This window comes from Pseudochaenichthys georgianus, chromosome 7, assembly GCF_902827115.2.
Source record: "Pseudochaenichthys georgianus chromosome 7, fPseGeo1.2, whole genome shotgun sequence".
NCBI lineage: Eukaryota > Metazoa > Chordata > Actinopteri > Perciformes > Channichthyidae > Pseudochaenichthys > Pseudochaenichthys georgianus.
This window is the reverse complement of record NC_047509.1, coordinates 7,122,017-7,231,940: the sequence shown is the minus strand read 5'-3', so window position 1 is coordinate 7,231,940 and position 109,924 is coordinate 7,122,017. Positions and strand designations below refer to the sequence as shown.

Genomic DNA, 109,924 nt, shown 5'->3' with positions numbered 1-109,924 from the left:
TTATAATAAAATAATATAGTATTTATGTTATTGAATGGATTATGATTATTATTAGTAGTAGAAGTTTTATATTTGCATTCATTATATTTTAATCTTTTTGAGGCTAGTATGCAGACGTATTCACATGTAAACGCATACTGAACGACATACACACACAACCATTTACCTCACTGCATAAAAAAGTGTTGATAATAATAATAATAAACAGGAATTATATTTGCAAAGTAGCCTACTTTGTTTCCAAAACATTTTTTTTTCACTCCTGTCGGTTGGGTGGCCTCATCTCACAATGTCGCTTGGGGCCCCAAGTTGGCCAGGGGCGGCCCTGGAGATAAATATACAGGCCTACGTAAAAAAAATAAACAATAAGAAATAGAAACAATTACAAATTAAATTAAACATGATATGACATGATAGGCGAAATAAGGACAAAGGTCTTTCCACTTTCAAGTTTGAATATGATATTTACCCCAAATAATCAAAAAATGTACAGTATCTGAAATTTAATTCTATGTTAACTGTTACCACTATTACCATTACCATATGCCTATAATACAATATTGCCACTATTTTTACCACATGATTTGGTAAAATCACCATGATTCACCATGCCAAGAAAGCAAATTTGAATTGAGAGAGAGAGAGAGAGAGAGAGAGAGAGAGAGAGAGAGAGAGAGAGAGAGAGAGAGAGAGAGAGAGAGAGAGAGAGAGGGATTTTACCTCGGAGCGCGCAGCACGCCCCCGCTGCCCCAGTGTCGTCCATCCTTCCCCGTGGAGAGAGAACCATGACAGCCCGGTCAGTGCAGTCCCTCTCCGGAGCCCTGAAGCTCCTCTTCAACAACCGGTTAACCATGGTAGGATCAGTCTCTGACAACATAGTCATCTGTTTAAATACAATTTTAAAAAATTGACGTGGTTTGACAATATTTCTTTTGGTAAAACGGCGATGTGTGAAGCTAAGCTGATTAACAGTTGGTTAGCCTAGCTAACTAGGCTAACCAACTGTTAATGTCGCTGCCCTTCAGCACCCCTGCTGATCCCTTCAAAGAAAATGTAATTCTACTTATGCAGCATTCCTCCTGTTCTCACTTAGCGAGATGAGGCTGTAAATGCATACTCTATCTGCTCCCTGCACTCATCAATTATTCAGGCAGTAATACAACAGATAGCTGACTGGGAGCAATGGGGGAGACAGTATTCAGAGCTTTTAGTTAATTAAAAGTAGCTAAACCACAGTGTAGAAATACTCTGCTACACATAAAAGGCATGCATTCAAAAGCTAAAAGTATTATCAGCAACAAACCAAAAGTAAAAGTACTCATTATGCAATATTTGTTATACTATATCACTGGATTATTGATGCATTAATGTGTTAGTTTCTTATGCTGTAGGCTAAGCTTGCAGGCTTGCAACTCAATTAATTATAATAAATATCAGTTTTTTTGGTTTATTTGCTATTAAAGGTCCCATGTCCTGGCCATTTCTACTGATCATAATTCCATTGTTGAGGTCTACTAAAATACATTTATATTGTGCAATTTTCCAAACTCACATTGGTTTCTCACACAGCATCTCTGTAAAGTCTGTGTATTCACTCTCTGTCCTAAACGGCTTGTTGGAGCTCCTGCCCCCCCCTCCCTGTGAGCCCAGTGGCCGTCTGCGAGACAGCGAGACACAGCGAAACCCAGCCCGGAACACACACACACCCGCAGCCTGGCCTCGGAGTTTGTGTGTGTGCCCAGGCTGAGTTCCGCGGTGTCTCGCTATCTCGCCGACCCCACACCAGTGAGCCAGCTCACAGTGTCCCGCTCCTCGCAGCAGCGAGCCTCGTAACGTCCCGCCGAGTGTGTGTGTGTGTGTGAGGAAGTCCGCGGATTGGTAAAAACGTAACGGCTCCGCGGACGCTACGTTACGTCACTATACCCGAAATACGTCACTATACCCAAGAAGTAAACAATGGAAAAAGAGAAATCTCCAACGAGGCGTTCTGGGGCAGCATAGACGGGTATTTTCTGTGTTTTACTCGCTACAGGGTGTACTTTGAGGGTTTGTGACTCTGCAGACCGTTTACATAACGGCATAAAAACCTTCATAACACACAAGGGGACGGGGAATAACCGGAAAAGCATGACATGGGCCCTTTAATAATCGGTATATGCAACGCAACCAAATGTAGTGGAGTAAACATGCAAACTAGCATAAAAATAACACAAAAAAAGTATTGAAATGAAATATATGAAAAACATGGAAATATCAAAAATACTTCAGCTTCAAATGTTTTCTCCTGCCATTATATGAGGAAATAAACACACACACACACACACACACACACACACACACACACACACACACACACACACACACACACACACACACACACACACACACACACACACACACACACACACACACACACACACACACACACACACACACACACACACACACACACACACACACACACACACACACACACACACACACACACACACACACACACACACACACACACACACACACACACACACAAATTGAGGACAGTGTTAAATACATTTTAACTAATACATATGTTCTGCCTCTCACTAACTTCTGTCTGTATCCACAGGTTTCTGGTGCGGCAACAAGTACTCAGAGACACAAGTCCTCTTACACTGTGAGTTGTTAAGGATACAAGAAAACATAAACAAATCTGTCACGCATACCTTGTTTACCTTGTGACCTTCCCAACTGGATAACCCCACATCAAAATACATTTCCCTCTTAACTGTAATGCTATTTATCAATCTTGATAGTTTTCATGTGAGTTGCCGAACACACACAGCTACTCATGGACCAGATGTGACTCGGTTGATGGGTGTAGTTTAGTCGAAAGAAAATAGACCCTTTATGAAACTCCTCAAAGCAACTTATGTGGATTATATTGAATAACCAGATCATGACTTTTGAAAGACACACTGCTGTTAACCCTCGTATGGTGTTCATATTGTTGTTACTCAGCCAGTGTTCGTGGGTCTGGTGGACCCGCTGCCTTTTTGGGCTTCAATTCAACACAATCAAGCTATTTGATGTTAAAATACAGATGTTTACTTCATCTCAATTACAAGCAATATAAACAGCATGGTTCATATTTGCCCTTTTGTCAGATCACATTAATGAATTCAAGTGTTGTTTCGCCCGCTGACCGGCTGGTCCTGTGGCTCGTCTTGTTTTTGTAACTAGCTGATGCTCAATCTCATCCTCTTCTTCAACGTCACTGTCAGACTCAGACTTCTCAGAAATGTGATCCTCACATTCTGAAACCTCTTCCTCTTCATCATCACCAAATGGTTCTCTGTCTTCCAGAATCATATGCAAGGCCCTCTGAGCGGAGAATCTTTTGGCCATCTTGATCAGATGTGATAAGGACCCAAACTGGCGAAGCTTTATTGATTGTGTCTCGTCCCAAATTTGCAGCTTGGATAGAGTGTGAACAAAATAAAGATTGGTTCCCGCTAAACATAATGCGGGAATGTGAGAGCAGACAGGTGTCGGTGCTTTACTTTATCACCAATGTTGCAACCTTGTGCGGGAATGGCAGGGGCAGAAACACAAAAGTCTCACACACACACACACACACACACACACACACACACACACACACACACACACACACACACACACACACACACACACACACACACACACACACACACACACACACACACACACACACACACACACACACACACACACACACACACACACACACACACAGGGGACATTACATTGACTTGGAGACTTATCCTAACCTTAACCATAACCAACACATGCCTTACCCTAACCCTAACCAAGTCTTCACCCTAAAATTAATGATCCCCCTCATGGGGACCTCCAATATGTCCCCATAAAGGAAGCCAGTCCCCACATGTGACTATGTAAACAGATTTAGGTCCCCACAAGTATGGTAATGCTAGACCACACACACACACACACACACACACACACACACACACACACACACACACACACACACACACACACACACACACACACACACACACACACACACACACACACACACACACACACACAGACAGGTGCACAGGACCTACAATTTCCCCGAACATTCTGTATGTAATGTAAATGTGTGGGGGGGTACAGTGGGTGGTCATTGGAAATGTGTTCTGATATGTTCTTCACAGAAAATGAGCCAAGGCCATTGAGTGTGAGTTTGGTCCCACAGACCCGAACACCATACAAGGGTTCAGTTAGTAGAAGATGCCATCTAGTTCCTTAATATTCTAAAGAAAGCAGACATCTCTCCGCCCGCATCTCCAACTCTCGACAACTCACTCCCAAACAATCTGCATTGATAAAAGCACCAACTGTAGGAGGGAAGATGCACGTGCTCAGGAGTACCAACGCTGTTTTGTCTCATCAATGTGCTTGTGATGTCACCAGGAAGCTGCTGATCCGCGTGCTTCAGCCCCTCCCCCCTCCACTTTGTCCCACTAACCTTCCTGTTTTCTCTGCTCCGCCCTCCATCCACCCTCACCAGGCCATAGTGAGTATGGCGGCTTACTTCACACAGACACACGTGTTGTGTTAATAGAATGTTTTAAAATAGCAAAAAGATTACCGTCTGTTAAAATAGTGTAGAGTCTGATCGGTAGTTGTATAGGAGTCGCATCTACTGGGCTGTATTGGGGGGAGTTTGACTTCCTGTTTGTGTGTAACAGCCTCCACCGGCGCGGTATGGAGGCCGGCACACCGTGACTCTGATTCCAGGAGACGGCATCGGACCAGAGCTCAGCAAACACGTGTGTGAACTGTTCCGGTGAGAGAGATTAGGAGTCTCTGTTTCAGGGGGGACTTGACCTCGACACAGAATGAATACAAACAAAAACACAAAGGGAGACAAACAAATCGAGCACATGGAGCTTACCTTTCAATAGAAATGATTATATCGTGTAACAAGATTAATGGAAAAATCATCGTTATTCTTCCACTTTGGATTCTACATGAGATGTATTTGTACTTTACTTTATGTTCAGGTTCTGCTGTGTGCCCGTGGACTTTGAGGTTGTCAATGTGGACTCAACGAAGGACTCAGAAGATGACATCAACAATGCCATCATGGCTATCAGACGCAACGGAGTGGCTCTGAAAGGTGCGTGTTTCGCAGGTCCATGAAACATGTTGAAACAAAAAAAGACACGATTCTAGACATTCTGCAATATCAAGTTGTGTTATGTCTCTTCTTTAGTTGTCATTCTTCAGGTGTTACTTTGTCTGTTCATCCAGGAAACATTGAGACCAACCACAACCTGCCGCCATCCTACAAGTCCAGAAACAACCTGCTGCGGTAAGTCCTCCATATTTCATCGTTCCCCCTTTTCCTTTGCTAGTCCAATCAGATTTACAGCTGCAAACTCATCTTTCTCTTTCAAAATAGTTTGCACTAATGCATGTATTGCTTCAATCAAATACATTGACCATCAACACTGATTAAACACCCTCGTAACATTTGGCACATTTCAATTTAAAGGTCCCCTATTATACTGTTTTTCATCAATATATTACAGGTCTCAGATTTATATATATATATATATATACACAAAACGTGGCGAGCCGTGACTTTTATAGCTAGGCCCTCTGACCCCCCCTGAGCCATCATGAACGAACTTATGCTAATCATAAATCTATCGATTAGATTTATGATTCCAAAATAATAAAAGTAGGGTAGACATGTGGATATTATCCGTCTGAACACAACGTACATTTATCTAACAGGTTCGTTTTCCACAGACCTTATTTCAAGCTATTTTCCAAAATCCTGTGGAGAAATCCCGTTGCTTTCTGTCGAGGGAATTCGAGCGCAGCTTACTTCCGGGTTTTAGGACGCGTCACTGCACCCCTTGCATTGATCTCACAGCGGGCGGAACTTGTCATAAAGTCCGCGAAAATAAAGCCCGCCCATTTAGAGGGAAGATATGATTGGTCAATTGTACTGTCATTTGACATTACTCTCTCGTTGAGTTACTATAGCGGGCCCTCTGTGAATGTAGAGAGGGACCAACAAGCTCTCCTGTCTTCACAGTAACTCACAGAAACTGAACAGGCAGATTCGAAGGATTTATTTATTTGGAAAAGTTATTTTGGTAAAACAAAAAATGCAAATATATAAAAAATAATATTTAAAAAAAAATGTTTTTGTTTTAATGTTTTCAAATATTGTTTCGACGGCCTCCAAACCCCAAACAGGTCATTGCAGCATTACCCATAATCCCCTCTGTTTCAGCCCTGTTTCAAAAGTGCTGATTCTCTGTCTGTTACTTTAGATGAAAATAAGGAGCCACTCCCCATGCCCCTCTGAGAGACATTTGGTTAAAAAGAACACAATGGTGCTCTAGGTTGCTGATTGGCTGATGGTTACTCAAGCCAAAACATCGTTATGACATCATAAAGTGGCCAAAATCTGATCAGCTCGTTTTCAGACAGGTTTTTATAGAAATGGATCAGGACAAAAAGAGAGAGAATCTTTGTTCCTGAAACTTTCAGAATCTCTTTCCACAGAGGGGACACATGTTGATGTAGAAGAGACATGGAGAAGAGGGGACACATGTTGATGTAGAAGAGACATGAAGAAGAGGGGACACGTGTTGATGTAGAAGAGACATGAAGAAGAGGGGACACATGTTGATGTAGAAGAGACATGGAGAAGAGGGGACACATGTTGATGTAGAAGAGACATGGAGAAGAGGGGACACATGTTGATGTAGAAGAGACATGAAGAAGAGGGGACACATGTTGATGTAGAAGAGACATGAAGAAGAGGGGACACATGTTGATGTAGAAGAGACATGAAGAAGAGGGGACACATGTTGATGTAGAAGAGACATGAAGAAGAGGGGACACATGTTGATGTAGAAGAGACATGAAGAAGAGGGGACACATGTTGATGTAGAAGAGACATGAAGAAGAGGGGACACATGTTGATGTAGAAGAGACATGGAGAAGAGGGGACACATGTTGATGTAGAAGAGACATGGAGAAGAGGGGACACGTGTTGATGTAGAAGAGACATGAAGAAGAGGGGACACGTGTTGATGTAGAAGAGACATGAAGAAGAGGGGACACGTGTTGATGTAGAAGAGACATGAAGAAGAGGGGACACATGTTGATGTAGAAGAGACATGAAGAAGAGGGGACACGTGTTGATGTAGAAGAGACATGGAGAAGAGGGGACACGTGTTGATGTAGAAGAGACATGAAGAAGAGGGGACACGTGTTGATGTAGAAGAGACATGAAGAAGAGGGGACACGTGTTGATGTAGAAGAGACATGAAGAAGAGGGGACACATGTTGATGTAGAAGAGACATGGAGAAGAGGGGACACGTGTTGATGTAGAAGAGACATGAAGAAGAGGGGACACATGTTGATGTAGAAGAGACATGGAGAAGAGGGGACACGTGTTGATGTAGAAGAGACATGAAGAAGAGGGGACACATGTTGATGTAGAAGAGACATGAAGAAGAGGGGACACGTGTTGATGTAGAAGAGACATGGAGAAGAGGGGACACGTGTTGATGTAGAAGAGACATGGAGAAGAGGGGACACGTGTTGATGTAGAAGAGACATGAAGAAGAGGGGACACGTGTTGATGTAGAAGAGACATGGAGAAGAGGGGACACATGTTGATGTAGAAGAGACATGAAGAAGAGGGGACACATGTTGATGTAGAAGAGACATGAAGAAGAGGGGACACGTGTTGATGTAGAAGAGACATGAAGAAGAGGGGACACGTGTTGATGTAGAAGAGACATGGAGAAGAGGGGACACATGTTGATGTAGAAGAGACATGAAGAAGAGGGGACACATGTTGATGTAGAAGAGACATGAAGAAGATGACTTAAATCTTTGGCTCTTGTGTCTATTCCTTCGATCTGCCTCTTCATCCATTCTCTACCATCTTGTCTCTGCAGCACCACTCTGGATCTATATGCCAATGTGATGCACTGCCAGTCTCTACCAGGAGTGAGGTCACGCCAGACCAACATCGACATCATCATCATCAGGGAGAACACAGAGGGAGAGTACAGCAGCCTGGAGCACGAGGTGTGTGTGTTCATAATCGCTCTGATGCTGCAACGCACAACATCCCAACTAAATATGTGACCTGCTCCATCGAAATCAGTCGCATTGACCCGAAGACACAATTTGAGTTGTATACACTGCTGGAAAGAGGAGATTCCTAGCTTTCTAATGATATCAGGAATGTTGTTGTACTCCAAATATTAAGCGAAATATGTCACATTATATAATGACTGTCACGAGTCCTCATTTTGAGAAAAAGGCCTTCAAAGTTTCCTCTTCTCTGGAATCCATCGATCTGATTGGTTATTAGCAAATGATCAAAATACTACGGAGGGAAGATATTTTCGTTTGGAGGGGAAGTTCGCGAGTGTGTGTGTGTTTGTGTATTTTTGCGTTTGTGTGTATGTTTGTTTCCCGGGGAAAACCCTCACGAGAAACACCGGCTGTTGTTGTGCCTGCTGTGACGTCAAGTTACTCCGTTCTCCGCTTGTAATTATGCCGAAGCTTCAAAGTTATATTTATCATCTGAATTTGCCGAAACAAGTTTAATATTCTGAAAGCCAAGACTTTGCTTATTTGAAACCAGATGAAAACAAACTGTAACGGACCCTGCCGTGTTATCTATGATTACTATACTCTTACATTCATAATGTCAGCGGAGGGAGAGGGGCGGCGCTGCGGAACAGCAGAGTGGTGAGTGAGAGCTGTCTTCTTCCCTTTACAAGCTTCAAAAATGTATTTATCGTGTGATTTTGGAAATAAAAGTTTCATATTCTGAAAGCCAAGACTTTGTTTGTTTAAAATCAAACAAAACACCCGAACCCCGAAAAAATAGTTTTTCACGTAAATCCACGTTTATTCTGAAATGAGCCGTTGAGACACCAGACTGCTTTCGATAGAGCGGGTCACAAATGTTCTACAAGCATCTCAAATGTTTCTCTCTTTGCTTTTGCAGAACGTACCGGGAGTTGTTGAGTGTCTGAAGATCATCACCAGGACCAAGTCTCTACGCATCGCTGACTACGCCTTTAAAACTGCCCGCGCTCAAGGACGCAGACGAGTGACTGCTGTGCACAAAGCTAACATCATGTCAGTTGAGTCTCAAACACCTGTTTCCATAAAAACACATGATACATCTTAATGTGTGTGTGTGTGTGTGTGTGTGTGTGTGTGTGTGTGTGTGTGTGTGTGTGTGTGTGTGTGTGTGTGTGTGTGTGTGTGTGTGTGTGTGTGTGTGTGTGTGTGTGTGTGTGTGTGTGTGTGTGTGTGTGTGTGTGTGTGTGTGTGTGTGTGTGTGTGTGTGTGTGTGTGTGTGTGTGTGTGTGTGTGTGTGTGTGTGGGGAGAGCAGGAAGCTAGCTGACGGCCTCTTCCTGGAGTGCTGCAAAGAGGTCGCTAGTGGTTACCCTGAAATCACCTTCGACAGCATGATTGTGGACAACACCACCATGCAGGTAAGCTCTTCACACTGCCACAGTTGAAGATACAATAAGCGTCATTTACCGCTTTATGTTGGTTTTTAAAAGTGACATTCGTGGTATGTTCTTAAACTGCAAACTTCCTTGCACATGTGTTATTATAATGATGAATCCCACTGTCCTTCTGAATTGAAAGCACATGCAAATAAATCCTAATTAGTACATTATATAAATAGGTAAACCACACAGATGGCCAAGAGACTGCAGGGCTGTGTGCAAACGCAACTAGAGATGTCCCGATCCGATCACGTGATCGGGGATCGGAGCCGATCACGTGATTTTCAAAAGATCGGAATCGGGAGAAAAAAATCGGGGATCGGGAATTTTTTATTTTATAAAATATTTTTTTATTATTTAATGTTACAAAACAAAAATGACCATGTTCACGTCTTAAAGTCATCCTGAGGACTTAGTTTTGGTTTAAAATTACACAACATCATGTATGTGTTGCTTTCTTTGGGCTTGTTTTCAGACCTGGTTGCTTATTTCTCTGAAATCTGGCAACAGAGTGGGCGCAGTGTCTAATAGTAGCAGTAAGCTAACGAGAGGCTACGGTCAGCTGGTGACTCGTGAGTCGGGACAGAGAAAATGTCAGGAGTTTGGAAGTATTATAAAATTGAAAGCGAAGGCAGTGTAACAGCCAGATGCAATGTTTGCAAGGCGGAGGTTCCGCGTGGTGGAAAGAACAGAGCTACGTTCAACACGACCAATCTAACACGCTACCTGAGAAACAAACAACAACAACACGGCGAGTACACAGCGGCCACTCGGGTAACGGCACTGAAACAACCGACACTTTCAGAGACTTCTAAAAGGAAAGAGAAACTGCCCCAGAACAGTGACAAGGCCAAACAATAACAGCCAAGATAGCTGAATGCATCGCGTTGGATGACCAGCCGTTATCTGTTACCTTTTTTCTCTTAATGCATTGCATAAAGATCGGATCGGGAAAAATTGGTATCGGCAGATTGTCAAAATCAAATGATCGGAATCGGATCGGGAGCAAAAAAAGGTGATCGTGACATCCCTAAACGCAATAATTGCAAAGTGTTAGAAAAATGTCACTCGACACCGGTTTGAGAATCAATAATCAGGAACTCATTTATTGTTGCAAGAAGGAGCTTAATCACATTCAGGAATATGGTTCAACTCACACACACGAGGTATGCTGCTCAAAGGAACAGGAATCACATCGAGCTTACATCGGTTCTAAGTGCAGTCGCACGTCGGTTTGGTTCCCGTACATACAGGTGTTCCCATTTACGATGATGTTGCTCTCCCCCCCCAAAGGGTGGGAGACAGAGTAGGTGCTCTTTGCCCCCCCCCCCCCCCAAAGGGTGGGAGACAGAGTAGGTGCTCTTTGACCCCCCCCCCAAAGGGTGGGAGACAGAGTAGGTGCTCTTCCCCCCCCCCAAAGGGTGAGAGACAGAGTAGGTGCTCTTTGCCCCCCCCCCCCCCCCCAAAGGGTGGGAGACAGAGTAGGTGCTCTTTGACCCCCCCCCCAAAGGGTGGGAGACAGAGTAGGTGCTCTTTCCCCTCCCCCCAAAGGGTGGGAGACAGAGTAGGTGCTCTTCCCCCCCCCCCCCCCCCCCAAAGGGTGGGAGACAGAGTAGGTGCTCTTTCCCCTCCCCCCAAAGGGTGGGAGACAGAGTAGGTGCTCTTTCCCCCCCCCCAAAGGGTGGGAGACAGAGTAGGTGCTCTTCCCCCCCCCCCAAAGGGTGGGAGACAGAGTAGGTGCTCTTCCCCCCCCCCCCAAACGGTGGGAGACAGAGTAGGTGCTCTTTCCCCTCCCCCCCAAAGGGTGGGAGACAGAGTAGGTGCTCACGGTTTATTGGAGCTTCGGCCGGAGAGTTCACAAAACATGTCACGGGCCAGGGTCTGACCAAGTCTGAAGACCCCTCCTGTAGCTCCAGGTTTGAACTAGAGTGTAAACATCAACATTCTTCAATAGACTAAACAGCTGAGGACACTGAATCACATGTGTTGTCGCTTATGGCTCGGGGTCATCTACACCCCGCGAAGGATGTGTTCCAGGTGTCCCACAACAATAACTATCTCTGACCGACAGTTGCCCCAAACTGGTAACAACAACAACTTGCTAGGGCAGCCCCTCCTTAAGGGAGATAGCCTGCTGTCATGGTTGGTCATCTGCGTCAGAGGGCGAAGGAGGACATGCAGGCAAATTATTCCCTGACAGATATCGAAAAAGTCCTAGAAAGACACGGTCAACTTAACCATGTGCATTAAAAATGAAAAAGAGGAATAGTTTTGAAAACTAAAAGGTACCATGGGGTCAGATTATAATTTTCCAAAGGGGCGTTCGTTTAGCATGAAACACTTGAGATAACTAAAGGACAAGTTAACAAAGAAAGGGAGGTGATAGAAAACTATTTCTGCTAAAAAGTTAGCAAGGATTGAGTCAGAGCTAAACATCTCAGATGTGTCACTTTGATTCATGTACCTTTGCTTTTAAATGAGTGTTTTTAGATGTTATTTCAAAATATGTTTCTTAATGTCTTTCATTTTTGTAAAGCACTTTGAATTGCCTTGTGTTGAAATGTGCTATATAAATAAACGTGCGTGGCCTTGGGAGCACGGCTTACAAACTGCCACCCTGCTCCAACCTCCATGCGGCTGACGTGGAGCCTTTCTGACGGCCATCAAAGGAGTGCTGCACGTTGATTCTGGACGTTCTCTTATCGAGCCTGATTGGAACAATGCTTCAACGATGGGCTCTATTCCGGTTATAGCGTCAGGTTTCGGTGGATCCTGTCTGGAAGGACTGAAACTCCCTTGGTGTTATCTTTACGGGCTCGACTCCCTTTATTCTGCCTGCATTGCAGGACCTCGACACCACAGCTCCTCAGACAGCTGTCCTAACCGAGTGTGTGGAAATCAAGTGCTCATCATTGTTTGTCCTGTGAGGACAAATGCCTTTTGTCCAACCGTGTGCCAATCAAGCGTCATCTTGTAAGCATTTAAATCAGCTGAACGGTAAACTCCGGGTTGAGAGATCTCAACCAAACGCGCTCAGACGAAGGTCTGAAGAGAACGGAGAACCGGCTGATCACAATCTGTGTCTTTTTGACACTGGGTGGTGAACGTCCTGACACTATGTTGTGTTTGTGTGTGTCAGCTGGTCTCCAGGCCCCAGCAGTTCGATGTGATGGTGATGCCCAACCTGTACGGGAACGTGGTGAGCAACGTGTGTGCCGGGCTGGTGGGGGGGCCGGGCCTGGTGCCCGGAGCAAACTACGGGACGGACTACGCCGTGTTCGAGGCGGTGAGAGGATTCACATCCTAGTTTGACAGTTTGATCACATTGTAAGAGCAATAGTTGACGCTGCAAATAGAAGCTCCTCAGCTGCGATTGGTTATTTACTAACACGCGTCGTAGGCCCTGCCACCAGGAGCAGTACAGGGTTAAGTATCTTGCCCAAGGACACTGCCACATGTTGACTGTGGGGGCTGGGGATCGAACCATTGCCCTTCTGATTGGTGGATGACCTCTGTACGGCCTTTAGCTTAGCGTTGGTGACGTGGAGCCATGGGACTAGTGCTGCGTACCGGTACGCCGAACCGGTACTGGACTTATAAAAAGTTTCGGTTCAAGTCCGGTTAAAACCGGAACGTCGGGAACCGGTATTTGGACTCGCAAAAAAACTAGCACTTACGTATATTCTGGTGTCTGTGGTTATTTAAACATTCCCTGATAAACGTTATTCAGCGTCAATAAATGAGTGCTAATCCCAGCGTGCTCAGTGTACAACATCACATGTCATTTCACCTTCGATTCACGGTTTGAAAACGTAGCATCTCGCCACATGCTAATGCTAACCGGAAGTGAAGAATTTTCACAATAAAAGTATTAGTTAAGTTAATAGTGTGAACTTCCGGTTTTTTCAGAATAAAACTGATTTAAATTAAATAGTGTATTTAATTCAAAATTACGCCATATCAACATTGATTTTAATTTCTAACAGTATGTATGTACATCACTATGTATGTAGTATGTACTGTATACTGTACACATGTAGAGTTGTAGAAAAGACATGGTGTACAGACAGTACAGTACACTCTGACTGTACAGTCACTACAGTGTAGCCTATACTGTATAGTTGTGTAACAGTGTAATGCGTATAGTCTACTCTACACTCTACCTTTCAGCAACGTTTTAGGGATTTAGGCTCAGTCAGCTCAGGGACCGTTTGGTTACTTTAGTTTGGTAAATGAAATAAATGTTTGAACTTTGTAGTAGTTCACTGTAGTTGCTGTCATAAGTCATTTGTAGACTAAGTGGCATTTGTACTTTGTAGAGAAATGTAGACACAAGTTAGATGGGAGCACAATAAACCTGATGAGTTTGAATTTGAGTTGATTATTGTTAATTTTCAATTTATAATTAGCTCACAATAAGTTCACTTTAGTTACTCACACAACTTGACACAAGCCATGGGTTCAGGTCCGGACTTATAAGTCCGGACCTGAACCTGAACCTCTGGACTTGAGTCCGGACCTGAACCTGAATGTGAGTCCAGGTACGCAGCACTACATGGGACTGTGATAAATTGGCGCAGTGGTCTGTGCGTTTGATCATCAGATCAAGGGGGCCTTGGGGAACTCCAGTTCGAAACCCGCTCCCGCCCCGCTGCGTCAGGCCGTTGTGTCCTTGGGGAAGACACTTCCCCCGAATTTGCTCCTGTGGGTATTTTCCACAGTAGATCACCATTACATGCATGATCTGTATGTGTAATGTGTATTTGTAAAGCGCTTTGAGAGTCTTTGATAAAGCGCTATAATAAATATAAGGATTATTATAATTAAGATAAGATGTACTTTATTCATCCCAATGTGTTGCAGCAGCATAAAACAAAACAAGGCATTGCACATAATTAGAAATAGAAATAAACCATCATTAGAGAGTAAGACAAATATATAGATGACCAAGAAGATGAAAAAAAAAAATCTATAAACTGTCTGACAAATAAAAACAATGTTGAAGTCCAGTGGAAGAATGTCCTTGCTTTTGGTCGAGGGATCCCCTGCAAAGCTAACCTCTGTACCCAACATGCACCTCTCTACCCAACATGCACCTCTCTACCCAACATGCACCTCTCTACCCAACATGCACCTCTCTACCCAACATGCACCTCTCTACCCAACATGCTCCTCTCTACCCAACATGCACCTCTCTACCCAACATGCACCTCTCTACTCAACACGCTCCTCTCTACCCAACATGCACCTCTCTACCCATCACGCTCCTCTCTGTTCAGGGCACCAGGAACACGGGGAAGAGCATCGCTAACACAAACACGGCGAACCCCACGGCCATGCTGCTGGCCTCCTGCCTGCTGCTGGACCACCTGAAGCTGCACGCCTACGCCAGCATGCTGCGCAGGGCCATCCTCTGCACCGTCACCGAGACCCGGGTACGATCACAGCAACACAACAAACAAACAACAAACAAACAACACGCTCCACCCTCTCACTGAGGGCAGTTACCAAAGAACATTCATACTCATTGTTTTTAAATTGTTGCTTGGACTGGCACCGCACTAGCTGTCTGAGTGGTTGCACCGGCTGGCTGCTCCAGCCAGTGCTTCTCAAACTTTTTCATTCCAAGGACCACTTAACAATAAAAAAACACTCGCGGAGACGCGGACCACCCAACTCCACAAATAACCCAAAACACATCGTTTTTCTAGAACAGATTACAAATCGCTTGAAAATGGTACAAACAGGTGGCAACATGTGTGACGAAGGTGTTGCCCAGGGCTACATCATGAAATAGAAAGAAACTTAAGCTCGCTCCATTGCAGAGATATTCTTGCGAGAGTGCGGAAAACTTAAATTTATTTATTTAAAATGTGAAATGTTACCAATATACTCACGGACCACTAGGGGGCACTCACGGACCACCAGTGGTCCGCGGACCACACTTTGAGAAGCACTGGAAGCAATGCACTCAGCTCAGCAGAACCTGTTGGTGGTTCCTCTGTGCACGAAAGAAACCAGAGGTGACGGGGCTTTGCTGTTGCAGCTCCCAGATGTGGAACAGCCTCCCAGTGGGCCTACACATTGCATTACATTTAGCTGACGCTTTTATCCAAAGCGACTTACAATAAGTGCGTTCGACCAAAAAGATACAACCTTGAAGAAAACGGAATCATATAAGTACATCAGGTTTCATAGAGCAAAAACATTTCAAGTGCTACTCAACTGGCTTTAGGTAAGCCAGTCCATAAGTGCTTTGTTAATAATTCTATCGCTCGAAGTGGAGACGAAAGAGATGAGTTTTCAGTCTGCGCCGGAAGGTGTGTAAGCTCTCTGCCGTCCTGATGTCAATGGGGAGCTCATTCCACCATTTTGGAGCCAGGATAGCAAACCCACGTGTTTTTGCTGATGGGAACTTGGGTCCCCCTCGCAGCGAGGGTGCAGCGAGTCGTTTGGCTGATGCAGAGCGGAGTGCACGTGCTGGGGTGTACGGTTTAACCATGTCCTGGATGTAGGAAGGGCCAGATCCATTCGCAGCATGGTACGCAAGTACCAGTGTCTTGAAGTGGATTCTAGCAGTTACCGGAAGCCAGTGGAGGGAGCGGAGGAGCGGCGTGGTGTGGGAACATTTAGGAAAGTTGAAAACCAGACGAGCCGCTGCATTCTGGATGAGCTGCAGGTCGGATGGCACATGCAGGCAGACCAGCCAGGAGGGAGTTGCAGTAGTCTAGGCGTGAGGTGACGAGAGCCTGGACCAGAACCTGCGTCGCTTTCTGGGTCAGCTGGGGACGCATCCTCCTGATGTTGTAGAGCGTGTATCTGCAGCAGCGGGTTGGAGCAGCGATGTTTGCAGTGAAGGACAGGTTGTTATCTAGGGTCACACCCAGAGTCCTTGCAGTCTGAGTCAACAGAAACAACAGAGGGGCCGATGTTGATTGTCAGGTCAAGACAATCTTTTCCCGGAAAGCAGTTCAGTCTCAAGGTTGAGCTTGAGGTGGTGAGCGGACATCCACTGAGAGATGTCCGCTAGACAAGCCGATCCACTCTCAGTCGATTGAACGTTTTAAGTCTCAGCTGAACACTCACCTCTTTGCACTGGCCTTTAATACGAGTTGAACAGAACATTTGTTTCTAGTTATTGTGCTTTTTATCATGTTTTTAATTATTGTTTTACTATTTTCCCCCATTGTGTTATTTTTATATTGTATTTATTCCCTGTTCAGAACTTTGGTCAACCGAGGTTGTTTTAAATGTGCTATATAAATAAGTGAAGATTGAGATTGAACAATGCATAGAGATTATTGTGCTCACGCTTGTGTTGTCCTGCAGCTGCACACGGCGGACCTGGGGGGCCACGGCTCCACCTCCGAGGTGGTGCGCGCCATCATGAGCGCCGTTCAGAGCACCGGGCCCCGGACCCTCAGCATCTAGAACACACCGGCAGAGAAGTGGATGTCAGACTCTCCTCAGAAGGTCCTCTATGCAATTTCATAATATTATAGTTGTTTTTGATAATTATACTGAAATGAAGCCGTCTCACAGATCTATGCAATAGTTTATCTTTCTGTAGAAATGTTTCCTGTGTACCTGAAACAACCACCATACCATAATACGGTATGGAACACGACACACCTCCTTTTACAATCTTGCCCATATTTAGTAGTTTGGTTACTTTATTTATTATTAAAAACAGGGTAATCTTCATAACTTATTTTAACCCAAACTCAGCTTCTGCTTGTCTGCTGAAACTCAGCTGTCCGACTACTGAATGTGTTGGGTTTTAATAAATGGGAAATAAATATTAAGCGTGTTTCTTTGTAGTTCATTATTTAGTTTTTAGAATGATCTGTGCTGAATCCAACACGTGAGTGCATGCAGCAGTGCTGGTGCAGACCACAAGGGGGCGCCCTCGTCTCTCGTATCTCCACATTCACTTTGTTGTCAATCTCAAAATATGTTTGTACACACAGAAAGATCGAAATACTGTTTCCCACAGTCCCAAGGTATAAAAACACACATTAAAATACAAGAACACTCAATAATAAAAAAATAAAAACACAAAATAACCGTTTTACTTCAAGTAGGCTTAGCAGGATATATATATATACATGCAAATATATATACGTGCAAATGGGAGTCCAAAAATGTGTGTGTGGGGGGGTGTTAAAGTCCCGGTCCAGTGGGGGCAGGGTGGAGAGGTGAGATAGAGGGGAGAGGGGAGAGGGGTGGGAGGGGGGAGAGAGTTCAGTTTGTTATGACTGAGTTCCAGGAGTATTCAGACTGAGGGTTTTTAGCAGTAATAATAATGGCTTTATTTGTGTTGTACCTTTCATATAAAGTTGCCGCTCAAAGAGCTTTAGGATTGAGAATCAAAATAAACAATAAGCAATAACTCAATTATAATGGACTTAAAGATGGGGTAGGTAATTCACTTCAGAAACACTTTTTGTTATATTCCATGGAATGCTCTTCACATCCCGATAGCAATGAATACATGAAATGCTTTGACAATAAATACATAAATAAAATTCATCTGTGGAAGCCGTGGTGCTGTAAAAAGCACGACCAATCATCTGAGCTGGCCCGGCTATAGTAACTGGATGGCCTACCTGCCTGTCAGCCTTCCATCTGGGCACACACTGATCTCGTGCCCTCATTGGTCATGTGCGCGTTCGTGTGTGTTGGAGGAGGGGCTCTGTCAGGAAGTCTGAAGGAAGGGGCAGATTTGTTCCGATTGTGTATTTTCAAATTCTAGCGCACTCCAGCTGGTTTCTCCATTCTTACCTAGCCTACCTTTAAGTCTTTATGACTTTATTATTCTTTATTTAATTAGGATGTGTTTTATTTGAGTATTTCCATTTATGCTGCTTTAATCTTGTACTCCACTGCATTAGCATTATACTTGTTTATGTTAATATAAAAGTATAATAATTTAAGGGCTGAAAAAGTAAGATTGCGCTTCATTTAAAGCTAAATATAAAAAAGATCAATCTTAAAATAATAAAAAATGCTCCAAGGGAAGGAATGCCTGAGCTTTTTTGCAGTAATGACTTATATTCCACAAACAAAAATGTAACCATTAATTGCACCATTGAATCCTTTTCATTATACTATCTCACAGAAAATAAATCTGCTGGAGTTTGAATCAGCTTCAACTAATGAACTCATTGGGACATGTCATCCACTTGGATGTCTCTTGTAATAATATTGATCAAAGATACAAATATCGCAACTGGTGTGTGTCAACGTCCAGTACACTTAATCACAGACGGTGAACAGATCTCCAATGTTATGACTTTGTTCTCATTAATTTCACTTTCTCTAATGATGTTACAAAGACAAATGTGCAGGAAATGTTTTGAACACGAGCAGAAGAATTGTCAAAAACACTTTCAGTCGGCTATGCGAGTCAAAGAAGGCATGTTTTATTCCATGTTGTCACGTCGCAACACAGTCCCCAACAGCTGTACTTTATTTATTAGATTATTCATTTGATTAAGGAGTCTTAATTTGTCCGCACAACAAAAGTTGAGACGTAACAACGCAATTGGAAATCAGTTTCATAATAGTGTCAAAACATGACCAGCTTGTGTGTTCATGAGTGTGTGTGTGTGTGTTTAGTGTTGCGTGTTGCTCAGCGGGCCCCTCGATAATTGGAGGCTTGTCCCGGAGAGGGAGCAACAGAGGGGAGGCAAACAGACCACAGCAGAAAGAGGGGAGGAATGCGAGAGACAGGGAGGAGGTGAGAAACTGCTCTCGCTTCTGGCCTCTCACTTCTCTCCACAACATCCAATCTGTCACAACATCCCTCTCCTCCCTCTGTGGCCATATCACACGTACACATATCAGTTTAATGTGTGTGTGGGAGAGCTCTTTGATCCGCTGCCCTGCACGCGATGTGGATCAAAGTAGCGCTAACGTGGTTAGCATGTAAAACAAAACAAAAAGAGATCAGAATGACATTAATGCACCGCTGCGGCCAGGGTCCACGTCCTTTGATCAACACACGCTCCCTTCACACACTCTGAAACTAGACAGAAAGAGAGGGAGGGTGTGTTGAAAGAGGGGAGACAGGAGTCGGCCGCGCGAGTGGGCAGAGGTCACCTCAGAGTAACGAGCAGGAGGGAGACGCAGCATGGACGCCGGTTGTGTTTGCTACAGCAGGTCAGGTTGTCCTGGACGCTCCAGATGCTGCGTGGGACGCTGAGGACGACAGAGGTGAGGCTACTTCCTCCTCTCGGCCGAAAGCAAACGTCGTTCTTTCAATGAGGTGTCCTGGATCTGATGAGGATTATATTGTTGAACAGTTAAGAGACTTCTGTGCCGAAGGTGTGTGTCTGAAGACTGAGAGAATATTCCAGCTTGTATTCTCTTTTACCAAAAGTTATTATTTATTTGTCGCATCGGATATTCATTGCTTACTACTTTGGTGCTTGTAATTCCTCCTCTCTCTGCCCTCACTTGAGGTACGGTGGATCCATTACTTAAATAGAAGCACTAATTAAGTTAAGATCAGATTTTTGAATACTCGCAAATGTAACATTTATTTGACGATGTGGCATTGGACATTTTGACTTTAAATGCTTCCAAAGCTTACTATTAAAATCTTAGTTAACTGTTAATGAGGTGTCCTTCATCTGTTGACTAAACACTCAGGACATTAGAATATCACAAAATACAAAGACATAGTTATTGAAGTTAAAAGTGCAATTGTTGTACAATATAAGAAACTTGTGTTAATTGAGCCAAGAGTATTTGGCTGAAGAGAGAATCTTACAGCGAATAGAAAAAGTAAATACTTATTTGAATCAATGTTTGCTTCTACTTCCTCATCTCTTCTGATATACTTTTGAAAGGGTGTCATGTCTGTTATCTAAACACTGAGGACAGCAGAATAGAAACAAGGAAATACTGGTTATAAATAATTTATGTCAGCCGACAATATGTATCTGAGGAGATATTCTTATAGCGTTTATACTCTTTTTCACCAAAGGTAAACATTAATTTGACCATGTTGAATCGGACATTTGGACAATCAATGCTAATAGAAGTGTGAGTGTTACATAGTGATGTCATTATGTGACAGAAGTAAACAAAGGAGTCCAATGGAGGCGTTTGAGGCATTAATCAGAATCAGGTTTATTACCAGGTAGGTTTACACTTATGAGGAATTTGACTTGATGTCGTGGTGCATACATAAAAGTAAGACAACAATGAATGAAAACAGATACAGAGCTAGAAAAAATAATACAAAATATAGTGGATACAAGCGGCCGAGATGGGTTTCCTCCGCCGGGTGGCTGGTGTCTCCCTTAGAGATAAGGTGAGAAGTTCGGTCATCCGGGAGGGACTCGGAGTTGAGCCGCTTCTCCTTCGCGTCGAAAGGAGCCAGTTGAGGTGGTTCGGGCACCTAGTTAGGATGCCACCTGGGCGCCTCCCTAGGGAGGTGTTCCAGGCACGTCCAGCTGGGAAGAGACCAAGGGGTAGACCTAGGACCAGGTGGAGGGGTTATATCTCTTCGCTGGCCTGGGAGCGCCTTGGGATCCCCCAGTCAGAGCTGCTTGATGTCGCCAGGGAAAAGGAAGTTTGGGGCTCTCTGCTGGAACTGCTACCCCCGCGACCCGACCACGGATAAGCGGGAGAAGATGGGTGGATGGACAAAATATAGTAAAATATAAATATAATAGTATTTACATTGAATGGTTTCTTCAGCAGGAAACAACCTTTAAACAGAAAGACAGTTCTGAAACAAAGGCTATCGTCTATCCTTATGAGCTAGTGGTTATATTCTCCGTAAAGATTTCTTATACAGAGGTTAAGAAGTTGAAGTTGAAGTTACAGGTGGGTGTTCATTATTTCTGACGGGAATGATGAAAGAAGGACCAAAACGAAATACTCTGAGAGGTGTGAGAAGGGTTAATTTGGTTTTTGTTTTGAGAAAAGAAAAGAAGTATTGCCCGGCAGGTGTCCGGTCTTGTAATTGGATTAAAATCGGCAAAAGATGTCAACAAAGTTAGACCCAGGTGAAGTGAGGCCCTCCGCTCTATGGGCTGAAGTAGAGTTTGTATTTAACGCCAGCAACATGATTTCTGCTGCTCAATGTGGAGCCTCACGTTCTCACTGTAACGAAGCTCAAAGGAAACACAAAGAAGACAGAGGATTTTACAGAGCTGTCGTTTGTCAAACATCACTTTAACAAATGTTATGCAGCGACTTCATCTTAATTGACTGCATTGTGTTTCCAGCCCTATGTTTACAGGCAGGATTACTGTGAAAGGCTATTTTACAAGATAAGACTAATGCATCAAAGGACTGCAGAGTGCACTGGGAAGCTGGTTTGAGATAATACAGATGGATGAGGCTGTCAGCGGCGTGCTTTTGTTCCTGCAGTAATGGAAGAAGCACTCAGATCTAAAAAAAGCGAAAATGTTCCTAAAGTTTAAAACAAAAGGTATTTGTTCTGCTGTGAATGTCCCCGACGATATATCACAGCAAATAGATGTGTATACTTATACATCGATATGTAAGCAGCATTTGATCGTAGTAGCTTCACTTCTTTACATACAGTTCTTTTAACACGATAAATGAGAGATGGAAAATTAAGAAACATATTTTCGCTTCGCAGATTTATACTATTATTTTTGGACTCTTCAATCTTAGCTTTTTGCTTTGTAAAATATTGGTTATGTGGCCTCTTAGCAAATAACAATGTGTTTTGAGAGGGGATTTATGAATGAAATTAACTTCCATCGTTGGAACTGCAAAAATCTTCATAGTAACTACGCCTGTTAAACTTCAAAATGTTACAATCAAATCAAATCAAGTTTTATTTAAATAGCACATTTTTAAAACGATTTTTGGTCGAGCCAAAGTGCTGTAGGCCTACATACAATAAAAATACTTTACAATAAAAACACTTGTCAGCAGTCGTGCTCCGCTCTGGCTCGAAGGCCAGAGAGAAGAAGAAGAAGAAGGGAGTTTTAAGTGTTGATTTAAAAGCCCCCAGGGTCTGGGCCGACCTCACATGGAGGGGCAGAGTGTTCCAGAGCCTGGGGCCAGCAGCTGCGAAGGCTCGGTGCCCTCGGGTTTTGAGCCTGGTCTTGGGCCCGATCAGCAGCAGCTGGTCAGCGGACCTTAAAGCTCTGGGGTGTAGCGCTGGAGGAGTTCGGCTATAGGCCGGAGCCGGCCCATTTTGGGCTTTAAAAACAAATAAAAGGCGTTTAAAATCAATTCTGAACCGGACTGGAAGCCAGTGCAGCGAGGCCAGTGGGGTGATGCGGCCACGCTTTTTATGGCGAGCGAGAAGACAATGTTTTCCTTTATGCAGTAAACCGACTAATAATACAACATAATATTAAATAATGTAAGAATAACACAAAACATTTATCATAATTATAACCATTTGAACAGCACACTTCAAAAAATAAATACAACTCAAATAAAAGGTAATACGAGCTGAAGTATATAATATATAATGATAAATACTAAAATAACTAAACAGAGATATCACTAAGAGCTGCCACTGAGTGTGTAATGTTGATTGGTGGAATCACTGGCTCCATCAGAGCGTGCACATTCCCCCTCAGAGGCCCTCTCTGTAATTGTGTGTGTTGAAGTGTAAAAGTGTGTGAAGGAGCTGCAAACATGCCATTGTTTTGCAATTAACGTAAAGGTTGACCCCGCGCACACACTCTGGCGAACTGCAGAAGTGTGTTTGTTTACGGACGGCATGTTGTAACCGCTCTGCCCCCGAACAAGCAGATTAATGACACACAGCGCAGAGTCGACGGTCATTATAAATCAACCGTGGATAGAATAACACTTCATAACTAGGGTCACAATACGTCCAGTGAGGGTTTCTGGCAATATGTTCGAGGACTGCAGAGACAACAAGGGAACTGTTAATTGGAATTCACTAATTGGGAAAACTATCACGCTATAAGTTCACAGTGCTGTACTTGTCTACCATAATGCCACTTCACATCTACTCCACTTCAATCCAGAAGTATATTGTACTTTGTATTCAAGGACATGTATCTGAGAGCTATAGTTACTTCTTAAAGTACATATAACATATACTCTTTTGCTATTTAATATAAGGAGCCCCTGTTATGCTTTTTGGGGGTTTTCTCTTCCCTGCAGTGTGTTAGGTCTCTGTGCATGTAAGTGGTGTGCAAAGGCTACAATCCATGTGTTCCTCCAGAGCAGTGGTTCCCAACCTTTTTTCCCAAGAGCCCCCCAAAATGACTCCTGTTGGAAGTTGCGCCCCCCCCCCCCACACACACACAAGGGGTGGGGCGCAACAGCGGTAATTCAAGTTTAAAAGTCTCAAAATGCTGCTGTCACAAACTGGATGAATGTGAAGTATGTTGTTAAAGGAGGATGAAAGCGTAATTAAGGAGCACTATTGGAGCGACTTTGATGGTTATTGGACTCAGGATGAATTCATTTGGATTCCCGCTGTATGTTTTTTATATTTTTTTGTAATGTAGAGACAAGGATTTTAGTGACAATCATGTATTGCCTTATACGTAAAAAAAAAAAAAGTCTAAATATGATATTTGGCCTAAAATCATCTGAGGCCTGGCGCCCCCCCCTGCGATCTTTGGCGTCCCCCCCAAGGGGGGGACCACTGCTCCAAAGGGAGTTTCTCTCCCCCCCCCCCCCATGCCTGAAACGCCTCCATTGGACTCCTTTGTTTACTTACTGAACACAGTGACATCACTGTGTAAAACGCACGCTTCTGTTGTCTAGCATTTGTTGGGCTAAGGGGCGGGACATCTCTAAGCGGTTGACCAATCACAACAGACAACATATTTGAAATTGGTTAAATATATATTAGACTTTAATTGTTGCTTAAACATTTTTTTAACTTTAAAAAAAAAAACAGTAATTTCCTCTTCTCTCCTCTTTTTCTTCTACTATTTCCATCTCACTTCCTCTGCTCTTCCTCTCATCCTCTTATCTTCTCTTCCTCTCCCCTCTTTCATTCAATTCATCTCTTTGTTTACTTCTCGTCTTCTCTTGCCCTTTTTCTCTTCCTCTACTCTCTTCTTTCCTATTCAAGTCATCTTCCTCACTTCCTCTCCTTTTCCTCTCCTCCTCCTCGCCGCAGTCATCATGTCAGTGTCCCCGGTAACAGACCCGCCCCTCAGCTGGTCGGTGGTCCCCATGACTCCTGTATACGGTAACGTCACAAAGGTGCAGCGTGACGCTCTGCTGGCGGTTGCCGAGGTCGTGGTGCTGGCGGTGATCTTGGTGATGGCGTTGCTCGGTAACGGGCTGGTGCTGCTGGTGTTGCTAAGGCGGAGACGCCAACAGAACCCGCTGCACCGCTTCATGATCAACCTCTGTTTAGCTGACCTGGTGGTGGCGCTGTTCCAGGTATATACACACACACACACACACACACACACACACACACACACACACACACACACACACACACACACACACACACACACACACACACACACACACACACACACACACACACACACACACACACACACACACACACACACACACACACACACACACACCTCTTTTTTGGTCTTTTCACTTTGTGTCTTTTTCTCATCATCTTAGGTCTCTTTTTAACAACTTTTAACCTCTGTAGTATTTTGAAGTCTCTTCTTGGTTGCTTTGTGTCTTTAACTGTCCATTGTGATGGCTTTCTGTAGTTGCTCTGTGTCTCTTTGTAGTCATTGTGAGTCTTATTATAGGCCTACTACATTTCAGGCTCTTAGTTGTTGATTTCTGTCTCACTTTTTTGAAGTCTCTTTACAGTTGTTTTGCTCGTCATAGTGGACTTTTTGTGTCTAGACGTTCTTCTTTTTGATCATTTTGAGTCTCACTCTGGATCTCCACTCTCTCTTTGAGTTGCATCTTGTGGGTGAAGCCAAGGGGTCCCGTGACACTTTGATCCCCTGGCCCTATGCCCTGTAGGTAGGGTCAGTAATCCATCCATGATGCACACACACACAAACACACTGGCTGCATCTCACCCTGCTCCCCCTGCTCTCCCTCTCTGAGGTGCTGCCCCAGCTGGTGTGGGATGCAAAAGGCAGATTCCCCGGCCCGGACTTCCTGTGCCGGCTGGTGAAGTACCTGCAGGTCCTCGGGATGTTCGCCTCGTCCTACATGATCGTTGCCATGACGGTAGACCGGCACTACGCCATCTGCTGCCCCCTGCTGGCGCACCGCAGCTGGGCCACGCAGCGCTGGAACAGCTGCATCCTGCTGGCCTGGGGGCTGTCGCTGGTGCTCAGCCTTCCACAGGTGGGGGGAGACAGGGAGGGGGGAGATTTGGATTTTAGCCTTTGCAGACCATTTACATGCACACAAACCAACAGCACACTACAAGAAAGGGAAGTCTTAATAGAGCTTTTTAGAATCAGAATAAGATGTCCGCCCTGTCCTCTCTGCTTCTCCAGGTGTTCATCTTCTCCCGCTCTGAACGGTCTCCAGGAGAATACGATTGCTGGGGGAACTTTGCTGAGTCGTGGGGCCTCAAAGCCTACGTCACCTGGATGACTCTGGCGGTCTTCATCCTCCCCGTCCTCATCATCACCGTCTGCCAGGTAGAGAGGGGCGGGCCAGAGTTTGATTTACAGGGAGACACAAAACAACAGGGACCATCTTCTGTGATGGGATTTTAGATCTTGGATGTTGGACTGTTTTCTTTTTTGTATTACTGCCGATTTGTATTCTATATTTTATTCCATTGCATTGTAAATACTGTTATATTTTACTATATTTTGTATTATTCTTAATATTTGTATAGTTCTCTACCTGAGTTTTTAATTTACTTTTATGTATGCACCATCAAGTCAAATTCCTCGTACGTGTAAACCTACCTGAACTGCTTCTGATCCTCAACTGTTCTTATTTCACAACATTTTCCTTCAGGTACGAATCTTCAAGGAGATCCATAACAACCTGTACCTGAAGTCGGACCGCCGCCTCTCCCCCGCCTCCCTCTCCCCCTCCAGACGGGACAGCCAGAGAGGAGAAGGAGTCAGAAGGAGGTCAGATCTCCCCCTGTGTGTTTCACCCCTCGTGTTCAAAAACCCCTTGAATGACAGCAGCTTTAGCCCCGCCCCCGTCTACCAGCCGTCCAACAGCGTCACCTCACACAGCGACAACACCTACACTGCTGACTATGGTGAGTTCGTTTTTTTAATAAATCCAAAATTCTGCAAGGTTATAATTATTATTATTTTATTTTGTATTTGAAATGTTAGAAATTATATTGTTAAACGGTACACCCAACACAATTATTCTAAATATTATTATACATTATTTTATTATTATCATTTTTCTATTGACTATAACATTAGATCACAATTAACGCTACAGTAAACGCATCTCTTCACACTCGCATATCCACCCTGATCATTATCCATCACACATCTTCTGTTATATGTATTTGATTGATTTGTTTATGTTTCTTATGCTGGTGTATATCTTGTTTTTTACGGCGACCTTGAGAGCCTTGAAAGGCGCCTATATAAAATAAATATATTATTATTATTATTATTATAAAACACTATTATGAATACTTTTTTATACAAGGACCACGCATAAAAGATAAGAGGATGTATGCCAGGTTGATCTGCAGTATTAGGGGTAGGCACAGGTGGAACAACCATCAGACACTCAAAATATTAAAATATTACATTTGACTTTCTTTAAAGGTTTTTAATCAATATATTATATATATAGATGTATACAAAACATTTCTCTGAAGTGTTTGGCTCCAAATACCAGATCATTGTAGCATCCCATAATCCCCTCAACATCTGATCAGCTCATTTTCAGACAGGTTTTTTATAGAAATGGATCAGGACAAAAGGTGAGAGAATCTTTTTTCCTGAAACGTTCAGACTCTCTTTCCACAGAGGAGACACGTGTTGATGTGGAAGAGACATGGAAACGTGGATTCTGCACAATAAGTGACCTTAAACTTTGAACCAGTTTCACTGTTTCGCTGTGAATCAATATTTGTGTTGACCTCCTGTGTTTGTTTTAGTGTCTGCTAATAATCACGGCTTCCTGTCTGTGGAGCTGCAACCTGACGTGCTGCCGGGCCCTGCAGCGCCCCCTGCTGCCTGCGGCCCCAAAGCCCCCCCGCCTAAAGCCCCCCCACTCACAGCCAAAGCCCACGGTGGGGGGGTATCAGCGGCCATGTCGAAGACGGTCAGGATGACGCTGGTCATCGTGCTGGTCTACTCGCTCTGCTGGGCCCCCTTCTTCAGCGTCCAGCTGTGGGCCGCCTGGGACCCCCACCCCCCTCAGAACGGTACAGTATTGCCAAATATCTGGAACTAACTACCTGCAGGTCCGCTGCAACTCTTACTACTTTTAAATCCAGGCTGAAGACTTTTCTTTTTGTCGCTGCTCTTAATTGATATATTCACATCTTACACCGCACTGTAACTTATTCATGTTCCTGTGCTATTCATGTTTTATTATCTTTGCTTTTAATGTTTCGAATGTGTTTTATGCTCTTAATGTCTTTCGTTTTTGTAAAGCACTTTGAATTGCCTTGTGTTGATAAGTGCTATATCAAATAAACAGTTTTATTCCACAGGCCATAAGACCATTAAACACCTGAACCTTTTAAAGAGCATCCATAAACATTCAACTGATTGCATTTTGCAAATTATTTATCCAACATATCATTCAATTTACTTGTATGTAGACTATTTCTATTTTATTTGTATTTACTTGCACATCTCAAAACATTCTCTTGCACTATTTATCTCTTATTTGTTCTATATATATATATATATATATATATATATATTTGTTCTATATATATCTATATATATATATATATATATATATATATAGATATATAGTATATATATAGATATATATATAATATAGATATATATATATCTCTATACTATCTTATATACTCTATATATATATATATATCTCTATATCATATATCTCTATATATATCTATAGCTATCTCTATATCTATCTCTATCTAGCTATATCTATATATATATCTATCTCTATCATATATCTATATCTATCTCTCTATATATTATATATATATATATCAGAGAGAGCATCGGAACTTCAGTCTAATCTCCCGACCTGATATTTCTTTTATTTATTTTCTATTCAATCAATATATTTTGATATATCCCTCCCTCCCCCCACGTCTCCTGCACAGCGGTGCGGACAGTCAGCACTATAAATCTGAATAAAATAATATTCTATAATAATTTAAGACTTTCAATGAAACCATTCTGGATTATGAGTACTTTGCAATAATAATACTGAATTTGATCAATGCTGTGTGTGTGTGTGTGTGTGTGTGTGTGTGTGTGTGTGTGTGTGTGTGTGTGTGTGTGTGTGTGTGTGTGTGTGTGTGTGTGTGTGTGTGTGTGTGTGTGTGTGTGTGTGTGTGTGTGTGTGTGTGTGTGTGTGTAGATGCGGTGTTCACCCTGCTGATGCTGCTGGCCAGTCTGAACTCGTGCACTAACCCCTGGATCTACTCGGCCTTCTCCAGCAGCGTCTCTCCGGAGCTCCGCCTGCTGCTGCTCTGCCGCTCCGCCTCGCAGCGCCGCGGCTCCCTGCCCAGCGACTCCACCACCACCACACACAACTCCAACTACTGAACACACACACCACAACAAATGCAACACACACCACAGTCAAGTGCAAATCCTGCAAAGTCTTTATCTTGTCCTCTCTGCAGTATGCTACAAAAACTAGAGCTTCCTTTTTCTTGTTTGAATAATAGTTAGGGAAATACATTTTGTTTCTTTTACAGATTAATATAAAGTCATTTGTACATTTTAATATCTTAATAAGTGAAGTTTAGAGGTTCTGACAAGCAAATCATGTTTGCTAAGCTGCTTTAATTTAAGAATGAATGATGTTTTCCTGCAGGATTCACCGCTGCTTCTTCAGTCCGGCACAAACCCACATAAAACCACTAATTGTCAGATGACTTAAACACGACTTAAGTGTGCTTTACACTGTGTTAAGGTAGCCATTTACAGAACTGCTTGATCATTGATATAGAAAATAAGGCTAGTTATATATTTCACATGTAAAGCTCTCCCGGAAAGAAACAGATACAAACTGCTGTAATGCATTTTTATAAAGTGTAATTATAGTAAATATTCGGGTGATATTTCAGGAACTGACTTTTGATTAAAAACAACATTCCCTTTCAGAACAGAACAAATTCAATGAGATATGTTTTAAAAACAGTTTATTCATCCCCTCAAAAGTCCTGAAAACAGTCCAAACATACAAATTCACAGAAAAACATCTCCATGAAAAAAAAAACATTTTCTACAAACTTAACACAATGATTTGTTCTTGTATTTATTTATTTGTAAAGACGAAAATGTGCTTCTGCAGTACCGTTTAAAAAGAAATCTTGCACTGGATGAAAACTAACATTCACATGTTTCAATAAAATGTTTTAGTTGTTTTTAAAGTGTCAACGTTTCTTTCTAATACTCGTGAAAAAGCGAAATAACTGAAGGTTTTAGTCAATTCAGTGTGTCCCCCTAGGTTGACTTGAAATCTTCTGGAGCAGAGAGAGGAGCTGTGGATTATTGTTGGTGCCATGTATGTATATATAAAAAATATAATTTTTTTTAAAACACCTTGAATTTCAGGGGGGCGCGGGGTTCATTTGGCGGGGTGCAGCGCGCCTCCAAGACAATGGTAGGGTCTTAACCCTTAGATGCACGAGTGACTGGACCCTACACTCTTCCATAAGTGGGTCAAAAAGGACCCCTATTAGAATAATATGTGTTTGTATGCCATGTTTGTCATTTTGGTTAAGAAAAATCACTTGTATAATATTATATTTTGGTTCACACTAGAAATATTTTATATTTAATTTTTCAATATTTATAATTTTAGAAAAGAAAATTACATTTTGAAAAAAAACGTTTTCCCAAAGGATTCCATAGAAAATGCATGCGGGTCATTTTTGACCCACTTATGGAAGCTTGGGGTAGTAATACAAAAACTACAATTTCTTAAAATGTAAATTAAAAATTTGAATGGCATGATACCCAAAACATGTTTTTTGAGGAATAGCTGGAATATGAAATGATAAAAAAAAAATGTAATTACAAAGATACTCTAATAAAATCACCTTTATTCACATTCCTACTACTTTAATTTTCCTTCAGATTATAAAAGAGGAAGTGGATAATATGTTATTGTAATTTCAAGCGTATAGCACATTTAAACCCAAATTCAGGAATATGGGCAAAAGAAAATCGAGATAAACGAGTAGTAGTTTATTAAAACCCAACAGTAGGTGGCGGTAATTCTCCATTTGCGAAAAATGCAATACATTTAGAAAACGTAAAGGTGGGGTAGGTAAATTTGAGAAACCGGCTCGAGATCGCTAGAATTTGAAAATACACAACCGGAGAAAATCTGCCACTTCCTTACAGAGCCCCTCCTCCAACACACACGAACGCGCACATGACCAATGAGGGCACGAGATAAGTTTGTGCCCCGATGGAAGGCTGACAGGCAGGTAGGCCATCCAATCGATTGGTTGTACTTTTTACAGTACTACGGCTTCTACAGATGAAAAAGTGTATCTCGAGCCGATTTCTGAAACTTACCCCACCTTTAATGGAATATATTTATAAATCTCTACAGCGGAGCAGAAACTTGTTTTCATTGCACTTAGAAGCATTTTTGCTTTTCTCTATATACTTTTAAAGTCAAGAGTCATTTTTTCATTCCAATTTGAAACTGAAACATGAAATCAGATATGAGACGCTCTGCACAGCTCAGAGACAAACTGAGAGACGGTTGATACTGCAGCGGATAGATTTAAAAAAAGTGAAATGATGAAACCTGGGTACAGATTCAACACACACACACACACACACACACACACACACACACACACACACACACACACACACACACACACACACACACACACACACACACACACACACACACACACACACACACACACACACACACACACACACACACACACACACACACACCACACACACACACACACACACACACACACACACACACACACACACACACACGTATTAGTGCCAATGTAAAAAAGTATATATATTACAGAACTGGGGTTGGCGATGACAAGTAGTACATTTCAAGAAGAAAAAAAAATGAAAGAAAACAAAAGAAATCACATTTCCGTTTTTTTCTCATAAATGTAAATAATCTCAAAATATTCATGTTTTTTTCTTGTACATTTACAAATTTAATCTTCAAAAATACCTGAATTTATTTCCTATTTACGTACAATGGCCCTAATACACGTTGTATTGAACAGTACGCTAACAGATATTATCTTTAAAATCACAAAGGTTTGTTGATATAACTACAAAGTGTCACATTTGAAAAACAACGCTATCCGGTACTGCTACTAGGATTGTGTGTAATCGCCATAATTGTATTTTCCTATTTTTGGCAGCACAACCGGGCAGGCGCACACACACCCTGTAAACCAATAGATCTGGAATACACACAACCATTATCCCCCCCCCAAAAAACAGTGTGAGATGTCATGTAATACTGTGAGTGAGAGCGCTTTGTTCGAATGTGTCTTTATCAATACGGCAACACATGATGGGCTGCTCCGGGTCTAGGCTGTGACACACACACACACACACACACACACACACACACACACACACACACACACACACACACACACACACACACACACACACACACACACACACACACACACACACACACACACACACACACACACACACACACACACACACACACACACACACACACACACACACACACACACACACACACACACACACACACACACACACACACACACAGTTAACAGTGGCTCCTAAACCGCTATCCGTGTGACCCTTCTGACCTCTCAAGATGTACCTACATTTAACCTCCTTACTTTCCCATTTATTTGTTTCTAAGAGTTAAAAATGTGACTTCTGGACGTATTTCTCCCAAATTGTACATTTTTTATGCCTAAATCTACATTAAAAACCCTGGAGATGTCACGCTGAACCTATGAACAGCTCTACTGTGATATAAACGTGTCCTTTCATCTATGTGCAGCCCTGCAGGAGTGAAGCCTCAGTTTGTGGGATATCATGCATGTTCGTGTGGGAGGTTCTAAACCGTAAAGGCACCCTGAGATTAGTATCCTAAAATCTTCTCTTACAGTCATTCGGTCTGCTGTGCGTCTATCAGGTGTTCCTATAACGTTTAGCTGGCGTGTTAGAGTGTGTGAGCTCCTGGAGGACTCAAGGTCACCAAAAGGACTCATGTCACAGCAGCCGTCTCTGTTCTTAAAGATAGGTGTCTATGGCTTCAGGGATTTACCTCGCTATAAAGACGGCGTGGGTTTCGGTTTCTGTGAAGCGTGTGCGTCCATCTTGAGTCCGTTTAAAAAAAGAAGAAGAATAATCTACACCGTGTCCTCGTCCATCTTGGCCACGTTCTCCAGGGCGACGGCCTCTGGTTCTTTCTTCTCCGCCTCCTCGTCAGATTTTGCCGGAGAAGGAGGCTCCAACATGGCGGTGAGCTCCTCCTTAGGCTCCTCCCTCTCTCTCCTCTCCTCCTCCTTCTTCTCCCGCGCCAGCATGCGGTAGTTGATGGTCATTCCTACGAAGAGGATCCCACTGGCGACGATGAGGATGATGCCGGAGGAGATGTAGGTGTAGTCGTAGTGCTCGTAGTAGTTATAGAAACTTCCTGAAGGTGGACAACAAAGAACAACGATTCAGATTTCATCTTCATTTTCATAATTTTCAATAACGACCAAACTGACGGACATTAAAGTAGGAATGCAGCTGCCTGACTTTCGTCCACTTCCAAATTTGCAACAGTGATTGTGTTTCCATTATATGTTAACTTACAGATAATTGTTCTCCCAATTAAATGTCAAAAGATAGTATAAAAACACTTCCTAGAGCTCAAGTTGTGTCTTTGTTATCCCTCAACATCAAAAATAAATTGGATTTAAAGCATTTTTTGCTATAAATCCATTATAAAAACTGTTGTTTTTTGCCTGATGGATAAATAATTGTGTCGACTTACAACTGCAGCTCTTATTGCTAAACAACTTCAGAGGTGTGTAGTACGGGCGGTGAGGCGGAGGAGGGTTATGCTGACAGAGCAATGGAGAACTAAGAGCGTGAACGTGGTAAACATTATACATTGACATTTTATCTTTTTAACTTTATACATCTGTGGTAGGAAACAACGTGTGTGCTCAGTGTACCGAGAGTCTGACTAATGTACTGTTTATCCACAATAATAAAAAAACTAAAACGTATACAAGAGTGAGGGGGGGGTACTTTTCTTTCTTCCCGTTTCACATTGACCGATACTCTGTGTATCCCTCATTGTTCTCCCATGTCTTCATTGTTCTACTCAACGTGAATTGTTTGTATTCCTGTTACGAGTTATTTATTTGATTGTATTTATTATTGTGTGTATTTGTATTATTATTGTTTTGTGACCATGACCTAATGGGGTAGGGGTGGGGATTTCCTTTAACAGACAAATTGTCCTGTACTTTATATAATGTGCTGAAAGTGCCAGGTCTGCATACAAGTAAAAAAACATATACAAGAGTGAAGTTCCTCCTGTGATGCATTGTGGGTGTTTTACCTGTCAGCGGTGGTCCGAGCAGCACCGGCCCACACTCCACGATGGTGACCAGCCCCACGGCGGAGGAGAACCTCTGCGATCCCACCAGGTCCATCAGCGTCTCAAACAGCACGGCGCTCAGCCAGCCGAACGCAAACCCGAAGAAGATGGCGTACACCACGAAGCCGGTGTAGTCCACGGAGAGCGGCGCCAGCACGTGGCACACGCCGTTATAGAGCACGGCGGCGGCGAAGAAGTACTGGATCCTGGGCCGGACCCACTTGGTGTTGGCCAGCATGCCCATGGAGGGCCGGGCGACCATGTCCACGAAGGCCAGCACAGACAGCAGGAAGGCCGCCTTCTCTTTGCTGATGTCCTTACTCTTGGCGTAGTTAGAGAGGAAGACGAGCGGCGCGAAGAGGCCGAAGAACATGACCACGTTCCCCATGAGGTAGAGCAGGAAGCCGCGGTGTTGGAACAGCGTCAGGTCGATGAAGGAGTTGATGGTCTGTATGACGGTCTTCTTCTGCTGCGGCGCGACTGGCTCCACGGCTTTCACCTCGCTGGCCTCTGCGTCGAGCTTGGCTTTTTGGGGCGAGGGTCTGAGGGGCCGCATGAGTGCGCCGGCCACGCAGCAGTTGAGCAGGAGTCCCCCGAGGATCAGGAAGCTGCCCCTCCAGCCGAAATGGTCGAACAGCCAGGTGTTGAGCGGGGCGAGGGTGGAGAGGAACACCGGGCTGCCCGCCATGGCGATGCCGTTGGCGATGGGACGGCGCTTGTAGAAGTATTTACCGATCATGGTGAGGGCGGGGTTCAAGTTAAACGCTAGACCCAAACCTAGAGGGAGAGGGGGGGTCGGGCGGGGAGAAGATGACGAATTTCTTTTTTTTATTATCCTGCCAACCAAAAGAGAATGATAACTACATAACCTCATTTCTGTTTTTTACAATTTTACATCCAACAAAATGATGTTGGGAAAGACAAGAAACAAGCATGCAAAAGAAAATAAGATCTAATCCGTCTCCACTAGATTCGTCATCATCATATCGTTCATGGGGACACTTTATCAATTAGATGACAAATGGAAAAGTACTCAAGAAGAAAGATACATTAAAACACAGAATAATAACAATGATACTATTTTACATACACCTTTCACTTTTTGTATTTTTAAAGAAATAAAATCCATTCAAATACATTTCTCCACCAAGCAATATCATTTATGTATTATGTCATTTGTAGTAATGTATCCCTTGGTGACTTACTCTTTCTTTCTCCTCTATCCTGTCCATCTCTTCAAACCACTGATAATAGATGACTTGTGATAATATTGTAATGGAATCACGGCTGTATGTTTTCAGAGTATTGAGGAGCAGGTTGGAATGCGGCTCAGCCAATCAGAAGGATCAGAACTTTCTGTTTTCGAAATAGATTTGAGTTGAAGTACTTTTGGTTATATTTGCAGTTTTGTCACTGACCTCCCACTACTCCTATGCAGAAGTAGAGCTGCCCCACCGTGTTGCAGAATGACGCCAAGATGAGCCCGGTGCTGGCCAGACAGCCTCCGACTAAGATGATTGGTCGGCTGCCATATTTGTTCACGAGGATGCTGCTGATTGGACCTGGAGGGAAATAACTGATGTCATATAAAGAAAATATACATTACAGCGAATAAGACAAAAGCAGTGCTGAAGTATTGCATCTTAAGAAACACCATTTAAAATAACATAATAAATATTAGATGATAAAAGGGAATTCACAGTTATACATAATTGTGGATTCAGTATGCAGAAGTGAATATTTTACTCTTTTCTTACAATTTCATGACATTTTATCGACTCAACAAATCACGAATAAATCGAAAAAACAACAACATTTAATCTATTATAAAAAAAATTGTTTTTAACATATTGAATATCTTTGTAGGGTCGGACAAAACAAGAAATTGGAAGACTTGGGCTTAAGGAGACTGTAACTGTAATCGACCAAACAATAAAGGATTTAATCTGGAGAAGTAGGGAGTGACAAAGAAATATAAACTTTTAAAGAAAACATTTCAACTTTTCACCAACAGGTGGGGCTATGATGGCAAACATTGAAGAAGATAGCTGATTGTGTAACAGCAGTGGTTGCATGGATGTTACATGAAGGAGGGAGGGAGGGATGAGCCATGCAGTGCAAGCTAGGGCATGGCTCACGTCAGGGTGAGAGTTTATGGAGGGGATACAATGAGGGAGAACAGGAGAAAATAAAAATAAGTAGGGAGGACTGATCGACCAAGTACTAGTTGCTGCACTATACAACACATTCAAACCCATAATGAACAGTATTTACAGAGAGGTCTTCCAATGACACCTGGGTTTATTGATCATCCATATTTAATGATGGTTTATCGTGGAACAGATAACTATTAAAGGGTCCATCAGGCCTGCACCGTTTGGCCTTGAGCGCCCGCAGACAGCACAGCTCTTTGTCCGGCCAGAAACCCCCCAGAGCCCCTCAGAACCCTTCCATCCTCCCACAGACCGCAGGGAGAGAACACAATGAAGGTTACACACAACGATATTAAATCAACCTATGATGTCGGGACCGAGGCATGTGGAATACCGATCCATCCCACGCACTGGGAGCCTCTGGGAGACACTCTACTGAAACACCCCGGATCTCTTAGACATTACATTACATTACATTACATTTAGCTGACGCTTTTATCCAAAGCGACTTACAATAAGTACATTCGACCAGGAAGACACAACCTTGAGGAAAACAGAATCATATAAGAACATCAGGTTTCAAAGAGCCAATCGTTTCAAGTGCTGCTCAACTGGCTAAGCCAGTCCTTTATTAGTATATAAGTGCTCTGTTAGCAGTTCTTTGTTAGTCATTCTATCGCTCGAAGTGGAGTCGAAAGAGATGAGTTTTCAGTCTGCGCCGGAAGATGTGCAAGCTATCTGCTGTCCTGATGTCAATGGGGAGCTCATTCCACCATTTTGGAGCCAGGATAGCAAACCCACGTGTTTTTGCTGATGGGAACTTGGGTCCCCCTCGCAGCGTCTTAGAAAGACGGACGTTTGTGTCGTACCCAAACCCTGCCGTACTTTGGAACACTGATGCTCCCGTTCCTCCATACGACATGTTTCACTGAAATGAGTTGTGTTTGAGTTCAGTGCTTGATTTGGGGGTTGGTTCAGGTTGCAAAGCTCATAAGAACGTTTGCTTTCCACCGACCAGAGAGATAGGACACTACTCATGACTTCACTGTTAACGTCGCTACTTTGGACTCGAAAAACTTCTCCAAATCCCACCCTAGTCTCTGACAACAACTCTGACTTATGCGTCTCTCGGCAATTGGTGTTAACTGGGCAGAACATCGGTGCTTGATTTCAACCAGACGTCGATGCAGTCCAAACATTAAAAAGGGTTTCGCAATTGGGCTTCAGCTTTGAACCGACCCTGGAACTGGCTTGGTGGAAAGTGGAAACAGGCTATTAGTGCTGTGAAGTGGTTAGCTTCCACTAGCGCTGCATACAGGACCCTCCCTCAAACAACCTTAAGCATCCTCAGACTCGGAGAGCAAAAGGACAGCAGAGAAATGAAGAGAACAGAAACGTAAGAAGAGAGACGGGTGAAGGCGGTCCACGTGCTTCAGCCTGCGTGCCAGCCTCACCATGAATGGGCCTCACATGGGCTCAGACTGGTTCTCTCTGGATGTGAATACAAAGACTGCTGAACCTACGGTGTGTGCGACTGCACGGCAGGACAGTCAGTGAAGGGGATGATCATTCCTCAAAGCTCTGACAGGTGGTTCACTTAAGTCTCAACAGTGGATGCAGCAATGTTTGTGTTGGTATCATTTTGTACACAGATTTATGGGCAGATTTAAAAATGTTGACGACTCAAGAACTGATCATAATGTTTACAAACCTTTCCCAAATACCACACACCAAGACCCTGAGGAACACAATATAATAATTCATGCTGTGATTTAGGATCAACAACTTCTGACATTTGGAGATATTTGTAAAATAATTGCATCGTTCAGGAATTGAATGGCAATGTCTCAAAACTGCTCAGAACATCCCCTTATCGTCCGTTTCCCTAAAGAACTCATACATTGTCTCCGTTGCATTCTCCGGCTAATATTTGTATTGAACGTGATGCGTGGTACTAATAAGCAGCAAGATGTCCCTTTCATCAAGAGTGATCACTGCAAATCTCTACGAAGTCTGCAGTGCTGGAAACCTAAATGAACCAGTGGAAGTGAACTTGGAAGGGATTGGACTACATGAAAAGGACACGCGGCTAATAAGAATAAAAAAGACCACCAAGCAGCAGGAGGAATGCCATTGCCTCTGAGATTTGTGACGTGGCCGGCTGGCAGAGCTCCTCTCTCTAACCCTGCACAAAGTAGGAAAGCCGTGGACAGCTTCTAAAAGGAGAGCTAGCAACAAACAAACGATCTTTCTGATGCACGAGACGGTCTCTCACGTTCACACAACAGGGTAAGAGGTGAAAGTGTCACAGGAAGTCAAAGCCCGCAGGGAAACGACAGGGCCTCAGACTCAGATTGTGGTGCTGTCCATCTGTAAAAAACACATGTGGAGTAAAAACAAAGCCAGAATACTCATCATAAAGATAAGGTCTCTCATATCTGGGCTTCACACCAAACTGTAAAACAAACATCATTCTGCACATTGGGTCAAATGGAAAAGTTTGAAAATGCTTGAATCAGACTTTTGATCTGTTGAACATGTTCTCTCTCTGAGCCACTGAGGCTTTAAGAGTATTCCGCAGACTGTTGGCACCGAGCACGTGGCTTTCATCTGCATATGCCGTCCATTGTAATGAAAATGTCACTTTTGTCTGCAGACATCTTCCTAGAGCAGATGGATGTTGTCTCAGTAATATTGTATACATCTAACCTAGAATGCTTCCTGTGTCACCCCTCTGCCAAGGACACGCGTCAATCAAATTAGTAATAAAACATAATAAATTGCAGCAAAGACCTTGGAGAGTAACCACAGCAGCTCCCAGCTGACACAAGGTGTAAATCACGGGAGACTACGGAGCAGAAAGGAGGTTTTTTGACCCACCTTGACCCCTTCTACCCGTGCGAGAGGGGATCCGTCCCCCCAAACGCCACCCAGCTCTCTGTCCCCCCCTCTTGGGGTTCACTGACCAGATTAAGGAGCCTTCTCCGTCTCCCCAGTCTGACAAGGTTGCGTGTGTACAAAACTCCTTCCAGGAAAATCCAGGGCCCCGTGTGCTGATAGCTTTCTATTATTTCCGTCCGTAGCAAACTAAAACTATCTGGATTAAACGTCAGGCCTTTGGCACGAAGAACCTTTTCAATAAATGATTTTAAGAAGCAAAACCTTGGTTTGATGTGCTTATCTAAAACCTGATTAAACGGCACAGCGGTCCAGCTGTTCTTACGAAGTTAAGATTCGTTTTACGAGTGAAGCAGGAGGAAGTGCAGATGCCACTGTGTTTAATAATTACCTTCAATGCAAGAGGTATGCAGATATCTTATCAAAACTTAAGCTTCAGCTGACTTCCTAAAAATGTCCCAAATTGGGATCAATAAAGTACTATCTTATCTCATCTAATGTCGACTCATGTTAGCGTCCTTTACAACAAGCTTTAGATCAGAGCCTGCCTCCTTACTCTCCTGTACATCTGTCCCGATTGTTCCGTGTCTTCATTGTGCGAATAAACAAATCCAACCCCTTAAAAGTTGTGTTAAATATGATTGAAGTTACACTCAGTCTTCATCACGTCCGTGGTCCTCTCAGCTAAAGTCTGTTCCCTCGGGCACAGAGGGCCCTTCACTCAGACCACGGTGGATTTGCCCTCGAAAAGTTGGCAGCGGGCCAGGCCGGGGTCACGCACTGAATACCCCTCTGGTTTCTGTGTTGTGTCTGTCTTGTCGCTGAGGGCCTGGCACGACGCCCGTCTCGGTGGGTCGCCGTGTCCGAGGGGCCGGTGGGTTTCCATGATGCAGTGAGGTGAAAGAGGCGGGCACAGAGAGTCTACCAGAACACACGGCGTACACTCCAGACTCCGCATGAACCTGATTGTGTGTGGAGCTTCGCCGTGAACAAAAGCAACTTGTACAAGGACAGGAATTCATTTGCATCCGCTCGACACTCACATAAACAAATCAGTAGTGACGGTCTTTGTTGCTTTCTCCCAAACACAAAGAGGGCAGTGAGTGGTGTGCTCGGGAACATTATAGAAACGATTCGTGCTCCCCCCTCCCTCTATCGCTTGCTCTCATTCTCTCTGTGAACCAAAAGAACACAGAGAGGAGGAAGGAGAGCAGTTGCCCTCAGCTTAACTGACACAGCATCCACCAGAGAGTTTAAAAAAGGGATGTGAGGAGTGAACCCAGCTGTGACGAGCTATATCCCGGTCTAAATGTAGGCTCTGCTTCTTGCTGTACTTCGGTGATTTCAATCTATATAACAATCTACTTGTGTTGTGAGACACAAGAGCATCAGCCGGTGATGAGTGACCAAAAGGGCAAGAAGAAACATCCATTACAGATGACCGAAGCTTTAGAAAGAGAATATCTACAGTTTGGGAATTAGGATTCGTCACTTTCTTGCAGAGTTGGATAGAAGATTGATACCACTATGCATCCGCCAACATTAGATTTTAAGAGTAATATTTTGAAATATCCCAATATTTTGACCAAATACCTTGATATGGATATTGCAACGATATTGCATGGTTATTGCGGTATTAAAAGATAAAAAATAGATCATCATCAGTTATGTGGACATAATAAAGTGGATAAGGAAAATAGTAGAATAGCACAGTCTGGTAAGTTCATATTATGACAGCCTTTAAAACCAGACAATACTTGTGCCATTTTATAACAGTCTATATTCTTTTTTGATTTCCTTTTATTGTTGAGTGCAGCTGAAGATAGACAGGAGGCGGAAAGAAAGAGGGAATAGCATGTAAAATCGACTGTGGCAAAAACCTTAAGGCTTCATATGGTAGTGTGTGGCATTAGATCTTATACATGTGCCTAATAGAATGGAGAGTTGTGTCTTTTGTGCTCAGGGAAGCTGACGACTTTGACGATAATCATTTCTCTTTTTTCTCTCCTTTGCTAAATCGGCTTAAATCTAAATTCTCCTTCTTATGCTTAACCATATCAATATCCTGTAAGCCCCCAACACTGGACACACACACACACACACACACACACACACACACACACACACACACACACACACACACACACACACACACACACACACACACACACACACACACACACACACACACACACACACACACACACACACACACACACACACACACACACACACACACACACACACACACACACACACACACACACACACACACACACACACACACACACACACACACACACACACACACACACACACACACACACACACACACACACACACACAGTTTGAAGAACATGAAATCCAGAAATGACAGGACTTAAAAAGGAAGGAAACATGTCTGTAATTCCACCTAACTACTAAAGCCATGAGGATTAGGATATGATAGGATAGATACGTGCAAGTTGTTGAGTTTTTCTATACTGCTTGACTGAGTGATTCCCACTGCTGCTGAATTGGACGTTTTAAATATACTTCCTCATTCCAGGCCCAGAGCTAATGAGAGACAGACAAAATGACTCATCTGTGGTCCATTGTTGTGGTTTCTGTCACTTCTTTTTCCAAGGCACTGTCACAAGGGATTTTCATTTGGAACACGGTTCCTCACGGAAAAGAGGAGTAAGAAGTTCAGGGGACATTTTGCAAAATATGACAATTTACAAAGTGTCACTTTATTACGTAAGTTATTTTGACACATTTTCATTTGTTTTGGCTTCTTTAAACATGTGTTTTATTTCTCTTTTAGGAAGGAAGAAGGGGGGGTAGCAAGGGTACTTTTCAATCCTTTCCTGTATGAGTTAGTGACATTTTAAGGAGTCATTGTGACTGTCGGAATATCGCTATTTATTTGACTAAACTCTAAAACATAAATAAATGACACTAGGGTTACTTAGAGAACGTAACATAAAGCCTGTTTTGCACACAGTCTCAAACAAGACAACTGATACACATTACGTGCCTTTACCAAGCATTATATATCTGTTCTGTGGCACTAATGACCACTTAAATATCAAAGACATTAACTAATATGATTGTTGCCTCATATATCCTTCTCTCAAACACTTCTGAGTGCACTCCAAATAGATCGTTTTCATCTCATCGTTTATTTGAATAGGGACAATGTACATTAATGAACGCATATGTAAACATGCCGGATTTTAGCTTTGAGCTCATTTCCATCCGTAGTCCCTGACATACAACATATAAGAACATGACATTTGTAAACATAGCAACAAATAAATACATGATGCAAAAGAGCAAGAGCAGCACACACAAGTATTTACCACATGTCAGTACAATATAGCAGCAACGACATATTGAGTGCAAGATAAGATACAAGAGCTACCTAAAGTGCGAGAGGAGATACCCCTGTGTTAAAGTGCAGTTAGCGGTGATCGCACGTCTGTTTGTTTCTCAACCATTCTTTGAGTTGACCTTTAAAGCTATCGACAGTGGGACAATCCCGTGTCTCAGTTGGGAGGCTATTCCACAATGAGCTGCCTTTAAATAAAACACATACTTTTAGAAGACTTTTAATTGTCAAAACTCAAGAAATGATGTTTTTCTAGGATGCTACAGAGGTGGTATGAATGTGGCTTTCTGTCAAACACCTGGATCGCTCTCTTGTACAGCTGTTCTGTGGGTTTCAGGTTTGTGGCACAAGCTAACGACCAGTTTGTCAAACAGTATTCAATGTGGGATAGAGTCATGCAGTGGAGGTATGACTTTGCAGCATTGACAGTTAAGAAAGGTCTGATTTGTTTAAAATGTTGCAAGTTGAATTGAATGGTATTGGATAGTTTCTTAATATGTTTCTTAAAAGTCAAGTTCGAGTCTAATATGACTCCAAGATACTTGAAGTGGGAGACTAGTTCTAATTCTGTTCCGTTTAAAAACACGTTGGATCCTTCGATTTTGACTGGTCGTTTACTGAACATCATGCAGACTGTTTTTTTGCATTTAACTGTAAGCAAATGTTGTTCAGCCATATTGAACCTTTTCCAAAGCTTTTGAGAGACAGGATGAGATCATTTCAGTGTTTTTCCCATGTCATACATCCTCATTCAACACGTGTGCACGGTCCACACACACACACACACACACACACACACACACACACACACACACACACACACACACACACACACACACACACACACACACACACACACACACACACACACACACACACACACACACACACACACACACACACACACACACACACACACACACACACACACACACACACACACACACACACACACACACACACACACACACACACACACACACACACACACACACACACACACACACACACACACACACACACACACACACACACACACACACACACACACACACACTTTGAAAAACATGAAATCCAGAAATGACAGGACTTAAAAAGGAAGGAAACATGTCTGTAATTCCACCTAACTACTAAAGCCATGAGGATTAGGATATGATAGGATAGATACGTGCAAGTTGTTGAGTTTTTCTATACTGCTTGACTGAGTGATTCCCACTGCTGCTGAATTGGATGTTTTAAATATACTTCCTCATTCCAGGCCCAGAGCTAATGAGAGACAGACAAAATGACTCATCTGTGGTCCATTGTTGTGGTTTCTGTCACTTCTTTTTCCAAGGCACTGTCACAAGGGATTTTCATTTGGAACACGGTTCCTCACGGAAAAGAGGAGTAAGAAGTTCAGGGGACATTTTGCAAAATATGACAATTTACAAAGTGTCACTTTATTACGTAAGTTATTTTGACACATTTTCATTTGTTTTGGCTTCTTTAAACATGTGTTTTATTTCTCTTTTATTCCTTGTCTCTTTAAATAAAAAGTGTGGGATAAAGTTTACTTCCAAAACTTCCAAATGATTCCTCGCTGGAGTTACACACAATGTTATTTCCTTTGAAATGAAATGAAGGATTTACAACAAAAGGTTATTACAAAAGTGCAGAATAAAATTACAGTATTGCATAATGATGATTCTGTTACCCGAGAAAAAGCCTCCAGTTGAAGAGGCTTGAGAGCCATTATGATACTAAATGACAACAACATAGTAGTAAGTGATGTGTACTTTGGCGTAGGGGTGGGCGATATTGAAAAATATATTATCACGATATTTTTCAAGCAGTATCACGATAGACGATATATATCACGATATTTTTTCATGTCGGTTATTATGGTTATTTTTCAAGTTACTTAACAGTACAAGCACCTACAAGGTAACAGAAACTAAAACAAAAAGGAGTAACAGACCAGAATAGCATTTCAAGCAGGTTTTATTTCTGAAATGAATCCCTGAATGAACAATTCAACATTTTGATATGGCTTCAAGGCACAGTTTCTCAGTATACAAATGAACTTTCTGAGGTAGCACTAGCAGTGAACATCAATAAACATGAAAAGGAGGGTAAAACATAACTAAGTAAAACATAAAACATCAATGAGGAAAAGTCAGTGCCAAACAATTAAAATGTAAACTTTAGACTTGAAGTGCAATAAAAGACTTTGGCATAACGGAAGGGAAAAGGTTTTTTTTTATCACGATAGATACGATATCTCTGAAAAAGCATATCGTGGAGACCTAATATCGTCACGACGATATATATCGTCATATCGCCCACCCCTACTTTGGCGTATTGAGAAAGAGTATACAACCTGACAATAGTAGTTCATCATCAGATGTAAAAAAGTATCTATTCCCCCTTTCAGAAAGAGTCAGTTTGTACTGGATCATGTTCTCTTTAGCTACATAAGGTCGCATTCACACCTAGTCGTTTCTCTGGTGCGCACCAGACGACCATTTGTTACATTGTTTCATTTTCCAGAAGGTTCGGTTTGCGTTCACACGGGCAAAACTCAAACGGACTATAAACTTTAAACACAAGTCATGTGCTTGGAAATGCTGTTCAACCATTGGTCAGACATTAAGGGGGTAAAAACGCATATCCCTGCAATTTCTACCGGCGCCTCCGCCATGGAGCATCGGCAGGTTATTTTCATGCTGCTGTTAATCTGGAGATCAACAGAATCTAGTGGACAGCACATATGATTATACAATCAGACGACGTGCGTTAAAAAACATTATAACACATATAGCCTATTGAGAGACGTTCTGCAGTCAGGAGGGGCGTTTCACCGACGACGGGTGGCTCATACTTTTATGTATAGTTGACGGAGCATTTTTACTTTTCACGACACTGTTCAACACTTCATTCTGCTTCACTCTTTCGCTAAAGATTTGGAAGACATCCGCGTTCTTGTGACTCGTAAACAGTGTTGGGTGTAACGCGTTACAAAAGTAACGGAGTTACAGTAAAATATTACTTTTTGCTGTAACGAAGTAATGTAACGCATTACTAATGAAATGTGGGTAATATATTACCCGTTACAATGCTCAGTAACGCAGTTACAACACATTTCAACCCGAAATTAAATGGTGTTTTGTTTTTTAAGAATGTACTAACATAGCGAGACATTCCGACACCAGAGACATTGTGCGGGTAGATTAGTAAACCTGGTGTTTACCCTTCAGGCTTCGCGCCGGGATCTTCGGGGCAGTTGAACGTTATGCACCCTCTATTCAAAAAAGAGAACGCAGCGAAAAATACAAACAACAAATTGTGTCAGCTGCGCGTGACCTGCTCCGCTGCGCGTGCATCATTTCCAAAGTGCTTCCACAGCAGTGACACACATCTGTGGATAATCATTTATACGAAAATGGTTAAAGCAACCATCACTAAACGCCAGCAACACTGCATCTACTGCAGACCGTAGCAACAGGTCAGATGGGGACATCACGCTCCGTTGTGGACACTATCTTACTCCCGCCTGACTCGCCGCCCTCGCCCCCGGAGCAGCAGTCTTCGTCGCCTGAAACTACGCCGCCCCTCTGCGGCCAGGATACCACGGCAAAACAGAGCCTGCCCAGGTATATCTAAACAAGTACCCGTCTGTACAGTGGGGTTAGGCGGTCATCTTGCAGCTCGTGGTATAAAAATAGACAATGGAATATTCATGTGAAAATAGAGCCATATTCTGCCATGCCTGTAGAAATGTTGGGTCAAAAATAATGCATACAATAGCACAGATGCCTTCACCACGAATGGCTACAAAAATATCTCATATCCCAAGCTTCTCACCAAGCTAATGTTGCTGCTGAAATGATCTCCAGGTCACAAAGTCAACCTCACATGATGATGTGATACCAGTTTTCAAGCACAGTAAATGTTCTCTTCCCAGAGTATATGATGGGACCAAGGTGATGATTTAGTACATGGTTTTAATTATACATTTGCTTTTCAATGTTTGCCATTTCAAACCATGAGCTGGTTCAAATAATATTTGCCTTGATTTACAATATGTTCTCATTTGTTTTATCAGTACAGCTTTGAAGCTTTTGTGCTTTTCTTTGCCACAGTCCACTTTGGACTTTATGACATATTTCAGGATTGCACTTTTAACTCACTTGAAATGTTCTCACTTGCTTGGTTTCAAAACATAACAAATGCCATAATCTGTTCATTGGGACCATCAATGCTATTTTTCATTGCTGTTGCCGGCCACTACTGCTCATGTAAACCTGCTACTGCTGCGCCCCCTGTAATCTCAGAGGCACCCTGAGTCATTTTGTTCTGGAACCGGGCCTGTATATACTAAACACACTACAGAGCCCATTCCGTGTCCTGTTAGTGTTTACTTCCTCTCTGCCTTCTCCTGGTGATTTATCTGACGTCCAGCGCTCCGTCTTTTAACCTCTTTTCCTTTCTCTTTCTTGATCCTCCTTAGCAACCTTCATTAGTCCTTGACAGCGGTCTGTACTTCTGTATTAACAACGTGTCACATGTTAAGAAGATACAATCAGAATCGAGTATTCAACTAAGCCGTGTAATACAAGTTGTTAGTAGCCTTAAGGGCCTACACAGTTGTTATGCTATACCACATTGCCATTCACTGGATGTATAATGAGCTGCACTAAACTACATGTTAGCATTTAAAACACCGAGCCATTCTTTTGTGGTTATTTTGGTAAAGTAACTCAAAAGTACTAACTAAAGTAGTGTAACTCATTACATTCAAAAGACAGTAATAAGTAATATTACATTTTGGAAGTAACTTGCCCAACACTGCTCGTAAATACTACGCTTCCTGTATTTTGGTGCGGACTGCGTTCACACCATCAATGAACCGCTCCAGAGTTCACTTGCAAGCGGTCCGAGACCACCTCTTGTAAGCGGACCAGAGTCCGGTTGTTTAGTTCACTTCAGAGGTCTCGGACTGCGTTCACACCGACCCAAACGATCCGCACCAAGCGGCTAAACGCACCAGGGTTCGATTCAACCGGACTATACAAGGCTGGAGTGAACGAACGCACCCTAAGATATTGATTGCCTTTAGTAGAGAATTTGACTAAATGCACTTTGTTACATACCACTACTGAAACTAAACTAAACACCATAAGCAATGACTCGTATTTATCCTGTAGCTGTGTGGTTTGTACTGTAAGTGTTGACTATACTGGCAGCTGAAAATGATGCAATTCTTTTGTTTGTTGTATGCCTGCCTCAAATATCTTCCTCTTCCTTCTTACACTGAATGCGTTTCACACCATTAGTCAGCATTCAGTGACGTAGTGCAGCCTCAGTGAACACGTGCGTGTTTCTGTGGAAGAGGGTGTGAGGACGTGAGCTGCCTCACGGATGTACACAGTGAGTCATGTGGCGATGGTAACTGTTGTCCTACACCTTAACGCTGTACGAGCACTGTGACTTTATCAACTGTTGAGCCGGCTGAGTTTTGAAATAGGGGAGAAAGAAAGAAAATAAAAGGTTGTGAAAGAAAATGCCAACATCTGGTTCCTGTTATGCAATTCTCTCCTCCCCTGTTTCCTCTCATAAATGCCTGAATCTAACGCAGGCTGGCACGCAGATGAAGTGGAGGGAGCTGAAACCATTTTTAGATATGGATAAACAGAGAGAGAGAGAAAGGGAGATGATGGTGTCTCACATGTGGGGTGTGCTGATGATTAAACACACTGGTGGAGAAGGAGGGAGAGAGAGAGAGAGAGAGAGAGAGAGAGAGAGAGAGAGAGTGTGTGCATAGGAAGGAATTTGCTTTGTGTCTTGCGCCAGAAAGAGAGAAACCTGACCTGAACCTGGGAGTCTTTCTCCAGCCTGAATCTTGAATCAACCTCTAAATAAAAGCCTGTTGGAGCAGTGCCGTGAAAGAGCCATAGAGCGTAAGAAACATCGGACGATATTCAAAAGATTTGAAAGAGCCAAAACAAGTATGAAGGTGCTCAGCTTGCAGAGACAACACTGTGAATATCTCAACAACCTTCAGATGAATTGTGTGCACAGATGATTAAAGCGGCCCTAATATGCTCATGTTCAGGTACATGTTTTTTTGTTGTGCCTCTTCTGTGACATTTGACCATAAGGGGAGAATCTCTGCACTGTATAAGATGGTGAGTGATGATTGTAATCATTCTGCTTAACTATTCATTTAAACATACTTTCATTCAATCAACATCTGCGCCCTCTTGTTTATATTCAGCAGCCGGACCAATATGTGCTGGTTTTCATCGTTGGTTTGAACTCACTCTCTGAAGTATCCATGTCTAACGTTGTGTTTAGCTGTCGCTTCAGCACAACCCAAGAGACTGATTGAGAGAAAGATAGAGACGGTGATAAAAACAGGTGTGTGCTTGATTTGCTTCAGTGAAGGGTGAACGATAAGAAGACGGAGACTCTTTGGAGCCAAACATTCACACTACAGTCCTGACAATAGAAACACAAACACTCCGCCAGCAAACCAGGTGTATTAACAAACACCCCTTTTCTCCCTGGAGACACGCTACAACAAGCACCCACCTGAGAAAGGGCGGCGTCGAATAGCTCAGTCTGCAGAGTGTGCTTTGTGTAAACTACAATGATGTGATGTGGTGAATATTTTAGAAACACATTCTAAATACCATGTGACGATATGGCCATTTCCTGGTTGATCTTTAGAGCTTTTGTTAAGAGTTTCTACAAATGTCAGTTATTATGAAAGTGCTGCTGGTTATTTAGAATTGCTAATTTCCAGGTCAAGCGAAACCAAACAACAAACAAGCATCACGTGGAAGGAAGGATATTTGTTATTTTCCACATTGAAATGTAGAGGGGAAAACCCGACACCGTGCCAGTCGGGACTTTCAACACTTTCAACGGGCGCAAAAACAGACCGACATGAATCACTGAACAGCTCAGAGATAACGGCTGCTGATATTAGAGCTAAGGAGTCTTTGCAGTAAGTGAGAACGCTTCTGACATGGACACTCTGGACAGAAACTGGATTCTATTCTAATAAGTAGACATGCCCCCTAGAACAACACAGTAATAGGAATAAATAAAAAATGAAACAGACATTCCTAATACACACACTCGCCACTCACCTCCAGCGTACATGACAGCCAGCATGATGGAGGAGATCCATGACACCTGGCTGGGTGTGGCGTCGAAGATGACCTCGATCTCTTTGAAGAACACGGTGATGGATTTGGGGAAGGCGTAGGAGAAGCCGATGGAGATGAAGGCGCCCACCACCACCGCCCAGCCCCAGCCCCCTTCAGGAGGCTCGCAGCCCACAGGCCCACTCGGTGCTGGAGGCATGGCTGCTGCCGAGGAAGAAGAGTGGAGGAGGCGAACTGAGGTCAGGACTCAAAACCTAGGAAGGAAACAGAGGGAGAGAGCTGGTGTAAGGACAGATATAACACACATATCTCATTCTGACCTTTAGTTAGCATTTTTATTTAATTTGTGGGCGTCTACAACATGTAGAAAAGAGGGATTAAGTACAGAGGGAGGACAGTAGTGAAGTAAGGGAGACTTCTAAACAAAATATTTATCGCCAAGTGCTGTCACAGTGAGAAAGAGCAGCTGGGCCGGGCCGCGTTCCAACATACAAGCAGAGAAAGAGTAACAAGATTAGACTATGGGAATGTTTGTGTTAAATGTTTATTTCCCCGGTTGTAATTTGAGCAGCTTAACACTTAGCACCCCTTTGGCCATGACACCAAACTACTGCCTACGCTTTTTAGTTGATGCGGGAAAGTTACGTACAAAGCTGCTTGGGAAGTCCATGAGTCAAATAGGACACTGAGCAGCAGTCAGTTAGCAAATTATTTGAAAGGTCAGACAAACAGTGTTTTGTACTTAAAGATATCTCTGATAAAGAGCAAATTATTAACTTTAACAAACGAGAGGATTGCCTTGCCGGCAGAGGAGCTGTGGTTGTAGATGTGTGAGGAGCTTTGTTGTTTAGACATGCAGCCATATTGCCAATAATGTTAAACCAACACCGCATCAATTAGTGTAGCTGTGAGGTATATTGCAAGCAGGGCATCCGTCTGATGTGAGGCGGTCGGCAGTTGCTGTGCGTTATAGCTGTGAATGTAGATATGCAGCATGTGTACCGTTTATTCGAAGGTGAGTAAATGCCAAAACCAGAGCCAAGCCCCCGGGTCGGGTTTACCACCTGCTGGTTTGAGTTGATTACGCTGATTTACTCACCAGCCAAAATAAGTCATTGGTAATCTATTGAGTGTTTCGTAGTATCCAGTTGACAACAATTATTGTACCTCGCCGATCATGGTCTACTGATGCCTAAATTGTTTAGTGTTTGTGTCATTGTTTGACTTTTGTGGTTTAATGGGTCGGATCAGAGTCACCATAATCAATAACGTTTTGCTGCTGCCCTGACCACAGCAGTACACTACTTGGCCGTACTCCATACTGGGGGCATGCCAATCGCCATCTACAGTAGACACTACACTGACTATAGAAAAACAACATCATATGAACCAACAACCCACAAGAATCCAAATGTTCCCTCTCATCGGAGATTAATAACGCCCTAAGTCTCTTCATAAAATAGAAAGGTGCCAGTAACTGGTCCAGGAAATAAATAAATACCACATTTAAATGGCAAGATAAACCAATTCTTTCATTGTAATTATGGAAGAATCGGAATGAGGATGCGAAACTTACTGCAGAATTTGATTATGAGTTTGAGTGACAAATGTTGCCAAAACAAATGGAAATCCCCGGGCTTCCTCAGTGAATGCTTCCATCTAAAAACAGGTCCAGTGAGAATGTACAAGATGTTTGTTTCCTCCTTCATTCTCACATTTTCATCCATCAGTGACAACACACAAAGGCACGCATTACGGACTGGTTTATAACTCAGATTCCTGATGTTTTAGAGTTGTTTTCCCCCTGGTTTGAGTTCTACAACAGCTGTTTTCTGTTTTCTGTTCAGCACTTGATGTGGACAAAAAACAGAAACGCGAAGAAGTAGCTAAGTTTACAAAAATACCCTTGTAAGTGTTGAGTAAGCCTCAATGTCCTCTTTTCCCATTTAGTCCACGCAGAGACGAGCTATTTATGGTCGACTCTCACATCCACTCTGCGACAGGTTGGGCCATTAAATGGACTCTGGGATACAATCTATGAATCAAATGGGTACTAACTAGGGCTGTCCCGAAGACCATTTTTCGGGCTCCGGATATTCGGTGGTAATCAGCAGCGGATATTCGGCACGCTCGGGGGGGGGCGTAGTAATCAGCAGTGAACCGCTTCAGCACGTGTATTTCGGTTTATTCACGGCATTCATTTTGTTATTCTACAGTATTGTTGTTTTATAGTTATTTTATATGTATACAAACCAATTTGTGTTCTTTGAAATTGAAAAGGATATCGCATTGTGTTTGTTACTTTCGTTGCAGTTGTATATGTCTTAAGTGTAATTTGGCTTGGCTTCCTATTTTGTATGGACATGCTTTTATTTTGAAGGAGAGTTAGCGCTGTTGACAGGAAGTTGTTGCTGCTATGGAAACGACGTGACGGAGATTAACGGAGAAAAGTCATATCTACATAACAAGACGGAGAAAGTAAAGGATAAAGTTTATGGTTACGTGTTAGCACCCCCCGAAGAGGTACAAGCTCTTACGTTGATATTGGAGATTTCAATCAACTCAATGTGGCAGCCACAGTGCAGCGCGCCTGCCAAAAAAAAGAAAAAAAAAGTATATCCGAATAACGAAATTGAAACCCGAATAGTACTCCAACGAACGATTATTCGGATATTCGGTTACAGCCCTAGTACTAAGGATGTCATTGTAAGTGAACATAAAGAGACACATAAGAAACTAGCATTGATGAAACCCTAAGGGTATGTCCTAAAACATTGAGATTCACTGAGCCAACATAATGACTGTGCTAATGAACTGCCAGACGTCTTGCTCCGTTACATGGCATTAGCGTGAGTCATGCTCTAAACAACCATGCTAAGCCAATCATTACACTGCCAGCATGTTACATTACATTAACTGGTTAACTCAGGTCTGAGGCCACAGTGCCTGCAAGCAGCTGATGCTCTTCACATGAGCTCAAAATTAGTTTGTTTTTTACTTTTGTTCTGCTTTGTATCTGTCATCCCATCTCCTTGCCACAAAGAGCAAAGGTTGCAAACAATTACAAGGGCAAAAACGTATGAAACATATTTACACGAATGCATGAAGAAACACAACTTTTTACTCCTCGTCGCTCTCTGGTTGTCCTCCTCTAAATGTTAAGTGTGTTTGTCTACAGTTAGAGAAAACCGTGGGACGAATGTGTTTTTGTTAATGCTGAGCTTTCAGTTATTTCATTCCTCTACAGCAGTTATAGGTCATGCCAGCACACCATTTTGCTTTACACCACTCAGTAACCCACTGAGCACGATAACCCACCTCTCGGCCTCTAGGCAGCTTTCAGTTGTTTTGTTTTCCTTTCAGCTTGCACACAGACTGTATGTTTGAGTCCCATGACTCTGGCAGCTTCTATGACCGTAGTCAGCTGTTTACAGCCAACAGGATCTCACTGTATGCTCGTTGACATCCTCCTAGATCAGGGGAGTCAAACTCAATTTCATCGCGGGCCACATCAGCCTTATGGCTGCATTCAAAGGGCCGGTTGTAACTTTAAGACTATATAAAAATAAATATATACATATATATATATAAAATAATGTATATTATATTACATTATTGCCTCTGCATTGGATTATTATCGGATAGGGTAATAACTTCATAATTAACTACGTCTGAAAGCAGAAGTCTAGGGAAAATATTTGCATGTCTCTTCAGTGAGAATGTCACAAAATGATTTAAAAAGAAAAAGGGAAATTCTAAGAAAAAAGTTGTATTTTGAAGAAAAAAAGTCAAATTCGGAGAAAAAAAGTCCAATTTGAGATGCATTGTGGGACATGTAGTTTATGGGCAACTTGCTTCTGTAAATCGCCATGTAACCGTATAATAAACATTCTTTCAGAGCTCTTGTATGTAGCCACATGAAATGAAGTCACGGGCCGGATTTGGCCCCCGGGCCTTGAGTTTGACTCCCCTGTCCTAGATCCATCTTTTACAAATATGTTAACGTTATCCTTGGAGATGGATCCCTTCTCCGTATCTGTACGTGAGGTTTCTTCCTTTTCTCTCCGTTAATTGTGGGGTTCTTTTTGGAGAGCTTACAATCTGAAAGGCTAGTTTGTCTTTGCTCTAGTGGGCTTAATAAGAGAGCCGGCCAGCTAACCGATCAGAGCAGACTCTGGTTTCAGACAGAGGGTGAAAAGAGGTGCTGCAGCACAGGCAGTGTGAGAAAAATCAAGAGCTTTTTGAACATTAAAGCATGTGAACATGTCTGAGTAGAGACACTACAAAACTGAACCTGAAATGAACATAGCCTCTTAACAGGGGAGTTAGGTTAGCCAAGCTGTGTGATACAGATTCAGGATTGTGTGCACATCTCATCTCAGTGAAGTCACTCGATGCAGGTCTCAACCCCACTTGTGAAATCAGGTTTTTGCCTGTGATGTAACGTCTCTGCTCTGGTTAAGTTTCATGTTATATTTCCCAAGAGTGTAATTTTCTCCCTGCCATTGGCTGGGGCAGAGTTTATTTAGGGTGAAGCACACACCCAATACAAAAGCTGCTTGTTAGCCTGAAAATATTTTCTCACGAGTCAGTTGATGAAACCAGCCTTAAAGAGGTGAGGGGAAATTGGACTTGCTGAAAATGTATCAGGTATGCACAAAGGATGTACAGGCAGGATGTCTTATGCTAACACATTAGCCATAGCAGATACATGAGCTAATGGATCAGGACTGTGTATCTGCCTCATATCGGTCATTTAAACCATTATTGAATGCAGCCAGAAGTGTTCTCAAGAAAGGTAAGCCAGCACAGTGAACAAGCACCACGCATACACCCAAACAAATACATCAACCTATTCAAGTGGGTGCGGTCACTCTAGAGTTACCACATACTGTTAATGTTTAAACTCCACTTTAAGACTGCAGGAGCTTGAGAGGAATACTATTAGACAGACAAACGGCGCTGTTGATCTGATATCTGCAAACATCTGGCACGCTTTATCTTATGATCTTAGTACATGGTTACATTACTACACACTTTAAATAAGATCTGTGCAACAGTTTCTGAAAAGGAAACAGCCAAATTCAGGCCAACGCAGTTTGGTTTGACCTGATAATCATCATTTTCAAGTAAGTTTTCCTTCTTTGAATGAATGATTATCTTCATACATTGCACATCTTTTTAAAAAGCTGATATATTGCACCAGCAAAGACAGAGTGCCGAGTCATTCAGGTTAAAAGACTTCTAACTTTAGTCATCAAATGACAGACGTGAGGACCAACACAGTCAGCACATCCGGTAATGCGAACAAGACTAGGCAGTTTCATTTCCTATACTTGTCTCGCTCTGTTGGCAACATTCAACACACATTTGCCTAAACAACCAAACAAGTATTGTTTCAGCAGTAAATGTTTCTGCTAATAGTTTGTAAGCTGTGAGACATGTTAATGGCATACTACTCAGTCCCTGAGGTATCAGCCACTCATTTATTACAACCTTAGAAGAGATTCCATTCTGTGAAGTGACAGCAGGTCATCCTGGTAAGTACTCCTGGCAGAGACTGCCTGCCCTATCATGTTGCTCACAGAGCTGTTTGCCACATAGTCCTCTCTCCAGTCTCCTCACTGACAGAGCCATGCATACCATCACATGGGTGTGACAACATTTATCATTCATCTCTTCAACAGTCACTGGAGCTCTCCAAGGATTCTCAAAGTGAGGTCCGGCATTTCATCTAGCTATAGTAGCATTTGATTGACACCAGCGTTTCTTGTCTTGCCGTCATTTGACGCCCTTATTCAGCTCGGAACGCCCTGAACTCGAGCCGAGGGCGTCCAAAAATTAATAATTCGAGAGAAGATCGAGTTTTTATCTCTTGAAATGACGAAAAGGAAAAAGGACAAGGACATCGATCTGTTGGAGGGGCAAAGAAGTCTGGTGGGATTCTTTTCGCCGCCAGCAAAGCGTGTTCCTGTGACGGAAAGTGTACTGCCGGCGAGCCTTGAAGGGGGGTGCTAGTGGAGCGCGCGTGAACTGCGAGCGCCGGAGCCTCGCAGCGGTGAAACTGAGGCTCCGTGGTAAACTGTGGTAACATGAAGAGCCGTTTGGGAGGCGAAAGAGCCGGCTCTTCTTCGTGAGCCGAGCCAATAGATCCGGCTCACTAAAAAGAGCCGGAATTCCCATCACTAATACGTAAAGAGATTAGGGATGCCAGCTATTATTCGAATATTCGCTACAGTCTCCATAATCGAATATTATTTTTAAAAATCGATTTTATTTACATATATATTTATTTATTTTTTTATGTATTTTTTTTTTTTTCTGGCTTAGTTTCAACCAAAATATATATAAATATATATATGCTAATAATAGTAATAGTATTAATAATTGTAATTGGTCATACCACCAGTTTGTTTGACTGTAAACTTGGAGGAAGCCTGCGTGCAGAGCAGACTGCTGCTGCAGCACGCTACACACCGCCCCCGCCCCCGCCCCCCCTCTCCCTCACACATGCGACTCAAGATGAACAAAGCGGCAGGTAAAAAGAGTTCCTCCTCGTGGAACTACTTCGAACTTACAAGTCCAAAGGAAGTTAAATGCAAGCTCTGCGAAAAGACGTTGGTCTATCACAGCTCAACCTCAACAATGCGTTCGCATTTGAGTGCGAAGCACGCCAAAGAGGTTACAGAGAAAGACGCAGCACAGCCGGCCATTACCAACTTCACTTCAAGGCCACGTCGTTGTGATGACATGCTTGTTTGTTGTTTGTACTGTTAAACATGCTCCAGTAAAGAAAACAACGGAATTCCTTCTTTTTTTTTACTCTGGGGGGGGGCGATTATTATTCGCCAGGGCTGCCGAATAATCGATTTTGATCATGGTCAGTTTCTGGCAACCCTAAAAGAGATAGTATCTATAAAGGGACGGCTCAATTCCAAATTCACGTCACACACCACCCCCCCCCCGCTCTCGGGGTGGACGCCCTCTCAGCCCTGGTCGGGCAGAAACACTGATTGGCACTGTATTTGCCATTGAGCCCCGTTTGCTATGATTTGATGGAGGTTAAAGTCAAGAAACGTCCCAAACACAGCATCAGAAGAACGTAAAGGCACACCACTGACTATTTAACTCAAAAGAGAATATTCAAGAAAAGAAAGTCCATCGCCAGGACAACACTAAAGACTATACATTGTTTTTCAGGGAAATCCAACTTATCCTGCATTAAATGTGCTTCTCTTCAGAGCACATCTACAGACAAAAGCAAGTCCCAAAGTGGCCGTGACGCATCAGAGCTAACCGAACCAGCAGTAAACTAAGCATCGGGTCCTGACCTGCGCTGCAGCACAGCCTTCCTGCGCTGAGGAGGAATGTGATGACTGCAGGAGGATCGTGGCAGTCAGACCTCCTTCAGTTCTCACATGAAACACTTAGGACCAGGACCAGACTGCATTGACTTCAAAAGAAAACAAACCTTTGGAAGTGGTACCAATTTAGATTCCATGGATCAGTGAAAAATGTGGCTGCTTAGTCCATCAACAGGAAACCAATATACAAATATTTTGAAATGTTGGTGAGTGTGAGTAATTTTTAAATAGCAGGAACACCAGGCATTCCCAATCCCAAGTGACAGCTTCTAAATTGTGAGTATGTGCTGTCAATTTATGCCCGTGTTGTTGTACAAGAAAATTAGTATGGAGAGATCACGAACAGTCTATCTGTCTTGACTCTTGTCAATCAATCAGTCAAAATGTAAATGCTCCCGTCTACACTTCAAAGCAGTCAAATGGACCATATATTATTAGGATCATTCTGCAATAAATCCCACTTATGAGATCAACTTAATACCGTGACTATTTGCACTATCACATCTCCAGTCTCACTCTGTATTCCCCCCTGGCTCTCTTCACGTGTTTGTCGTTTTAAAGCCTAGACGCATTCCAGATATCTAGCAGGCTAGATATCTGCGGACTGTCACGGAGCTACAGCCAATCAAAGTGCAAGGAATGGGTGGAGGGGAACCCTGGGGGCGGAGCTGTCTGTAATTGTGTGTGCCATGTGTCGCCCAACACAGACTAGTTGTTGTTGCATCTGGAGGTTAATGGATACATCGTAAAGACATGTGGAAACTGTTTTGTGACCACGTGTGCATCAACAATACATGGTATTGTCATTTACAAGTCAATTGTACTTGTCGCAGTACATTTTGGGGACACTCACCGTGGGGATTCCTCCTGGTGAGAAAGCGTGTAGTGTGTGAACCCCTGGTGATGTCGTGGGAAAACCACAACACCTTCAAGCCAGCAAGTTGTGTAGTGTGAACAGGACAGAGATCTGATCACTTAGAAAGACATGTAGTGTGAACTTAGCTTCGGCAACAGCAAGAAACTGTGTTGAAGTTCTTTTACGTCGCAACCAGGACCCACATCAAATGTTAAAATGGAAAAAAAACGGAGGAGGAATGCAACCAGTTGTGAGCCTGGATTTAATAGGAAGCAGGCACCTGGGATTCATGGATTTATGTTTCTCTGTCTCCGGAGACCCTAGCGCTCTGCTGGAGTTAGTTAGGTGTGTGAATGTGTGTGTGTGTGTGTGTGTGTGCGTGCGTGCGTGCACCAGGCCACCAGCACAGCAGGACAACTCCTCGAGGAGTTATAAATGGGGCCATTCATTCTGCAGTTACAAACTCTCCCTGTACTGGAGGCTGTTGAGGGCCTGAAGTTACCTGGAAATCACTTAAATAACAAATAATAGTTTCAGCAGACGCCAAGTTAGAAATAACCTATATGTGCCAAAGCCGTTTTTTTGGATAACTGACTGGACCCAAACATCACACTGTTCAAAATGCTCTACGTGGCGCACACAAAAGACAGGATACTAAAGCAACTCTAAGAAAACTTGTGAAGAGTGTGAAGGGAAGGAAGGAAGAAGGGGGGGTAGCAAGGGTACTTTTCAATCCTTTCCTGTATGAGTTAGTGACATTTTAAGGAGTCATTGTGACTGTCGGAATATCGCTATTTATTTGACTAAAGTCTAAAACATAAATAAATGACACTAGGGTTACTTAGACAACGTAACATAAAGCCTGTTTTGCACACAGTCTCAAACAAGACAACTGATACACATTACGTGCCTTTACCAAGCATTATATATCTGTTCTGTGGCACTAATGACCACTTAAATATCAAAGACATTAACTAATATGATTGTTGCCTCATATATCCTTCTCTCAAACACTTCTGAGTGTACTCCAAATAGATCGTTTTCATCTCATCGTTTATTTGAATAGGGACAATGTACATTAATGAACGCATATGTAAACATGCCGGATTTTAGCTTTGAGCTCATTTCCATCCGTAGTCCCTGACATACAACATATAAGAACATGACATTTGTAAACATAGCAACAAATAAATACATGATGCAAAAGAGCAAGAGCAGCACACACAAGTATTTACCACATGTCAGTACAATATAGCAGCAACGACATATTGAGTGCAAGATAAGATACAAGAGCTACCTAAAGTGCGAGAGGAGATACCCCTGTGTTAAAGTGCAGTTAGCGGTGATCGCACGTCTGTTTGTTTCTCAACCATTCTTTGAGTTGACCTTTAAAGCTATCGACAGTGGGACAATCCCGTGTCTCAGTTGGGAGGCTATTCCACAATGAGCTGCCTTTAAATAAAACACATACTTTTAGAAGACTTTTAATTGTCAAAACTCAAGAAATTATGTTTTTCTAGGATGCTACAGAGGTGGTATGAATGTGGCTTTCTGTCAAACACCTGGATCGCTCTCTTGTACAGCTGTTCTGTGGGTTTCAGGTTTGTGGCACAAGCTAACGACCAGTTTGTCAAACAGTATTCAATGTGGGATAGAGTCATGCAGTGGAGGTATGACTTTGCAGCATTGACAGTTAAGAAAGGTCTGATTTGTTTAAAATGTTGCAAGTTGAATTGAATGGTATTGGATAGTTTCTTAATATGTTTCTTAAAAGTCAAGTTCGAGTCTAATATGACTCCAAGATACTTGAAGTGGGAGACTAGTTCTAATTCTGTTCCGTTTAAAAACACGTTGGATCCTTCGATTTTGACTGGTCGTTTACTGAACATCATGCAGACTGTTTTTTTGCATTTAACTGTAAGCAAATGTTGTTCAGCCATATTGAACCTTTTCCAAAGCTTTTGAGAGACAGGATGAGATCATTTCAGTGTTTTTCCCATGTCATACATCCTCATTCAACACGTGTGCACGGTCCACACACACACACACACACACACACACACACACACACACACACACACACACACACACACACACACACACACACACACACACACACACACACACACACACACACACACACACACACACACACACACACACACACACACACACACACACACACACCACACACACACACACACACACACACACACACACACACACACACACACACACACACACACACACACACACACACACACACACACACACACACACACACACACACACACACACACACACACACACACTTAATTGTTTTTCCATGTGACTATGTGAACAACAGGTGCATCCAAAAGTGTGTGCAAGTGCACATCCAGTGCATCCATTATTATTTCTAGATTTTGCATTTAAACTGGCCCCTGCCCACAAAGGCTCTTTCCTTCTCCCCATACGCAATTGCTGTGAAATGTTTGAATGTGGCCGGTGAATAGAGCTGCAATGATTAGTCCAAAACATTAGTAAAAACATTTCATCGTAAAATAATCAAAACATGTTGATAATCCATTAATCATTAGGTAGTTCATGCAGACATTTCAAAAGATGCCATTTCAACCCCTTTGTATATGAATGTGTTCTTGCTGTTCTCTATTTTATATCACATGACACTGAATACATCTTTGAGCTTTGGACGGACAAAACCATTATTGACATATTAATGGATAGTGAAAGTAATCATTGTTTGCAGCCCATTCAACTTGGGAATTTTCAAGGGCTACAAATGAATAATAACCTCAGGCATAAGCTCGATCCACATCCGGTTCCAATTGAGGCTTTCCCTCCTAACCAACCCGATTGTCTTTCTCACATTATGCAGTCAGAAAGAACAGCAACCAGAACTGACACGTCTCCACTCATTAAGCCTCAGGCTCAAACAACATTCCTCTTTCATTAGCCTGATAACTAAATAGATAATAGTTATGTAAATCATCAACAAACCACGTCTCTATCATTCACTAAGGTTCCTCTGATGTTGAAATACTGCCAATGTAATTCACCACTTCCCACTTCGATGGATACCTGGCAACAATCACCAATAAGCTATGAAAGCAACAAGTCAGAATTTGAATACACGCTCAAGTTTGAATAAGCATTTAACATTTTTCCTGGCAGGTCATAGCAATAATGATAACACATAACTATAAAGATTGCACAATGAAGATATGTCCTGTCTACAGTTAACCTTGGCTGCCATAAAATGTCCTTAGTAGGAGAGCGCAAGGAAAACCACAACTGCGTAAGTTAGTTTTGGAAAAGCAGCAGACGTAACCTGATCAGCAGATTCCTGAGAACAGAAACATTCAAACACACTATACTATAATTCACTTAGGCAAGGCAAGGCAAGTTTATTTATATAGCACTTTTCGACGCAGGGTAATTCAAAGTGTTTTACAAAAAAGAAATGAAAGACATTAAGCATTAAAAAAGAAAAGCTAATAAAATAAACATTAAGGAAAAATTCATGGGTAAAAGTTACAGTGCAGTCTAAAATATGAATAGTTCAATTAAACATTACAAGAAAAAGTACATGGATAAAAGTTACAGTGCTAATAAAATAAACATTAAGGAAAAATACATGGATAAAAGTTACAGTGCAGTCTAAAATATGATTTAATTTAGACAGACTTTCTTCACCATATTTTGCTCGCATGACATCCACAATCGGACCCTCAGGAGGCTGTACACACCCCCTCCCCTGCTTTGCTTCCATAACAAAGTCTTTAAAGTGTTACCAAAACACTCCGTGTTACCAAAACACTATTTTTCATCCGTCGATGCCAGATATTCCAAATATCTCTGCTTTCGAGCAGTCCCTCTCATAAATGTCATGGACTTAGATCTGACAAAAAGTCTAAATAAGTGACTCAATGCAAGAGGGAAATATTCAACTGCCAGTCTTCCAGAGAACTCAACCGCCAACGGAGCCCGCGCCCCCCGTGAAATTCAAAGTATTATAAATTATATATATATATATATATATATATTTTATTTTTTTAAATATATAGCACCAAATTGCAACTAATCTATATTTACTGTCACTTTTCACATTGAACATGTGCTCTTTTATTAAATAAACTAAACGCTTTCATTGTAAGTTTAGTGTTTTTGACCCTAAGAACAGGCATGAAAACGGGTCAGGGGTGAAAAAGGTGAGAAGTATATTATCCCTCTAGGGGGGTCCGGGGGCATGCTCCCCCAGATGAAAATGTTGAATATTCCATATTTTAAAGCATCAATCTGATGCCATGAGTCAAACATATTATGGCCTCCTTACTAAGTATTATCAGGGATGCAAACTCATCAGGTATGGAAAAGGTGACAAGGACCCGAGCCCCCCGACCCCACGGAATATCGGCTTTAAAATGAGGAATAACAGAGGATTTTAGCAGTCAAAACAACTAAAGCAGCAGTGTCAATAATAACAGAAACGCCAAAGAGTCACATCTAATAGAAATATATTAAAGCATTTATTTTAATTGTGTAGCAGTCAGTTTATAATTCTGGCAGCACTGTTGAGCATTTTGAAAATGTATTGTCATGCCTCTGTGCAAGGCTTAGTCTTTCTATCTTTATAGCCACTGGTGTAAAGTAACTAAGTTCATAAACTCAACAAGTACTATACGTGGGTACAATTTTGAGATACTTGTACTTTATTTAAGTATTTCAATGTTTTGCTACTTTGTACTTCTACTCCTCTACAGTTCAGAGGTACATGGTGTCCTTCTACTCCGCTACAGTTCAGAGGTACATGGTGTCCTTCTACTCCACTACAGTTCAGAGGTACATGGTGTACTTTTCCTCCACTACATGTATTTAATACCTTTAGTTACTCTACAGATGTGGATGAATGATGTGAAATATAATCAAGTGTTAAATCAGACTTTAGTTCCAACTGGAGTAAATCCACCAGCTACCCTGCAGAATACAAAGTCCTTCAGACTAGCTGCACCTTTACCAGCTTTGAGAACACTTTCATGATCAATCATTATAAAACATATCATATATATTATTCTGAAATGGACCAATCTCCACAACGACTACTTTTACTGTCGCTACTTTCACTATATTTTGATGATAATACTTTTGTACTTTTACTTGAGTAACATTTTGAATGCAGGACTTTTACTGTAACAGAGTATTCCTACACTCTGGTACTTCTACTTTTACTAAGTACAAGATCTGAGTACTTCTACTTTTACTCAAGTACAAGATCTGAGTACTTCAACTTCTATTTTTACTACAAGATCAGAGTACTTCTACTTTTACTCAAGTACAAGATCTGAGTACTTCTACTTTTACTCAAGTACAAGACCTGAGTACTTCTACTTGTACTCAAGTACAAGATCTGAGTACTTCTACTTTTACTCAAGTACAACATCGGAGTACTATACTTTTATTAAGTACAAGATCTGAGTACTTCCACTTCTACTAAAGTACAAGATCTGAGTACTTCTACTAAAGTACAATATCTGAGTACTTCTACTCAAGTACAAGATCTCAGTACTTCTACTTTTACTTATCTGAGTACTTCTACTTTAACTCAAGTACAAGATTTGAGTACTTCTACTTTTACTCAAGTAAAAGACCTGAGTACTTCTACTTTTACTCAAGTACAAGATCAGAGTACTTCTACTTTTAAGAACAACATCTGAGTACTTCTATTTTTACTCAAGTACAAGACCTGAGTACTTCTACTTTTACTCAAGTACAAGATCTGAGTACTTCTACTTTTACTCAAGTACAAGACCTGAGTACTTCTACTGAAGTACAATATCTGAGTACTTCTACTTTTACTCAAGTACAACATCTGAGTACTATACTTTTATTAAGTACAAGATCTGAGTACTTCCACTTCTACTAAAGTACAAGATCTGAGTACTTCTACTAAAGTACAATATCTGAGTACTTCTACTTGAGTACAAGATCTGAGTACTTCTACTTATCTGAGTACTTCTACTTTAACTCAAGTACAAGATCTGAGTACTTCTACTTTTACTCAAGTACAAGACCTGAGTACTTCTACTTTTACTCAAGTAAAAGACCTGAGTACTTCTACTTTTACTCAAGTACAAGACCTGAGTACTTCTACTTTTACTCAAGTAAAAGACCTGAGTACTTCTACTTTTACTCAAGTAAAAGACCTGAGTACTTCTACTTTTACTCAAGTACAAGATCTGAGTACTTCTACTTTTACTCAAGTACAAGATCTGAGTACTTCTACTTTTATTGTAGTACAAGATCTGAGTGCTTCTACTTTTACTCAAGTACAAGATCTATACGTATACCACCTCCATTTATAGCCTATGAAAAAAAACCTAGGGGAAACACTGATAACTATTGATATAGTAATGTGTGCATCACTTTAACAGTGCAGAAGGTAAAAGGTGGAGCATGTTTAAACTACTTGATATGACGCACAGTAGCTCATAATTATCTATAATGATACTTCATTACACTTAGTGAAGATCCACCATTTCATGTTGGCTTTGAATATCATTGAATTTAGTCCTGTTTTATTAAGTACCGTGTACTATGTGAATTCTGTTGGTACTGCGTTTTTTTAATAAATCACACAGTTACATGATGATCTGAAGAATTGGAGTTTCTTTTTGAGAACTGCTTAGTGTAAGTGGAGTATAAAAGTGCTCTATATTACATTTAATTGATCATATTTTATTTTAAATACAAAGATTTAAGCACTGGACATACATATAACTCAAAATACTTGAGTTAATGCTTCTTTGATCACATTTCGTTTTAATAATAGCTTTTAACACAAGCTCTAAAATTACAGTAATGCAGTAAAAAGCACACCCTCTAAATTGTAGTGTATAAAAACCATAAATTACTTAAGAACTGCACAAATAGCACTATATTGCACCTAATACAGTACAGTATTTTCCTCTACAGTAATAGACAGTAGAGACAATGGGGATGAATGGTGGGCAGCGCATGTGATCTCTCCATTGAGCTGAGCCCCTCGAACGAGCCAGCATGTGAAGCTCATTCAGCTCAGAGCAGGATACAGATAACACGTTAAAGGGCTGCGGGCAAATGGACTGCAAATCAAACCTCTTCTGTGTGAGTGCGTGTGCGTGTGTGCGTGTGCGCGCGTGTGTGTGTTTGAGTCCATAAACTGTCGGTTCTGGCACTGAGCCGACCCGCTGAGTGACCCGCAGCACCGGGCTGTCAAACACCCGACCAGCCTCCCTGACTTCACTTAAATGAATGTAAAAAAAATAGCGCCAGCATCACGGCACCGATTAATGTAACCACGTCGGTTAAACAACTGCCCGGTGAAGCACGCTCTTTACATCATGTCTCGCAATGAGGAAACAGTAACGAAAGCAGAAGGATGCACTGGTTAAACTAATGGAGGAGCGGAGCTAGCTAATTTACACAACTAGTCGTTCAGCACAAGTTGAGTATAACCCCCCCCCCACCTCCAAAAAAGAGCCGTTTTATTCAGCGGTTGCCTCTTTGTCTCGACGGTTGGTCCGTTCACTCACCGGGGCTGTGTTCGGGGGTTCGGCCGGACCCGGTGGGGCTCGGTTCGGCTGTGAGTGGGTGAGTTCCGGGGTGTCCTTAGTATTGACAATGGCTGAACGTCGGTCCTCCAGCAGCAGCAGCTCGGGGTATCACCACAGACTGGACAACTTCTGGGATGGTGATGATGACACTGCAGGCACCGCGCATGCGTACGAGCGTGAGTGGCAGCGGAGGTATCTGAAAAAAGTCAGCACGTGCGTATAGGGAGAGGCGTCAAACTGATAGTGGAAGTACTCAGATAATTTATATAAAGGAGAGGCCTCTGATTCAGTAGTGCAGAACTGGTACAATTAAAAGTCCTGCAAACCTCTTAGATTAGATAAGATGTATTTTTTGTAATAGCATGTTGCATTGCACATGGGTTATATAAATACACAGGAAAAGAGATAACCCCCGTTTGGCCTTTTTACCTCTGTTTGACAAAGTGTATACATGGGGGGAGAGAGAGTGGGGTAAGATTATATGAAACAAAGGTCCAAAAGCTGGAATCAAACCTTTACATTGTGATCATAACCCAGAGCCGTCCTTCAGGCCCGATCATGCAGACTGCGTGGGGCCTCACCTCAACTCAACTGAGCCGAAAATGCGCTTATTAGTGTGGCGCTGCACGGATTCGCCACTGCGAGGCTCCACGAAGAACCCCGCCGTCGACGTCGACGCTCGCTAAACTGAGGGCCTCTTCATATAACTTTGCGTGGGGCCTCATGTTGGCCAGGGACGGCCCTGTCATAACCAATTAGCTTTAACCACTCAGCTCCAATGTGCATGATAGTCCTATATGTGGAAGCACGTTCACAAAGTTCTTCCCAAAGATTTGACCCAGATTTGTTTTCTGTTGTTTATTCTTGTTGACATTAACCTTTTTCATAGCTTCCTCATCACCCTTCTTTGGTTTTGTGATTACACCCTGCATTAAATCCCATTGCTCTTAAATAAAGAAATAAAGACAGACACAATGCATGCTGCCCTGATATCAAGTAATTCCAAAGTCTACCATTGTATTTAAAATCTGAATCAATAAGAAGAGTAGAAGTATTTAAAGGGTCTCAGAAAGTGATGAGCACATGACGAGTAGCTGTCTTTAGTTAAATTATTGAATTATCTCTCTCTCTTCCACAGACATTTTGTTTTAGACGGGAGAATGTCTTTGCAGGGCTATTTACACCCCTTGCATGCAAGGTCAACAAATGTTCTAAGTATTTGTTGAAATCCTCCCTCTTTATCTGTGCACAAAATAAGAAGATGGCTTACGGCTGGCCATGTTGCAGGACGAGACAGATTTGAAAGCATTTCTTGCTACTTCAGACCAGCTGTAGGAAGATAAGAAAGTGACGTCCCGCCCCCCTTTATACCCTGCTCTCTGGACCTTTGTATCACTAATATCTGTGGCTTTTATCATCAAGAGCAATAGGTGTACTGTATAAACTGTATAGGCAATTTTTCTGAATGAATATAATATGTAAGTAATGTCGTTGCCCCTGCTGTACACATTAAATTAACATTCCTTCACAAAAAATAGAGACCACATGCTCCTTGTCACAGTAAATGCAATTGGACACCCAATGCAACCAATACAGAAAAAAACCATGACCTGTTTGCTCCAAGCTTGGGAATTCTCCACCTCCTGGATGTGCTTTTGTTTGATTAATGCAACCATCACCAATCTACTGTCGAGTTTTTCCAGCTGACAGAATGTGAAGATGCTTTTGGCACTGCAATGCGACAGTGCCTAATTGGAATATGTATACTGTTTCTGCTAATGAGGAGGAGGAATAAAAAGGAAAGAGGACAGTGTCCGAGTTTTGATAAAGGAAATTAAAGAGAGAGGACACTTTTGTCTGTTAGAGGTTCAAACTCTCCTTAATTGCAATATTAACACTAAATATGGGAGCAGAATAGAGGAAAATATGTGATGATATACTGCTTAAAGATAAATCAATGATCTGTAATCAGTTCAGTCTATTTTTGCTTTATTCAGTAGGCTTGAAATACAACAAATTGCTCGTTAACTAAAAGAAAAACAGTAAATTGTTGGAGCCATTAGCCGCTTTCACACCAAGTACCTTGCCGTACTTAGTTCCCAGCACTTAGTTCCCAGCACTTAGTTCCCAGCACTTAGTACCCCCATGGAACTAAGGGCCGATCGCGTTCACACCGGAATAAGTTCCCTGAGGGAAGATTACGCAAATGAAGCCGCTGACGTCACTTCTTCTTCTTCTGCTTTGGGTTTACTGGCAGTAAATCGCCAGAACGCCGACACCTCCTCATCTCCACCGCTCCCATGTTTTTTTTTGTGTTGCCATAAGTTATTCTCTCTCCGTTGGTGCGCGGGGCTAATGCTAATAATGCTAATGCCAGCAAATATAATGGCGGCGTCAAAAAACTTTTTAGAGTTTTACGGGGCGTGGATTGCAATTCGCTCAGCCAATCAGAAATTGGTACTTTTTCCTCCCCAGGATAGTCCCACCTCTCTAGCAGGCACTACAAATGGGGGTAAAAGTTCTCTGACGGGACTACGGATGGAAATTAGCTCAAAGCTCAAATCTGGCTCATTTACATTTTAAAGCATTATTTTGTTTAAAATGTTCATTAATGTGCACTGTCCCGGTTCAAATAAACGATTAAATTAAACTAAGTACTCTTTTTGGTGTGAATGCAAAATTCCAGGCACTAACGGAACTAAACGGGAACGAAACGGGAAAAGTACGGGTAAAAGTACTCCGGTGTGAAAGCGCCTATTATAATGGAAATAGATGAGCATATCCGACGTGAAGTTGCTTTTTGAATCAAACAGCCTTTGTTGGAGAAGGCCATCTTTCCCCACGTTACATACAGTACTGATCAAAACAATGGTGACAAAAATCCTTTGAATTTGACTAATGTATTACATCGATGACATCTGTAATGTATTTACTGTGGAATTGTTCGATTTACACCAAAGCATCATATTTTTCAGAAATCATGTGAAGTAACAAAAGAAATGCAGTGGAGCAAAAGTATAATTCTTCTCTCTGAATTGCAGTGGAGAAGAAGAAAACACAAAAAGAGAAGAGTAAGGTCGGAGAGGACAGCACATGTGTGAATGTACTTTGAGGGGGCTCCGGTTGGACTCTCTCCCACCAGGCGCCCCTTTTCTCCCCAATGTTTGTCTGACCTCGTATTCCGCAACAAGCAGGATGTCCAACAATGTTTGCCTGATGGGTGCCTCTCTCTGTTCATAGGGCTCACTAAAACAACAAGCAGTTAAAGGGTGCTGCACACTCACACTCCAGTTGTGTTGCTTCATCCCAGAGGTGGGGAGAAAAACAAAAGACTTGAGGGGAGGGCTTAGGGTGAAAAACAGTAAGGGTGATGAGGGGGAAGGGAGCTGCAAACACTGAGAATGAGAAACAGATTTTTGGGAGGGTTCAGCAGGAGATTTTTGGTGTGTAATGGATGCTTGCTGTGAGCGATAACAGTACTTGTGTGTCCGTTCCTGCTACAGTCATATCGGCACACCGAGAACAATACCCGCATTGTAAGTGAAAAACTTTGAGACCATAAAACCTGTCGATGTGCAGAGTCCACTGTGTAGGACACACCCAGATAAGATCACACTCTCACTGGGCATGCATGTCTTTCCTGACTTTTGCTGATGTTTGTCTTTTCAGGTCTTTTGCATTATCCCAGTGCATATGTACTGTTGTCCACACACTTTACACATATACACATATCACATATACACATATACATCTTGAATACAAGACTTTTAAAAGGCAATATTGCTATTTTTTTCATGTAAAAGCACTTTTTCCATAACTGAATGAAGTTAAAGCTTTACACAATATACATTTCCTTCAAAGCTTACATACACATCTTGAACAATTCCTTTTTAAGTGGACAAAATGCAGTCAGTTTTGCGTTGAACTGTAAACTCACTGTACTGTTGGTTTGGGTGTGTACAATTTGGATCCAAAAAGTTGTGTCGTCCACAGTGAGAACGATTAGGGAGGTCTGATAGGTTAGAGATGAAAACTGGTTAAACTCCCATTATTGATCTGTGTGTCTCCGCTGAACTCTTTGACTCCCCTAACCTTTGTCTCTGTCCTCTTACCTTTGTCCCCCTTTGCATTGTACACAGTCTGTCACTGTCCCCCCCGTGCACTCTGTATAAATCCAACTCCATTTAAAGGACATCAAGTGTTTGAATTGGGCTGTATGAGGTTTTTAGAGATAGTCAATGTTTTACCTACAGTAGATTGGAATCGGCACGCCCCCAGTTTGTCGAAGCAGACAGAAGTACCGGCACGCTATATTTAGACATGTTCACCGCTTTATCTCACTGTCAGACAGCCGTTTCCAATGGGGAACTGAAGCTATATACGCTCTCTTCAACCACTAGACTTCTTCGACAAAACTCATCAGTTTACCTTTCAGGAAACTGACTTGCTGGTATTTTGCTGCCTCAATCACTTAGTTTGTGTTATTGTGTGGCTTTGGTGAATCCGAACACTAAAATAAGTGAATTTAAACACTAAAGTCACACAATCAAACAAACACATTTACTGATCGGTAGACCAGCAACTGTGTTCTGCAAGGTAAGTATCAATAGCACACTTTGAACATATTCCACTACCAGTAAAAGTCCTACTTAAGAAAAGTTTGTAAGATTGAAAGTACCCAAATGTCTTTTCTATCCAAGAGGGAGTTGATTTAGCTTAAAGGTGGGGTAGGTAAGTTTGAGAAACCAGCTCGAGATCGCTAGAATTTGAAAATACACAACCGGAGAAAATCTGCCACTTCCTTACAGAGCCCCTCCTCCAACACACACGAGCGCGCACATGACCAATGAGGGCATGAGATAAGTTTGTGCCCCGATGGAAGGCTGACAGGCAGGTAATACTGTAAAAAGTTTGTTTACAGTATTACGGCTTCTACAGATGAAATTTATGGATTTTTTGTCAAAGCACTTCAGATATTCATTGCTATCGGGATGTTAAGAGCATTCCATGGAATATAACAAAAAGTGTATCTCGAGCCGGTTTCTGAAACTTACCTACCCCACCTTCTCAGCCAATAAACTGAACACTTCATCCTTCAGTTTATAATTAACAGTTGATGGGAAAGACAACCCAAAGATGTCAGACAAATGTAGTAGAGGAAAATGTACAACATTTCCCTCTTGGATGCAGTAGAGTAGAAGTATAAAGTAACATAAAATGAATATACTTAAGGAACGTATTGCCTCAGATTTGTCATTAAGAACACAAGCTCCATACGGCAGAAGAAAATATGTTCACTCGGGATCACTTAGCCATTCAATTATTGATCACCACATCCCAATCTATCTATGCATGTGCGACCAACAGCAGACACCAGAGACCCTCCATCTCCACTTTTTTTAAACTCAGCGTTCTTTTCCACTCTCCCTTTTTCTTGTACACGTCTACCTCTATTTCAAAGTCCTTACTGGTTAAATTAAAGTCAGATTCCTAATGATTACTTCAAATAAATCAATATCTTGACAGAAGTAGTAAAATATGACGAACTGTCAAACTTCCAGTATAGGTATTTTGAGTGTAAGTGTGATGAGCAGGCTGCAGATCTTTGGGACTCTTTTCAGGAGGGCAGATACAAAAAGGGAACAAAGGGAGAAAAACAGGAATGCAGTGGTAAGTGTGTTGTTTTATTTAGTTCACTGCTTTGTTTGGTACAGTGATGACAGTGTGCTTTCATGCCTGAATGTGCAGAGTCCGGAAAGAGCTCAGGGAGTTTGTTAAACCCAATCTCTTTGACTTATACGTTCTCTTTTCCTGTCTCTATATGTCAAACATGTTTATTTCAAGCAGTGGTGCAATGTACGAAAGCACGTTTAGTCAAGTTCTGGTTTTAAGTACAAACAAAAGTACTTGAGTATTTACATGTGTCTGATACTTCATGCTCCAATACAATGCAGGTGTGAACATTTTACTTGTATTCCAATATACTTGCTTTGCTGTCCAGTAAAACCAATGTATCTCCACATGTGTGTATTGAATATTTATGATAAACTCGAGTGTTCCTTTCTCAGTTACAACATTTCTCCTTCATCTTAACCTGAATACATATTTTTTTAATCCCTCTTGGATCAGCAAAAAAGAAAACCGAGTCACAAAGCTGAAGACAGGGCTGTTTTTCGAATAAACTCGTAACAAAAAAAAGCCATGAGTTTTTAGAGATACATGTTTCTCAAAGGAAAGCATGCACATCTTCAAAAAAGTATATATAATTAGATACGTAGCTGTAGATGGAAGCACACCTTAACCATCTACAGCAAAATACCCATTAAAGCCGCTGTAATATTAACCCAAACACAACACATAGTAACAGTAAATATTGTACAGCACAAATCAACACTTTTTTTAGCAACTTGAGCAATCCTTATATTGCTATAAATCAGGGGTGTCAACCCATCTCATTTTGTGACATGCGCACTGAAGAGACTTGCAATTATTTGCCCTAGACTTTTGCCTTCAGACGTAGTTAATAATGAAGTTATTACCCTATCCGATAATAATCCAATGCAGAGGCAATAATGTAATATAATTAGTGTTGTCAAAATTATCGCGTTAACGGCGGTAATTAATTGCATTAAAATATTTAACGCATTTAACGCATGTGCAGAATGGCCCGCCCCATACGTGCCACCAGTGGCAGCGCCAGGGAATGGCTGGGGTAGGCTACACCCATACCAAGAAATGGCTTAGTCCCACCATGAAAAATGATGTTAAAGTAAGCAAAATAAAGTCTGCCAACTCGCGCGGAGTAAATTGCACAGACAGCAGTTAGTAAGATTGATTTCAGTAGCCACGGTTTTGAAAACTTTTGTCACGTAGTGATGTCTTCTCAATAGAACATCTTTGATAACGGCGTGGTGTTGTTGCAGGAAGTCCCGACGGAGAATACTTTTGCTGTAGTACAGGGGTGCACATAACTGGTACGCAGGTTATGTGCGTAATCTGAAATGCGTACCGTCACTTGTGTCACAAAGCGCATTTGCGTACCGACGTACTTGTGAAGCTTTTCCAGAAGGCGGTTAGATCACCGGACGACAGAGTCGGTCTCCGTGTGCACAGACAGGGCTGCTGTTAACGTCGGTCTGTACAACGGATTTGTGCCAAAACTACGCCAACCGGCTGCGGAGGGAGACTCCCCCCTTCACTGGAGAACTGCGCTAAAACAGCTGATCACAACGTTCACACTCTGTGGTCACGAAGTACTCCACTAGCCCCCCCCCCCCTGTCGACTTTCCTGAAGTACTCCCCCGTTGATAGAAATCAACACGTAATGAATTAAGGCCCCACGGTTTGATGATTGATAGGTGTGTGGGCTGTCTTTCATTTTGACACGCAGAAAAATGTTATAATAAACATAGATACTGTATGTTAAATGGATATATCCGCCATCTTTCATTTATCTTTCCATTCCCACAACAATATACATAAATAAATGGCATATTTTGGACATAGTTCGAATGGTGATTAATCATGATTAATTAATTTTTAACTGTGATTAATCTGATTACAATTTGTAATCGTTTGACAGCCCTAAATATAATACATTATTTTATATATATTATATATATAGTCTTAAAGTTACAACTGGCCCTTTGAGTGCAACCATAATGTGGCCCGCGATGAAATTGAGTTTGACACCCCTGCTATAAATACTTAAATACTAAGTAAGGTTTTGAATGCAATACTTTGTGTGGTATTAGTACCTTAATTTAGGATACTTTCTTTCACTACTTTATCTGATAATGAATGAAGATAAGCAGCAGAAATTGTGTCAACGCTGGTTATGATGGAGAAAGTCGGAAGTGAAAAAACTTCAAGCTTAACCAAAACCAGATGAGAACGTGGTTTGCTGAGGACATGTTGTGCACACCAGGCCACACAATTCATGGAAGGGTGAAGTAATCAACTCGGGCTGCTGGGAATTAACACAGGGTACAAACTGTTTTTCTATTTCATTTAACCCTCAGCTTCACTGACTGAGTATTTTCCTGCACACTGAAAAAAAGACCCCCAGACTCCAAACTAAAACCATGTGCAGATTCCTTAAATCACAGGAGAGGTGGAGCCGTAACTCCCCTCCCTTTCCTAGGACGTCAGTGTGAAAAGCGACTGCACCGTGTGGGAACGTGTGTGTGTGCGTGTGAGTCGGTCGCACGTCTTTCCTGTCTATATGTGGACATTACAAGACTTCTCTTTAATGTCAAGGTGATTTGTAAGTGTGCTTTCAAATGTATACACTGCACGTGCACATAACAGCACACATATGAATTCCATATTTGAACACAGATGTGCTAATGTTATCTCACGCAGGTATATGCAGACTGCACCACGTAGTGTGTAACAGTGCCCTATGAGAGCTGCTGTTAAAATAAATAATAAAGGATTTCGGATATGAATTTCTGACTTACTCATTTAATACAGTAGTAGTGGCTTATTTATCAAATAAATACATTTCAGTTTTTATGTATATTTTTACTATTTTATTTATTTAATCATTGAGAGATTTGTTTATTCATTAAAACACATAAATAAATAATATGATATGTTATTTGTGAAATAAATAAATAAATGTTGTTTGTTGTCCTATTGTAAAAAAAACTCTTGAATTCCAACAAGGGGGACATTTTGTAGCAGTGCTCTCTGGTGGACAACATATAGAATAAAGATGGTTTCTAAATGGCTGCAGGTTACATATCTCAAAGGTCCCCTATTGTACTGTTTTTCATCAATATATCATTTATACAAACATGTCTCTGAAGTGTTTGGCTCCAAACACCAGACAGATCATTGCAGCATTACCCATAATCCCCTCTGTTTCAGCCCTGTTTCAAAAGTGCTGATTCTCTGTCTGTTACTTTAGATGAAAATAAGGAGCCCCTCCCCACGCCCCTCTGAGAGAGATTTGGTTAAAAAGAACTCAATGGTGCTCTAGGAGGAGATTCAGGTGATAAGAGGGGGGGGGGGGGGGGGGTTACCTTGGTTGCTGATTGGCTAATGGTTACTCAAGCCAAAACATCGTTATGACATCATAAAGTGGCCAAAATCTGATCAGCTCATTTTCAGACAGGTTTTTATATAAATGAGGACAAAAAGAGAGAGAATCTTTGTTCCTGAAACTTTCAGAGTCTCTTTACACAGAGGGGACACATGTTGATGTAGAAGAGACATGAAGAAGAGGGGACAGTGTTGATGTAGAAGAGACATGAAGAAGAGGGGACACACGTTGATGTAGAAGAGACATGAAGAAGAGGATTTTGCATAATAGGTGACCTTTAACTGAAACAAGTCTTGCTGTTCCTTTATGATTTACCTCTGTGGAGTTGAGTCTAATGTAAGGACTGGCATTCCCCCACACACGCGAATGTGTGAAATTCCTGCTGCAAAAAAACCCGTTTAGACTCCTTAACCTCACGTCCCACAAATATGTCTGACCTTCATTTAGGGTGTTTTCATCTCCAGCAGCCATGCAACTCTTGTTTACCATCGGCTCATGAATGTTCTGCAGTGAAAGAAAAACAACATGAAAAAACAGTAACATGAAACGCAACGTAAATATGCACATACCCATTTGTATGACTGTCTAATCTGTACTCATACGTGTTCACAATACTTCCTCTATTGCAACTGCTGAACATGTTCGTACTGTTACAAGGGCTGCATATAATGATTCCTAAGTAATGACTTTAAATGTTTTTATTTGAAAGATATAACAACATCAGACGGAGTTGAATTTAATACATCTATTGCAGCGTTGATCTGGGACTACCTGGTGACATTGAGCAAGCATATAATACCAGAATCCTAGACAATAAACTAAATGGGATTGAATCATTGTATTATTTGGATGCATGCATTTTAAAACAGTGACATGTCTCTTTCATTGTCTTTTCTCTGTTTCTAAGTGTGCCTTTTTATGTTATAGAGTTCAACTTTGATTATAGAAACGTAATGACCATCATCAGATTAAACTTTCTTTAAAAGCATACTTTAGTTCTGTGAAGGGATTTAAGGATATATGCACCGTACTTCACTTTAATTACAATTGTATGCTGATTTTTTGTTGAATAGATTTGAGTGAAATTTAAAAATTGGGTCCAGAGGCCTGACCAGTTGAGAACCACTGCTCTATGAGGAGATTCAGGTGATAAGGTGGGCGGGGTTACCTTGGTTGGTTATTAGCCCATAACCAACCAAGGTAACCCCGCCCACCTTACACCTTACACAAGACAAACAATCGTTATGACATCATAAAGTGGCCTCATTTTCAGACAGGTGTTAATATAAATGGATCAGGACAAAAAGTGAGCTAATCTTTTTTTCTGAAACTTTCAGAATCTCTCTACACAGAGGGGACACATGTTGATGTAAGAGAAAGGAAAAGGTGGATTTTGCACAATAGGTGACCTTTAAGTATACTGTGCAATGGGAAGCTGTATACTAGATAGATAGATAGATAGATAGATAGATAGATAGATAGATAGATAGATAGATAGATATCAGAATACCTTTATTAACCCCACAGAGGGGACATTTACATTGTTACAGCAGAAAAGAGCCAAAGACAGTTTATAGATAGATAGATCGATAGATAAATAGATGGATAAATGGATAGAGATAACACACAAAATAAAAGGAAGCTATCGTCTGCCATCTAGTGGCATTGAACTAACATTACATTATCGACGTCATATAAACTTTATCTTGTTGCCACAAAGCCTCCTACTGGAGTTACATGAATATGCAAATTCAGATCAGATCAGAAATCTTGTATTTGTCCCGCAACGGGGAAATATACATTATTAAGTGTGCACACGTTATTAATAACACAATAAGTAAACAACTAAATAGAATAAAAGTACACCATGGTAAAAAAGGTTAATATTTATTTTAGAAAAGTGACCATAATGAATTAAGAGCTAGCTGGTATACTGTATGCCATTTGTAAATTAAGGTATGTCTTTTATACTAAATTATGATAATTTGAAAAAAATATATAGGCCTACTATAATTTTACATAATGCATTTATTTCACATTTCCGAAACAGTTAATCACAGGTGATAATGTGACTGGACACTTACCTGGTTTCTGGACCTGCCGTTGACATCACTGCCCCATCGGTAGGCTGTCAGTTTGTTAGCCAGTTAGCAAGGTTAAGTATCTTGTTGTCCTGGTGTTTCATGCTCGGTATTGCTCTCAGAAAGATGGTTTGTGTCCTGAAAGCCATGTCCGTTGAACAAGTATAGCGTCTACTCTGAATAACGGCAATATAAACATAGTTTTTCTCTGACATGCTAATTTAGCAAAATCATCGTTAGACAATAGCCAATCAGACAAAAGCCGATTCAGAGATTGCATGTCACCAATGCATTTCTGCCTTCTCTGACCTTTAGCACATGGACAGTGTTTACCTGCACTCAACCAAAGCCCTCTCAAAATGTGTCTCGATTATTTGCACATAAAATCGAGTCCTGTTTCCTACATATTCTACAAATGAATGCAGAATCTGTTAATGGAGAAACGTTTTAATGTAATATTAGATGCATTTCTTCAAGAACTGTATTTTACAAATGAAACATCTAGAAAATAGCAAATTGCAGGTTCAGGTATTGGTGCGCGAACGGAAAACCACCTGCCAGAGGGATACAGTTCAACTCTCAATTGAAAAGGATACATTATTGCAGTTAATCACAGCTGAATACGAACTGTCTGAGGTGAGTGAGTTCTGAGACTACCTGTCGCAGTTCAGGTGAGTATTAACAATGATGTCATAAAATTGTGCAAAAATGAAGTAATTGAGGAAACATGTGTTAACAAGATCGAGTTCAGCTCCTTCCTGTCGAGTCAAGATGGTGAGTCAGAGTTCACCTGAGCAGTACCTGTCTCACAGTCTGGAGGACAACCTGTCTGTGAGCTCATGTAATGATCCGCCTGTAAAGTACATCAACTCAAGTATCCATTTCCATTTTATACTCTACGACCTAATACACTAAGATGTATAACCAAGACAGTTATTATTACGTACTGTCTAGTTCATAAATGTATTTAACCTCAGCTCGAACAGTTTGGTTTGCTTGGCGATGAGCTGAAACCTCACAGAGCTTGGCAACAAACTCGGTTTTAAATGTGGCACTCCAGTGAATTAGTGGTGTCAAGGTTGGTGAACTTGCAAGAGGTAATATTAGTCTAAATCAAAGCAGCAGAGGCTGCTTTGACACCTCCGGAGTCAAGCCGACTCCGGAGGTGGCGGTATGCACCTTAAAGTTGTTTCAAATCCGCCAAAAAACCGAGAGAAGAAGAAGAAGAAGAAGAAGAAGAAGAAGAAGAAGACTCCGAGGCTGCAGTCGGATAGTTTAAAAATCAGCTCCTAAGTTCTAACCCTATCGTCTATTCCTTGACCTCTGAGTGAAACGTCACGGGGTTAAAGTGGATAGGATAAGTCAAAAGGACTTAGGAGAAGAGACTGCGGTACTTTAGAGAATCCGAATGCACTTTCACTATCCGACGTGTTTATGATGCGCCAGCGGCCGTCATTGTGTGCGTCTGCTGCTGTGGGGAAACTATGGAAACTACAGTTTTCTATACAGCGGACTACAACATGGATGTTTAATAAGAACGAGGGACTACTGTAAACTCATCTAGAGACTCTGCACCGTGCTCTGATGCTGCTGCTTTGCTTTATGAACGTGGACAACAGAGAAACATATTCTCCAGGACCAAAGTTGGAATTGAAATAAAAAAGGAAAGTGAAACTTATGCTCATCACCCTCTCCCTCCGGTCCACATTAATACAAATGATCCCAATACGTATGATTGTATGAACTAAAGATCTTAAAATCAATACAGATGTATTTATTATAAACGTTAGTCCTTAACATCTATCACTGTGTCACCATTCAAACATCTTTTAAAAGTTGAACAAACCCCACAGCTCAGTAAAGACTGTGAAATGTTGACTTTATTTGATAATTTCAGTGAAAACTAACGTTCATATTTCTCTTTTTGAGTATAATACTGATGAACGTTCAGAACAAAGCACTTTGGCAACTTACCACCTATGTTTTAAAATGCTTAATAAGCACCGTAACTTTCATGATATAATTTCTCGGTCATTTCCGTGAACGGCCGACTGTTGAGTGACGGCAAATGCTGCGGCTGCAAGGCATTGTGGGGCAGCATTTTCGCTTCTCCTGTCGGTTAGGGAGGTCCAGTGGTTCCTAAGCTAAAGGAGGTTATAAAGGAAGTTTGAAACCTCCTTTCCTATCATTCTCATCATTCTAGAGAATTCGAACGGCACTTATCATGGCTGCCACTGAGGGACTTCCGGGTCATTTCACTCCTTTAGGAAGGTTCCTAAGTTAAATGGACTATTCGACTTCAGCCCGAGCTGTCCGACTTCAGGCGAGCTTTTTGAGACCTCCCCCGGCTGCGATCGGCTATTCTCGTCTACTTTCGAGGCGAGCCGCAACGCGTCTCAAACAAGCCTCTTGTGTTGATGTTTTTGTTGAACTTTAACGATAAATTGCACCATACTAAATAATTACGGATGGCTGTTTGATAATAATTGTCAGAACAAACAACAAAGAAAAGCAAATTTGGAAAGATGTGGACACCATTTGTTTTGTTTGTACAGGCAGATCAGTCATCTGGATCATTTTTGTTTTGTTTTACACCCATCTGCAGATTATCTGTGCATCGCAACAGGTGTCTGCTTGGACAGATCACGCACTGAGTCACGACGCAGCGAGTGATGATTTCATATCTGATGAGCGTGTCCCTGCATGTACTGTGGTGTTTGTGTAGCTCATTGTCTAACATGTAACTGGGTCATATTAAAGCATCATTTGGTAATAAGCTTGATGTATTGTGTGTCATTGTGTACAGACGTACAGTCACATACCCTCTGTATTCTTTGGTGGGAAAATTATTTTCTCTAGTACTGTAGAGTACTTAAGACACATTTTGGAGGTAGGCGTACTTGCCATATGCTGTACTTTTTAATTCACTACATTTATTTTGACAGTCAGTTAAAACATTTTTGATGGAATTAGCTCCACTTTTACCAGATGCAACATTAAAATGATATAAACAATATTGCATTAATAATTCCTATCCAATTATATACTGTAAACTATTCTAAAATATGCCCATCTGCATTTTGAGTACTTTTACTGTTAATGCAATTACTTTTAATTATTGTTTTGTATAGAGAACTACTAACTGGTTTTGCAAGGTGGTGGAAAATGCCAAAGGGAAATTAAGGTTTGGGTTTTTTGGAATTGCTATTCCAATATAATTATTGTGCCTTTAAATAGAAATTGTTCCAGGGTAAAGCACAGAACACAAAAAGTCTTACGCCATGTTTTAGTTAAAATGTGCCATATTAATTGTAACCATGCATTCAGCAGCACATTCTTCTCTAACATCTACAGATCATTTTAATTCAATTAAATAGGAATTCCAGAGGATGACCGTCCTCTGCATGCACAGTGCATTCTCTGATCACATGTGCAGCCACACGGCTGCCAACACCCCTGCTCTGTCTGAGCCAAGGACTGCATGCTTTCAATGTAAGTTATTATTATACAACTGCAGTGAATATATTGGATGTATTTTAATGATATTTCAGTGAAACAGCAGGTAGTTCATAAAGCAAGGAATAGTTAATAATGTGTTGTTAACACTTTCTTATAGTTTTTGCTAGCTAACATTAGCTGTTACCATGTGGGATGTAGCTTAATTGTGCCTGCTAACAAATATTTTACTAAATGTATTCCAATTTTTCTCCACCTTAAACCCTTTTTTAAGAATTAGTTGTTCCCTCAAAACCTTAAGTTTGCAAATAGGATCAAATTTGAGCTGACCACATGGCACATGTCTCACTGTATGTAGCCTGCTTGACAAATGAATGTGTTTTATTGGCTATTTAATGCATTATGTCTGAATGTGACATGGGGAATACAGCCTGTGCAGATAGTCCCTATATTGCCAATGTGTTCCTGTCATTTCCCATTCATTTGCATAAATGATCAATCATTCACTGTAGAACGCTTTCTTCTTAATGTTTTCGGCATTTTCAACCGAAGCTGTAACAGATTATTGAGACACTTTGGTATTTTCTATGTCTACTTAAAATATCGGAGTACTTCTTTTACCATTGTCTGTAACAAAGATGCAACTGATGGTTACTTTCATGTTTGATTCATCAGTAGAATTTTTTTTGTGAGAAAATTGTGAAATTTGTCAACCACCATTTCAAAAAGCCCAAGTTGAGACCTTCAATTGTTCTATTCTGTTTTACCAACATTCCAAAATGTCAAGTATTGAGTTTACTATCCTCTATTTGAGAGAGAAAAGCACCAATAGGCCTATTTCTCACTTCAACATACAATGGTTACTTGGCTGTAAACTTTGCGATTTTGGTCAAGACCTATGGTCAAGACGCGGGAAACATGAGGCAACATTCGTCTCCTTTGCTGCTAGTTCTTTGATGTCGGTTAGGTGTATAGCCTCCCTGATATTAACTTTCAGGACACTCTGTTTTGTTCTTACCTCCTCCCTATTACCTTCTCTAAAAGCCCTCTTCTTTGCATTCAGGATGGCCTTGATGTATTTGGTTACACATGGTTTGTTATTTGAATGACAATGCAGAGTCTTTGCTGGGACAGTGCCGTCTACACACACTTTATGCAGTGGACGATGCACTCAGTAACCCAATTCATTTCCATTTCACAGGCCTCACAAAGTGCATGCCGGTCTGTCACCCCAAAACCTATTTTTATATGACAGACAAGATAAGTGTTGTTCTGATTGCCATGAAATCTGGGTTTAGGGTGATCTGCTGGTCCATGGAGTGCCACAAAACCCGTTTCAAATAGATCTCTAAACCATACATGTTCATCCCCCCTGTTAAGTTCTAATGTCCGATAAAGAAAACTAGACGTCAAGCCGGAGTCCTCACTACTTCACCTATCTACGCCTCCCATCTACACATTACCATAGGTTAAATAAAAAAGCACAATAGCTACAGCCTAATTTTTGGAATAAAAAGAAAGAAGACATGAAACAGTGCAATCGACATAAGTTGCAATAATATATAAAGAATGTTCCTGTTGCCGTTCTGACACCTGAATTTCCCTTTGGGGATTAGTAAAGTGTATCTTAAGTAACACAACTCAAAAGGCGTGACACTTTTACACCCATAACCTTAAAGTGACCAATACTGTTGGTGCTATAGGGAAACCAGCTGAGGGGGATAAGTGCTAAGGGGGATGTGACATGTGACAGGAGAGGTCATAAGGCAAAGCCAGATGCAAACAAACCTAAAGTGTGTGGAATTTATGACTGACTTTTACTTTTACCTTGAAAGTCATCCTGAGTCGTGTTGTTAGGAATCTCCAAGGTGAGATGGAGCCTCTCCACAGCCGTCATGTGTTTGGGATTAGACCGACCCACTGTTAACGTGACACTGAGGCAGCAGGAAGTCTCACGGGCCAAACTGAGCCTGAAGAGTCCATGTCAGCACCTGAAACACAAATGTAAAAGAGAGAAGAGAGGAGGACTTAGTTTCAAAGTTATAAAAGGTAATTGCGTATAGACCTATTAGGTGATTATTAGTTTACAGCAACTATTTGATAATTCATTTAAGTTAGTTTCAGGCAAAAATATCTCTTTTTGATCGTTTTTTGCTTCCAATATGTGCGACTTTGCTGAATCCGTAATCTTAAATGACATACCATTGAATATTTTGGGGTTTTGGACTGTTAGGTTAATGAAGACGTCACTTTGGAGGTTGTAATTTGGCTTTTTCAATGTTGTATGATGTTTTACAGACCAAACTCCATTATTTAAATCGATTCATCAAGGAAATAATCCACTTGTTCGACATAGTCCACAACAAAATAGTTTTTTCTTTTTTCTCTTCTTGTGTTGCAATATTAGACTATTACAGAATTTTGTTGCACAAACCTGGGTTGTACAATAACAACAAAGTCATCTTATATTTCCTTTGAATCTATTTTTTACGCTGGCTTGATGGTATGTTTAACCAAAACGGTATACACTAAACAACCACCATGTGTAACAGTCAGTGTGTCTCAAACAAAACAATGAAACATCGGTTTTTCTCAAAAAGATGTATGACTGTAATGACGTTTGCTCAGCTTGTTTTTCTGACACCTTATGATCCACATGTCATATGACCTAAATCCTCCACCGTGTTAAAGTCAAGTTAAAGAAACAACCCAAATCTAAAAGGTGTATTCTAAAAATATGAATTTAAACTGAATAAATGCAACATTTTTCACAGCATCAGACAAACAAATGTGCACTAAGGATTTGACAGTCACCTGATAAAAATCACAAGTTTGTAAATGTATGGAAATATTTGGGATAATCTCATATTATCCAGCATATGTGGAGTTGTTTTAGACGTGTTAATGCAGACACATTTACCCTCAAGTAGCATCTCATGTTCTTTCTCTAACCCCCCCCTTCCTTTGTTTTAGTGCAGTCATCCAGCATTGTGCATGAGTCACATCCTCTGAAGTCCTGACCTTGTGAGAAAGTAGGCAGGCAGTCAGTCAGTCAGTCTGTAGTTTACTCAACTTCCAGGAATCCAGAGTGGGTTCCCCCTCCCCCTCTCTGTCCTCCCCCTCCTCCCTGCTGCCTGTCTGCCATGTTGGCTGCTCGGCTCACATGCCTCCAGCTGCTCTGAGCTCACGCTGCTGATTGGACGAGCTCCTACCAGCCAGGTGGAGGTGAATGCTGCTCCTTTCATTGGCCGGGAGGAGTTAAATAGGAGCTCTTCCTATTTCCCTGTTACTCAAAAGAAAAGGTTACAGCTGCTGAGGAGTGAAAAGGAGAAGGACATATACAAGTAGCGGACGACTGACACACACATCAGGGAGGAAGAACAGCTGAGAAAGTCACAGGTAGGCATTTTTAAATTATGACATCTTCCTTTTTTACTTAAAGTGGATAAATGTCAGGTTTCTTTTGATGTATTTTACCATGTGTGTCTTTGAAGTTTGAAATCATACATCCATGATATCTTATCACCTCTTTGAAATCAGGAAACTATTGTCTTCTTTTAACCTCAGGGGTCATTTTATGGTGATACTGAGGAGCTTTTGTTGCCTTTGACACATGACTTTTAAAACTTTGCATGCATGGCCACTTTTACATGCTGCTTTGTTTGTAATCTAAACCTTGTGACGGAGACCTGAATCGCACTCTGGACAGAGTCACTATCATGCTTCATTTTTGTCTCCGAGACAAGTTGTGATGCTAAGTGTGACGGCGTAATATAGAGATGACTGAAGTGACACTCAAACAATCGCTGTTGCCATTCTTTCAATGTGATGTTGCTCCTTTTGTCATTTAAAAATGTTTTTGTATTTTAATTTGACGAGCCAAACTATTTTTCAAATTTGGTTCAGGGCGTTTAAATGTATATCAATGGAAGAAAGAGATTAACAAATTAATTAAAGGAGGCAAAGATTGAGCGAAAGTTGCCAAATTCTTGTGCTTGTAGAAAATGAAGCAGCAGATCCTAATTGGGGGGAACTCCCACAGTGGGTTGTAATTAACTAATCACGTATGACACGCTGTGGGAGGGGCCAACATCTCACACAAAAGTGACAAACATTTAATGGGTTTGGCACATCACACAATCTGCTGATCTCTTGTCTTTTAAATTGTAGAACATGTTGAAAAGTAAATGTATTGATACAGAAAATAGCTTTATCATTAATTAATCAAATGCAAAGTACCTTCCTTGTTAGTTAGTGCAGATTAAAGAGCTTTACAGATGACTGACAAACTGGAAATAAGACAGAATAAATAAAGACTGTGAAAATATAAATCGCTAAAAATGTGCGACCAATGCAATTGAGATACTAAAAACTATGAAAGTGTATTGAATTAATTTTAAAAGTGAAAAATATGAATAATAATAAAACAAATTGTGACATTTACACTTGATAAATAAAATCACAAAAAAGAACAACATTTTTCAAATTGGATGATAATATTCCAAATCTAATAAAATAATCCTGCCTGCTTGAATAGCTTGTTTTTTTTTAGAGCAGTTATTTCATGCAGAAATGTCACATTCTGTCATAAATGTTTCTTGTGCAGTTATTTTAAAACCCCCAGTTGTTGAGTACTCTTACACAAAGGAAACAGTGTTGTAGAAACTAACGAGGCACGAAAAGGCACAATAGTCCACCTGCTGGGTGACGTGGAGGCCGGAGGCTTTGCCGTCACCGAGCCGCTCGTCGGCCTCATTGTTTAATTCATCCGGAGCGTGTATAACTCACAGATGACGGTTACTTATTTATTACAAGCTGAATGGTCTGCCGCGTGTGTCTGCATGCCCTCGGCCTCAAGCCTCTGAAGTTGCAGAAGCAGGTAGAGACGTGTGTGTGTATACAGGAGGGTATATGTTGTTCTGCAGGGAAGGTGTCAGTTGTCTTGCTGCTAGTCGCTCTGCAGGCTCAGCGCACAGGGAACAGATGGTCGATGTCTGCGTGACGCGCTCTATTGACTTTCTGACTCGGAAACCGGGTGCAGGCTGCAGTGACAGTCATATGTGGCAAAAATATTGATTTCTGAGTGAGGATTTGTACTGAGGTAGCAGTCTAACTGGGACATCTGATTTAAAGCATGTTCAAATACAACTACTTTTTATGCTTGTGTTTAAGCATTGCAAGGTGTCCTGAAAGGCGGCTCCAATTAAAATGTATTATGAAGGTTTATGTGCACATAAAGGGTGTTTCTGTCAGGTTAAACTCTAGTCTTATCTCTTCAAAAGTGCAGAGGAGGAAGTGAAATCATCTACTTCATGTGTTTAATCACTTTTGTTTATCGTGTCCTTTTCAGAGTTACGACGTGTGTTCCTGGGAGACTGCAGAGACAGATTGATAGCTCAGACTAGACGTACAACAAAGATGGCCTCCACCGCTCCGTTCAGCCGCAGATCGTGGGAGTCCCAGTCGCTGAGGGTCACCGCCAAGGAGCTGTCCATCATCTCCGCCCGGGGGAAAAAGAACGCCATCGCAGAACGCTTCTCAAAGTAAGTCTAACTTTAGCTCTCTCTGGCTTTGTCCACGAGGGTCATTAATAATTCACCAGCAGCCACTTTGGAAATGAGGTCACGGGACTTCCTCTAATCACTTTATTGCTAATCAGCTGTTTTTAGTTTCCTCTTTTCTGTTAGAAAGTTACACCATCAGCTCAGTCAGTTCTGGCTCACAGACTTTGCTGAGTTATACTGATGATTGTATAAGAGCACCATCATCCAAGGCTTTTGCTCTTTCACTTGATAAACTGATCAAGTTACTTATTTGTCAATTGAGAAGGTTACATACTGTAGGTCCTCTACACTTTCTCCCTCCGACCACGAGGAGTTAGTACTGCTCTGTTTTCAGGGCAATACATCTTACAGCAGGGGTCGTCAATGTTTTCAGGCAGGTGAAAAATATTCAGCTGGAAGACCCTCTACGACAGTGTTTCTCAAAGTTTTTCATACCAAGGACCACTTGACCAATACAAAAAAACTCTCGCGGACCACCTAACGCCACAAATATCCAAAAACACATCGTTTCTTACAAATTGCCTGAAAATGGTACAAACAAGTTGCAACATACATGTGTGATGAAGGTGTTTATCTGGGCTATATTATGCAATTGAAAGTGAAACTTAAGCTCGCTCCATTGCGGAGATATTCCCGTGAGAGTGCGAAAAACTTTTATTAATTTATTTCAAATGTGAAATGTTACCAATATACTCACGGACCACTAGGGGGCACTCACGGACCACCAGTGGTCCGCGGACCACACTTTGAGAATCACTGCTCTACGACCTACTCAAACACTTGACTTACATGTTAAACTAGGCCTACCATAACATGTAGGGCAGCCTTTAGTGCCATGTGTAAACATACTTGGATAACTAGTTAGCCGTGTTGTATATGTATGTAGGTGCTGGACAGTGATTCAGCAAAGGTAACTAGCTCACATGATTGCACAAAGATTTTATTGAGAATAAGAACACTTTTTTATTCTGTGTGGGAATTAGGTTTTGTGACAGTTGCACCATTTTAGAATAAAAATAATTGTTGTTTTAAGTAAAATTGTGCAATAAAAGCTCTTGTAGCCACTGGGACACGGCGTCATAGGAACAGGAAGTCATGAACGCATCATCAAAGTTGTGTACATATATATATTTTTTTTAACGATTACAGTAACAAATGAGGAAATGTGTATTTTCAGACTTATCACAAAATAAAAAATGCTAAACCTTATCAAACAATGAAATGGCGGCACACATATACCAATAACTTTGAGGACAACTTGTTAAAGCCTAATGGTTTTCTTTCTCAATGTGTGTAAGAAATGGTCAAGTTATTGTGTTCAGATGTATATTGAATATTATTTAGAAATCTGTGAAATGCATAATCTTGTAACATATTCTTAAAATATACTGTTACATTTAAGATGTGTTGTCGTCTCACCTAATCCAATGCGATGAAACTCGAGTCCCCTGACGAAAGGCTTGATAGGAAAGAGAAAAAACGTTTTAGACATTTTGGTAATAATTGCAACTTTCTTGTCAAATACTAAAGGTTTTTCACTTCAGATCTCACTTCTCAAATTAAACGATTACAGAACATTTGATTGTAACTTTATCGTTTTGAAGCAGAAGTGAAACGTAACATTGAAACCACTTCTCACTTCCTGCTCTGCATCTCAAAGTGGGTCACATGCTTTCCGTTTGTAATGCATGAAATGATCTAATGTTTTCGGAGCGAGGATACTTCATGTTATCTTTCTGGGTGTGTGGGTTCAGCAGCAGAATGTGGTGATGATTTGACACTCAATGTTCTTGAAATCACCCTCTTCCTCTTCCTCTTCCTCTTCCTCAGGTACCAGATAGCAGCAGAGGAGGGAAATTCAGAGAAGAAGAAAGCGGTACGTAACTTTAATTTCAATATTAAATATGTCTGGCTATACTAATTCACAGTGTTAAGGACATATTCAAATTCTTGACTCTAGTAAAAGTATCGATATTACAATAAATCTAAAAGCCCTGCGTTCGACTGAGTAAATTGGTACAGTATCAGCTACATGTACTCAGGATATGAAGTAAATGCAGTATAAAAGTACTCTATACAGAAAGGATACAATATAATAGAGCTCCCAATACCCTGAAGAACAATATGTGGTTTGAGGATATATTAAAGGGTTGTCTGAATTTTAAGACTCTATATAAATATTTGTTTTAAAGGCAAGTAGTGTTCTAGCTTATTGTGGTCCTTCTCCCGTAGTCATGCAGGTTTGTAGGGGAGATGACGGTTAATGAGAACAAAGTGTCTTTTTTTTTTTTTTTAAATCAAGAACTGGTATCAGCAAGCAAACAATGACTCGTAGAAAATTAGCTTGGGCAAAAATGCCTCCGTAATTCACGAGCATATTAATTCTCTCGCCACATTTTTTAGTTTTACTTTCATGAGGTCACTCTTGGAAAGGTTAATCGAACAGTAATGGCAATTGAAGCAATGTGGTGTGTTTGGACATAATTTCAGCTTCTTTATCAACAGTTGTGTAGTTCAAAGACATTGTACACCCTTCATCTGTATTTCATTTTGTACCTGGTATGAAGTTTGTATTCCTCATGATTGTAGGGGTGTGCACATGCAGGCTCACACACTCTCCTGTTGCTGTTATGGCAAGAGAAATCCCAACTTTATTATTATTATGGCACGCAGTTTTGTAATCACGTCACAATCCAACCTCAGAACGTCTAATCGGCTACAAAACACCTGCATGGACAGGCTGAAGTGTTATAGTAATGCGTCATATTATATTAGATCATACGTTTTTTTTTTTTTTTTTTTATGAACACTTGAAGCAATTGGTTACTTTCAGACGGTTGTAGCGGAGTTAAAAGTACAACATTCTCAATGTAATAAGTGAGTATAAAAAGTACCTCAAAATCGTACTTGAGTAAATGTACTTCGTTTCTTTTCACCACTGGTCCTTCATACTGGTGCTTGTTTGCCTTATAAGGCTATGATGTAGAGTGAGGTCACCTGCAGGTAAACGTGATGACGGCGTGTGCAATTTAACCTACTGTCAGAGGGGGGAGACATAACATCTGTTTTGAAGCTTTAATGCATCTCATCATGTGGACAGTCTTATTTTTTAAAAGGGCTTTTAGGTTTGTTGCTCCTGTAAACGAAGACTGTTTTGTAGCATTTTCCTTGCATTCAGAAAATAAGGAAAATCAAAGTATATAAGTCGGGGTAGGTGTTGCCATCAAATCCATTTCCTAAAACAAACATCCAAGTCTTATCAGGAGATTATTTATCCAGGTTTAGTTTCTTTTTGAGCTTTGGATGAATGTTTTTTGGTCCGGCTCACGCTCCCCTTTTACCCTTTCTCTCATTTCCTGAACTTATTTTCCCTCCCTCACCCACTGTCTCTGGTTCTGATTTTCTCTCTTCCCTCCGCCCCTCGCCCCCCTCACTCCCTCTCCGTTTCCTTCCCCCGTGTTGCAGGAGGGGGGGTGGGCCGGTTACTTCATGCTGCTATGATCACTTCTCAAGGCGCTCACATCTGGGACAGCTTGTAGCCGGGCAGCACACACACACCCACACACACACATTGATTTTAAACAGACAACCCACACCGGACAGCCGTGTCTTCAGCGTCTCGCTCAGGTTTTTACTTTCTTCTGTGGTTTTTCCTAAAGTTTCCCAGCTTTTTGTTCTGTCTCCAGCAGATTCAGGTTTATAGACTCGCATGCTGAGCAGCCCTTTGTCTTTTGTTTCTCCCTTCTTTCAAAGGTGAAAGTGTTTGCTTGCATTATTTGCTGACAAAGTGTGTTTTTAGCTTAATTTAGAAGTGGGAGGATCAGGTTGCATCAGTTTGACTTTGATATAAATAATTGAAGCAACTAAAAACGACTTTTCAGAGAGCAGCTACTCGGTGGGTTTGTCTGCTCTGACAAAGCTTTTACAGAAATAGTGAGTCATCCAATTTAACTTGTTGGTATGTGACTGTTTGTGTTGCTGGAGGTTTATCTTCTCACTGCTCTGTTGAAATCATTTATCCAAACTTCTTACATGCTCATATACTGCACATCTGCATTAGACTACTGCTGTTAAGCAATCTTATCTATTTTTCATATATCATAGATGAAAGTTAATTGAACATATCTGTGGTTTAGGATTGTGGGTCAGACAAGCTGAGCAATTTCAAAGACCTCGCCCTGAGTGTCAGGGAAATTGTTGGCAACATTGTTCATCTACTATGCTTGGAATAATGTTTTTTTTATTGACACAATAAGATGCAACATTGTTTGCCTTTTTTTTAAAAAATTGTTTCAATTGCCGGAAAACTATTTTGAAAATCAATTGTCATTTTTCCAAAACATGCTAAACATTTTGATGTCACTATCAAATATGAATATTTGATATGTTTCTTAGTGGTAGTAAGCGAAGTATATTTTAAACTGTTTCCTTGTGTTTCCAGTATATTGCGACGTTTTTTTGATAAACATTTGAGCCTTTTTAACAATCTTTCGTATATCTAAAGCCTGATCAATGCGATTCCTCTGATCCGGCCTTATCAGGAACAAACGCATACTGTAGTTCATTTTAATTGAATTGCCACAAGGATTCATTCACCGCAGAAAATGGTCTTGAACGAATGCAATATTTCCTCCTCAGCGGTTTTTTTTCCTACTGAAAACTAGCCAAGTCTGAAACTATATATTTGAGCCATTTTTCAAAGATGTATGTTTTTAAGTAGTACTCTGTGCGATAGGAGCTGAGAACTAGAGACAGAAATTAAACTAATGCAATGTTTCATTGATTTGGAGACAAAGCCACCTTTTATTTTTGGACCAGGATTAAAATGCATTTAGGGTAATGGATTGAATTTTCTCTGAGTGTAAATAACAGCGGAGTGTTTCTTTCATCTGCAGGTCACAGAACCTCTTCCCTTCACACTGCGCAGCGGGAATCTCAGTCTTTTAAAGAAACGCTGGGAACAACAACATCAGCAGTCATCCAGCCTCAGAGCCCAACCTCAGGCCTGCAACCCTCAGACCCTCAAACCTGCGCCCACATCACACATCCAGAACCACGCAGAGACCCTGAAGACCGCCCCACCCTCTCAGGACCAGGACATCGACCCGGAGACGCAGCTTCACTGTGAGTCCAGCTCCCACCAGCTGCTGTCGGCTCTTCCTGAGGATCTGATCATGGAGGAGAAGCCCAGCAGAGAGTCGGAGGAGCATCAGGGAGTGCCGGCTGAAGTACCCGAATGTGAGAAGCCCAGCGTTCCCCTCAACAGCCTCAAGATGATGTTTGAGAAGGGAGAGAACCTGAGCGACAAGGTGAGGATTCAGATTTAATTGTCGCACCGCACACACAGGGAATTTAAGAAATAGATATTTAATCCATCCTAGTAATTGGGGAGAGTGGGAAACTATACAGAGCCTAGGGAGCATGGTGGGGGTCTGATGCCTTGCTTTAGGGCACCTTTCAAAGTCACCACTCAGTACTTGGTCCCATCTGCTGTTTGAGCATTTCCCTTTTATGTTCATAAATCTTCTGCCTTAATTCATTTAAAGAAAATATTGTCCTATTTTCCTTTCCTACATTTATTTGACAACATTTTAGTTACTTTGCAGGTTTACATCATTAATACAACATATAACTCAACTTATGGATTCATATACCTGGCAATATATTAGTTTCATCTTGAATCATAATAACTAGTTTAAATAAAAGTCTGGCGGTCTTGGCACAAAGAGGTTAGAACCCTCCAGTGCTGTCATGCTGATAGTCACATGGTTCAGCATCATATACACACACACACACACTCAGCTGACTTTTTACGTCTTCTCGGCAAGCATCAGTGGCCGGAGCTTCATGCACTGCGGGGTGGCTAATTGCTATTTGTGGAGCATAAAAGTTGAAGTATTTAACGTCCAGTCATGCATTGGCTGGAGGCGTGTAACATGTAAAGTGCTGGAGGTGTGACACGTTAACAAAGGCCACGCTGTGTTTCCGCAACACAGAGCGTCCATTTACGACAGGAAGAGAACATTACAGGCCCTTATGAGGCGTTAAGAGGCAGTTTGAGTGTTCAGTGTGTTTAACTGAGGACTTTGTGTTGTGTCCTCTGAACTCCACTGTACTTTATTGATCAGGAAATATGACGATGGTTATTAAGGCTGCTAAGGTCAAGCTTTGACTAGGGCACATGACCGCTAGTCATGAATCCACACAATGATCACTGAACTTCTCGTAGCTCTAGGGTGTTTTTGCAACAATCAGATCATTCATTTGGTTTTTCTACAACTGTACCGTTTCCTTTACAACCTTTTATAGATTAAAACTGATATCCTTCAGGTGTTACTCCCCTGAAGGGGTTAGGTCAAAAGACATAGGAGAACCACACATGTGACTCTCTTTGACTTTGCTTGACTGGATGCACACAAGCAGCAGAGCAGACATCTCCTCCTGCAACTCGGAGCCAACTCCCTGGGCTAACAAACACTCATAAAAAAAAATTCTGCTCGTCCATTCCTGTAAAATATTGTTCCAGTATTGTCTGCCAGACAAACGGGCTCAAACCTCAACTATCACAATCATGCATAAACCCTTTTTTTTTTATGAGGATATTTTTGGCAAAGACAAAGACCAACAATGTTATAGTTCGTAGCTCTCAGCCCCAAACCCCATTGGTTCCTAGTTGGAAAAGAAAATCAATACACCTCATGTACTGCAAAGCTACAGCCACACCTGGTTAGCTAAGCTTAGCACACAGGTTGTAAACATATTTACCTAAAATGGCCCAATAGACTTTCAGAACTAACACAATCTATATGAAACTCATTAATGAACATATAGCCTAGCATCACGTTTGTTTAACCCGTACTAATGCCTAAGTGTAAAATTGATTAGTCATAGTTTTAATGGGAGCTAGGCTAGCCTTTTCCTCTCTTTTCAAGTCTTTGTGCTAAGCTTACTGGCTGTAGCGTGGTATTTACTGTACAGCTATAAGACAGATGTCTTATTCGTCTAGTCATTGTTGGTGATTTTAACATCCATGTTGACAACCCCCAGGACAGAGGGGCTAAAGAACTGTTTTCTGTTGTTGATGGCTACAGTATGGACTGACTCAGCATGTGCCCACGCACAATAAGGGGCACACTCTGGACTTAATTATCTCAAAGGGTCTGAATATCTCTATGGTTGTGGTGACTGATGTTGCACTCTCTGACCATTCCTGTGTGTTCTTTGAGAGCTCTATTTATGTTCACAAAAATGTTCAAAAAGAGGTAACCACAAAGCGATATTTAACTGAAAACACTAGGGAAATGTTTACTCAGAATTTTTCTTCCACACTTGCCCCTGCTAACATCTCAGTAAATGAGCTAGTAGATCATTTTAATTATACAAATCTCTTCACTCAGGTATTTTTCCACAGGCCCTGAAAACTGCAGTCGTTAAACCGCTCTTAAAAAAGAATAATCTAGATGCTTCAGTAATGAACAATTACAGGCCCATATCAAACCTCCCATTTCTAGGTAAGATCATTGAAAAAGTTGTTTTTCAACAGTTGAGTAATTTCTTGCATTTAAATAGCTGTTTCGATGTGTTCCAGTCAGGCTTTCGTCCAAACCACAGCACTGAGACTGCTCTTGTAAAGGTCTTCAATGACATCCACTTAAACAGACAGTGGCAGAACTTCAGTGTTAGTATTATTAGATCTCAGTGCTGCGTTTGACACTGTTGACCACAACATATTACTAGACCGACTGGAAAACTGGGTGGGACTTTCGGAAACAGTTCTAAATTGGTTTGAATCCTACTTAAAGGACAGAAACAACTTTGTTTCTATAGGTAAATACACATCTGAGTTGACAAATATGACATGTGGGGTACCTCAAGGCTCCATCTTGGGGCCTCTTCTCTTTAACATCTACATGCTACCACTGGCTCAGATAATGAAAAACAACAAAATAAGTTACCATAGCTATGCAGATGACACACACATTTACATAACAATTTCACCAGGAAACTATGCTCCAATTCAAACACTGAGTAAGTGCATTGAACAAATCAATGACTGGATGTGTCAGAACTTTCTCCAATTAAACAAAGATAAAACTGAGGTAATGGTTTTTGGAGCCAAGGCAGAACGTATAAAAGTTAGCGCTGAGCTTCAGTCTGCAATGTTCAAACCAACAGATAAAGCCAGAAATCTATAGTCATGGACTCTGACCTGAGTTTCAACAGTCACATTAAAACAGTTACTAAATCAGCCTACTATCACCTAAAGAATATATCTAGGATTAAAAGACTAATGTCACAGCAGGATTTGGAAAAACTTTTATGCTTTTATCTTCAGTAGACTGGACTACTGTAATGGTGTCTTTGCAGGTCTCACTAAAACATCTATTAGGAAGCTGCAGCTGATTCAGAACGCCGCTGCTCGAGTCCTCACTAACACTAAGAAAGTGGACCACATCACTCCTGTTCTGAAGTCTTTACACTGGCTTCCTGTGTGTCAAAGAATAGATTTCAAAATATTGCTGCTGGTTTATAAAGCACTGAATGGTTTAGGCCCAAAATACATTTCTGACCTCCTGCTAAATGATGAACCATCCAGATCTCTCAGGTCTTCAGGGACTGGTCAGCTTTCTGTCCCCAGAGTCAGAACTAAACATGGAGAAGCAGCGTTCAGTTATTATGCTCCAAATATCTGGAACAAACTCCCAGAAAACTGCAGGTCCGCTGGAACTCTGACTACTTTTAAATCCAGACTAAAGACTTTTCTTTTTGCCCCTGCTTTTAATTGAACTATTCACATCTTAAACTGCACTGTAACTTTTATCCATGTATTTTTTCTTTTAATGTTTCTTTTATTATCTTTTTAAATGCCATTTTCTTAATGTCTTTCGTTTTTTGTAAAGCACTTTGAATTGCCTTGTGTTGAAAAGTGCTATATAAATAAACTTGCCTTGCCTTATCAATTATCTCATCTTAAAAGATACCCCAAAATACTCCTTTTTTTAAAAATAGTTTTCAAACTTGAATAAATTGTGCTTGCTGCTACGAATTAACACACATTTTGGATGTTCAAGTGATTACTTCAGCAATAAGATGGCAAATTGATTGATCAATACGTTTATTTCGAACAAGTAAAATAAATAATTACAAAACAAAAATGTTGCAGTGCATAGTCATGTAAGAGAAATCAAAACAAATGACATTCACAACAGCATTAGCAACAAAAACAGTCCCACATCTAGTGTTCGAAAAAGAGTGAGAAGAAGTACAATTTATTTAATCTCACCCCCTTGTCCCTAAATGATTTATTTATAATCTGCAATAATTATCATTATTATTAATCTGCTTTACCTGTTTGACATATGTACATACACACCTACATACTCACACATATACACATAACACCTTCCCCATCCCTGTACCTCGAAACAATAATTTCTTTGTATTTCCTCTTGAAGTGGTTAATGTCTGGACATCGCTTTAGCTCCAAATCACAAGACTATAAACTTCAGATAACTTCAAAAGCTCCCCTGGGACCCAGTGCCAACAAAGGAGTGGTTAATGGTGAAAAAAGAGATGTGTAGTCAGAATCTAAAAAATAAAAAGTGCTGTTCTAACAAAGACGTTGTGTTTTCACTAAAACACTGACCTCCTACAGTATGTGAGAATTTTAGAAAGTGAGATCAAGGGGTGCTCGAGGGAGTTGGAGAGACTTTAACTGCATATTTGTCTTTCCAAAGGAGGGATTGTTTTAGGGGAATCCTCGAGCAGTAATACAAGATCTTTACAATAGCGTCCACTGTGGCTGGGGCTCGGCCTTCTTCCTCTTTGTTGAACTCTTATTCTCGCGGCAGATGATGTAATGTTGCGGCTCATGACTGCAGACAGCTGATCTTCAGACCGTCTCCCCCTCCGGCCATCAAAGCTCTCCCCCTCCCCCCGCCCCACCTCATTAATCATCCATAGTGTCCACTTTTCCACTCGTTGGTCCTACTTCCATTCCCTTTTTTCTCTCATCCCTTCCTTCTCCTCCTTTACCGTGATCTCCTGATATTCCTTTTGTTAACTTTATAACAACGCTGCTGCTTATTGTAGGCAAAAATCTCCATTTGTGGAAATCCATCTATTCATGTTCCCCTGAGGATGAATACTATTGATTTAGTTGACCTTTCTTGTAGCACCATCACGTGGTCTACGTCTGTTGTTCTGAGTAAAATATCTCAACTGGATAATGGTCCAAATTGGTGAACTCTAAAAATCCCCTCTGGATTAACTGCAACAATTTTGGTGATCCATCTTAAGGCTGAATTTGTATCCGCCCAATGCTTTTGGTATATGACCAAATACTCTATTAGCTCATGCCATTCACATCAGGGATGTTCTTGTGACTAATTTCCCTATAAAATGGGTTTTTTAAACTTGGACAGCACTCCATGTTTTAAAACCAGCAGGATCACAATGTATTCCTGTTGTGGCTTTTACACATGGCCTATGGGTTTGGCCTGCTCTTCTTGCAGGTTAACATCCACAAGCCTTCACTGAATGCGGTTAAACATTGCTCTTGTAGCATGGTCAATTTAAAGGCCAATTTATTTCTAAACCATCTACATGCAGTACAACCTAGAAAATGGAAATATTGCCAAAACGTACTGGTTATTAGGGCTGCTCGATTATGGAAAAAATCATAATCTTTATTATTTGGGTCAATAATTGATATCACGATTATTAAACGATTATCCATTTACTTTGAAACCATCAATTTATTGGAGAAAAAAAAATTGAACGGTATGTTTTTAACAGTTGATTACCCTGAACTTTAGGTATACTTTAATTTGAAAAAGTTTAATTTGAAAAGGTAATGATAAAAAAATAATCGTTTTTATTTCGTTTTCGTAATCGTTGCAAGCCATAATCGTAATTGAGCAGCCCTACTGGTTATACTAAAAGTCTGTCAAATAGCCCCAATTCCCATCAGCTGTAGTTTGAGCTTAATGCTATAAAGCAAATGCTAACAACTTAAATGAAAACGGTGAACCGGTTACACATTATATTTGCAAAACCCTTGTTTATTAAAGTACCTCTTATCTTTATTAGAATTTCAATTGTTATCATTTCCTGCTGCAAGGGTGTTAACGGAGTGTCGTATTCTCTAAAGCCCCTGTGATGCACATTTTTGATACTGGGATACATAAACAAAAGAACATTGTAGTGTTAGCATTTAGCTGCAGCCTCACAGAGCTGCTAGCATGGCTGTAAACTCTTTTAATTATCTTCCCCCCCCAACCAGTATCTTCGTAGACCCCCTCCCCTCTAACTCCCCGCCTCGGGCCGAGCAAAGCATGAAGTCATGAGGCGCTCTGAAATTAATTGACCCCTCAGCCTGCTTTCCTAGAAAACCCCTCCCTCTCTCCTGCCGACACACGGCTCCCCCAAATTCCCCTCCCTCTTTCCTCCCACTGTCAGCCCCCCCCCCCTGCACCAGCTGCTCCTCCAAAAATGACTCCACCCAGACCGCCTGCCGCTTTATTGTGAAGCTGGGGGACAATAACTGCACACACCCACCCTGTATGGCACACTTTGCCCCCCCTCCTGTCACCGTCCCCACCCTTTTTTTTCTATCAGGACACGCCCCCCCTGTGAGCAGCCTCCCCCCCCCTGGAACACCTGCTCCCTGTCGCCTCTCCTGTTCCCACCCAGTCTCCGTCCCCTCCTCCCCTAAAACCATCTCCGTCTCCCCCGCTATAAGCCTGCCTGTGCCTCCTCTCTGCTGCCGGCTTCAGTCATACGATCCGTCCGAACCGGCTTCCCCTCCCATCTTTCTGCCGACTCTTTCGTCCCCTGCATCTCTCAGCTCGCCTTCACCAGAGGTAGCTATGGTGTTTCCATTCACTTTAAATACGGGGTTGATTTTTTTCTCTTTGTTTAGCTTCTGCACAGGCGCCTGGCTTCCTTACGCTGAGACACACCGTCTACTTTGACTTTTCCTCTCTGTTTTTGTTGACTTAGATTAGTATCTTTTCTCTGCAGCTGAAAGAGGCCTTTTAGTCCCGCGGCTGCAGAAGTGCCTGCATTGAAAGCCTAATCAATGGCTGCTTTTGAACTGTGCGCGCTAACTTTGATCAATATTATTATTGTTTTTAAAGGGTTTCATTTATTATTTGGGTACTTCACTCTTCGGTCTTTGTTTTGCTTACTGTAAGCACATCCTATTGTCTCTGAATAGTGTGTTTCCGGTGGTGGGTTCAGGGACGGGTGGGGTTATTACTGCAAGTCGGTCTGTAAGGGAGCTTTAATGGTATCAGGATTAGCAGGAGATTCTTTGTCTAGCCGCTGATCCAGCCTCCTGGGACCTGCATGGCCCGGGTGCTTGTTTACATCCCCCCCTCACACATATGTTTACACCCCCTCCTCATGTACACACACACGCATGCAAACCAGCACCCCCTTCTTAAAAACTGCACCTCCGGTCTGTGGAAGATAACCCACCCTCGGGATTGATCTAGTTTTATGATGACGACATTTCTTTTGTCAGGATGTGACTATGTTCACTGGAGCCAGAAACTGAGTGTTCATACTAATATTTATTATTTATGCTTGCATTCCTGAGTCTCAGATTACTTCATTTGTTATAGTCTGGTTTATTATCTTCTCCTGATAAAAGAATGAAAGTTTAGTTTGGGGTTAAAGCTGCGATAGTCAATGTTTGTATTTTGTCTGTCTTTATTAGGATCCCCATTAGCACTAGCATGAGCATTGGCTATTCTTCCTGGGGTCCTCACACACTCGAAACATACATACAACAAAACAAAACGGCTCATAATTTCATGCAATTTGAAGTGAAAACTAAAATGGTCATCCAATTATCGCCGTCCTAAGGCCAAACAAAAGTAAATGCAAATAAGTGTACATAATAACATATGCATACATAGCCACAGTTCAAATTTACTTTGTAATATATTTTTTCAGCAACCTTTTGAAATGTACTTGATGATGTTCCTGAATGATGTGAACCGGTTTTAAAGGGGCCTTTATTTTTGTGCATTTTACAGTTTTCCCTTTCCTATAACGTGTTTAGGTTTGTGTGCATGTAAATGGACTGCAAAGGCTTTGATTGTTTTTCCTAACATAGTGACCTCACTATGTTACACTCACTCTTCTATTGGCTAGTGCTCAAACACATTGTACTTGATAGGCTATCTCGAAGTGGTTGATCAATCACAACACAGCCGGCCAGCTAACCAATCAGAGCAGACTCTGGTTTCAGACAGAGGGGGAAAAGAGGTGCTGCAGCACAGGCAGTATGAGAGAAATGAAGAGCTTTTTGAACATTAAAGCATGGAGACACGTCACAAGATACAATAATTAACCTGATGTTTGTGGTCAGTTCAACAACTCTAACTTTTCACAGAGCATTAACACAAGTTCCCCTGAGCCCTAAGAAGCGTTTTAGCCTCTTTCAGCTCCTTGTTTTGGTTTTACAGCAAACCTTGTTTTATGCCACAGCTGGCTGCTGTTTTCAGCAAAGATAAGCCTCACTACCTTCTCAGCACTAAACTGGAGACACGGGGTGCTTCTCAATGTCGAGGAAAGTAGCTCCAGAGCCACTATTTCAAGGATGCTAGGTCATCGAGTCCCGGCGAAGGACTGTTCCAATGTCCAGGCTCCTTGTAATTCTACCGAGGCCGGCGTACTTCGTTGTGGGAAATTTCGAGGCTGCACATGTGTATCCTCCGCAGTCTTAAAATCCCCACAATGCTTTGCGCACGGACCAATTTCCAAATCTTTGGTGGAAATCGCGCTCCATTTTAAGGCGGGGCTGAAGCAAGTGACTTAGAGGTACATGTGCTACCAAGCAAGCCTCCTCGACATTGAGAAACACCCACAGTTGGCGATTAGCTGGTGAACATCGTGAAGCATTAAGCTCATTGGTTCCTACCTGAAGAATCAAAAGATTTGTTTTTGTTAATTTCCCAAATGAGTCTGACCTTGATTATACTGACGTGTTTCTGAGCAAGGTCTGTCACTAGCGGGGTTTTCACATTTCTCCGTTGATAATTTCTTGGGAAACTTATCAAAAGTGCCTTACATAAGTGATGCGCATAAACTTGTCTGAATCTTACGTGCCGTTTTCAATCTTCACCTCTACATCTGTTTTCTTTTCTATCGTCAAATCTTCCACAACGACCTGCTGCAGCCTGCAGACTCTGCGCCTGTCAGGACGCAGAGGGCAGCTCAGGCGTAAGGACCTGGAAATAACATGACGCTGAACAGTGGTGGAAAATAAAGTAATGCACTTAAGCTTACCAATACAACTTCACTAAAACATAAATGCATTCATTACCTCAAGTTAAAATGGCAGATATTGTTAGTTTGGGAGAATGAATTTAGTTATTTGGAGACTGACAATTATAGTCTTCCATTACAATCAATAAGCAGTAATAATTAGGAAAAACTAAGTTAATGTAGTTGTAAAATATGTTCGCGTCATTCTAAAAGCACTTCATGCGTTTTTCTGAATGAAGAGCTCTATGCAGCGAGTCTATGGCTAATGTATACCTTAAGTATTGGAGTGTATGAGTTTCCAGAAAACCACTTTTGATACTTTTAGTATTCGTCTTCAGTGTAACACTTTTACTGAAGTAAGATTTTAAAAGTATAACCTTTACCCGTGAAGGAGTACTTGCACACTGTATTCAACCACTGGCACTGAATCTGTTTTCACAAAAGGGTGAACCGTTTGTACATTTCCGTGAAGGATCTGAGATGTTTCTCACAGCCCGAAGGCTAAATGAGTTGAAGCGTCATCTGACTTATCGTGTAATCTCTACCGTAGGATGTGTGCCCTCATGTTGGCGCGGCTGTCGGGAGGAGGGGTTGTTACACTTCTGAGATGTTGAGACTTGAATGTAACAACAAATGCATTCCTTTTATTTGATATAATAACTCTCCTATTATTTTTGTAAGGGATTCACATGGTTGCGGCCTTACATTTTGAATGATGCATCTTCAGAGATTGACAGGACACACCCATGAGTTTAAAGAAGAATGTTCTGCTTTAATCTGTCTTTATAGACTTCAGGTGTATTAATGGAGGGTCTGAACTACAACCGATGAGTTTGTTTCTTGCTGTTGTTGACAGACGGTGTCTGTCTGAGGCTCCGTCTCTTTGAGCTCATAAGGGGATTAAAGTGGTTTGGTCGTGTACACACACACACACACGTTCTTCCTCTACACTCTGATCTTCCTGATGAGCGGTGTGTATCAGCCGGTTGGCTCTACCGGTAGACATGTGAGCTGGCTCAGAGGCTGTGGCAGCAAACTTATGTGCATGTGTTTTTGGAGGTCATGCAGGACGCATTGGAGCTGCTTTTTTGTCCCTTTGACTTATTTTTAAACTATTTTTGTCTGACAGTGTGTGTATGTCTGCTTCTTGTTTCGTTCTGCAGGGGTCCAGAGAGCAGCCGAGAAGAGGAAGCCTCGGTAACACCGCCAACATGGACCAGCTACTAGGAGGTACACATTCTGACTTTTCTTTAGTAGTTCTTTGGGCATTTTCTACGTGTGTGTGTGTGTGTGTGTGTGTGTGTGTATATATATATATATTTATATTTTATTAGGTAAAAAGGAAGGAATTAAATGAAGAGAAAGCTAAATGGGGAAAAATGCGAAAAATGTCCCTTTCCAGCTTCAAACCGGAAACATGAAGCACTTTAAGAAATACAAATAAGATTTATTTATTTTACTTTATTTGTTTTTTCCTATTTCTTAAGCTGCTAAATGCCCTTATGTTCACCAGATGTGCGCTAACTGTCAGTCTGCTGTTTGCTTCTGAGCAGGTTGTGTACAGTGAGTTTTTAAAGTGCATTTTCACTTTCCTGCTTTGGCCAAAACAACAGAGTCATGAGAGTGAACTAAACCTGTAAAGATGTGGCTCTAAAACCAAAACAATGAGCTAAAACATCGAAAAGAGCTCAAAATGGCTACCTGGAAACAAGATGGAAACAAAAACATGGAATTGGCCTGAAAATCAAAAAGAAACTGACATTTTTAAATAAACCGCTCTGTGTAATGCTCTAGTGACCCATTGTTAACATAACAATATTGATCATAGCTGCGTCTTAAAGACAAATGGATATTCTTTCCGTCAAAGGCATAAACATCCCTGAATGCTCTCACACTCACAAGCCGTCATCTGCTCACACATTGTTAGGCCTCTCAGTCTCTTCACCAAAACACGCTGTCGTCCCGCCTTCCTCGGGATGGATTACATCCTTCCCAGAAGTGAGCGCTGCACAAACTCTGGTCAGCTCCAGAGAGCACAGGAAGTGAGGCAGACACCCCCCCCCCCCCCCCCCCGCACACTGCACCCCACTCCTGACCTCATGTTCCTGTCCACAGCCTGCATGACTAACCATCTGAACCGGGATGGGTGGAAGTGTAGATCCTGAACAGAAACATATTCTCTTCACTAATTGAATACTTTAGTGTCGGCTCAAGTCTGACATTTTTACTGCTTCATTCAAGCTCTATTTAGCATCTAAATCACTGAAGACAACATGTTTAGATACTTTGACTCACATTTGATCTGGGATTTATCTCCCTATTTAATTGTAGGCGTACCTGGCGCACAAAGAGGGCTTTAGTCTAAGCATAAACGTGGGACCCTGCATCTCCTATCTGATTGGGCCTCAGAATCCATCAAAAAAAAAATCAGTTAAAGTTAAGATGCTGTTTTAACTAAATGTGTTCTTGACGTTTTCTTACCAGTTTGAAAAAATCGGCTTCAGACGAGGTCAACCGTGATGTATAAAACATCACATTTTGTTTTACTCGGTGTGATTATGTGTTGATGAAGTTTGAAACGTTGGCATCAGTTTTACCTCGTCAGTTTTGTGTTTTTGTATCAGATGGAAGTCTTGCCGAGTCCACGCCTCTCCGGGACAGGATGGCTCTTTATCAGGCGGCCATCTCCAAACAGGAAGTCACGCCCTCCTCCGTCAGTGTGAGTATTCCTGTCAGTCAGACGAAACAAAATGCATTTCATTACAGTTATCTTTACTGGAGAAACGTTTCACACTCAATACTTCTAGTTATGTAAAAGTGTCAGCATCCAAATTAACTTCAAGTACAACAAATAAAAGCTTACATTGTGCAGTAAAAAAGACGTGTACTTGATTGTCTGTTCGCCAATGCTAACTGATTTGGACACTCTTTGATCTTCATAGCCTTATTTTGATATGTAGTGCCTTTTTTACGTTTCAAGTATATTTCTTTTTTATTTAGTTATTTACAGCCTTATTCAAATGTATTTTTATATTTTATTTGTATTCACTAATTGTAGGCAATTTTCTGTCATATTTAACTTTTTTTTAATACAGCTTAAAGGATGAGTTTGTGATCTTTTAAAGTTACACCGAGTTAAAATGTTTTCTTTGTGATTCTCTCAGGGCGATCAGCAGGACAGTTTCTGTGGAAAGCAGAAGGAGAACGTTCCTCCGTGCTCTCTGGACTTGGTGAGGAGGCTTATCAAAAATAATTTGATTATAAAAACGTAATATTTCAGACATGGTGGATGTTTCAGTGCTTGTCTGTAATTCCTGTCACACTGTAACGTGTGATTGCTTTGCCCTAGTTTATAATCTTCCTTTCTTTCCCTCGTTACAGAGTTTAGAGTGCGAGGCAAACGGCAGGAAAGGTTTTACCTCCGAGAGCAACGGTAATTCACTTTCCTGTCTTGATCTGACCTCAGATCATAGGAATTCTCCCCTAATGAGGACTTGGCAATCGCTCCGTCATTACAGATGTTTGTGGGGTTAATGGATTTTAAGCGTCTGAAGTAGATTAATACAAAGAATCCAGTCTGTAAAAGTGTTTCAAAAATGCCAGAAACCCGAGTTATTTATAATTAATTGACACTACAGTGTTTCTGAAATGAGGTCATGAGTACACAGAGTACACAGAGTACTGCAGTGTGGGATTTTATTATTTAAAATATAATGGTCATGCTCAATTGCTAAAATAATTCGACTATATTAAATTTAATTAACACATTTAAGTTTGAAAAAATACGATTGAATGAGTTTTATCTATGTAATTGTTAACGGAGGTAAACTGTCCACTTCCAGGGAAGCCAGTTTCAATATTAAATGAAGAAAGCGTTGTTCAAGTGTAGCAGAATTGGCGCTATGAAAACAGAGGAAGAAATTATAAAGAAAAGAAAAACCGAGCTCTGAGTATCTAATACGTGTAATACACATGTCATTGTACTGTATGTGTAATCTATAATTGTATGAAACATGAATTCAGCTCCATCTAGTGGTTACAACTTGTCAACTCCCTTTCTTCATACTAGTTTTTTTTTTTTAAATAACCCAACAGGCTCCACCAACGGCACTCCTGTATCCTCCAATCAGAAAGACTCCGCTCAGCCCAAGACCCCCAAAGTGAGTGGTCACAGGAAACTACCTTTGTGACTGAAAAATGTATTTGAATGTTAAATGGTTTGGCTGATTTAAAGCTAATATACCTGCAGGATTCTCAATGTGTGTCCTCCTGATTGAGAACACTTTTTGTAAGTCGGCTAAATCAAATGTGTGAATGAATTAAATTGACTGTTTGTGTGTAGAACTTCCGGCTGCCTGTGAGGGAGACGTGTGTGACGTGCCTGAAGACGGTGTATCCTCTGGAGAGACTCGTGGCCAATCAGCACGTTTACCACAGCTCCTGCTTCCGCTGCTCACACTGCAGCACCAAACTCAGGTTAGGACCACTCACTCACTCACTCACTCACTCACTCACTCACTCACTCACTCACTCACTCACTCACTCACTCACTCACTCACTCACTCACTCACACACACACACACTCACTCACTCACTCACTCACTCACTCACTCACTCACTCACTCACTCACTCACTCACTCACTCACTCACTCACTCACACACTCACTCACTCACACTCACACTTACCGCAGTGGCCCTGCTTTGATTCCAACCCGTCTAATCTCTGAAATAATGGGAAAATGGGATGGAGTACTTTGTTGATCCATATTTGGGAAATGTTTGTGTTGCAGCATCATGAAAAACAAGGCAATAAGAGAAATTGAGACACTAGAAATAAACAATCCAAAATATTTCTGAAATAAAATAGCATTAGCAAAAGTTACAAAATATTTCCAGTAACAAAATATATTGCAGGAAATTGATTATTCAATATTACATTGAATATAACTGTAAAATAATCAGTGTTTCCCACAGAATTTGATTCTATTTGTGGGGGCACCCCCCCCCCCCCCACACTGAATATACATTGTCCACTTATCAGCTCAACAAGTTGGGTACTTTCATTGCATGCATCCCAGGTTGCAATATGTCTGCCCTGCTAAGAGTGTCTTTGCTGCTAGAAAATAATGTTTCTCCTTGACTTTTGGCTTGGTTGCAAGTGAAACAGATTTGCTGTCATTTAGTTTGAGTGTGCACTTCCTAGAAAGTACATGTTAAATCGGGACACTGATTGTTGCTGATTTGCTGCTGCCTGAATCAGTTTGTCTGATGTTTTAAAGACTTGTCTCAGATTCACAAAGGCCATAGAACTACACAAACAACTGCATTGCTTGATGGTGGTCATAGCAGCTTTTTGCATCCTCTAATCAGGTCTTCTTTTGTATCTCCCCCTCCTGGTTAGTTTGTTGAACTACGCCTCGCTGCACAACAACGTCTACTGCAAGCCGCACTTCTCCCAGCTCTTCAAGGCCAAAGGAAACTACGACGAGGGCTTCGGCCACCGGCCCCACAAGGAGCTGTGGGAGAGCAAAGTGGAGAGCGCCGAGACCTCTCCTCAGCCCAAAGCCAAGACCCTGAGCCCGGAGGAGGAGGAGGAGGAGGAGCGCCCCAGTGTGGAGGACTCCCCGCTGGCTAAAGTCAACGTGCTGACGGCCACCATGGAGGCTCTGGGGCAGGGGGCGGGGGAGAAGTCCGACAGACCCCCGGAGGCCCGCCGGCTGAAGATCTCCTGGCCTCCTCGCACGGAGCTGGAGGAGTCGAGCGGCCGCAGTGGAGCCGCCACAGAGGAGGGGTCCCCAGGGAAGTCTGTCAAAGCAAAGTGGCCCCCAGAGGAGGATTCAGTTCCTGAGCAGCCCAAAGAGGCCCCTTGTCTGCGCCGCACCTCCTCCCTAAAGGAGCGCAGCATGCCCTTCACCCTGGCAGGACAAACTCAAGAGGTGAGGAAGATGAGTCCTCCTCCTCCTCTTGGCGACGACAGAGATCTGAGTCCTGAACCTGCAAGCATGGAGCTGCATGATGGAGGTCACCCCCCCGCTGAGGAGGTCCTCATCAGCTCAGGAGGAGAAGAGGAGGAGGAGGAGGAGGCTGAAAACATGCCGGAGCAGAATCTCACCAGAGAGGAGGAGGACACCCCGGATGAAGAACCTGAGGAAGAGGAGGAGAAGATGGAGGAAGAGGAGGAGGATGTGATGGAAGAAGAGGAGGAGGAGATGCCGCCTCAGAAACGGGAGCAGATGATCTCGTCTCCTGAAGGCGAGGTGGAGGCCAGTCGCTCCTCTCAGGATGTCGGGTTCTGGGACAACGAGGAGGCGGAGGATAAGGAGGCGGAGGATAAGGAGGCGGAGGATAAGGAGGCGGAGGATAAGGAGGAGGTGCAGCAGGAGGAAGAGGAGGGGCTGACGGTGGAGGATATGATCAAGAGAAACCGATACTACGAGGAGGAAGAGGAGGCGGAGGATGTATAAAATGACTACAGTGGACACTCGGAGGACTTTCCTTCTTCTTCTATTAGATGTTTTCTTCTTCTCTTCCTAAAAGAGCGTTGCTGTGTGAACTCTACTGAACTCTTTGTGCCTCTTTCTGAAACCTTTAAAGCCATTCCTACAAGAACGTTTTTACAACACTGTCGCTCGGACATCGTTTGTTTTTAATTGTCAAATATTTAAACTTAGGCCCCATGTAATGAATATTTTTATCCCAAAATATCCAATGGTTATGACACGGAACTATTTTTGTGTACTTTTCTACTCATTAGATGCCTCTTAATCTGGATTGAAACTGCGGTTTGAGTACCAAGGATGTGGGATTGTTAACGCTAGCGTAGCTTCTAAACGGAGTCACTTTTAATAATAAATCCAAAAGAAGCCACTGTGTTTTAGAAAAGCCAGCCCAGCACTTTGATCTGTTACCATTTTCTGTGAAGAAAACATCTTTGTCACTTTCTTTTCTATTCTTTATGTACATGTTAAACTCAAACACCTTTTTTTTGTTTTACAATTGAAGAGTTATAACTGGATTTGAATGATGTTGTACGTTTTCTTTTGTTTTTTTTTAAACCCAGGGACCAAATATCCTAGATTACTACTGTTTAAATAAATTGTTATATACAAAATGTTTCGTCTTGAGTTGTTCTTGTTTTACTCGGGAAGGATGGGAGGACTTTTATAGGGTGGGTAAAATCAGTTTTCCCGTCTTAATTATAACTTCAAAGTTGATGAAACTGATTATGCCTTTGCATTACACATCACTTAGACGCTTTTATCCAAAGCGACTTGGACAATCCCCACAGGAGCAATTTGGGGTGAAGTGTCTTGCCCAGGGACACAACGACATGCTGACTGCAGAGGGGTTTGAACCTGCGCCACACGCCTTTATTGACCTGAACACAGCGTTAGATGTTCAGTCGGCTCTATCATGAGTCTCTTGTCCTGAAGTGTTTTATATTTTGTTGGTGCATGTAAACGGTCTGCAAAGGCTAAAAACCCCGAGTTTCTCTCCCACACACGCAGGTTTAAGGTTTAACATGTTCAAAGTCTTACTTTAGCCGGCAGCTTGCTAACATTTACTAATTAGCAAAAAACAGATTGATGGTAAGGGGATTTGTTATGCTGGATTTTATTGGGTCGTAAACTGCAATGGATAAATAAAAAAATGTGACGTGCTTTGGGCGCTGGAGTATGTCAGAGGGACACATTGTTACATTTCATCATCTGAGGACTGAATGTACTTCATGACAAATACTTCAGACATTTAACTGTGTCCTCACTGAACTTACCACTTATTTCTTGCAAGCCATCTTGACTGAATAAATTAAATGTTGTATTCAGCTGAACTGAAGACTATCAGTGCTGAGGCGTTCAATTACATGATGTACTGAAGTCCCTATCCTGAGAAAAAAGTTAACATGATTTACTGAAAGGCACAAAATCAGCAAAGTGTTTTGTAATTAAAGTTTACCAGTCACGAGGACACAAATGCTTGATTAAAAAGTACATTTCAAATAAAACACATTACATTACTGAAACCTTTATTGATGATCAAACATGAACTGCACAAGGTCTTCAAAGTGCAAGTCAACGAGGTGAGTTATCACACGAGTAAAGAGACGCTACAAACATTTAAAACCAGATTTAACTAAGAATTTGGTTGAACCGTGAAACTTTGTAAACGTTGCAATAAGTGACTTTAATACCCTGAAGTGTCTCATTAATGTATTTGCACTGTCTAGCATAATTAACAAGTCTCTATCCAGCCCTGCAGGAGGAGGACAACTGATTTACATTTGTATTCACATTAATGGCTCTAAAACAAGATGCATAACAACAGCTGATTACAAACATGGTCTCCAGCAGATATGTGATTTAAAACGTAACCCGTTGTAGTGATTTTACATAAAGTGTTATTCCTAGCACGACTGTCTGCAGAATGAAAGCTGACACACCACAGAATCCTGCAGTTTGCACCTTTACAGGAATGTAGTTTGTTGCAGGGCTGCTGATGTTGTGATGGACAAACACAGATGTGGGGAAGGTTTTAAAGATTAAGATTATACAATATAATGTTTATAATTTGTGTGGAAACCAGCTCCCACAGACACAATACAACAAACTACAGTATTTCTCATTCACGTGCACAGATTGCTGAAGTCTGTATCACAAATCCAGTTCAGCCTAACAGAAGAATAACCTTTTTTTTGAACTAATCCAGTTATGACTGATTATTCAACAAGAGTTAAACATCCAAGTCTGTTTTTTGAGAGGACTAGTATGTTCAATGAAAGGTTGTAATGTGGTTTGGGACTAGCTTTACGTTTGAAAATGAAATAAATCTGTGGCTGTGTTCAAAACTGCAACTAATGTACTTTTTTTTTTTTACTAAGTGTGGCGTTCTAACGTGGATTGTGTGTACATATGAGATATTCCTGATGTTGACTTTATTAGAAAACATTTTAGTTCAAGATGGAAGTTAACTGTACATAATTGACCATCCCAGAATGCATTGCTCCTCCTCAGACCGTTTAAGAATTAAAGGTGGGGTAGGTAAGTTTGAGAAACCGGCTCGAGATCGCTAGAATTTGAAAATACACAACCGGAGAAAATCTTCCACTTCCTTACAGAGCCCCTCCTCCAACACACGAACGCGCACATGGCCAATGAGGGCACGAGATAAGTTTGTGCCCCGATGGAAGGCTGACAGGCAGGTAGGCCATCCAATCCGTTTAGCCGGCCCGGCTAGTTGTACTTTTTACAGTATTACGGCTTCTACAGATGACATTTGTTTATGGATTTTTTGTCAAAGCACTTGTCATGTCATGGCCATTTCCACTGATCACAATTCCATTGTTGAGGTCTACTAGAATAGATTTATACTGTGCAATTTTCCAAACTCACATTGGTTTCGCATACAGCATCTCTGTAAAGTATGTGTATTCACTCTCTCCACTAAACGGCTCGTTGCAGCTCTCCCCCCCTCCCTGTGAGCACAGTGTACTCTGATTGGTCGGGACGTTGTGAATCGCGCTAAGCTCCGTGGAGGTGTGATTTCCTTGTTTAGCGATACACAGCGAAACACAGCCATACTCACCCTGAGCACACACAAAGTCACAGCCGAAGTAAACACAATAAGTGTGGCTTGATATTGAGAAAGAAAAAGGTTGATAAACGCTGTGAGAATGGGTCTGCAGAGAGGATTTCGTCGCGATCACAACTGTCTGTTATCAGCCTGCAGCCAGGTAGGAGAGATCAGCAGAGCTGCCTGCACTGAGTGTGTGAGGAAGTCCGTGGATTGGTCAATTTGGACCAATCAGCGGGGGCTTAACGTAACGGCTCCACGGATTGGTCCATTTCTTT

General features: G+C 41.6%; 4 protein-coding genes across 9 annotated transcripts; 3 read left to right on the top strand and 1 right to left on the bottom strand.

Annotated features, from left to right (window-relative positions):
* The first annotated feature begins 726 nt into the window (after positions 1-726).
* LOC117449557 (isocitrate dehydrogenase [NAD] subunit gamma, mitochondrial-like) lies at positions 727-17,355 on the top strand. 3 transcript variants are annotated; one of them, XM_071203721.1, is made up of 11 exons: positions 727-854; positions 2,606-2,653; positions 4,719-4,816; positions 5,034-5,149; positions 5,284-5,344; positions 7,966-8,098; positions 9,033-9,166; positions 9,427-9,529; positions 12,690-12,749; positions 14,830-14,985; positions 16,880-17,355. In XM_071203721.1, the coding sequence occupies exons 1-11, from the start codon at positions 786-788 to the stop codon at positions 16,979-16,981; spliced, it is 1,080 nt and encodes a 359-aa protein (XP_071059822.1). In that variant the 5' UTR covers positions 727-785; the 3' UTR covers positions 16,982-17,355. The 3 variants fall into 3 exon arrangements, with proteins under 3 accessions (XP_071059822.1, XP_071059823.1, XP_033943201.1); XM_034087310.2 differs by having other exon boundaries at positions 729-854; positions 12,690-12,836; XM_071203722.1 differs by lacking the exon at positions 12,690-12,749.
* Positions 17,356-19,442: 2,087 nt separating this feature from the next.
* Positions 19,443-29,190, top strand: LOC117449550 (vasopressin V2 receptor-like). Of its 4 annotated transcripts, none has more exons than XM_034087302.1 (7): positions 19,443-19,768; positions 24,666-24,934; positions 25,586-25,831; positions 25,987-26,133; positions 26,462-26,717; positions 27,585-27,854; positions 29,003-29,190. In XM_034087302.1, the coding sequence occupies exons 2-7, from the start codon at positions 24,671-24,673 to the stop codon at positions 29,188-29,190; spliced, it is 1,371 nt and encodes a 456-aa protein (XP_033943193.1). In that variant the 5' UTR covers positions 19,443-19,768; positions 24,666-24,670. The 4 variants fall into 4 exon arrangements, with proteins under 4 accessions (XP_033943193.1, XP_033943191.1, XP_033943190.1 ...); XM_034087300.1 differs by having other exon boundaries at positions 24,618-24,934; XM_034087299.1 differs by lacking the exon at positions 19,443-19,768 and adding an exon at positions 19,810-19,879.
* A 3,151-nt stretch (positions 29,191-32,341) lies between these two features.
* LOC117449551 (monocarboxylate transporter 1-like) lies at positions 32,342-65,793 on the bottom strand. The gene is made up of 5 exons (XM_034087303.2): positions 65,625-65,793; positions 49,816-50,087; positions 35,671-35,814; positions 34,214-35,029; positions 32,342-33,292 (listed from the first exon to the last, which is right to left on the bottom strand). Exons 2-5 carry the CDS (start codon positions 50,030-50,032, stop codon positions 33,006-33,008), a joined length of 1,464 nt encoding a protein of 487 aa, XP_033943194.1. The 5' UTR covers positions 50,033-50,087; positions 65,625-65,793; the 3' UTR covers positions 32,342-33,005.
* Positions 65,794-83,376: 17,583 nt separating this feature from the next.
* On the top strand, positions 83,377-107,189 carry lima1a (LIM domain and actin binding 1a). The gene is made up of 11 exons (XM_034087291.2): positions 83,377-83,630; positions 85,582-85,774; positions 87,626-87,671; positions 90,691-91,104; positions 101,239-101,305; positions 102,700-102,794; positions 103,240-103,305; positions 103,457-103,508; positions 104,171-104,235; positions 104,418-104,551; positions 105,478-107,189. Exons 2-11 carry the CDS (start codon positions 85,650-85,652, stop codon positions 106,538-106,540), a joined length of 2,127 nt encoding a protein of 708 aa, XP_033943182.1. The 5' UTR covers positions 83,377-83,630; positions 85,582-85,649; the 3' UTR covers positions 106,541-107,189.
* The last annotated feature ends 2,735 nt before the right edge of the window (positions 107,190-109,924 follow it).

Bases quoted from the DNA above. Each gene is read 5' to 3' on its own strand.
- LOC117449551 (XM_034087303.2), bottom strand. From the start codon at position 50,032: ATGCCTCCAGCACCGAGTGGGCCTGTGGGCTGCGAGCCTCCTGAAGGG. The intron at 35,030-35,670 runs GTCAGTGACAAA...CTCTCCCTCTAG, and splicing joins CTGCATAGGAGTAGTGGGAG to GTTTGGGTCTAGCGTTTAAC. The intron at 33,293-34,213 runs GTAAAACACCCA...GTCCACCTTCAG, and splicing joins GCTCGGACCACCGCTGACAG to GAAGTTTCTATAACTACTAC.
- LOC117449557 (XM_034087310.2), top strand. From the start codon at position 786: ATGACAGCCCGGTCAGTGCAGTCCCTCTCCGGAGCCCTGAAGCTCCTC. The intron at 855-2,605 runs GTAGGATCAGTC...CTGTATCCACAG, and splicing joins TCAACAACCGGTTAACCATG to GTTTCTGGTGCGGCAACAAG. The intron at 5,150-5,283 runs GTGCGTGTTTCG...CTGTTCATCCAG, and splicing joins CAACGGAGTGGCTCTGAAAG to GAAACATTGAGACCAACCAC.
- LOC117449550 (XM_034087298.1), top strand. From the start codon at position 19,816: ATGAGGTGTCCTGGATCTGATGAGGATTATATTGTTGAACAGTTAAGA. The intron at 24,935-25,585 runs GTATATACACAC...TCCCTCTCTGAG, and splicing joins TGGTGGTGGCGCTGTTCCAG to GTGCTGCCCCAGCTGGTGTG. The intron at 26,134-26,461 runs GTAGAGAGGGGC...ATTTTCCTTCAG, and splicing joins TCATCATCACCGTCTGCCAG to GTACGAATCTTCAAGGAGAT.
- lima1a (XM_034087291.2), top strand. From the start codon at position 85,650: ATGGCCTCCACCGCTCCGTTCAGCCGCAGATCGTGGGAGTCCCAGTCG. The intron at 101,306-102,699 runs GTACACATTCTG...TTTTTGTATCAG, and splicing joins CATGGACCAGCTACTAGGAG to ATGGAAGTCTTGCCGAGTCC. The intron at 102,795-103,239 runs GTGAGTATTCCT...TGATTCTCTCAG, and splicing joins TCACGCCCTCCTCCGTCAGT to GGCGATCAGCAGGACAGTTT.